We start from the raw sequence: 129,670 nt of genomic DNA, 5'->3' as shown, positions 1-129,670 counted from the left end.
TTGTTCTATAAATATTGCAAATCAAAACCTTTACTCACTAATAATTACCACCAAAAATCGTAGTTCTATCTCCTGTTATCAATGCATTCACATTGCCCGCCATGAACTTCTGGGGAACGATCCTCGTCTACATGAACCACGTGACGAGAACCGTTTTTGGACTTCCGTTGTCGTAACTCTTCTATCTATATGGCGCTGGGTCGTCCTAGTGTGGCAGAACGGTCTATATGACACTAAACAGTAACGCAAATGACCGTTTTTATCCTCGTGGGGCCAGGGCCTTAATGTGCTGCCACCTCCGGAGTCGGCTTGACTCGGTTTAAAGAATGCACAAATGTGTTTAATCGTTAATGTCAGATATGTAGTAAGTAAATACATTTGTTCCTACTCAAGATTAGATTCAACTTTATTGTTATTGCAACGAACGAAATGAGACAACGAAATGCAGTTTAGCTTCTAACCAGGGGTGCATCACGCAGCGAAAAGTAATGTGCACAACAGTAAGCAATTATCACAGTAAATTATGTGGATTAAACCACATTTATTTCGTTTAAAATAAACGAAATATGATTTAGTTTGAATGATTAAATGTAGGGTGAATTGCCCTAATGTTGGACATTTTTGCATTTCAGACTTCGGGAATATATTGCGATAAAGCGATACAATAAATCAAAATCCAGTACCATTCTGAAATCCCCAGTAATATTAGACACTAATAATACAGTAAACTATTAACACTGTACAGTACATATTATTGTTTGCCCATGGGATTAGGATGATCGGTAGTGAGCTACATTTTCCTCCGGTCGGATGTGATATAAAAACAAAGCGATTATTTTTGTTGTTGTAAACTCACATGGATTAAATGTAGGCTAGTGCATGCATTTCAACTCGCGAACATATTATACATTAAATGATCGTGAGGATGATGATTGAAAATCGTTTGTTTGAGCCGGGCTGCTTTTCCTGATCTAAAAACATAGCGATGGTTTTGTACTTACGCCAACGTGAATTAAACAACATTATTTTGTTAAATAAAAACATGGTGATGTTTTGTAAATGATTACATGTCTCTTATTTAGCACAGAATATGATCCTATCCGGGACATATCTTAACAAATATCCACTATATATGATACCTGCGATCTATCAGCTGTTTATTTCACATGAGTTACAGTGTGGCAGCTTTCAATCACGGCTCCCCCTGGTGGATTCATGATCCATTGCAGCTGGTTTCATTATAATTAAATGTATTTATCAAGGGGGCGTATCAAGTCCTGCGGGGGGTTTTCCTTTTCAGCAGGGGCCCACCCCGTGCCGATCACGGACCCGTACGGGTAGGCTTCCGAAACGAAGCGCTACATCTGTTATGTCTCATAAAACATATCAAATCCTACATTCACTTTTTTAATTGTAATTTTCAAGAAAGTTTAAGCATAAATCTAGAAGAAAAAAAACCCTGCAAGATGCTCTTTAAAATGTAATCTTTTCAGTATTCCAAACCATTGTTTAAACCATAAGCCTCCTTTCCCAAACACTACACTGCAAAAAATAGGGGTCTTCAAACAAGATAATAACACTAAAACTAAGGGAAAAGGTACTCAAAACAAGTGAAAAAATCTGTCCATGCAGCAAGATAATTTGACTTGGCAAGATTTCTTAAATTAAGATTGTTAAATCTAGAAACAAGTATTCCTACAAAGGTATTTGGAAGGCTTAAAATAAGACAAATATGCTCATTAAAAAATGAAATGACTTGATATTTAACCTTTTCTAGCCCTAAATGAAGTGAAATATACTAAAAATACAATATAAATGCTGGTTTTAAGATGAAATTGCTAAAAAAGTAAAATTTTAGAACCTCTTAATACGTGTAATATACTGAATACAAGCGTAAAATACTGATTTTAAGATTAAATATCTTGAAAAGCAACTTTTTACAACCTCAAAATGAGGGAAACATACTGAATACAAGCAATTACATTTTTTCTTTTAGCAAATTCAGATCAATATTAGTTGGGGTAAATATTAAATGTAGAGTAAAATATTTCAAAATGACTTAACTCCGTCTTAAACCAAGATCCATGATTATCTTGAAACAAGGCTGTCTACCTTAAAACCCAAGCCGGTCTTCAATATACATATTACATAAAAAACAACCAGAATGACTTGTAAACATGTTCAACATTTATTATTGAAACTCAATGGGTCAGAGTTGCTATGCAGTCTTGAAATCTTTCTTTACAGCACAAACATTTAAATACCATAAAAACTAAAATTCTCAGCCCTTATGAAGCAGCATTTTCGAACATGAAATACAGGCTTTTTCAACGGACAACTGTTGACATTGCACTATGCAGTCTTGAAATCTTTCTTTACAGCACAAACATTTAAATACCATAAAAACAAAAATTCTCAGCCCTTATGAAGCAGCATTTTCGAACATGAAATACAGGCTTTTTCAACGGACAACTGTTGACATTGCACTATGCAGTCTTGAAATCTTTCTTTACAGCACAAACATTTAAATACCATAAAAACAAAAATTCTCAGCCCTTATGAAGCAGCATTTTCGAACATGAAATACAGGCTTTTTCAACGGACAACTGTTGACATTGCACTACTTGTCAAAGAAGGATTTCCATTCCACCATTGCTTTTTTATATGCACTAGTGGCATCTTTATCATGGAGGGTGTCGCCAATGACCTCCGTTTGAATAACAGAGAGCAGGGTTGCGACACATTTGGGGTATGTTAAGTGCAATGTATAATAGTACGCCATCAACACCAACATCCCTTCTGAAAAATCTTCCTGCTTGAGGGTGGTCACAGGTACGTTACCCACAGCCACGATGGTGGTTAAGCCATCAAAGAGCAGAACTGGGGAGCAGAGAGGACGCTTCTGCAGGTAGAGACCAGGGTCTTCGTTTGACTGGAACAGAAAAGAGAACAATGTGCAGAGAGAGAAGAAAGAAAAATGTTAAGCATCATGCAACCATTGGCTTGAATCCCCAAATGAAATTCCTGTATAAAAACTTGCAGATTCTAAGAAAAACATTATTAATTTACAATAGGGGAGGGAGGAATGCAGTAAGTATGATTCCTACAACTTTTAAGTTCATACATGTCTTTCTGTATTTCATCGTAATTATTACGATTATGGCCTAGAGACTGCAATTTTTGCGCAGCTCAGCAGTTTTCCAAGTGTCAAAATCAGCTGACGTCGCTGGGTAACAGACATTCTGTCAGTTGCCATTGACAGCGGTCATAGAACTGTTATAGAACACCACATCTGTTATTCAGAAATAACAGACTTGCGAACGTTGGGGAGCCCCAATCAAGTGAACGTCACATTCTACAGAATGACGTTGAGCCATGTAATAAACTGTAAGAATGTAGTATAGATTAATACCTGACAAGCTGATGCAAAGTTGTAGAATTTTGTTGTTTTGTGAATGAATGAATTTGCATAAATCTTGGAAAATATTTACTTACCTTCAGGATATGAATAAGTGCCTCAGTGCAAGCAAGCTTCTTTGGTGGTAAAACAGGTGAGGGGAATAAGGTTGGCAGTGCATTGAAGAGGGCCAGTGTGAAATCCACTAAAGAATAGAAAGATTAGCAGAATGGTCAGAATGCTGTAAAAATATTAATACATGTACACAGGGCTCTAAATTAACACGAGCAAACCGGCTAAATGCTGGTGAAATTTCAGTTTGGTTGATAGAAAAGAAAACGTACTAGGCACTAGTCTGGTTCTGGTAGTCTGGTAAAGGGTTCATTTAGAGCCCTGCATGTACATATAAATATGGAACAGTAACTTACCACTGCGTACATCCAAAGGGAAAGGGAGTTTCAGGACTTTCTTCCACACAATGTAGAACTGCAGCCTAGTGCAGAATTCTGTCCATCTTCCTTTTACTTCCTCGATGTATCTGCTGTTAGTGCCATCTACTATGCGCCGTAGCTCATCCATTGCCTGAAACATTGTAAAACACTTAGTTAATAATGTATTCAGAACGTTCACAAAAAACACAGTAATTGAGGTTCAGGTAAGAAAAAAAACAAACATACATTTCGAACATCTTTAAAGCATGGATATGCATCAAAGATTTTTGCAGGTCGGTCTTCTTCCCTTGTAACATCTGAATCAATGAAAGCCCGTCTGGCCTCAACCTCAAGGTCCAAAATTTGCGCCACATCATGTTGATTGGGTTTTGCATTCGGCTTGTTGTACATGTTGCTCAAGGTTTTGTAGTGTCTGGCCTGCATCTTCAGACTGTCAGGGCCCACTTTAAACGATAATAAACGAAGACAAAGACATTTTAATGTAAACATTTTCACAACGCCACAGGGGAAATGACACAGGGTTAAAATACAAGTAGTTATTTTTTTGCAAAACTTATGATCAAGGATGACAGGCTGAGAAGTGCGCTGAGGAGGGCTTGACGTCTTTTGCAGGCATGGTTGGTGAAGCAATCACAGTCATGGGTGCAGGTGAGGAAGACTTGGATGACAGCGGGGATGCTTTGGTGCCACTCTTAGCCTTAGCCTTCCGTGGCACAGGGGGAGCTGGTGGTGGGGAAGCTTCTTGAGAAATAATGAAAAAAAAATTGTTTATATATATATATATATAACACACACACACACACACACACACACACACACACACACACACACACACACACACACACACACACACACACACACACACACACACACACACACACACACACACACACACACACACACACACACACACACACACACACACACACACACACACACACACACACACACACACACACACACACACACACACACACACACACACACACACACACACACACACACACACACACACACACACACACACACACACACACACACACACCAATTATTAAAATGATGACAACCAAAATCAGGCATAGATTAAGTACAGTGCATGTTTAGTCATGAACTTTAGTTCAACAAATACACAGAACAAATACAACAAAAATACAAAAACATTATAGTTTCATGACATGACAGGTCATTGTTAGGTTTGCACACCTGCACTGGAGTTGTTCTCACTGAGGTCATCACTGCTCTCGAGAATTCTGGTATCAGCTGAGCTGCTCGTGTCTGTCAAATCCGTCTCCATGTCTTGGTTGTCTGCACTGAAGAGAGTCTTGGCTGCTCCCCTCTGAGGAACAGAGCCCTGCCTCTTTCTTGGGGATCTCATATTCTGGAGTCGCTTGAACATTTTGGTGTAGACGGTCAGCTGTGGTGAAAGAATGTTAGGAAAGTCATCTGTCTAGTTTTTTTTACCTGTTCGTAGTTTTGGTTTAGTAGAGAAGAGCAACTTTATTTGCCTTGCACACAAAAAATCTCGCAATATACTGCACATTGCAAGAAAAGAAACAGCAATCCACAAAGTTAACAGTAATCCAACAAGGTGTGAAATGCCCTGATAAAATGATTTGTGGTAGACAGCATGGATTCCAGTGACCTGAAAGATTGTCCACTGTTAATTTAGTGCAAGGTGCAAGAATGAGTCATCATATGACAGAGTGGTGTGGCACAGATCAGAGAGTAGTACACAGTCAAGCCAGAGTCCTAAATGCACAGTCTAGGTCAGAGTCCTGCATCGGGTCGGGTATCCGCGGGTACCCGACGGGTGACCCGCAAAAAAGGTGATTTGCGGGTGGTATTTTTTCAAACGCTTTTTTCCGGGTTCGGTTCTGGGTAAAACAAAGATGATGCGGGTCGGGTTGCGGGTGTTGCATAATAAATATATTTAAATAATAATAATTTAGTTTAATGTTTAAATCCTCAGACCTCTCCCCCGCGGGACCGAGCATATTCATAACCTCTGCAGCGCATCTATCTGCTGCTGAGCGCGCCACATTCTGAATGGCTGAGGTGAAACTCTCTAGCGGAGAATACAGCATTTTCAATAACTCTTCCTCAAGAGCGAAATCCAACGTCTGGGAGGCTTTTGGTGTCATCCTAGATGCAGAAAATAACCAACATCCGAGGCTTTTTGAGCCAAATATGCAACTGCGTGTGTTAATAATTGCACGTTTTCACTGCTTATATATATGCGGGTTCGGGTCGGGTTGCGGATCTTGTGCCGGCGGGTCGGGTCGGGTTGCGGAACTAATTGGCAATATGTGCGGGTAGCGGGGCGGGTTCGGTATTGCACATCGCGGGAGCGGGTCTTGAAAATCAGACCCGTGCAGGACTCTGGTCTAGGTAGAGAGCTAGTGCAGTATTCAAACGACGTACACACACACACTTCAGCAGTCTGATGGTGGTGGGTTAGAGCTTGTAGTAGAAGGTAATTTAGACATTACCAAAGACATAGAAGGCAAATAAAGATTAAAAAAAAAAAAGAAAACAAGATAAAGAAAACATTACTTACATATGGCATATTTGCGTTAGCATCACGAAGCATGGGGTAATATTCAATTATCTTCTGCGACATGACTTTAATTTCCAGTTTGGAGGGGTAGCTTGCTTGTTTCCCCATGGGACTAGCACGCAGTATTGCAACCATGCTTGTGATTGTGTTCCTTACAAGTCTGCAACACAGCTCCTTTGACATCTTGAAGCCCTTTTCCTTTCCATTCCGAAGCAATGTAAAATACTGACTACGCACCAAATCTAACTCCGAGTCGCTGTACACCACATACTCTGGAGGGTCTGGCATTTTCATTGTTTTCTCAGCAGATATGGGGGTGGAGGTTTGAGGTGGGCATGGTGGCACAGAAGAAGTTGAGGGCATAATCCTGTTTCCACGGCAAGGGCTTGCATCTTGGTCCATGGTATTTTCAGACTATTAGGATTATGCAGGATGTAAACAAAATGCATTGGGACAATTACAAATATGGTTAATGTTTAACATAATTTAATGTTAATAATATTGGATTATAGATAGATAGATAGATCTGATGTAGCTTACATTTTCATTGATGAATTCCCCAAAAAAATTATTTCTAAGGAAATTTTCAGGGCCAGGAAAAAGGTCCCGCAGGTCCTCCCGGCTAAGGCCTTTCAAGGTCTGTTCATCAACACTTGCAGCTGTAGATGACAAATAAATATATTTTTGGGTAAAGCAAAGCCAAGTTACAGAACCAAGCAAGATAAACAAAAGGTCATTTGTCTGTCCCTCAGAGCTCCAACACGTTTATAAACGCTGTATCTAGTTGCTTGTGCTATGAAGCCTCTTAAAGGTGCACTGTGTAATATTTTTATCTATTTCTATCAGTTTCTTTCCAGAATTCATGCTGCCCATTCACAAATGTTACTTTTTCACAAATACTTACCACCATCAAATTCTAAGAATTCATTTTGACTGGGCAAATTGCAATTTTCATACATGAAAAGGGGGATCTTCTCCATGTCCACCATTTTGAATTTCCAGAATTAGACATTTTTAGCTGCAAAACCTGTTGTTCTTGTCATACTAGTAAATATTAGTCTATTATTTAGTAACATTTCATGAAAAGATCAAATATGGCAATAGGCAGCACAGTTTCAATGAGCAGCATAGCTGCAATACCTACTCTAGCCACCATCCTACACAGTGCACCTTTAAGTGTATATCAGCCACAAACAGAGATGCCCCTTCCAAATAAAATCAATATTTAACTCTGGACTTAAAATATTCAGCTACCTGTATGCACCATCTTCAGTGTTGGTGATCTGAATTGTAAAATTACTTACTTGGTTACATAAAATATAAATCATTATTAGTGACTTACCGTCCAATATCGAACGAGTGGCTTCGTCAAAATCATCCATTCTCTTTACCAGGCGGCAGGCTATAACAAAAACACATAGCCAGAACTCGTTAGCAGGGGGAAAAAAAGTGCATATTCATGCACACTTAACACAGGCGCCAACACACTCTCTGCTGTAGCCGTACTACACAGAGAGCTCGAGTCGTGATGGAAAATTCCATAATCACCATTTGCAAGTCAAATTGGTTTCAAGACTTCGATCTAACAATCCATTCGGTGTGTCCCCTCTCTCTGCCATGGCTGCTGTGGATTTTAGCTGTCACATACACACGTTTGCGCACAAATTATACCGTTTGTGTATGCTCGGAACATGAAGTTGGTTGTTCTAATCGGAAATAGATGCCCGCGGGCGTTACTAATGCTAAAATGGCCGCCAAACGACAAGACTAGCAGTGCTAGCTGTAGTCAGCTCGGGAAAAAAAACATGCGTCTTGAGTGCTAGCTATAACCAAAATACACCACAGCCATGAAAATCACATGCATCTAATAATAAAAAAAACTATACACCATCTTGAACTACGTACCCACTTCTGGTCAATAGCGCAAACGTTTTTGAGTGGGGTTTCATCCAGCAAATAACCCTTTTTGCAAAGCTGGACGTTGGGACACGCATGCACGAGCAAACACCAGTTAGCTTGCTAAGCAAGTGACCGGTCCAGTGGAATTGAGAAACAGGAACAGTCATAGCAAACCCCTCTATAAAAACACGATTTTAGCAAGAAAATAAAAAAACAGTTACGCTTCCTTACCTTGATTGAGCCGCTACTCCTTCCCAAAAAACGTGTCGTGTCTTCTTCTTCGTTTCCCTCCTCTTCTTCTAGGCAGGATACGTGTCGTGTCTCTCACGCTCAACTCAACTGACTCAACCTTGAAATCACTTGCACTGACGTTGTCACGTTCGTCGGCATCATGGCGGTTTGGAGGTGTTTGATATGTTTCGTCTTTGTTGCTCTTAGTCTTAAAATCCTATTAAGCCATATTAATGCAAGTCATAGTCGCAGCCCGGATTTTTGGGTTTACTGTGGCATTGATGGATGTGAAAAGGACTTTAGAGTTTTCGACTCTTTTTTTCGACACATTAAACGGACGCACTTTGAGTATTACACGACTGGACGTCCACCACGTTGGAGTACAACGGATTCGTCTCACTCTTCGGGGCAGGAAACATTTGGTGTGTCAGTTTTTGCCAACTGTACCACTCTTGCAGCGGACACCACTGTGGTCGTTCCTCCTGTTGCCGTCCCACCTGTTGCCTCTCTACCTGAACCTGACGTTATCGGCCCATCTGTAAATTTACACAACTCCATTTATTTTAATCTCTGAGTGCCAATCATCTCAGAGAGTTGGCTAGCTGTGATCGTTCCTCCTCATCCGTCCTGAATTATGGCTTGCTTTTCTCCATAAGGAGAAATGGTACAAGATGTTTTCAACTACTGTAAGATGTGTGGAAACAATCTCGTAGACTGCATTATTCATGCGCTTTAGTCATTCGTTAAGTATTAAGTTGTAAACAAAGTAGTATCTTGTGAAGTTAATGTTAACTTGTATAGAGCCGGGTATTTACTTGCTTAGTAATATCACAGCTTTAGTAAGTTTTACACACAAACCTCATTGTGTTAAATGTATGCATTGCTTTCTGAAGGAGGATGCTGTTGCTGGGACATCCAGAGCCGGACCTGATTTGGCAAGATCTGCAGCGGCATTTGCCATCAGCATTCGGGAACAGGGCCACTTGTCACAGGTACATTTGGCTCGATGGACAGATGCTTTAGGACTAATGATATAATTGTGAATAATTTGTTAATGTTTTTTAAAAATATAAATTCTATTGTAGTTCCTTTCTATATTTTAATGTTAACTGTGGGCCTGTAATCAATAATTATTTGAGGGTAATTTGTTATGTGTATTTTGATATTTTCACAGAGAACTGTCAGGAGTGTCATCTCAGGGGTGCAACAGTACCAAGCTGTTCTCCTTCACACACTAAGGGACAGAGTCCAAAGGCTGTTTGAAGACCGTCCAGAGACAACTGCTCAGCTCCAGAATGAAGCTTTGGCTACATTCGATACATTCATGGATCCTTTCTCAACCACAGCATACGGACAGAATAAAACCATCCGGGAACTATTCAATCCAGTCAACCCAGAGGAAGTTGTAGTATCCCAGAAGATTTGCTGGGTAAAGCGTGGTCATTCAAGGGTCATGGCCTTGAAGAATAAAAGTTTTTACTACATACCACTCATTCAGAGTCTTAAGCAGTTACTGAGGAATTCTAGAATCTTCTCCATGGTGAGCACTGTTCCACAAAGAAGTAGAGAGGGATTCCTGTATGATTTTACTGATGGAGCTCTTTTTACATCCCATCCATTATATTCTCAAAGGCCAAATGCTTTGCAAATACTATTGTACAGCGATGAAATTGAAATATGTAACCCATTAGGCCCCCATGCCTCTGCGAATAAATTATTGATGTTTTATTATAGTTTAGGTAATATTGATCCTAAATTCAGGTCCAAGTTGGCTGCAATAAGGCTCCTTGCTATTGCCAAGGCAAAGGATGTTTCTCAATGGGGTGTTGATGTTATACTAAAAAGAATCCTGGAAGATCTGACACTTCTTTACAATGGCGTTAGGATTGAAACCCCAAGTGGTGAAATTGAGTTATTTGGTGCTGTGATAGCCGTGTGTGGAGACACACTTGCACAACATGACCTTGCTGGGTTTAAACAAGGTGTAGGGTTTGCTCATAGCAAATGTAGACACTGTGAATGTTCCTTTAATGACATGCAAAGCATGTATGATGAAAATTTGTTTACTGCAAGAAGTTTGGAAAAACACATCAGGCAATGTATTGAAATAGACAAAGCAAACACAGAAACATTGAAAGCATCCCTCAAAACCACTTACGGGATTAACAGAAGAAGCAGACTAATTGATTTTCCAGCATTTGACCTGATAAAACAAACTCCACAGGATGTAATGCATGTACTTTTTGAAGGTGTTGCACCAATGGAAATAAAACTTGTATTGAAACAACTTATTCTGTCAGGACAGATAGAATTAGATGAGATTAACTCAGCTATCATACATTTTCCTTACTCGCCTCTGGATATGCGAGATAAGCCATGCCCTATTAGTGTCAACACCTTAGCTGCCAATGACAATAAATTAAAACAGTCGTGTGGACAAATGTTAATACTTCTAAAAATAATACCTTTTCTTTTTAATGATATGGATAATGAGTATGTCACATTTATTCTCAAATTAATTCAAATTGTTCAAATTGTCCTTGCTCCTGTTATTTCATTACAAACTGTATTACAGCTCAGGCACATGATTGAGCAGCATCTGCACCAGTTCAAAGAACTATTTCCTGAAGCCAATGTAATTCCCAAGCAGCATTACATGCTACATCTACCAAGCCAGATCATATCTCTTGGTCCTTTAGTAAGAAGTATGTGTATGAGATTTGAAGCTAAGCATAGCTATTTTAAGCAATGGGCTTCCAAATTAAATTTCAAGAATGTTTGTAAATCACTTGCAAACCATGATCAGTTCCTTGAATGTTGCAATGAAATAGGCATTGAGCATCCAATTTTTGCTACTGAAAGAGAATCAGGGCCTGTCTCTGCTGTTAAAAATGTAGATTATGTTTAGAGAAAAGTCAGAGATTTTTTAGGCATAGAGGTCATGCAATCTGTTGTCTCTGTAAAGTGGTACATCCTTAATGGCAATAAGTACATTAGTGGGAAATCTATGATTATCGTAGATGTAGATGATGATTTCCCAGTGTTTGGACTGATAAAAGACATCTTTTTGATAGATTCTTCTTTTATTGCTTTTGAGTTCCAGCGTTATGAAACACTGAATCTGAGTCCAGAGTTGCTGGCATATGAAGTGGCAGTTCCCAATGCTGCCCAGGCCACAGAATTAGTTAAAGAACTACTAGACTGCCTCTCCTATTTTTCAGTTAGTTTCAAAGACAGTACCTTTGTACCAATAAAATATAGTCTTTGTGATGTTATTGCCCACAGACAGTAATATGGAGGAACAATAATATTGTATGTTTCTTTTGTTTCTGTGAATTTTACACAAAAAACAAGCAAAAAAAATAAAAATAAAATAATAATTAAAAAAAATGATATTGCCCACAGACGGTAATATGGAGGGGGAAAAAAACAAAAAAAATAAAATAAAGAAAACACCCCCCCAAAAAAACAATAATAAATAAATACATGAATAAAGAAAGAAAGAAAAGGGAAAAAAATTCCCTACTTGGCATATTTGTTCTGTTCCCTGTGCATTTTGTATCTGCAAGTGTTGTATGCCATGATTATGTCCTCGGTTATTAGTCGCTTTGTAAAGAAGCGTCTGCCAAATAATGTAATGTAATGTAATATATGTTGGCCTATAAGGTTCCCAACTTGTCTGTTTCGTGCTCCCTGTGCAGTTTTGTGAACAAACATTTGTCATATGCTTAAAATCCACGGAATAAAGTGTGTTTTCAGATATTTTTTGTGTGACTCTTGAATCAAGCATGTTGAGTTTGTTATTGAATCTTAAAACAAGATTTATTTTGATGAGACTTTGGAGGAGAAACGTAATACATCTTATTTTAAGTGTTAATTGTCTCATTTTAGGATTCCCTGCCTGTTTGAGACAAAAAAGTAAAGTTTTGCTTGATATAAGATTATACTGTTAAGTTGAAGACTTAAAATAAGAAATTAATTCTTAAAACAAGAAAAAATATCTAACACTTCTAAATGTAAGGTTTTTTTTCTTGGTAAGAACCAAATAATTTGCAGTGTAAGCATATCGTTCTACACCACCTTCTGGAAAACTCTTACACAGTTATGCTGTAAAATCATTGCATGATTTCTTCAGAGTCTAAACAGTCTGAGAAAAGCATGTCTCAAGATCTTGTCCTAATGAGAACAGTCAGTGATTAATTGTCCTCTTCAGCTGTAGTCAGTGGCAGGGTCCCCAAAAAGCTAGAACCGGCCCTGGTCAGTGGGCTTCAAGGAAACTCCTGTTTTGGCACTGGGATGTCCTGAGGGGGAAGGAACCTCTGGATCAATGTGATACACTCAGCAGACACACGTTGTCCTCTGTACAGTAGGAATCCCCAAAAACAGCAGTTCCTCTTCACACCACTGTTGCCTTGACAACGAGGCACAAGCAAAATGTCAAAACCTCCTCAGAGATGCGTTCTTTGCACAGTCCTTCTGTTTCTGTAATGAGCAACTTTTCACCAACACACTGATTCAGAGTACAACCCAAAGGTGGCGCACAACTATCCAATGCTGCTGTAATCACAGCAAATCAGCTACTGGAGAAAAACTCAATTTAAATCTCTCCTCCAACGGGTTATACAAATGGCTGAATGTCTATATGGTCAGGAATGCTGAAACATGTGAATGCCAAAACAAACTAATGGTAGTAGACTACCACTATTAACCACTATAGACTCATGTTTAATCTTCTTGCTTATTCTATTCATTTTCAAATTGTTTATCTAAGTCGTGTATTACAAGCATAGTTAGATTTGTAACAGAATACAAAACTAACTGTATTCAGCGTTATATCTTTAAAACAAGTAATCTGATTACAGTTAATACATATATTTTTGGAACACTTAAAGGAATTATTACAAAATGTAATCTTCATTATTACTAAAGCTGAAACCTAAAGAAATCATCACGGAACAGTTTTCTGTCCTTACTACTTAATTGTTTCAATAAAAACTAAAAAGCATTGTGAAAACTCCCACTTTGAGAACACCTCAACACTTTTATTCCATCTAAGCACAAATTTCCATGACAGACACTTCCTATTAATCCAAAACGGTCTTTAATGGTATCAATTGTGAACTTTCTTAATATTAATTGTAAATGCAACGTATGTTCTCTTTAGAACAAAGATAGGATAGTTGCATCTGAAACTGGTCAATTTTCTGTTAACCTAGTTGTTGTTATATCTAGTAAATATATTCTTATTTTATGTTACTCCGAAACAATATGACATTTTCCAGAATATTAGTTAACTTTATATAACATTTACTCTCTCTCTCTACTCTTCAAAACCTCTTACTTCTCCTGTCTCTTTCTCATTATTCTCACTGCGCCCTGCAGCTGCCTGCTCCAGCTTCTCTCATCAATCACCTTTTTGTTATCCCACAGTGTGAGATGGCTGGATCAACCATCTTGCAGCACCTCTGTCATGCTCATACTTGTCAAACCTCCCGATTTTCGCGGGAGACTCCCGATTTCATTGCCCTCTCCCGGTTTCCTCCCGGGGTCATATTTCTCCCGTATTTCTCCCGATTTCTGACAAAATCAGATTTACACACGACTGTTTCCACTCGGACTTTAATACAGCTACACCATTGTTTGGTTTCCATGGTAACACGTCTCTTTAGTAGCGCGCTCAACTCAAAGTCTGAGAGGGTGAGGCAGATATTCACAGAAAACAGAACAAGAATCGACAACTACTCTACTCATATGTAGATGCTCCATCAAGGACGGTGTTGCAGGCCGCAAGGCTGTGCACTTACAACTACAACTACATAAGCATGTTAATGTTAATCTAACAGCTCCGGCGATCCACTAGCACCCCCCCCCCCCCCATTTTGCATTTTGAAATGCTCCCGATTTCTGAGGTCTAAAGGTTGGCAAGTATGGTCATGCTTCAAACATGAACAGATTCCCTCTGACTGACAAACTTACAAAACCTTTTGTTTACTTTCTGCTCTTTCTTCATAAACTTCAAAACACAATTCTGGTGAATCGTTTACGTTTTCAGTTTCCTATCTACTTTAAACAACCCCCAACTGAGAGTAACTGCTATATGATAAATACAACTCCTAAATAACATTACAATATATACTTCCTCAAGTGAGTTTGTTATCTAATTTTTAACAAATTATCCTCTTTCCATGTCTAATCTAGGTGGAATCCACTATTATATTACATTTTTATAGACATTAATCTTTCTATAGGTACGTCATATACTCAGTGAACCACTTTTCACTTTCCCCTAACGTTCCTGTATTTAATATAAGCTGCCCCTTATCAAGCCTGGAGCCCTTTACAATATAATTAAGCACATTTCTTAGTCAACGACAAATATCGTGCTCGGATTGGTCAAATTCTCCTTCCATTCTGACTCCGTATCTATTTATCTGACTAAGGCTGTTTGTATGTTCACTTTCATTTATTAATGTACTAATAGACAATTCTTGTTGTTACTCTTAACGTACTTATTCTAGTTATTTAAATGCCCTGTCCTTGATTCAGACATGCAAACAGTTTGAGTTTAAGGCTAAGTTTCAGACTGAAACAATATAAAACAGGTTTAGCAAATGGAGCCAAAAATCTTAATTCACTATAAGTCCCTGTTTGACTAGCCCCACGTCCTTTCAGCCACTAGATGGCAGCACCAGACCAGAAATGAAATGTACTTCACCGACCAGACCCGCAATCCAACAGCTCGTTGGAGAAAAAACAATTCTTCCTGAAACTTCGTGTTACTATATCTGACTAAGGTCGTTTTATGTTCAATAGTATATTCTATTTATTCACAAGCACATACATATATCCTCCTCACTGTCTGTCCAGCTTTTAAGATGCAGTATTTATTTCAACAGAATGGGAGTTAAACCCAACAGAACAAGAGATAGCGAGATCCGTTAGTTTCAAAATGGCTTTTTGAAGTTTGCGTTTCTCCTCTGGGAATTTTCACATATAACTCAACCTTGGCATATGAACCTCAAAATTGTTATTCTATTTAGTTCCGGATGGAGTCTCTAGAAAACCACTGAACTTCCCCAAACGAGTTTTAGCCATATGATTCTGAAAAAATCTATTGGGCCTTTCACCATCTTCTTACACACCTTGTTCATTCACTTTTATTTTATATAACTTTCCTACTTATCTAAAATATGTATTGTATTTTTTATCATAAAAACTACAACACTGTGAATCGCTTTGACAACTCTAAAATTTAGCTTAGCCAATCACAGACCTTCGATAGAAACAGGCGTCCATTTACCTTTTTGTCGTTCACAGGGCCCTACGTTCAGTTCTCAAAGCCATCCGAAGTGTGGTCCCTCGACCCAGTCCGGTCGCTGGTGCTCCTTCCTCAGTCTCTTCCCATCACACGTCATCACGTCGGGGTCACCATTTTTTTGGAGCACCACCCAATTGAGTGGTGGTGGAAGGTTCCCCTCTGCTCCGCGCCGTCCCTTTATGACTGATGAGCTGGTTCACAAAAGAAGGAACTCGAAGCACCAGGATAAGGGTTAAACAATAATCTGTTTTAATGGTAAAAAATAACAACACCTAATACAGAGCACTCTGCAACAGCAGCTTCAAAATGCAGAGTACTCCGGGCTCAGGTTCTACCACCGCGTGAGACACTTCTCAGGAACGGCCAGTCAGAACAAGAGCGCCGAGCATCAAAATGATCACAACATTTATACACAGGTGGGAAGGAGTTGTATCGATTTGCTCCTCCCTAGCTATTTGTTATTGGCGAATTCACTTCTGGGCGAGCTAGCAGTTCTCCATTGGCCGGTTTCACTTCTGGGCGGGACCCCAGGCAATGAGTCAGCAGTTGTGGATTCCATCTGTTGCTTCATCTCCTGTGCGTGTGTGTCCCGCTGACCTCAGGCAGTCCCCCAATCAATGATTTGGAGTCATGACAGAGGACTCTTTGACAGAACGCATACCCATTCCCCTTTAAACATCTTTAACATCTTCCCTATGAAAGTTATACCCATGACAGCCACAGAATCAGTCAACTAACAAAAGTTAATAGTTCTTGTAGCTTAAAGCCATCTCTGAACTTCCTTTCACCTCCGAAGTCAGTTTACTTGGAATGAATACATTTATTAATAAGATAAGAAGGACTATTGTCTCATTTACTGTGTGACCCAATTCTCAAGGCCTCTTTATGGGTCTGCAGGATATGCATAATTAACTAACAAGAATTTAACTGCATTGCAAAAACCATTGATGATTAACACAGAGACTGATGGGCCTCTCCAGATGTCTGGGAACGGCAAGGCAGAAGTCACAGGCTATACTAAAAATGGGACATTATTCAAATGAATATACCAGAAATACGCCTTATTTAACTTTCTGCTATAACACGTTACTTTAATACGTCAAATAATGCTAATAATGCTTCAGCTCGAACGGGAGCTGCCTGGACACTGCAATCATGTTGCGCGCACTATCCGTGCTGAGTGTGCTTACTTTTCGTATAATGTCCCACTGTCTGGCTACCTGCATAAAGTCAAGTGCTCGGCGCAGTTGTGGCGAAATGTCGCTCCTCTGTTTTCATTTAAACAGCTCCTTATATCCGTTAGCGCAGCTAGCTAGCACCAGGTGGTAACAACAACAACAATACACGTAAGGTCCTATACAGTCTATGGTAAGGTCTCTCTCTCGCGCCACACATACACACACCCTCCCGGTCCTCCCAATAGCCAGTCGGTGCCTGCCGGTGAGCGTCGAAGTGTGGTCTGCCACAAGCGGGCGGCAGGAGCGGGGCTGTCAGCATCAGCGTGTAGATCGGGGATCACCAACTACATTTGTCCAAGGGCCAAAATTTATCCAATAGACACTTTCGCGGGCCAGCAATTTTTGAAAGTAATCAGAATACAGTTACAGTTACGTCTTAAAAACGTATTCAGATTACTTTTGGAATACTTTTGGAATACTTTATTTTTCCATAACAGATGGGTATGTTTTGGTGAACAGGAAACACTTATTTTACTGTTTTAATGGCTTATCAAGAACTCAAACACAACATCTTGGTGTCATTCTGGACAGCTCTCTCATCTGCACCCCACATAAAAAACATCACCCGGACTGCATTCTTTGTACTGTCTTAAAACCTTTCCTTTGAATATGTTATGAATTGTAAGGTGTCCTTGGGTGCTTTGAAAGGCCCCCCTAAATAGAATGAATTATCGTTATTTATTATCTGAAACGATGTAATAACTTTTAAAACGGTTTCCAGTCACTTGCCCCATGCATTCAGCAGCAGCAGGCCATTCACTTTGATTTTATCCCGTTATGAAATGTCATAATTTCGACAATAAATAAATGCTACATAAACGTTATCTTGCACATTTTATCTAACCATCTCCGTTTCTAACTTTCAATATATTTTAAAAGAGATTTCTCCCCATTTGCATGCGGTGGCGGGGCCCCACAGGCACCATCTCTCTCGCTCACAGACATGCTGCAGCGCTGTGCAGTGTGCACACAGTTCTGCCGGTAATTAATATTAGATTTTGTGAGGACACTTTTCCACTAATAATTCCAATAAGTATTCCAAAATGTATTCACTTCAGGTTTACGAAAGTAACTGTAATCAGATTCCTCTTTTTCAAATGTAACGCCAGCTGAATGCAGTGAGCCTACTTGATTTTTGTATTCTGATTACGTAAAGCCGTTACATATATTCCGTTACAACCCAACCCTGCTTCTAGGCTACTGTCCCGCAGCTCCTGCCTCTCTGTTGGACTCTGTCGCAGCGGGCATACTGCTGTGGTGCGGAACGCATTAACCAGACTCTTCACAACGAAGGATCACTTCTTCTTCAAGGCAGGGAAGGTTTCGCAGTACGCAGTCTACTGTCCCGCAACTCCTGCCTCTCTGTTAGACTCTGTCGCAGCGGGGCTACTGCTGTGGTGCGGAGCACACAAAGCAGACTCTTCACAACGAAGGATCACTTCTTCTTCAAGGCAGGGAAGGTTTCGCAGAACACAGTCTACTGTCCCGCAGCTGCTGCCTCTCTGTTGGACTCCGGTACTGCACCTTACTCACGAGACGTTGTAAAAAAAAGGGTGGGGGGCGAATGCAGTAACCCCTCCGCCAACGCCACAGTCACCCCCGTCGTGCGGGCCGGATGAGAATGTCTGGCGGGCCGGATGTGGCCCGCGGGCCGCCAGTTGGTGGTCACTGTTGTAGATGGTATTTTAAACTCGATGCGCTCTGAAACTACGGGGTGTATATAAATACATTCCCAACTACAAAAAGAAACCCCTATGCCCATCTCACCACTTGGTTCGCCCCGGAAGCTTCTTTGGTCAGTGTTTGTTCCACCCGAGGACCTTTTGGCCGAACACACTGGAGAGGATACAGGACGAAACAGCATGGGTAAGCGATGGACGTAAACGTTACACAGGGTTCACTTCTACAATTAATGCAACTTAACCTCATGATATATACACACTCAAACATATTATTTGCACACTGATGAATCTCAACCGCTGTCATTCTTACACAATCATAAACACTTTCGGCGCTCTCGCTAACTCTCCTCTCTTTTCAGGTGTAGCTGAGGACCCGACCAGCATCTGCCAGACGACATTCCAATTAATACGGTTTAATCATTTAATAAAAATACTACATCAATAACAAGTATAAATTATATAAAAATGTGCAAATATGCAATGCCAAACTGTACTGTGCAAATCACGCTAATAACATGCAAACTGTTCACTACTAAAGTGCTGAGTGACATTATTACTGTGCAAAAGGAAGTTGTTATATAAAGTGCAAACCCACATGTTTAATATTACCAAGCCCCAAAGCCGTCAGTCCATAGTAACAAAGTTACCTTCGTTACATTTCCTTCTCCCTCTCCCGAAGGAGAACAGTACCTCATTCCTGCCACACTCTGGACAGAAAGTCCACAACTATATTGGTCTTCCCTGACCTGTAGCGAACGGTGAAGTTTTACGGCTGCAGTGCCAGGTACCATCCAGCGATGCGCATGTTTGCATCTCTCATGCAATGCAACCACTGTAGAGCTCTGTGATCTGTTTCCAAAAATTCGCAAACTACAACCAGCATAACCATTGAGCAACTTCCCCTCTATAGTAAGCTACCTGCTACTCAAGTCAAACAAGGGGCATTTAGATATTTGCCCACAACCTGGGAGTGATCATGTTCAACCATTGAGCAAGTTGTCTACCAAATAAATCTACGTTCTGCCGAAACCAGGGATCGAACGAGGGACCTTGAGATCTTCAGTCCAACGCTCTCCCAACTGAGCTATTTCGGCAAAAAATGTCTGTACAGATTTCTGCACAAATTTCGTACACGCTCAGGGGATGAGTGGAGGCTAGAGCCAGCTGACATGCTGCCCTGTTCTGCGGCAGTTGTCATGGACTCCACCATGGCGTGGAACTGGGGTCCAAACAGATCCAGGCTGATTGGAGCATCCAGCAGCACTTTCCTTTATCTCCTCCGAAAACTCGGAGGGCATGGAGGGCTGCTCAGATCGTCTCAATATGGGGTGAGACAGCGGAGCGATGTTAAATACTAAGGATCTTCAGTCTACAACATTAGACGCCACAAAATGACACTGCCTTAACCCTCTGAGAGCTACGCGGTTGTGTTCAAAGCGTCATAACTTCTTAGCTGTTTCAGCCAGAGACATGCCGTGTATTTCCTCTTAAACTACAGAAACGGCTATAAACAACTCTATTAAGTTTGTCATTGAGAGGCGTTTACTTATTTAGTTGAAACTAATGTGCGTAGAGATGTGGATAGTCTCACCTTGATTCTGGCGCATTGCTTATCGTTTTATGGATCTATTCTAATCCACCATCTTTGTTTGTTACGTAAAGAGTGTAAGAGTCACGTTTCTGAATTGGAGTCTGAATTGGAGTCTGATTCAGAGGGTTGTCTGTCAGTTCCGTTGTTATGTGTACTGAAACGAGAGCCGGTACAATTCCACACGCGAAAACAAAATAAAAGTTGGAATACGTTCTTTTAGTGTCTTTAGTTCCAGTAATCCAAAATTCGGCTCACAGATAGCAAATAAGCTTGACTCGGACAAAATATGTCCTTTTTTTGTTTACGTTGTTTTTTACTTACACAAAAAGGTATCAAATACAAACACATTCTCTCAGGTCAAAAAACTATGTTGCTCGGTGCTTCTTTCTCCTTCTCACACTCCAATCACCAGCAGCTGCCGTTGGCTACAACGTCTCGTAATCACATACAGCTGCAGTCGTCTATGCCGTCAATTTCACACGGCTGGTTCAAATAAATGATATGATAGCACTAATAACAAAGGATTATAATATTCAAATATACATTTTAACATATGGCTCCTACATTTCCGGCCCCTAATTGGCTAGGCGGGGAGCATATAAATTACTAAAAATAAACTTAAATAGGACCATATAATCTAAACATAATTAAGCAACTTTACGAACTTCTATTCTTTTTTTTTTTACTGGAGGTCCGTTTTTGTTTCCTTGGGGAGGGGGCATCACACTGCTTTGAGAAGCAGACAGAGCTTCGTGATCGGTCTCACTAAGACACTGGTCTTGGTCTTCACGCTGACGCTGCGTACAGCGCCTTTGGCGTCTGACATAGTCTTAAGGACTCTTCACATCACCCACGAATTACGAGGGTCTGAGTCATCCACAATTAAGATGATGTCTCCTGGCTGGAAGTTTCTCCTTGGTGTGGTCCACTTCTGGCGCTCTTGTAGGAGAGGTTGGTATTCCCATTTCCATCTTGACCAGAACAGGTCAGCCAGATATTGTGATTCTTTCCATCTGCGTCGTGAATACACATCCTCCTTCCTGATCGACCCCGGGGGCACGCTTGATTTAGATTTGAGTAACAACAAGTGGTTTGGTGTGAGTGCCTCAAGGTCATTGGGGTCATCAGAAATCTTTGTGATGGAGCGATCATTGATAATGGACTCCACCTCACATAGCACGGTCTGAAGGCCCTCATCATCCATGGCTTGCTGTTTGAGCACTGAATTAAGGATTTTCCTAACCGTGCGTATTTGTCTTTCCCACACTCCTCCGTGGTGGGAAGCACCTGGGGGATTGAAGATCCACTTGACTCCTTTTTGTAACATTGCATTGTGTATTTTGGACCGATTCAGCTCTTCAATGGCTTCACGTAGCTCTCTTTCAACTCCAACAAAATTGTTGCCGTTTTCAGATCGTATCATCGCCACCCGTCCTCTTCTGCTGATAAAGCGGCGCAGAGCATTGATGCAAGAATCGGTATCAAGAGAGTAAGCCACCTCGATATGCACTGCTCTGATTGCCAGACAAGTGAAGATCACGCCGTACCGTTTCACCAGGCTGCGTCCCCGCTTAATTTCAAAGGGTCCGAAGTAGTCTACTCCAACGTTGGTAAAGGGGGGTTCATCTGGCAATACACGATCTTTGGGCAGGTCGGCCATTTTCTGCTGTCCAGCCTTGTAGTCTCCTGCACACTGTACAATCAGTTATGATCCTTCTTACTGCTGCGTTAGCCTTTGGAATCCAGTACTTCTGCCTTAACTTTGAGAGTGTATGATTCCTGCCTCCATGTCCAACTTCTCTGTTGATGTGTTGCAAAAGGAGAGTAGCGACCCTATGGTTCTTAGAGAGGATGTGGGGGCGCTTAGCCTCCTCTGGCATAGCAGAGTTGTTTAGCCGTCCACCTAGTCTAAGTACGCCTTCTTCCAGAACAGGGTCCAATCTGCTGAGTGGACTACTCGTCCACTCGTCTGTCCTTTCTACAAAGCTTTGATCTCATCCAGATATGCCTGCCTTTGGCTGAAGCGAACAAGCGCTTTTTCAGCTAACTCCAAATGTTCCACGGTGAGCAGATTCTTGTTTAGTGTGGCTCTGTATTTCTTCATCTGCTGATTAAGAAAGGTTTCTTGATTTGCAGGGTTGTCTTCTGACTTAATACAGGCGGCTTGGAACTCTTTCCTTTTTCCACTGAGTTACAGCAGCAGATCTTTAATCCGGAGAACCATCCCACTGCTCTCTTCAGCTTACACCATTTTGAATAATGATCAATGAGCTTGCTCACTGTGGCAACTCCTTCGTCTATTATTGTAAGACAGACTGCAGGTGCCTTCTTTACCTCATCATCATCTTCCAGAACATGGCTTGACAGATCTGGTCTTTCTGGCCACTCACTTTCATTTCTCCACAGGAAACGTGGGCCTTGTATCCAGTTCTCACTTTGGATAAAACTCTCAACTTTCAGACCTCTTGAAGCTTGATCCGCAGGGTTCACAGAGGTGTTCACATATCTCCATTGGCTTGGTCTAGTAGCCTCACGAATGATTGAGATCCTGTTTGCGACAAACGTTTTAAAGCGAGACGTTTCGTTCTCAATATATTTCAGTACAGTAGTACTGTCTGTCCAGAAGATAGATTGCTCCAGCTTAACCTGAAGCTCTCTTCTTAGCATCTTGTCGACCTTGACGGCGACGACTGCTGCTGTCAACTCCATTCTCGGAATGGTGATGTGTTTCAGTGGAGCGACTCTGGACTTTCCGATCGGCAAGGAAACCTTTCTTTTGCCTTGGTTGTTTGTCTGCACGATGTAGGTAGCTGTTCCATATGCATCCATGCTGGCATCGGAAAAGTGGTGGAGCTGTGCCATCTTCATGGGTTCAACCTCTGCCGGTTTGACGCATCTCTGCACATAAAACTTTGACAGCTGCTCAAGGTCAGCCAACCACTTCATCCATTTCTGGGCCTGCCCACTGTCTATCTTCTCATCCCAACCTCTCTTTTCCCTGCAAAGGTCTCTCAGAAGGAGCTTCGCTGGCAGTACCAATGGGGCCAGGAACCCAAGGGGGTCGTAGATGGAGCTAACGATGGAGAGGATTCCTCGTCTTGTAGCTGGTTTGGCCTGTGGTTGCACTTTGAACCTGAAGGTGTCTGATTCAGTGCACCACTGAGTACCAAGGGCTCTTTCCATAGGAAGCTGCTTAAGGTTCAGGTCAAGATCTTTGACTTCCGTTGTTCTGTCTTCTTTAGGGATGGACGACAGGACGGCCCTACTGTTGCTGACCCACTTTGTCAGCCTGAAGCCTCCACTGGCGCACATATGTCTGAGGTCCCTGGCCAAAGCAACAGCATGATCTTCTGAATCCACAGACTTTAAACAGTCATCCACATAAAGGTTTCTGAGAACCGTTTCCACCACCTCGGGTGTTGTTTTGCCTCCTCCATCTTGTGCTGTTCTTCTTAGTGCATATGATGGACAGCTGGGAGACGATGTAGCTCCGAACAGGTGGACTGTCATTCGGTAGTCTTCCATCGGTTTATTCAGATCACCATCCTGCCACCATAGGAAACGCAGAAGATCAGCATCTTGGTCAGGGACTTTGACCTGGTAGAACATCACCTCAATGTCGGCCATCAACCAATAGGCTCTTCTCTGAACCTCAGAAGGACACCAACAAGGGAGTTTGTGAGGTCAGGTCCTTGTAGCAGCTGATCGTTAAGTGAGGTTCCTTGATATATGGAGGTGCAGTCGAACACTACTCTTATCTTGTTTTTCTTTGGGTGGTAGAGACCGTGATGAGGTATGTACCACACACGTCCATCTTCTCGGCTTAACTGTTCTATGGGAATTTTGACAGCGTAGCCTTTTCCAATTATACCCGTCATGAAGTCCTTGTAATCTTTGTACAGGTCCGGGTTTTTGCTGAGCTTTCTTTGGAGACTTGCGGCTCGTTGCTCTGCCATGCAGCGGTTGTCTGGCATTTTAGCTGTCTCGTTTCGCAGTGGTAAGCCAATGCAGTAGTGCCCATCCTTTAACTCTGCAGATGTTTACCACTGACCGCATGAACTGATGATCCTCCTGGGACATCTCTTCTTTGTCTTCACAGCTGAGTTCTGAGGAGTCTGTGTTATATTGCTTGATCAACAGTTCCTCTATGGTAGCTATGGAGATGTGGTTGGCTGTAATATGGCTCACAACTCCATCCGCTGCCTTGCTGCCATCATCTGTCTTCTTCGGCCCATTCACTACCCATCCAAGGGCCGTCTTAACTGCATAGGGCCCGTCTCCGATGCTGTTTATCACCTGCCAGGGCTCCAAAGCTTTAGGGGTATTGGTTCCTATAAGCATGGTGACTTCTCCTTTTATCTTTGGGATTTTCACCTCCTTCAGATGTGGCCACTTCTTTAGGTCTTCCTGCAGGGGGATGTTTCCTTTCTTGACCGGTATATCTTTACATGTAAAGACCTTAGGGAGTTCAATGTACTTCCTTTCTTCAAGTCCACACACTTCCAGGTCTGACAAGATACAACTTTGGGCTGGCTTCTCCTGACCCATAGTTCGGAGTAGGATCGTAGTTTTCTTGCCTCGAACGTTCAGCTGTGTCTTCAGTGATTCAGTGCAGAAAGTCGCCGTACTTCCTGGGTCCATGAAGGCATACGTCTCCACAACCTTCTCACTTTTACTGGACTTGACTTTTACTGGTACTATAGCCAGTACACATTCTCCGGCCCCAGTGTATCCACATGTTTCCTGCGTCAGTGACACGAGACCATTTGAGATGTTCTCATCTGGCTTTCTAAATGTAGCACTGTCCTTCTCAACATGCAAAATTCCTGGGTGTCTTAGGGAGCAGACTTGACAGGTCATCCTTTTATTGCAGTTTCTGCTAAGGTGTCCCTGTGTAAGACATCCAAAACAGAGGCCTTTAGCTTTCAGGAACTCAATCCTGTCTTTCGGTTGTTGCTCTTTGATGATTCTGCAGGAATCGAGTGTGTGGTCTCTATGGCAGAACAAACAGGGTTTTTGAAAAGCATTGACAGGCTTTGCGGCTGAGGGGCTGTTCTTTAAGTTTGAGGGCGGTGTTTTCTCTTCATTCATTGGAGCGACAGCTGTGGCAAAACTGCTTCCCCTTTGCCAGCCTGACTTCCAAGCTTTAGAGTCCGTGGCCGTAGCTTTGACTTTTCCCTCCGTAGTTGTCCTGGTATCATGCATGCTTCCAAAGAGGGGGTCGTTAGCCATTTGTGATTGTCTGTATATATATATATATATATATATATATATATATATATATATATATATGTCTGTAAACCTTGCTCTTCGTCCCTTTTTCTCTTGAACCTTGAAAGCAGCACTCTTCCATCTTTCTTTCACTTTGTATGGGAGCTTTGAGGCCACAACTCTCATGTTAGTTGGGTCGTTCATTTCGTCCATATACTCTATGTCCTCCATGGCATTACGGTACGTAATCAGGAAAAGGGCATAGGTATTCAGAGCTTTTCCGTCTTCAGATCTGATCTGTGGCCACTTTAGAGCTTTATCCATATAGGCGGTAGCTATTTTAAGTTCATCACCATAATGTTTCTGGAGTAGAGCCCTGGCTTCTTTGTAGCCTCTCTGTGGCGCCATGTGCTCACAACTGCGGACAAGCTCTTGAGGTTCCCCTCCGGTGAACTGTTCCAAGTAGTACAATTTATCGCTGCTGCTCTCTGCCTTGCTGTCGATGACATGGTTGAAGGCTCTTATAAAGGACTTGTAGGTGAGCGGGTCTCCCTTGAACACAGGCAAGTCTTGTTTAGGAAGATAAGACAGGTTATGCTGCCTTACTAGCATCTCAGTAATCTGACTTTGACGCTGCATCACATCGTAGCTGTCCCTCTCCTCCCCTCTACGGTGACCTTCTCTGGGGCCCGGTCCGTGTGATGCATCAGAAGCTCCATCCTGCTTGTCCATCCACATGCTTGACTCTGTTGGGCGTGGTTTGACAGTTCCTTTTAGTAGGTGTGCTGAGGCAAGTTTCTCACCATATTTAGCTGGTTTTGAAGCAGTTCTGGATCCGGTGCCATATGTCTCTGACTTGCCATGACGTTGACTGCGTTTGAGGTAGCTGCTCATACCATCCTGCTGGTCTTCATACCCGTCAAGCACCTTTAACTTTGCATCACATTCAGCTACAGCTGCCTCCAACTCTAATTGTTCTCTTTGAGCTTTGAGCTGCTGGAGCTGCTTTGCTTGCTGCTGGATCTACTTTGCTTGCTGCTGTATTAGAGAGGCTTCTTCTTCCTCAAGAGCCTGCTTCTTCTTTAAGGATGCTGCTCGAGCTAGCAGTACTGTCTTTTCAGCCTCCGCCCTCCTGCGCGCAGAAGAAACGGTAGGGGAAGCCACTGTATGGTTACTGGCTCTGGAGGCGCTGTCTTCAGGCCTGATATAATCTACTTCAGACGAGCAGGCTTCCTCTTCACGGTCCTCTTTTGTGCCTTCGTGTACTCCTTTAATCCATTTTTCAGTTATGCGTACAAACGGTTCAATGTTTGCTGACTTGGGATTAAACCAGTGTTGCTGGTTTTCAGACGCCTCCTCTTCAGGTAAGAGAGTTACATACTCCTTGTTAATGTCATTAAGCTCTCCATATAATTTAGCAAAGTCATTCAGAATTTCTTCTTCCACTTTATCCACATTGCTATCATTTTCTTTAAGACGTTTCAGCTCATTAACCTTCTTGGTGAGCTGGCCCACCTTCGCTCTCCTTAATCCATTTAGCCTGTGGAGCCTCTCCTTTTTGGCCTTTTCCGTGGGCTTGGGCTTCCTCTTATGGATCCTTTCGGTTAGTTCTTCCATGGCTCTTTAAAATTAAACTTACTACAGTGCTTAAACTCAACTAAAGGTGTCCAACAATAAACGCTTCGTTTTTATAGAAAATGTCTTTGTTGCACTGTCTTTCTTAAAGAACAATTTAGTTAAATGTCTTTTACAAACGAAAAGCAAAAGGTAATCAGCTGGTAGTTGGAATCAACTGATCCATTCAGACTGCCTCTTCTGTCGGAGAGTAGTGTTAGAAATTAAAATCAATGTTTTAATGGGGAAATGTAGTTTAAACATGCCATCAGTTTTAATGCTCTTTTATACTGAAAAACCAGAAATTCTTGTGCACAAGCAGTTAAGCTTTTATTCTGAAAATCCTTCATCTCCGGTTAGCATTTAGCATGTGGCTAATATACGATTTCCTGAAGAGGTGAATTTAGTAGCGAAATGAGAGAGTGGTGCAAACCGAAGCCTACTGACTTAACACTACAACTATAGATGTCGAGATACTACCATGCTGAATATTAAATGAAGGTACAGTTTATTTGAATACATTATTTACAGACGAGAGTAGCATGTGACAACATCCGGAATGCCCGGAAACCAAACGAGCCGAGAAGTATTGTTTAGAGTATTGATTACAGCGTTTAGAATGTGTTAAATGAAAAGTGATGAAAGAGAATATGAGGAGAAACGGCGTGTTAAGCCAATTGAATGTGAAAAGAACCTATCCTCTGTTTAAATGCAATAACGGACATTGGAGACGAGGTGAGCCGGCTGGCGGGGAGGAGCCAGCAGAGGATATATAAACAGCACCGGAGGAGAGATCCACTCTCTTCTCTTCCCTATCGAGGAGCGGATCACAGCTGTTTGTCTGACTGAACAATATTCTGTCTGTAACACTACCGCGCCTTTTTTAATTAAAGTACCCAATTGAACTTTCACAGAGACTCCATTTAGTCTCCTATTTTAAAGCTTCTCTCCTGGACGGGAGAATAACGAACACAGTTAACAATCTGGTGACCCTGACGTGATCTCGCTGACCGAGGAGAGAAAACCAACCGGCTGTTTCCTGGAGACGCTTGCAGCCATTCGACACACAAGAGCTCAAATCAATCGGTAAGAAGATGCCTGTTATGACAAAGATTCTTCACTAGTTAAACTAGGCAAAGTTAGATTTGTGTGTTTGATGGCAGCCGGCTGATCTTGAAAATAGCTGTGCATTTTAATGTTAAAACAACCCAAATTGATAAAATAATCACTCTAAAACCACGAGGCGTTGTTTTGTCACAGGCAGGGTGAGTTCACATTTTCTTTTGTTCCATTAACCCTGCATGCTATTAACCACGTGTGGGTGTTGAATTTTAAATATATAGTGTGTGGACATTGTACTTCGGATAGGTGCCTTGCTGCTTTCACATGGGTGTCTCTTGTTACGATTAATAGTTAGTTAGCCTATGACGTAAGGGTATATAGCCCATTTGACGACTTTTTGTTAAGATCTCGAGACATAGCGAATCGGTTAAGGGCCGAGAAAGTGAAAACCAGCGGGGCATGGTGAATCAGCTAAGGGTTAAGACCGAAGTCAGTGCTTTAAAGAAAGTCCTTTTCAAGAAAGGCTTGGTTAAGGTCTAAGCCTTTATCAGTGGTTAAAACTGTTCTGTTTAAAAAAAGATATTGCGGGTGGGTTACGGTAATCGGAGTTACAGCAGCAGTGCAGTAATAAGACGACGGTCTATTATCAGTGGCTGATAGGTCTCCATATTAGTCCCAGTTTGGCGTGTCCAAATAGCCACAGTTAACCATAGTCGACTATAAAGTCAAATATTACGTGAACAGGTTTATAGCTAGTGCGTAAGGGTTCCTAACTTTAAGTGATGATATCACTAAGATAAAGCCCATAGTCGACTATAAAGTCAAATATTACGTGAACAGGTTTATAGCTAGTGCGTAAGGGTTCCTAACTTTAAGTGATGATATCAATAAGATAAAGCCCATTTTTTCATAGTAAACTAGATAGAAATGTGGTTATTTTAAACTAAGTGTTGTTTTGGCTTGTATTTCAGGGTTTATGATACCACACCAGTGGTTTACTTTGTTACTGTTCGTTTAAAGATCACCTAGACATTGTTTAAACTCCCACCTGAGAGCCGCATGGACAAATCTCTTTGTCTACAGGTCAGATTGCGAAATAATCGGGTGCCATCTTGTTTACACCCCACATGTGGAAAAACAAAGACAGGGCAATCGCCATTTCGTGAAATGCTAATTCAAAGCACTCCTTTCTTTGTTCTTATGCAGCTGGTTTCACTCCAATGAGGCATTTTCCTGACCTCCATCTTGTGAAGAACGAATAATACTTCTTGTCACAGTTGGAACTAGAAGGCTGAATCAATTTTTGGATATTAGAGGGAAGGATTGTTGTATTTCCAAAGATTTGAAGTATTGCTGCTGGCAAATGTGTTTTGGCGGTTTTTGAAGTATTGCTGCTGGCAAATGTGTTTTGGCGGTTTTTGAAATATTGCTGCTGGCAAATGTGTTTTGGCGGTTTTTGAAATATTCTTCTTTGCAAATGTGTTTTGGCGGTTATGTGTTGTGTTGTTTAACCATAGTGTAAATTCCTATTTTAAAGATATTTTTGAGGAAACTAAGTTTCTCCTTGTTAAAAACGAGTCAGTTTTGAAACAGCTATTCCCTAGTGGATTAAGCTGGAATTTAAAATAGCGCACTCTGGTGGTAGTACAGAATTATTACCCAAATAGCGGAAACACCATAACATTGTGAATTTGAACCAAATTCATATTTCAAAGTCAAAACTATACTGTACACTGTACCATTTTTATTTTTTAACAATTAAAAATTTGCACACATTTTTATTTTTTAAACAATTTAGAATTTGCAAAATTTTATATTTTAATTTACTTTAATTAAAAAATAAAAAAAAAAAAAAAAACCTGATTTAAAGTTAAGATCGGATGACATAGGATATTAAAATCAGGAACAAAGGTGCTAGTCGGAGGATTAGTGCTTCGATCTTTGATAAACTTCATAATTTCATTCGAATAAGAAGAGAACATGTCACTTAAAGACACTAAGTTGAGACCAGACGCAGAACCATGCACAACTGCAGATATTAAGGAAAGGGTAAAAATCAGATCAGATGCTACAACAGTTCCAAATCTTAGATGGAAGACATGGACCCAATATGAGAAACTGTTGGAACAGTGGCAAACGAGAGGACTGCTTCCAGCAGATAATCAGCCTGAACCAACGAAAGCCCATAGACAATCTGTAATTGACCATGAGAATGGAGAATACCTGCGAGAGCAACAAGCATGGATCAAAGCCGGACAACCCTCCTGGTATGGACCTGCAAAGATTGCTATGAACAAAGCGGAGATAAGAAAAGTACATGTTACAAGTCTGATGCTCCATTTAAAGTGTTCTGTAACAGTGACGGCAAACATGCACGTCGTTAAAAAACCAAATCCGCTAGAACAGGAACACACAGCGGAAAAAATAGAAGATGTTCCAATAATCCAAACTCCAAAGCTCTATCCAGACCTGCCTCAGAAACCTCCTCCTTACATAACGGAATCAGAACTGTTCTCTCAAGCCTCAGTACAAGCCCCAACTTTTAATGTTTCAGGAGGAATATTGAAGTTCGACGATGTCCCCACAGAAAGAAGTGTTAAAGAATTGGACTATGAAGTAAGAATGCTTCACAGTAAATCTGACCAGCTGCGGGAGATTTTCAAACACGAAATGCAAGAATTGAAGGACATGACTAGACAGCATCAACTTCCGCAAAACACATTACGAACACCTATGTCATTCCAGCCCAACAAGAAACCTCCCAGTGCTGAGGCATCATCTATGGCAGGTTCGGACATGCCGATTTTCTCTCTGCTACCACCAAAAAACACAGGGATGGATGATCAGGAAAAGTCCGGAGTGCAACAGGACAAACAAAAGCAACAAGAAGAGGAGAGATTCCGGGAGATGATGGTAGAAAAACATAAACAGGACAAAGAAAAGGAAGAAAGAAAACTACAAATAACAGAAACATGGGGAAAATCACAAACAACACGCCGAACAAACTACTCTCCTGACTATTCCAAAGGACAGGAAGATGACGACGGTGCACAGTCGGAGACCAGTGTACACTCCCCATATCATGAACAATCACATCAACAACGCAGTCTTGCAACTCCTACTGAGAATACTAGTAGTGACGAAAATGAGCAACATTACTCTGGGACATGCCCAAAAACAAAAAAAAACAAGACCTCTCAAAGAACCAGGACAGGAGTACATACCTCCATGCCATTGATAGCGGCTGGAAGAGGATTTGATTACCAACCATGGACTCACAGGGACATGGAATCTTTAGTGGCCAAACTACCTCCACTCACCCAAGGAGGACGGAAGTGGGTGAATGATCTGGAGAAATACACAGTCCAAGACCACCTGTGCTTGGGAGACATGAGGGCATTGCTTGGAAGGATAGAGGGAAGACTAGAGGCAAGAACAGTGGATTCCAAGGCTAAATGCACCAACTCTCCAGATGATATTTCATTCAACAAAATCCGGTCGAGGTATTGGGCTGCCATTCGTCACATTTACCCAACAACACGCAGTTTACATGCCCTCAACAGCCTGAGAAAAGAGCCTGGGGAAGACATGCATGCCTTCCTGAAGAAATGTGAAGGAGTGTGGGAGGACTGCACTGGAGAACGACATGACACTTCGCCAGCTGTCATAATGTTGTGGAAGAACGCAGTCATAAAAGCCCTTCCCAAATCAGTGCAGGCAAGCCTGGGAGATGTCGTGGGATTGGAAGCTAAACTCCCAGAAGAATGGAGATTAAATCTCATACACCACGACATGAAATACCAGGAAACAATGGTGGAAGACGATGAAGACACAAAGAAACTGGCGAAAAGACTATTGAAGATGCAGGTAGCTGAGAAAGATAACGAAGCTAATACAAACAAGAAATTGACAAGGCAGATGCCAGCTGTAACAGCAAAAGTCATACTAACAGAGAAAGAAGTGCAGATGCCTCAAACAGTTCAAACTCAGATAGTGCCAGAAAATCAGATGCAGAACCAACAAAGAGGTAGAGGAGGTTTCCAAGGAAGAGGCAGAGGAAGAGTTTTCCGGTTTGAGGGATGCTACTTATGCAGTCAGCCAGGCCATTGGGCTAGAGATTGTCCAAATCAACAAACACAATACCCACCACCATCTTTACAATACAACCCTACGCAATTTCAACAGCCCCAGACACAACAGTATCATCCCCAAGCACAGCAACCGCCTGTGTATACCCCTGTCCAACTACAGCCACAAGCACCCATGTACATGCCTTCACAGTATCAACAGAGGGGAGGGCCTAGTGGAGGCAGAGGAGTTCAGGGACAACCAGGAGGAGGAGGGGTGCCAAACATGAACCAGATGCCTCTGACAGCTTGGAGTGGTCCATATGTATGAGGAGGCCCAGAGGATCCAATCACAGGTGATGTAATTCCAACCCAAGATGAACCAATGGTCACCTGTGAGATTGAGGGGGAGAAGGTGGAAATGATGGTGGACACAGGAGCCACAGCTTCCTGTTTGACAAGATTGAAGGGAAAACCACCACCACTCTCAAATCATACCCTCAAAACAGTTGGATACTCGGGAAAAATTGATGTACAGAGATATACATTACCATTGGTCACAAAAATTGGGAAGCAGCTCCTGCAACATCCTTTCCTCTATGCCCCAAACTGTCCCATAAATCTGATGGGGAGAGACCTGCTCGTAAAATCAGGAGCGAGAATACTATGCACACCAGATGGGCTGATAATCCAGTTTCCAGGCCAGATACCACTCCACCAGACATACGACGGACAACAGAGAATCATGATGATGGCAGCAAATCCAGAAAACGGCGAAGAAAATGACACAACCACTGTGTACTGGAGCCGCCTGATCACCACTGAAATCGATACTCCACATGTCCAAAGAACATACATGGCCTGGAAACCATGGATAAATACACTAGGACCCTATGGGCCCCCGCAAGATCCTCTACATTGTACGTACAATTATCTTAGGCGACCAGATGAAGAATATCAAGATGCATGGATGGAAGATAAAGAGGGAAGAATGGAAGATTTGACTGTGGCAGACATCTACGTAGGACAGCAGGGTGTAGCAGCAGCGGTAAAACTCACACCAGAACAAAAACAATGGTACAATCTATCTGAAGAAGCTGTTCCTCATGTCACACTCGCCATGACCATAGGAGCTGAGTCCAGATCATTGGGTCCAATGATAAAGACTGCATTGAACACTGAATGGATGGCGACAGAATCACCTTTTCTGTGGCAATCGATAGACCAGACAATGTGGAGGATTGGGAACAACAGCCATGAACGAGGACTATTGGAGAAGCAAGAATTGGACAGAGATCATGGCCGAGAACACACAAACCATCCGGACACAGAAGAAATGCTAATTCAGGTGCCTACACATCTTTGGACCACCGGAGACTACGATGTTGGATTAGTGAATCATGAAGTCTCAGTGGAGCTGGTGGAAAATTACAAACCATGTTGGCGGCCGCAATACAAGTTGAAGCAAGAACAAATAGATGGGATAGGAAACACCATTCAAGGATTGTTGCAGGCTGGAGTAATCAGGCACACCGGCTCAAATTGGAATACTCCCATCTTGCCGGTACCAAAAGCTGGAAACAAGGGATGGAGAATGGTCCATGATCTGAGAGAAGTCAACAATGTCACTAAAACTGCTAATATTCCTGTTCCCGATCCACATGTAGCATTACAAAATCTTAACCCAAGTCACAAATATTTCACAGTGATAGATCTAGCTAATGCATTCTTTTGCTTACCATTAGATCCAAAAGTCCAGGATATATTTGCTTTTACGTACCAAGGACAGCGATATACCTATAATCGGATGCCACAGGGTTACAAGGATAGCCCAGGACTATTTAACAGTGCTTTGAAACAAGACCTCAGTGCATTGCACCTACCGGAGGGAGTAATTTTGATACAATATGTTGATGATTTGCTGCTAGCCGGGCCAGATGCAGCAACATGTCTGACGGTGACACAACAATTGCTAATCCTACTGGCCAATGTGGGCTATAAGGTGAAGAGAGAAAAAACACAGATCGCAAGGAGAACAGTTACATTCCTGGGAAGGATGATTTCCTCAAACAGTCTAACTCTGACACCAGCACAACGGACTTCCATCCTCTCCCAACCAAAGCCAAAAACAGTGCAACAAATGCTTGCGTTCCTGGGCCTGACAGGTTACAGTAGGACGTACATACCTGACTATGTGGATTTGACACAACCACTGAGACACATAATTGCAGAAGCAGGAAACAGAAATCTAAAAGCCACTCTCGAGTGGACATTGTTGGCCGAAGAAGCTTTCACGAAGACGAAGCAAGCCCTGAGTCAAGCGGCACACCTTTCCACTCCGGATTATGACGATGATTTTTGCCTTGATGTTTCTGAATCAGGTGGAGTAGTCAATGGAGTCCTGTTTCAGAAAAAAGGGGGAGTGAGACAGGTACTGATGTACCATAGCTCAAAGCTAGACAATATAGAACTGGGCCAGACAGGATGTGCAAGACACCTAGCTGCACTAGCAAAAGTCATTGAGAAAACTGCACATGTGGTAATGTGCCACCCATTGAAAGTAAACACAGCCCATGGAGTAGTAGCATTCATAAATTCACAGTCATTCACATTTTCCCCAATCAGGAAAATCAAGATTCAGACCAGTCTGTTGAAACCACACATAACATACCAAAGTGGTTTAACAAACATGTCTACAGGACTGAGCACGGAAGAGCACACACCCCATGACTGTCAGTTCGTCTCCCAAAAGGATCTCAAGATAAGATCAGATTTAGAAACAGATTCTCTGGACCAACCAGACTTCACTCTCTACAGTGACGGCTGCTGTTACAAGGGAGATGACGGGAATGTGGCCTCCTATGCAGTAGTCCGGCAGGAGGGAGAAAATGTACAAACCATAGAAGCAGAAATCATCCCCCAACCTGCTTCGGCCCAACTGGCAGAAGTAGTGGCACTCACCAAAGCCTTGGAGCATGCAGAGGGACGACGAGTCAACATCTATACAGATTCAGCATATGCCTATGGAGCAGTGCATATAGACGGACCACAGTGGATCAGAAGAGGGTTCCTAACATCTGCTAAGACACCAGTAAAACATGCCGAAGCTCTAAAACTCCTGCTGACATCTTTGCTGTTGCCCGCAAAAGTGGCAGTAATGAAATGCAAAGGACATCAAATATTGAACAATGCAATATCCAGAGGAAATGATGCAGCAGACAAAGCAGCAAAGAAGGCAGGAGGGTACAGCAAGCAAATGATATGTACAAAGGCTAATAGTCAAGAGGAGTTAACCACTGAACACATCAAAGACATGCAAAAATATGCTGGAGTGTATGAACAGAATCAATGGAGTCAGAAGGGAGCAAAGGAAGTAGATGGCCTGTGGAGAGCCCACGACGGCCGTTTAGTCGCACCTGCAAAGTTATGCCACCTGCTAATAGAACAATCACATGGTCCCACTCATGTAGGCAAAGCAAGAACAACAAAAGACATTGAACAACAGTGGTGGCATCCCTACATGAAGGACATGGTTGAAAACTTCGTTAATGACTGTGACACGTGCAATGCATTCAATGTAAAAAAGCCATATAAGTGCCCAATGGGAAGATATCCAGTCCCAGAAGCCCCATTCAAAGACATTTGTATTGATTATACAGACATGGGAGCAGACAATGTGGTCAGAGGGTTTAGATATATGTTAGTAATGATAGATCATTATACGAGATGGATTGAAGCCATTCCCTGCAAAAAAGAAGACGCAAAGACAGTCATAAAATGGCTCAAAACAGAACTCGTACCCCGTTATGGAGTGCCAAGGATAATAAGATCAGACAATGGTTCACATTTTACAAGCAAACATTTGGAGGAAGTTGAGTTATATTTCGGTATAATTCATAAGTTTGGGTCAGCATACCACCCACAATCTCAGGGTATAGTAGAAAGAGCAAATAGAACATTAAAGGGGAAAATAGCAAAAGTCATTTTTGGCACAAACATGAAATGGGTAGATGCTTTGCCTCTGGCACTCATGTCAATGAGATCTTCTGAGGGTGCTAAAACACATCTTTCACCCCATGAGTTGTTAACTGGTCGGCCAATGCCTGGGCCTCCTAGAGAAGGAGGGACTGGCCCAGTTTTAGACATCAGACAAATAGAAGTGGATGAATATGTCAGGGCTCTGAGTAATATTATCCAAGTCTTGTCTACACAGGTTCAGAGAACTGCAGAAACACCAGACGAGACACCAGAAGAGACTCCTGTACGGCCGGGGGACTGGGTGAGGTTGAAAGTTCACAAAAGAAAGTGGGCTGAACCCAGGTGGACGGGTCCGTGGGAAGTAGTTGAAAGAACTTCACACGCTCTCCGGATAAAAGGTAAAAAAGGAGCAAATTGGCACCACCTGACACATTGTCGCCCTGCACCGGCACTTTCCAGAAAGCTCTCAGAAGTTAGTACTGATTTGGCAGAGCTGGAACAAAACAAATAACAAATCAAGAGATATTAAGATAGAAACAGCTCAAAAGACGAATTGTCTTTAGGTTTTGTAGATTGAATACTAAAACGGAATAACCAATTCTTGTTTTAGATCTGAGACCTATTTATTTTACTATTCAAAAAAGAGTCCAATATTTTTGTTTTATTATTTTCTATATATTTATTTTTGCTTTCATTATTTGGAACTGATAAAACCATGGGTAAAATTGATGAAGTGCCATTCAAGAAGTCAGAACAATTAAGGGGCACCAAAGGGATAAGAATCGTAATATCATTGTTAGCTCTGTTCATCACAATTGGCATTTTCCTGGTTGGGAAGGGGATACAGCATCATGAAGAACCCGAATCCATTCGTGCACTCGTAGAAAATGCCAATGTCACTAATGAACCTTCAACTGTGTTTGAGAGACTTCCATTTATCCCCAGAGCCAAAAGAACAGCGGAGAGACAGGAGGAAGGGTTAGAAATACTCATCCCCAGAGGTGAAGCGGTTACGGTCAGTCTTGATGTGTGTGATGTGGTTGTATGTGGAGAGCTGCAAGACAAAACAGGCCATGACGTTTATGGGTGCATTCATGCTTGGGGACGGCCAGATGATAATTCATGGTGTCCCAGTTCAGAGAAGGTATATTGGAGTGCTAGGGCAGAAGGAAATAACAATCCCCCTGGGTTGACGTTTAGGTCTCAGCTATCTTTTTCCAAAGGTCGCCATAGTGGAGGCATGAACAAACACAATCCAATAATAATTGCTTTTAAAAGCGCACTCACTCCCCATTTCAAGAAAAAGGGAGACGTCACTGCATTCCATTTATTGATGGGGATAGAAGTTCCAGGAAATGACCCAATGGGATCAATTTTAGTGAAAATAATTGACCCACCAGCTGATATAATTCCTGATCTCGCCCCAATATATACTGAATCCCCTTTTAAACGAGAACCAGAAATACTCCCTGCTAAATCTGTGAACAATCCATTGGTCACCTATCTGAGTACGACCTCTATACAGAAAGTCATAGCAGTAGAAACAGGATACGAGGACACAAATTCCTGGTTAGACTGGGTTGTTTATTCTGTTAAGCAGAGCAAGATGGCGGACTGTCTGGCTTGTGCGGCTGCCCGACCAAGTTTGGGAACAGTGCCGTTTCCATTTAACGCCCACAATAACCCAAGAGAACAGCTCTGTATGTACAAACTCTATGGGAAAAAATCCCCAGCAGATTGTGTCGACATTGCACAAAAATATCCAGTGGTAAAAATGAATGACATTCCACCTGATTTCACATCTTACGAGGGACTTTATGATTGCATCACAAGGGACTACCTAAAAGGTATAGAAGTAGGTACTCTTAAGTGGTGCAATTCTACAACGATTTTAAGCCAGCAGGATTTTCTCCCAGGTATAGCCATGCCCATCAGGCAGTATCCCAGAACAGATGTGTGGTGGTATTGTGGTACTAAAACCCTGTTCTCAGTTTTACCACGGGATTGGACAGGGACCTGTGCTCTGGTACAGCTAGTGATGCCTTTTTATGCAGTACCAATGACGGCCGAGCAACTGATAAACATGGCGGTCCAACCCAAAGCAACTAGAGCCAAAAGGTCAGTCGGAAGAGGGAGTTTTGATTCCACTGTTTACATTGACAACATAGGGGTGCCCAGGGGAGTCCCAGATGAGTTTAAAGCTAGAAACCAGATCTTAGCAGGGTTGGAATCCATCTTTCTTTGGCCCAACATAAATAAGAACGTGGACTGGATTAACTATATCTACTACAATCAGCAGAGGTTCATAAATGACTCCAAGGATGCGATGAAGGGACTAAGTGAACAACTGGACAAGACCAGCCAGATGTCTTTGCAGAACAGAGTGGCCCTAGATATGTTGTTGGCAGAAAAAGGGGGAGTATGCAAAATGTTTGGAACATTATGTTGTACTTTCATCCCAAACAATACCTCACCTGATGGATCGGTAACCAAGGCTCTGAAAGGACTCACTACTCTGAGCATGGAGTTAGCAGACAACAGTGGGATAGAGAAGAACCCCCTCGAGGATTTCTTGGATGGCTGGCTGGGGAAGTACAAGGGTTTTTTACTAAATGGACTGATCTCTGTCTCAGGTGTGATCGTGACATTGGCACTGGGTAGTTGTTGTTTCTCAACCTGCATCCGCGCTTGTGTAAACCGACTGATTAATGGGGCCCTCAACCAGGAATATGCTAGGGGTCAATATCAAATGGGGGGACAGTTTCCAATGTTAGTAGAACAGGACGATCCACCCCCATATACAGATGTTGATGAAAATGACGAGTTAGTTTGAATGATGTTAAATTATATGGATGTTCAGAGATGAGATTGTTCGATGAATGTCCAGCCGATGAGATTCTTTAAATGATATCATAAGAAGAAGTGAGCAAAATGAAACCATGGAACCAATCCATTTCAATTTATTTTATACTATTCCAAGATAGTATATTTTTATTTTTATTTCAATTTATTTTATACTATTCCAAGATAGTATATTTTTATTTTTATTTCAATTTATATTATACTATTCCAAGATAGTGTATTTTTATTTCAATTTATATTATACTATTCCAAGATAGTATATTTTTATTTTTATTTCAATTTATTTTATACTATTCCAAGATAGTATATTTTTATTTCAATTTATATTATACTATTCCAAGATAGTGTATTTTTATTTCAATTTATTTTATACTATTCCAAGATAGTATATTTTTATTTTTATTTCAATTTATATTATACTATTCCAAGATAGTGTATTTTTATTTCAATTTATTTTATACTATTCCAAGATAGTATATTTTTATTTTTATTTCAATTTATTGTATACTATTCCAAGATAGTATATTTTTATTTCAATTTATATTATACTATTCCAAGATAGTGTATTTTTATTTCAATTTATATTATACTATTCCAAGATAGTGTATTTTTATTTTCAGTTTATTTTATACTATACCAAGATGGTCTATTTTATTGCTATTCTAAAATGGTTTATTTCTTTTCACTTTGTAAAACAAGTGCCTTAACACTGAGCGTGGTATGAGAACGGTTTCTGTGAAAGGAGGGAGGAAGAAATGTTCTGATACCAAGCCATTGCTGCTATTTTGAAGAATGATATTGAATGTAAACACTAGAAGTTATGCACAAGGGAAAACTTTTATGTTTGAACACAGACAAGAATTTATTTTGTATTTTTGTAAAGCCGGCTGTAAAACCATTCCATTTGATTGTATGTTTGTTAATATGAAATATGTAATATGCAAAGTTCAGATGAAGAACTCATTGATTTCAGTATTATACACACCTTTTAGGTGTGTAAGGAGGGACTGTTAGAAATTAAAATCAATGTTTTAATGGGGAAATGTAGTTTAAACATGCCATCAGTTTTAATGCTCTTTTATACTGAAAAACCAGAAATTCTTGTGCACAAGCAGTTAAGCTTTTATTCTGAAAATCCTTCATCTCCGGTTAGCATTTAGCATGTGGCTAATATACGATTTCCTGAAGAGGTGAATTTAGTAGCGAAATGAGAGAGTGGTGCAAACCGAAGCTTACTGACTTAACACTACAACTATAGATGTCGAGATATGTTGGAGATTTGGAGGATGTTGAAAACCAACCTCGTCTCCGCGTGTCGTTTGCTAAACTGGGTAAATTCGTTAAAAAGGAGGGATTAAGAAACACCAGAATGCAAGTGAAACAATAATCCGGCTTTAATGATACAAGGTAACAATACAAATACATCACCCAATCTCCTAATCACGAAGCACTCTGCAGAGTACTCCGGGCTCAGGTTCTACTACCGTGTGAGACAGGTCTCAGGAACGGCCGGTGAAAAACAAGAGCGCGAACCAAAGGAAAACACAGGCTTTCATACTAAAACACAGGAGGAGGTGTGTACGTGCTTTCCCCCAGAGGTCATCTTATTGGCAGAGACCAACACATGGCCTGTCGCACCCAATCAGTGCGACACAGCAGAAGAAACCCGGAAACAAAAAGTCTCATTCAGTTTGACGAAGACCAGACACCTTTTGGTGTCTGGTACGAACCTGCTCTAAACAACAAGTTTCCTTATCTTATTTCACATCTTGCAGCCAGCACACACACATATTCTCTAGGAAGTGACCCTTGTTATAGGTCCGAATGTCCTGTCCCCTGAAAGTCATGAGTTTTGGTTGATTAACAGAAGTTTAATTGTTCTTGTGGCTTAATGGCTTCCCTGAACTTCCCTTCACCCCAAAGTCAGCTTGCTAGGAATGAATACATTTTATTGATAAGCTCAAAAGGACGTTTATCTTGGTTACTGCTGGGTGACCCAAGTCTCCAGGCCTGCAGGATGTGTAGGCGATAAACATTAATTCTACAAGACTTTAACTACATTATCTGAAAATGTATCTGGGACTTCCCCTGTTAATTGCAAGGACTATTGATAATTAACAGAGAGACCCTAGGGGCCTCTTCTTGGTATCTGCTAGGCAGAAGTCACTCAATGCAGAAATCACAAGTTTAACACATAGTCTATATAAGGTGACATTAAAATGAATATACCAGATTGAACTTTCCTGCCATAACACGTTACTTTAATCCTTCAAATAATTCAAATAATCCTTCAGATACTACCATGCTGAATATTAAATGAAGGTACAGTTTATTTGAATACATTATTTACAGACGAGAGTAGCATGTGACAACATCCGGAATGCCCGGAAACCAAACGAGCCGAGAAGTATTGTTTAGAGTATTGATTACAGCGTTTAGAATGTGTTAAATGAAAAGTGATGAAAGAGAATATGAGGAGAAACGGCGTGTTAAGCCAATTGAATGTGAAAAGAACCTATCCTCTGTTTAAATGCAATAACGGACATTGGAGACGAGGTGAGCCGGCTGGCGGGGAGGAGCCAGCAGAGGATATATAAACAGCACCGGAGGAGAGATCCACTCTCTTCTCTTCCCTATCGAGGAGCGGATCACAGCTGTTTGTCTGACTGAACAATATTCTGTCTGTAACACTACCGCGCCTTTTTTAATTAAAGTACCCAATTGAACTTTCACAGAGACTCCATTTAGTCTCCTATTTTAAAGCTTCTCTCCTGGACGGGAGAATAACGAACACAGTTAACAGTAGCGATCTCCCATCCGTCTTCAAACATTAACACAACAACAGGCCACTTCACCGTCTTTGTTCCGCGGATGTCCCACTTAATGTGCCGATCTCCGTGTGTGGAAGAGCAGTCTTTATCTTCACCTTTCATGCGACGCCGTCACTGGAATCCCTCCTTCATAGCTCGGCTTCTCCAGAGCGTAGTTTTTTGACAAATGTAGTTCCAGTAATCCAAAATTCGGCTCACAGATAGCAAATAAGCTTGACTCGGACACAATACATCTCAGGATAGTTTGTTTTTTACTTACACAAAAGGGTATCAAATACAAACACACATTCTCTCAGGTCAAAAAACTATGTTGCTCGGTGCTTCTTTCTCCTTCTCACACCCCAATCACCAGCAGCTGCCGTTGGCTATAACGTCTCGTAATCACGTACAGCTGCGGTCGTCAATGCCGTCAATTTCACACGGCTGGTTCAAATAAATGATATGATAGCACTAATAACAAAGGATTATAATATTAAAATATACATTTTAACATATGGCTCCTACAGTGTCTTAAATGTAGACTGAGGTATGGCAAAGAAGTTTACTACAGCTGAGGCTTTGGAGCTGATTTTTCAAGGTGATCTAATGACATCGTATTACATATACAAGTGTTCATTATTGTGCATTGTCCCTGCCAAATAAACAGTTAAATAAATAAAATCTCAAATTATATTTTTGATAATAAAAGATTTTTTAAAAACACATCCGGTCTCTGAAGCTGCGCAGGGTCGGGCCGGGTCAGTACTTAGCTGGTAAAAGGTCAGAATAGAGGGTTATTGGACAGTACTTGAAAGAACTAAACATTTATTTTTTAAATTAGTTAAATATAATAAAATATATATAAAATACACTTTTTTTTCTCTTCTTTTTATTTCCTGCAACTACTGCTCCTTTGACACAACCTTGATGAAGGGGCCGGACACACAACTCCCTGTACTTGCTGTGTCAAGTATGGGCTGTCCCAAACTTCCCACACTTCCTGTTCATGTTGTGCAGTACTTTGCAGGTCAGCTTTCGGCTGGTTGGAGCAGGACTAGGAGCAGGAAAAGCAGAGAGAGGCTGGCATTCAGAGCCTGTAGAGCAGCGACCAGGACACGAACCTGTGAGGTTACTGGAGTAAATATCGTGGAGCTCCATCTGAGAGCTCAAATGTGGTGCTGGGAAACTCTGCCTCTGCACCCCCACCCAAGCTGCTGCCGCTGTCCCCTTGCCGTGGCAGCCAGCTGCTGTCCAGTACCTGCTGTCCAGTACCTGCTGTCCAGTACCTGCTGTCCAGTACTTGATGTCCAGGACCTGATGTCCAGTACCTGCTGTCCAGTATCTGATGTCCAGTATTGCTGTGGCAAACTTCCCATACTTCCTGCAGTACTTTGCACGATTTTTAAGTTTAGGCATTTTTTATAAATGACTTATGATTTATTACACCGAACACATTTATAATAAAAAACAATATATAATGTTAACACTGCAAAAAACGTTATTGTGTATAGGAGAGAATAACGTACATGGAACACAAATATACTGTCTTATTATATATTACATGTTTTGGTTGAGTCCAACTTTGAGATGGAACCAAATGTGGAGGTGATGCTGGCCTTGGTATGGTCCATGTGGGAGGTGAAGATATGGGTTTAAGTTTTTTAGTTCAAGTTTAAGTATTTTAAGTGTAAGTATTGTAGTTTGAGGTAAAATCTATTTTTTTATGAAGGAGTCACAAAACAGGTACAGTCAGTAAAGGCAGCCTCAAACAGCAGATTTTTTTCTGTGTACTGGTTTTAGGAAGGAAAAACAAATGAGGCACAATTCTTTATATTCCTACTGGATTTATGTCAAAGTAATAATAATAATCATAATACAAGACAACAATTTGATTTAAAAAAATGTATTTAAGCATTTTCTCTGATAGAGTTTACAACAGGCTTTTTACCTGTTACCAGAACAAGAGAAATATATTTTGAACAGGAAACACTATTCAAAACGGAACAGCTTACAAACTAGAAAATGCATTTCCTGCAGAATATGCGTTTGAATGCTGTAAACTGTGAACATTTATGGCTGAATTTAGCTGAAAATGCAGAAAAAGCTGAATATGTTATTAGTTGAATGGTAGTTGCTTTTAGCTAAATAAATGCAGAAAAAGCTTAATATTTAAAAGAAAAGGTTTAAAAAAAGGTGTAAACAACAACATGTATAGCCTCGATGTCCTGAAATAGCTGAATAATTTAATAGTTGAATGGTTTCTGCAGCTGAAAATAGGCTGAAGGAGTTAAATATCAGATGTAAGTAGTAGTGAATGAATGTGTATTAAGATGAGAAAAGAAAGTAAAAAGGCTTGGGAAAGCAGCAGAATATTTGAACTGCAAACGTTGGAACTAACTTGATGGTGAATTATCTGTCACCATGCCAACGGCATTTGATGACATCCCATAATACGCTTAGATGTGTTGATGGCTGCATTGTTACCAAACCTGTGAAGTTTTGGGCCATTTCGAGCATTTTCACTGAAGTTATGAGAAAACCGTTTTTCATGGTGAGCATTGTGTTGCCATGGCAACGGCATTTGAAGAAATCTCAAAAATGTCCCGTAGTTGTCTTCACGGCTGGACTGTTAGCACACATGTGAAGTTTGAGCACTTTTTGAACATTTTCATAGGAGTTATACATTACATTAGGAGGTTACATTACTCTCTCTCTTCTCTTGATCGCCCTCTCTCTCTTCTCTTGATCGCCCCCTCTCTCTCTTCTCTTGATCCTTCATCATCATCATCATCATCGGTGTGTGTCTGTGTGAGAGAGAGAGTGTGTGTCTGTGTGTCTGTGTGTGTGAGAGAGTGTGTGTGTGTGTGTGTGAGAGAGTGCGTGTGTGTTTGTGTCTGAGAGAGTGTGTGTGTGTGTGTGTGTGTGTGTGTGTGTGTGTGTGAGAGAGAGAGAGAGAGTGTGTGTGTGAGAGAGAGAGAGAGAGTGTGTGTGTGTGTGTGTGTGTTAGAGAGAGAGAGAGAGTGTGTGTGTGTGTGTGAGTTTGCGTGTGTGTGTGTGTGTGTGAGAGAGAGCGTGTGTGTGTGTGTGTGAGTTTGCGTGTGTGTGTGTGTGTGTGTGAGAGAGAGCGTGTGTGTGTGTGTGTGTGTGTTTGCGTGTGTGTGTGTGTGTTTGCGTGTGTGTGTGTGTGTGTCTGAGAGAGAGAGTTTGCCTGTGTGTGTTTGTGTGTGTATGTGAGAATTGTTACAGCTCAAATGCATTGCAATGACTTCAATGTTAAAAAAGACTTTAAAAAGCTAAATATTTAAAAAAGTATAACATATTTTGAAAAAGTTGAAAGTTTCCCATCATCTGCTGAAAAGTTTGATATTTGAATGGTTCCTGCAGTTGAAATTAGACCGACGGAGTTAAACTAGAAAATGCATTTCCTGCAGAAAATGTGTGCGAATGCTGTAAAATGTGAACATTTATGGCTGAATTTAGCTGAAAATGCTGGAAAAGCTGAATATGTTATTAGCTGAATGGTAGCTGCTTTTAGCTAAATAAATGCAGAAAAAGCTTAATATTTAAAAGAAAAAGTTTTAAAAAAGGTATAAACAACAACATGTATAGCCTTGATGTCCTGAAATAGCTGAATAATGTAATAGTTGAATGGTTTCTGCAGCTGAAAATAGGCTGAAGGAGTTAAATATCCGATGTAAGCAGTAGTGAATGAATGTGTATTAAGATGAGAAAAGAAAGTAAAAAGGCTTGGGAAAGCAGCAGAATATTTGAACTGCAAACTTTTGAACTAACTTGATGGTGAATTATCTGTCACCATGCCAACGGCATTTGATGACATCCCATAATAAGCTTAGATGTGTTGATGGCTGCATCGTTACCAAACCTGTGAAGTTTTGGGCCATTTCGAGCATTTTCACTGAAGTTGTGAGAAAACCGTTTTTCATGGTGAGCATTGTGTTGCCATGGCAACGGCATTTGAAGAAATCTCAAAATGTTCCTGTAGTTGTCTTCTCGGCTGGACTGTTAGCACACGTGAAGTTTGAGCACTTTTTGAACATTTTCATAGGAGTTATACATTACATTAGGAGGTTACATTACTCTCTCTCTTCTCTTGATTGCCCTCTCTCTCTTCTCTTGATCGCCCTTTCTCTTCTCTCTCTCTTCTCTTGATCGCCCTCTCTCTCTTCTCTTGATCGCCCTCTCTCTGTTGTCTTGATCATTCATCATCATCGGTGTGTGTCTGTGTGAGAGAGAGTGTGTGTGTGTGTGTGTGTGAGAGAGAGAAAGAGTGTGTGTGTGTGTGTGTGTTTGTGGCTCCAATCTGCCCAGCAACACCATGACAACCAACTGCAGCACTGAGTCCCATAAGAATGCATTGGGGACTATATCTGACCATTTTGCCACCTGTTCAAAAACTATGGCTCTTATAAAAAAATGAGCACCAGGGAACCCCAATGAACTGGTTTTTTTGGAGGTTTTGTGTGTAAAATGTGGAGATGGGAGCAGTTTATCTAAAGTTTACTTCTCCTAGCTCTGATGAAAGATCCGGAACAATTTAACATGGGAATCAATTGGGAGATAACTGGACTTTTTCTTTCTTCATGCCCTCAAGAGGCCTTTTGTTTCATATTTTTTTTTATTTTCCAACCTAGGAGAGGTTTTCCTACGTTTTTCATGAAAACATACAGTGGGGCAAAAAAGTATTTAGTCAGCCATCAATTATGCAAGTTCTCCCACTTAAAAAGATGAGACGCCTGTAATTTTCATCCTAGGTATACCTCAACTATGAGAGACAAAATGAGAAAAAAAAATCGGATTTTTAAAGAATTTATTTGCAAATTATGGTCGAAAATAAGTATTTGGTCAATAACAAAAGTTCATCTCAATACTTTGTTATATACCCTTTGTTGGCAATGACAGAGGTCAAATGTTTTCTGTAAGTCTTCACAAGGTTTTCACACACTGTTGCTGGTATTTTGGCCTATTTCTCCATGCAGATCTCCTCTAGAGCAGTGATGTTTTGGGGCTGTCGCTGGGCAACACGGACTTTCAACTCCCTCCAAAGATTTTCTATGGGGTTGAGATCTGGAGACTGGCTAGGCCACTCCAGGACCTTGAAATGCTTCTTACGAAGCCACTCCTTCGTTGCCCGGGCGGTGTGTTTGGGATCATTGTCATGCTGAAAGACCCAGCCACATTTCATCTTCAATGCCCTTGCTGATGGAAGGAGGTTCTCACTCAAAATCTCACGATACATGGCCCCATTCATTCTTTCCTTTACACGGATCAGTCGTCCTGGTCTCTTTGCAGAAAAACAGCGCCAACGCATGATGTTTCCACCCCCATGTTTCACAGTAGGTATGGTGTTTTTTGGATGCAACTCAGCATTCTTTCTCCTCCAAACACGTCTAGTTGAGTTTTTACCAAAAAGTTCTATTTTGGTTTCATCTGACCATATGACATTCTCCCAATCCTCTTCTGGATCATTTAAATGCTCTCTAGCAAACTTCAGACGGGCCTGGACATGTACTGGCTTAAGCAGGGGGACACGTCTGGCACTGCAGGATTTGAGTCCCTGGTGGCGTAGTGTGTTACTGATGGTAGCCTTTGTTACTTTGGTCCCAGCTCTCTGTAGGTCATTGACTTGGTCCCCCCGTGTGGTTCTGGGATTTTTGCTCACCGTTCTTGTGATCATTTTGACCCCACGGGGTGAGATCTTGCGTGGAGCCCCAGATCGAGGGAGATTATCAGTGGTCTTGTATGTCTTCCATTTTCTAATAATTGCTCTAACAGTTGATTTCTTCACACCAAGCTGCTTACCTATTGCAGATTCAGTCTTCCCAGCCTGGTGCAGGTCTACAATTTTGTTTCTGGTGTCCTTTGACAGCTCTTTGGTCTTGGCCATAGTGGAGTTTGGAGTGTGACTGTTTGAGGTTGTGGACAGGTGTCTTATATACTGATAACGAGTTCAAACAGGTGCCATTAATACAGTTAACGAGTGGAGGACAGAGGAGGCTCTTAAAGAAGAAGTTACAGGTGTGTGAGAGCCAGAAATCTTGTTTGTTTGTAGGTGACCAAATACTTATTTTACAGAGGAATTTACCAATTAATTCATTAAAAATCCTACAATGTGATTTCCTGGATTCTTTCCCCCCATTCTGTCTCTCATAGTTGAAGTGTACCTAGGATGAAAATTACAGGCCTCTCTAATTTTTTTAAGTGGGAGAACTTGCACAATTGGTGGCTGACTAAATACTATTATATATATATATTTTCCCCCACTGTATGTCTGAGGAGTGTAGGGTTTGGGAATTATGGCAAGTTTAAATTTTTTGGGGGGAGAATTTCAGGAACTGCTGCACTCTGTTTTGAGATCAAAGCACTCTAGACTTAACGAGCTGCTCCATCCACTCCAATGTTAAAATCTGAAAAAAGGTCTCTCTACCAAGCTCCAAACTAAATTCAATATCTCAAAAAGTTTAAAAGATATCAAAACTCTGAATAAGAATTGAATAGCTGAAGGTCTTGTGATCATTTGAAAGGAATGAAGTGTCTAGCTGAAAGTATGTGGAAGGAGTAGCATTTGGCGCAAGGTGTAGGAAAAAAAGATTTGAAGGCATCTCCCATTGACTTCAATGTTAAAAAAAATAGTTTAAAAAGCTGAATATTTTGAAAAGCATGTAAACAGCATTCGCACTAATAATACATAAATACATTACAAAATTGAAATAAAAAACCCAATATGAACAAGTTAAAATTGGACAAATACAATACACAAGACAATATCAGGAAAGACTGTTGGTAAAGATGATGATAAAGTAATGAATTAGCAGCCCAAGTTCCTCAGGGAGGATTAGTTTGCAGTTTCCCTGAAAAGTTGAAATCCAGACTGTACTGGTATGATGCTTCGATAAAACATTTGTTATACTCTTAACAGTCGTATAACGTACTATGTCATTCATCTGTTACATACGTAAACTATCACTCAGATGCTTTTTAGTTGTTCATATTGTGACCACTGTTTGGCTTTTTACTGAATACACCAGATGCCAAACTCCAATTTCTTCAGCAGGAAGTCTCTGCGTTTACAGTGGAAAAGATATACAAGCAAACCCTGAATATCTCACAGGCTGCTGATTCCTCTCTTCTATGGCTGTTATTGGTCAGGAGGATTCAGGAAGTATAACATGTTTCTGATTGACACTTTCAACAGTAATATGTGGCCATGCCAATTTCTTATGTATCTGCAGCTAAAACGTACTGTCCATGCAATGTGTTTGCAGTGAGCTGAGCCTGTAAGGTTGCATCATCTGTTTAACTTCACCATCCCTAAGCCAAGTTAGCACTCACTGAGACATGTGATGACGCTGTGAGAAATTTACTGACATCATGTTTTAACAGGATTAAATAAACCAGTTCCACACTTGTTCAAATGCTGTAAAACTGTAAATCAGTAGCATAAATCGCAACAGAGCAGAATATATTATTTAACCTTGTAACCAATAGAGTGGTGCAGGAATGAGCAAAGATTTATTATCATTTTATCACATCCGGTTCCCTCGTCTCAAAGTCTACATTTTTTTAAATATGTTTTTTGTTAGAAGCCTGAATTAAAATCTGTGGTTAACAAAAGCTCATGTTTTGTTTTACGACATAAATATGTCAGTAAATACCCCACTGATGAATGTCTGAAGCTTCTATATGTGTGACAAACGTTGGATGTCTGAATAAGACTAATAAAAGTCATAACGCCAAGCATTAGCCACCTTTAGCTAAGCGGTGGTGATGTGCAGCCATGCGACTGTCAAGTAGTTTGTTTATAGCCTAGCCTGTGTTTGCAAAATATTGTATTTTCTGGAATAACCCTAAATCCATTAAAGAAAACAAATTGCCTTTTGGCAAGGGAGCCCTTGCGATGCTACTTTCCGGGATGGCCTACAAAAGTATATCACCACTGCACCGCTCTAGTGGCTCATAGATTCTGAAAAGTCAGACTAGGACCACGACCAGCTATAGTCTTGGTAAATTGTAGATGAAGTAAAAGAAAATGTGTCACTGCCATCACTAAACATATTGCAGAGTAGCCCCTGGTAGGACCCTGAACCCTCCCTGCACTTCAGTGGGGAATAAAGAAGAGAGTGATGATCTCTCCCAGCGTATTGATGAGTCTGTAAGGCAGTTTGAGTTAATGTCATGCACACTTGGCAGTGGTCAGACAGAAGGCCATGATGGAGGGAGGCACCAGGATGTCAGTGAAGATGGGCCGATACCCTGCAGGCAGAGGGGGGGCGCTCTGCTCCAACAGGTCCAGTATGGCCCCTCTGACGTCCCTGGAGACATCACCACGGATATCCAGCAGCACACATACATGCTCTTCACTGAGGGGACAGAAAAACATGGTGATAAGCTACAAAATATTCATGTTTTTAAATGGTTAACATCGGAAATGGACAAAAAACTCTTTAAAATGATGCCATGCTTTAATAATCCCCTAGGGAAAATCAGGTCTTACTCTGTTGTTGATATACAGTTACAGTTCAAATACACACATGCACAAACACATGCGTTCATGGAGACGTGTCCCGGCGACGGGCTGCCATGTTTGGGCACTATGAAGCCTTGCTAAGGACACTTCTTTAGTTCCCAGTAAGCGAACTCGCTATATTTTTGGTCTGTGTGGTACTTGAACCAGCAGGGCCATCCCTGGCCAACATCAGGGCCCACGCAAAGTCATATGATGAGGCCCTCTGTTTCGCGAGCGTTGACGGGGACGGGGGGGGTGCTAGTGGGGCCTCGCAGTGGCGAAACCGGGCCGCGCCACACTAATTGCGCCGCATAAGCGCATAGGTGCGCCGCATCTTCTGCTCAGTTGAGGCACCCTCCGCAAGGTGAGGCCCCACGCAGTCTGCATGATTGGCCTGTAGGGAGGGACGGCCCTGCCAGCTGGTTTTGTATGGACTGATCTCCATCTTAAGGTGCTTATACACCGAGACGATTTTCGGCGTCGTAAGATGTCGATAGATGTAGAATTAATAATCTTTTTTCTCAAAGTAATGATAAACCTGTGAGCTGGATGTAGAAAAGTCAGAATCAATATAGATGTTTTTTATTTCAAAGAAAATTCAGATTGAACATAGTACAAAACGCCGGGTTACGTATTGTAACCCTTGTTATATTAACACAGGCGGAGCCCAATACTGAACTCTATGGGTACTACCTTATCATGCAAGCATTCACCTATTGGGATTTCTATAGACGTAGCCGGCCCGGGGCGCGCCTATCTGAATGGGTGCGCATCTCACTTCCGTTTAAAAGGAGGCCTCGCCTCCTGACCACCATCCTACACCACTCTTCAGTGAGCGGTATAGGACAGACAGTGCCCCAAGGTAGAGGGCTCCGCCTGTGTTAATATAACAAGGGTTACAATACGTAACCCGGCATTATATCTCTCACAGGCTCCGCCCTCTACTGGACTCTATGGGTACAGTGGGCGGAGCCCCGATGTATGCACGCACTGTCGTCCAGCACACCGTTCCACCTCACTGTCCCTGACCGGCTTTAGCAGCCGCTGCGCCTCACTCACCTCTCCCTCGGTTGTAACCGTGGAGAAGTCCAGGCTGCGGCCGATAGAGCACACCCTGACGCGCTTGCCTCGCATAAAAGTGTGCTTGAAAACAGTGCTGAGGGCTCTCCTGCGTCCGCTTATAGGCAGACAGGGAAAGTCCGTAGTTGTATGCGTTCACTATGCACCCTCTCTCCTGAGTCCCTAAAGAGCATGGGGATAGCGCAAGTGCCCCCTATGTCCCCACACTCAGACACTGACCTCGTGCAGAGTGTGTACGGACTATAGTATGAAGGGCTCTCCCCGTCCTGCCCCCAGGCAGGCGAGGGGAGCCCTTTAGCCCTGTAAGGGCCCAAAGCGCATTACGTCACCTCGCGACCCTTCAGGAGTCCGGAGAAACGTAAGCGCATTTACGCACGGGGAGGGGGTCAGATGCCAACTGACCCACAGACCCCCCCTCCTCACCATTCCTGTGTTGCCCCAGCAAGCACAGACGCTGAGAAAGAGCCAGACATATCCAAGAGATAAAACTTTATGAAGGGTCCTGGCGTTGACCAAGACGCCGCCGTGCATATGTCCTCCACACTCACACCGTTGAAAAAAGCTGTAGACGCAGCCACAGCTCGTGTGGAGTGCGCACGGACCCCCGTGGGACAGGCTCTCCCTGCCTGCTCGTAGGCGTGTGCAATGCCTCCGCAAAGCCAGCCTGCCAGGCGTTTCTTGGACAGAGCTTTTCCAGTCACCCCGCCCCCGAAGCACACAAACAGCTGTTCAGTGCGTCTCAGGGTAGCTGTGCGCTCTACATAACATGCTAACGCGCGCACCGGGCAGAGGAGGTGTAATTTAGCTTCCCTGGCCCCACCATGGGGTGGAAGACTAAATCCCCCCAACTGAATAGCCCTCGACCTGAACGCACTCCTTACGCTCTTGGGCACAAAGTAGGGGTTCGGTTTGAGTGTCGCCCCGCCCCGGTCACCCTGAATCAGTAACAGCTCGGGTGCACCGACAGAGCGGTTAACTCGGACACTCTTTTGGCTGACGTAAAGGCAAGTAGCAACGCTGTCTTCCACGACAGTGCTTTCAGGGAGGAGAGCTCCAGAGGCTCAAATGGCTTAGTGACCAGAGCCTCGAGCACCAGCGGCAGGTCCCACTGCGGGGTGGAGGCGCGCACTACTGGGCGCAGCCTCCTGACCCCTTGTAAAAACCGCAACATCAGTGGATGAGAAAAGGCTGACCTGCCGTTGAATCCCTCATGACAGGACGAGATGACTTCTGCATACACTTTACAGTAGAATGAGTAAGTCCTCTGTCCACCAATAACTGTGAAAAGGACAAAATAGAGCCCAACTCACAATATAGGGGCTTTATTTTCCGCTCCTCACACCATCGCTGGAATCCCAGCCACTTTGGCCTGTAACAGGTTGTGGTGGATCCTGCTCTAGCTGCCTGGATAGACTGAATAACGCTGTCGGACAATCCACCCTGTCTCAGCCTGTCCCTCTCAGGAGCCAGGCCTGGAGAGGACGGCCCAGAGTGGGTAACGCCCCGATTGCACCTGCCTCTTGAGACATCGCCCCCCAGAACTGGGGAATTGTCCAGGGCTGGCCCACCTTAATCTGTGTCATCTCTGAGTACCACGGCGCCCAGACGCTACCAGAATGACTGCCAGATGTTCTCGCCTCACTCTCCCCAGGAGACGCAGCGGTGGAAAGGCGTATAGCAGCTTCCTTGGCCATGGCTCGTGTGCAAACGCGTCCACCCCTAGAGGTGGGTCATCGCTCAGGGCCATGGAGAACCACAGGGCACAGTGGCTGTTGCGCCGGCTGGCGAATAGATCCACTTCCGCTCTCCCGAACTGGGCCCAGATCTGCTTCACCACCTCTGGGTGAAGCGTACATTTGCCTGGCAGGGGGCCGCCCCTCAACATGAGGTCGGCCCCCCTTTTCTCCAGTCCCGGGATATGGAGGGCTCTCAGAGAGAACACCACCTCTGAAGCCCATAACCACAGCCTCTCCGCTGTGACCAACAAGGTGGCGGAGCGGACTCCGCCTTGCCTGTTGATATAAGCCACTGTGGTGCTGTTGTCGCTCCTGACCATTACATGTCTCCCTTGAATTAGGGGCATGAAATGCTGGAGGACTAACACTACCGCCCGTAGCTCTAGGAGGTTGCTGTGTCCTGTTTCTGTTAGAGACCAGCGCCCACCTATAGCCCTCTTCAGGCAGGTCCCTCCCCATCCTGTTCCCGTGAACACTGTGATTTAGGAGGTTACCCGTCCCAGTGGAGACCCCCTCCGGAGGCGCCCGTGAGACCCCCAGAACCGGAGGTTGCCCTCCACTGAGGGGGGGATGGCCACCAGCCGCCGTTTGTGCCTCTTGGGATCCAAACGCAGGCTGGAGAAGCACCTCTGCAGGCGGCGCATATGCAGTAACCCCTGCGGGACCACAATGTGAGCAGCCGTCTTGAAACTCAAAGTCTGCATGACAGTTAAAGCTGTCACTGTCACCCCCTATCACAGCCTGTGAACCGCCCGGAGAAGGGACGCACTTCTGCTCCCTGACAGCGTGGCGCGTCGCGCCTGCATCGAGCACCACTCCCAACTACAACGCCTGTTGGTGAGGTATGGGGGTGCTCTTTTTTCAATTGATCGCAAAGCCTAATTTGGTTAGGTGTGTGATCAATTGTGCTGTGCAAAGCATTTCCTGTTCCCTGGACCCTGCCATAACTATGAGGTCGTCTAGGTAAAAGAAAAACTCTCATGCCATGGGCGCGCAGCCGATGAAGCGCAGTGGCCACACATTCTGAATGTGCATGGGGATAGGGAGTAGCCGAACGGTAATCTGTTGTACTCGTAGGCTATTCCCTGGAAGGCAAAACGCAGACACTTTCTGTGCTCCGGAGAAATTTCCACATGAAAGTATGCGTCTTTCAGGTCGATGGTGGTCAACCAATCGTCCGGTTTGCACTAGCCCCATTAACTGTTTTATAGTTAACATGCAGAATTTTCTGCAGGCCATGTAGCGATTCGGGCTGCTGAGATCAAGAATAGATCTGAATTCCCCTGTCTTCCTGAGAACCAGGAAGTACATGGAATAAAGACCATTTTCTCTAAGCTGAGGGTACACAACAGACACAGCCTGTTTCTGCACCAGAGCCTGAATCTCTGCTGAGAGGAAACCAATCTCCTCCTGGGAAGACAGATTTCCTCTCGCATGCCCATAAAAGGAGGTGGGACGCTCCAAAACTGGAGTGAATAGCCCCGTTTCAGCGTCCTGTCCATCAACTTTGTTAGCACACACCTGAGTTTCCATTCCCCATAACATTGTGTTAATGGAAACCCCTCAGCTGTGGGGCCGTAGCTATGAAGCTGTGATACTCTCTGGTGACCCGTTCCACCGCAAAACTCCCCGTGAAGGGAAGATTTGCCCATGGAGGGTCGACACAGAAAGGGCCGATTATTTACTGAGGTCCCTGAACGCACCGCCGTGCGCTCTTGTGTGAGCGCGCGCTCCACCATAATGCTGTTTTTACCACTACGGTAAACAGCATTTAATCAGAGTTTTTATAGGCGTAGTGTGTTCTACTGAGGTCCCTGAACTCACCGCCACGCGCTCTTGTGTGAGTGCGGGCACCGCCATAATGCAGCCTTTACCACTATGGAAAACTGCATTAATTGGAGTCTTTGCTCTAGGCGTAGTGTGTTCTCTGACAGCAATACGCCGGCCATACTGTCCCTGCACCCGCATAGCGCTCTCCTTTAGGTAGCACTCCCTGCGGTTCATCCCTCTCATCTGCGCATGCCCACTAGCCACCTCCTTTACAGGAGCTACAGCTGGGGCAGCAAATGGGGAATTTGTACGGTTAACATTGTGTGTAAGTCTAGCATTTGTGGAAACAAAAGACACTCAGATTTGGATACAGATCAACCTCATTCTTATTAGAAAACGTAGTGATCTGTGCATTATACAGGGAGGAGGCGGGATTCGCCCTCTCGTCCCAGGCGGAAATATGTTCTCCCCCCGCCAGGCCAGTCAGATCCGTGAAGACGGGCAGCCCGTTCCCGTGAGTGCCGGCACGCCGGTTCCACGGGGTGGGCTGAAGAGGTGGAGGGCGCCGCGGGCACGAGATCTCCGTGCCGGCACCTCTCCCTTCGTCTCACCGTCGCGCCGCGCTCCCTCTTCTGCAGAAAAGCCTGTGGAGGAGCGCGCGCTGCGGTGACTCTTCTCTCTACTGAGGTCTTTGAATGCACCGCGGCCCGCCCTCAGAGGAGGGGGGCCGCGCGCGCCGTCACAATGCCGTCTCTTCGAAACGGACATTATGGGCAAAAGTGGAATTGTGGAGAGAGATTACTCTTACTCTGGGATAAATGCACTCGTTCTCACTGAATGCATTTTTCCCACATACACACATCACTCTAGATAGAACTAGAGTTTACAAACGTAAACCACCGTTCCCCTGCGGAGGTCCCTGAACGTGGGCTGCACGTCCACGTATTAACGCTGTATTTCCCATTCAACGGTGAAATGCATTAATCGGAGCTATTATACCAGACAAGGTGTGTTTTCTGACAACAGCACGCCGGCAATAGGGTCTCTTGAACCCGCACAGTGTTTTGACAGCACACGGTTTATTCTACTCATCAGTCATTCTACTGCACACGCCCACCTGCTGGCTCCCTATACTGGGGTTTACAGCGGGGGCGGGGAGTGTAGGACAGTGTTTCTTCCGCTGGGGATGGGCAAGAATCAGCCACGCTGCGATTACTCCTTATCCCGTGAGCAAGGAGATCGATCCATAGAGCCCTTCCGTAAACACGGGGGCTCCCAGAAGATCAACACGGTCCTCTTTGGAAAAATGCCCTGCGACGTGATATCCCAGGGACATCACAAGACAGGCAGCGGCGGCGGCGGCCTGTGATGAAGTAGGGTCGACCCTATATCATGTGAAGCCACCGAGCACCGGTCCCCGGAGGAAACGGGCCTGGGGCAAGGCTCGTTGACCAAGCTACTTATTCGGCCTTGCGGCCCAATAATCGCTCTGACCTGGTGAGGCGGGGGCATCTCTAGCAATGAGCGAGGTAACACTGGTAACACACCCGCCGCCATGATCATCATCCAGGGAGAGTACAGCCCTGGGCGGTGGACTTCCATGGACGCCAGACTCGGAAGGGATGGCGAACGTGAATTGGCACCGCCTCGGCCATATCCTGGTCCCCAAAACACTCAAAGCAGAGGTGATGGGGATCGGCGCCCGCTATCTTTCTTTCTCTTTCTTCCTTTCTCTCAAAAAATACGTCTCGGACTCAGTGCTAGGCTATCACCTCCGCTCGCTGAAGAGTAAAGGATGGTGGTCAGGAGGCGAGGCCTCCTTTTATACGGAAGTGAGATGCGCACGCATTCAGGTAGGCCCGCCCCGGGGCCGGCTACGTCTCTAGAAATCTCAGTAGGTGAATGCTTGCATGATAAGGTATTACCCATAGAGTCCAGTAGAGGGCGGAGCCTGGGAGAGATATAACTGTAAATTATAGTGTCCGTCCAAAAATTATTTTGTACTTATAGTGAAAACTACCCTTGGATGATGGTAAGGTAGACTAAAAGCTTTAGGAATCCAAATTACAACAAATAATAAGTACCCTGTATCAAGATTGATGCAAAAAAGGTGACATTTGAACTTTTTAAAGAGGTTTAGCAAAAAAAACTCCACCTGTGAGTGGATTTGGGTGGAAATGGGGGTTTTACCGTTTCTCTGGAACCCATTTGTCGATTTTGGTGATTGACATATTTTTCTGACCGTTAGAGCCAATAGAATAGAAGGGGAATTTCCCCACACACACATAAAAGTGGGGGCTTTGCACATGCAGCTTTGCATCAGAGGGGAACCTATCTCTCGCTCTGACATCTGGAAACGGGAAAGCATGTTTATTTCTTATGGATTATCAGAAATAATTTCAAAGGGACAGAGACACATTGGATTAACCTATGAATTAACTTCAGCAGCGTTTTTATTGTTTTAATGCCATTGAAGACCACTTTTGACCAGACTACGACACAGGTAAACCATGTTAGCGTTTTTAGCTACCTAGCGCCACATGTTTTGATGTCTGTTTTTGTTTATAAAGTTGCGAGTTCTTTTCATATAGTGATAATATATGTACCCATTGGATGTGCAGAAAGGATAAATAATAAGGTTTTATGAGTGAGTTTTGGTGCAGTAATCTGTTAGCATTTTTCGCTCGTTGCTAATTCAGAGGCTCAGCGTTAGCATTGTGGGGGTTTTTTTGATTTTTTTTTTTAAAATGATCAGTTAGATAGATAAGTTTTTTCCCGTTACATGGATATAAAACATTCATAATTTATTAAATGTTAAGATGCCCTCAGACACTGTTTCCTGCAAACTTTTGCGGGAGGGCCCCGTTACCGGGGTCTCTCGGGCTTAACAGGTTAACTCCAGCTCTCGACACAGGTTCGGGAAAGCCCCATGAGCTTCTCGCTGTAGAGTGAAAATGGAACGCACACGCTATTTTTTGTTTATATCACGCAGTCTGTTCTCCTTCTCTCGGTGTATCACGCAGTCTGTCTTCCAGTTGTTGCCTCTTTTGAATGACGAATACACACTACCGACGCCTGCTGGTAAGGAGATTTATTGCCACTCACGCAAGCGCAGTCCGTACGTGCTACTTGGCCGTCGGCTGAAGTCTTTGCGGTGTGTTCCAGAGCGAAACATGGCCGAGACGCAGGAGACGTGAGGCGACGTGAGGCGACGTGATGCGACGTGAGGCGACGTTCCGTTGGGACGTGTTCTTTGGTGTTCTTTGGTGTCAGTTTGGTGTGTAAGGAGCTTTAGTGTCCGGAGCAGGGGGCAGCTGTTGTATATACACCACCTGGGGATTAGGGTCTTGCTCAAAGGCACTTGATTTGAACCAGCAACCCCTCTGGCTCCTAAGGCAAGTACTTACGCACTGAGCTGCTGCCGCCCCTCAAGATGATTGAATTTGATTATAATTGATAGTATGGTTATTGAATTATAAATCGGGGGCGGTCAGGTTACCTGATGTCGGGGTATTTGGCTGCCAGTCCAGAGACCTCCAGAGTCAGCATGTTGGGGTCTTTCAGTCTGATGAAGTCAGCCAGGACGGGCAGTAAGGCCAGAGGGTTCACTTCAGGTACTGACCCTTCTCCTTCCTACACACAGACACATACATGAGTGATATGGTAGGGCAGAGTGGGTAAGATGACCCCCCTCCTGTATCTAGGGAACTGTACACATTTGTTGTCATGTGACCATACATTCAGGAAGCACCCATCATTTATATTGGTCTGTGATGGAGAGAAGCACATGTTAAAGTGGTAAATGTGTTTGTTTGTTTTACAATTCCCTCCAAACATGATTTATATTGTCGATGAAACAGGTGTCACTACAGTGAGAAACCCTTCATACAAAATGTGTTAACAGCATGTAAATCAAATAGAGTGCATTAGAGAGTGTTTCCCCCTAACCAGGCCGTGGAGGATCTCTCTGAACTGCTGGTTGTCCTTCACCACCTGCTGGGCCAGCTGCCTCCTCTCCTCAGCACCGCGACACACCAGCTTCTTTTGCATCAGAGCCCGCACGTACTCCACCACCAGCTGCCACTGAGCCTCCTCCTGCAGGCGCTACACACACACACACACACACACACACACACACACACACACACACACACACACACACACACACACACACACACACACACACACACACACACACACACACACACACACACACACACACACACACACACACACACACACACACACACACACACACACACACACACACACACACACACACACACACACACACACTATTATGCTGTCCAAAGTGTTTTTAGAGATATACAGTTGCAAGAAAAAGTATGTGAACCCTTTGGAATTACCTGGATTTCTGCATAAGTTGTTCATAAAATGGAGGAAGCCACTGCTGTCCAGAAAAAAACATTGCTGCACATTTGAAGTTTGCAAAAGAGCACCTGGATGTTCCACAGCACTACTGGCAAAATATTCTGTGGACAGATGAAACCAAAGTTGAGTTGCTTGGAAGGAACACACAACGCTATGTGTGGAGAAAAAAAGGCACAGCACACCAACATCAAAACCTCATCCCAACTGTGAAGTATGGTGGAGGGAGCATCATGGTTTGGGGCTGCTTTGCTGCCTCAGGGCCTGGACAGATTGCCATCATCGACGGAAAAATGAATTCTCAAGTTTATCAAGACATTTTGCTGGAGAACTTTAGGCCATCTGTCCACCAATTGAAGCTCAACAGAAGATGGGTGATGCAACAGGACAACGACCCAAAGCACAGAAGTAAATCAACAACAGAATGGCTTCAACAGAAGAAAATACGCCTTCTGGAGTGGCCCAGTCAGAGTCCTGACCTCAACCCAATTGAGATGCTGTGGCATGACCTCAAGAGAGCGATTCACACCAGACATCGCAAGAATATTGCTGAACTGAAACAGTTTTGTAAAGAGGAATGGTCCAAAATTCCTCCTGACCGTTGTGCAGGTCTGATATGCAACTATAGGAAACATTTGGTTGAGGTTATTGCTGCCAAAGGAGGGTCAACCAGTTATTAAATCCAAGGGTTCACATACTTTTTCCACCCTGCACTGTGAATGTTTACATGGTGTGTTCAATAAAAACATATAATTGTTTGTGTGGTTTTAGCTTAAGCAGACTGTGTTTGTCTATTGTTGTGACTTAGATAATAATCATAATAATAATACATAATATTTATATAGCGCCTTTCACGAAACCCAAGGTCGCATCACAAGTCGGGCGGGGGGGGGGAGTAGGGGAAAAGAGGCAGACAGGTCAGGGGGGGGGGGCAAGCAAGTAGCGGAAAAATAAACCTATCAAACTAACTATATAGTGGGGAAAGCCTTGGTGAAAATGAAGATCAGAACACATTTTATGACCAATTTATGCAGAAATCCAGGTAGTTCCAAAGGGTTCACATACTTTTTCTTGCAACTGTATCTATATATTGTGTTTACAATAGTGAAATTAAAAGATTGAATATCCACACAAAATATTGATCGACTGCTGAAGGTGAGACCCTAAAGGCTAAAACCGTGTTCTTTCATGAACTCAACAATTTTGAGAGTTTGGGATATTTCTTCCTCTAGCAAAAAAACATACATTCTATACTCTAATGTCTTTAGAGTTTAATGTGTGAAGACCCACAATTCTTAAGCTCTAAACACGGGGTTCTATAAAACATAAATGGTCCACAGCAGATGTACCAGTGATGATTGTCTTTATAGCTAAAACACAAGTGTGAGTAAAGCTGGGACCTCTCTGCAGGGGGGCCGCACATGGCCGTACAGCTCCAGGTGAAGCTCCAGGACGCTGCAGAGTTTGAGGGTGGGGTCTCCCTGGACCAGCCAGGGTCGGGTCATCAGGCCGGGGAGGTGGGGCTGCAGAGCCAGCAGCAGCTGATCCATCACCAGGCGACAGGCCCGCCGCACCGCCCGGTCCAGAGCGGCCAGGGGGTTGGGGGGGGTCCGAGAGAACTGTCCTGCAGACCGGGACGACTGCTGCTGCTGCAGGCTCAATGTGGACTTCCTGTGGAGAACACAGGGGACAGACAGGGTGTTATTAAGGCCTGGATTCATTATTTATTTTAATTTAATTTAGGTTTTTGAAGAAGCTGCAGGAGGCAGGCCCTGTCATATCTTGAGAGGAGAGAAAACAAGTTACGGATACAATAAGCTCATTCCTCAATCTAATCATCACTTTGTAATATAAAAAATACATTATTGGACTCATAATATTCACTCTGGATATCAATATTGACCACTGAGGCTAATATTGTGAGCATCCATAAGGAAAGATACTGATGAAATTACATTTTTATTTCGGAATAGATGCGCTGATGTAAGACCATGCTGTAAGAAAGTGTTTCTATGGTTACACAACATGTTATATACTGTAGCAATACATGCATAAAATAAATTAACAGTTTAATCCCTCCCCCGCCCCTACTACTGTTATTATTTTTGTATGCATAAGCATTGTCCATTGCTGCTTTTCTTATTATGTTTGTCTCAGAAAATATATGAGAACATATTTTTGCCACTTATCGTAATGTGTTGATGTGGAACGGCAGGTCATTGGAGCTGTGGTGTTGAACGTGTTCACCAACTACCCAATAACTTGTATGAACACCTGCAAATGAATTTTAGCTGATTAAAAGAAAAGCTCTTTTTAATAGGTTGAGTAAAAAATAGTAGCATGCTGCTCCCACTCCTTCACAATGCATGTGATGTTTGTAGCTCATACTATAGAAGTTGTGGCTAAATACGTCTCGAGTAGAAGAACATGAGTAGCACCTATCATCTATAATCTCACTTGAGGATGATGCAGTTGCTGATGGAGGCCAGCAGGTAGTGGAGGTAGAACTTGTTTTTGTCTTTGCTTGGATCCCTGCGATGCTCCTTCCCTAACTCCACCAGAGCTTCTCGAAACCTGATTTGTTAGGATGGAGGTGAATGAAAGTGTGTAACACATGCCTGCTTGATATACTGAATACAAATTAGGCACATTATATACAATATTTCACACCTGTTGAGGAGGTTCTCCATCTCATACAGGCCCATCTGAATCATCTGATCTCTGAGAGACTTCCCGATCATCAGAGCCACCCGGGCGTTGTCCTCCAGCATCTACCAAACACAAAACAAACAAATCGGCACCAAATACACATGTTGTATGACAAATGACTGGATACATCTACAGGGCCACTGCACCAAACTGGTATGTGTTTTTAGTGTAGTGTTTGTGTATGGCCTGTGTACCTGTGTGATGATGGTGGGCAGGCTGGTGAGGTAGAAGCCTTCATGGTCTGTGTCCGGCTCCTGGTCTCTCTGCCAGTCCTGCAGCTCCACATGCAGAGCTTTGTGCATCCACTCTGACACACTCTTCTGTAAGAACAACAGCATGGACACACACATTGTATAACTACACAGATCTCGTGGATTTCTCCGTCATTACTTTCTGTATGTGGTTACTACCTATTTTCTATCTCAAGGTACTCAGCACGTACCTTTCAAAAAGATAACTGATGTCCTTTTACTAAATGTTGATGATGAATGACCAGCATAAAATGTGTGGTCGTGTTACTGTGTAATGTCTTTAAAAGTCACCTACTATGCAAAATCCACTTGTTCATGTCTTTAATACATAAATATGTGTCCTCTCTGTGTAAAGTGATTCTCTAAGTCTCAGTTTCTCTTTTTGTCCCGATCCATCTATATAAAAACCTGTCTGAAAATGAGCTGATCAGATCTTGGCCACTTTGTGATGCCGACCATTAGCCAATCACCAACCAAGATATCACCTGAATCTCCTCCTAGAGCACCATTGTGTTTTTTAAAAACCAATCAGAGGGGCGTGGCCAGCAGCAGTTAGCATTCAAAGCTACAGACACAGAATCAGCACTTTTGGAACAGGGCTGAAACAGAGGGGTTTATGGGATGCTACAATGATCTGTTTGGTGTTTCAGCCGAACACTTCAGACACATGTTCTGTATATATCTGAGACCTGTAATATATTGTTGAAAAAGAGTTAATAGGGGACCTTGAAAACTCTAAACCTGCGTGCTGAACTTACTTAAGCTACAGGTTTAAACAAGTGTTTATGGTGGACTCACCCGAACACTCTGCACGTATTTGTTCTGCAGCTGCTCCAGTCCCTCGGTGGAGATCAGGGGTCCCAGTTCCACCTTCTCCATCTCAGCCTCCAGCTCCGGCTGACCCATCATGTCTGGGCTGCCAAATCAAGACCTTCAGACTCTGAGCATTTCATTTTAAACGATATTCAACAGGTTCATTTGCAGCCAAAACAAACATTTTGTTTACTGAAAGTGGAATAAAAAATTGTTATCATGGCGCGATAATCAACTTTTTATTTGGGCAGCACAATATGGTGGAGATCTTCATGACTCTTTAGAGCCAAACTCTCTCACTGCTCATCGGTTACATATGTGGTCAACCTAGAAGCAGCTCAGATACAGTAGATGTTTTAAAGTAGTCTGAACAGGTGCAAAGAACAGAGGAAATATTCAAGAGAAGTGAAAAAGTAAATAACTTATGTGACACAGAATTGGTTTTCCGTCTTTCTTTCTTTCTGGTTTATCATTTTGTAAGACCTTCCGGGGTTCAGCTTGTGTATTGGAGATCACTGATTTAGACTAATGTACCCCTGAACTATATTATGAAAGCTGGGATTTACAATTCACAACTGATGAAAGTGATGAATGACATTATTTTGATTATTTTCTGCTCTATTAAATGGTAATTAGGGGAAATATGGATAGATTTAGAGCTAAAAGAACCCCACACAGACAGAAAACAAAGAGTATAATCCAGAATATGAAACTGTGTGCAGGTCCTGCCTCTCACCTGTTGTAGGTGTGTAGCACCCAGTTTAGCACGGCGAAGATTTCTCCACTCTCCAGGTCCCAGCTGCTAACCTAGGCCACAAGTATCACTTAGTTTGGAAATAGTTGTAAAAATGATGATTCATCTACAAACTCCAGCTGGTGATTGCCAAAGGGAAATTAGCTGATAAAGAAAATATAATATAAAGTCTCATGCCTCTAACTATATTATATGAAAAGTTAAGATTTATAACCTTAAATAATCATGTATAGCAGAAAACGATGTTAGAAAAAGTCACTCAGTAGAAAACTGTAGATGCGTGTCCCTCTCCCCTCACAAACAAGGAAGAGTTGAATCTCACTCAATGTTCCCTTCTGGCTCCCTCACAGTCAAGATGGTTACATTTTAGTGGGTCATAAAGTTGGTAACAGAGTAAGTGAGAAATTTGCCAAGCTGTGGCAAAGAAATGTCTTTTGCTTTTACTTTGATCACTTGTGGCCCCTACAGGCCGGCTAAGGGAAAGCCAGCAGTCAATGAAGGCACTGTATAAAAGAGTCAACAAACCTATATGTTGACTAAACATATTGTGGATTCATGTAAAATGCAAGATTAGTTTTGGAAAGAGAGACACATGTACATGCACGCTGAACTCACAGACAGATAATATTAGTCCCTTTAACCTTTCTAGATAATGAAGAGATAATGTATTATTGTTTTGTTTCTGTGTGACTGACCTGTGCCAGGTGAGCATGTAGGCAGTGGTGGCTGGCCCTCAGGTAGGCTGCTGTGAGCTGGTAGTGTGGGGGGACACAGTGCTCTAGCAGGTGGCGCACTGTGGCCAGGTCAGCCATGATGCCGTGTTGGAGAGCCGACAGGTGGCCTGCGAGCCCGGGGCCCCGCGTGTGCAGGTAGGAGACACTGCGGAACCTGGCAGAGACCGCCTCCTCCAGCACCTGACGGGGGAAATGTAAGACACAGCAGAAATGTGAAAGAGGTAATGATTAAAGGTGAGGTGTTGTGTTGGATTCTGACCTGGAAGAAGCTGGTTCTCCAGCAGCGTGGTCGTCCGGGGGGCAGGGGCCTGGAGAGGCCTTTGGCCCCCCCCCTCTCCTCCAGTAGAGCTCGGTCCAGGGCCTCCTCCCGCTCCACAATCCTCACCGCTGATACGAATGGTGTTGGGTTCTGTCGGGCCAGAGCCAGAGCGCTGCTCACCACCGCCCAAAGCTCCTTACCTGCACACAGGGGGGACATGTTGGATTTTATTAATACCTTTTCATTAATGATGCAAATATCCAATATCTAAACTAAACACATCAACTTTTTAAGTGTATCAGTCAGTTAGATTATTCATTTAATCTACTTTAAGTTTTCATTTGACTTATGCAAACAGAACATCACATGATCTTTAATACAGGACATTTTAGGACAAATACTGTCCTCCCTGAGACGTTTTAATGCTGCACCATATATACATGATTTACATGAAGCATGTGTATTGTGATAGATGGGGTATCATTTGTAGTTAAAAACCCACAGAGAAGCGGAACCAAAATGTGCAGTCCATCTCAGCTGTGAATAGATTTTTAACATCTTTTAACTCTTTGTTTTGGTGTTTCTGCCCCCAAACTGCTGCAAATGAGGATGGCTTTTAGCAATAACAAAACACTAAGTAGGCAAGTACTGTAGCTGGAGTTTGTGAAGGGAAAAATCATGACTTTAAATAAACGGTGATGTTATTACATGTCTAGGGGTTGAGTAAACTAGAACAATCTCTCTGAAACTACTTGCTCATTAAGGGGGAATATACAGTATGTCCATGATGTGTCATGCTCTTTTTCTGCTGCCCCCAAGAGAACAAAAATACCTTTCTTTACCTTAAAGAAATTATAATTTATTTTATACATCTCCTCATTTATCTAGCAAAATAAGACACACTTACTTAATACAAATAAATGTAATATAGTCCAAACACAATCAGTCAAATGAAGAAGGAGGTTTTATGTTACGGTATTACATTTCAATACCTAAAAGAAATCCTGTTGGAATAAGGAGATTATAGTTATTTATAAATGTTTAATTCAAAACAAAAATATGGGGCTCTAAACTACAACAAATATAGATGCCATATATGTTTGCTTATGATAGAATTAATTAAACTGAAATGACTGCGTAAACTTTCTGTATGCTGCTTATATGCTCTCGTACCCAGGGCGTCCACCAGCTGCCCGACTCCAGAGAAGTATCTGCCCACCAGCTCCTGCTCCTCTGGGCTGAGGGCACTTCCTGCCGGCCCAGCAGCCCCATACAGCTGCCACAAGATGTCGTCCTGCCAGCGCTCCAGATCCATCAGCCGGGCGTGGGCCTCCAGGAGCCGCCGGGACTCCACCAGACGCTCCGTCTCCATCACCATGCTGCGCACTGCGGAGGGCAAGGGAGGGTGGAGGGAGGGAGGACTTTAATTTAGAAAACAGCTGGTGCAATAACCTCTGCTGCTGCTGCTGCTTTCTGCTGTTAAACAAAATGCATACTAATGTCTCCAGCTAAAAAAAGTTATTATAAATAAACCAAAATAAAATTAATAGCTTTACAAAATCTGTGTTAATTGTACGGTTGGGGCAATGAGCTGCATTATATTTCAGAATCAGAATACTTAGTTTATCCCGGGGGGGAATATGGTTATATTTCACACAGGCTCCACCCTCTACTGGACTCTATGGGTACTACCCTTAACCATGCTATGCGAGCATTCACATACAGGCCGCTTCTCAATTTCGAGGATGCTGGCTTGGTAGTTGCGTACTTCCAATTCACTTCCTTCAGAAACGAAGCAAGTATGCTTCCAAGCCACAGCTTCGGAAAACGAAGAAGAATGGAACAGGCTAACAAGTGTGCCACTCTCTCTAACGGTTTCAACATAAACTGTACCGAAAATAAATACCTCACAATGTCTATCTAATTATGAACTTGCTTTACTTTCACGGAACACATTTTTGGTGATAACAAATGTAACAAAGTAACATATTTAAATGTCCTACGTCACTACATACTTACATTTAAATGTGTGCTGCGTCGGTTCAGCCATTCACCGCAAGGATTTTTGAAATTGGTCCGTGCGCAAAGCATTGTGGGGATTTTAAGGATGCGAAGTCTACCCATGTGCAGCCTCAAAATTTCCCCCAAACCAAGGACGCGGCCTCGGTGGAATTCCAAGTATGCTGGACATTGGAACGGTCCAGCTGCGCCACTTGATGACGTATCATCCTTGAAATATTGGCTTGGAAGCCAGTATCCTCGAGATTGAGAAACGGCCACTGAGTTGCATAAACGTAGCCGGCCAATCAGGGCGAGCCTACCTGAATGCGCGCGCTAGCACACAGTATCTAAGGCGGCCACGCCTCCTGATCCTGTTATCCTTTTTCTCTTCAGCGAGCGAGCAACAACTGATGTAGAGAAAGTAAAAACGTTTGAAAGAAGAAGAAAGAAGTTATCATACCTTCATGGTACTTCTAGAGACCCAGGCTGGTCCTTCGGGCCCTGGCTTAATAGTGGGCGCCGATCCCCACCACCTCTGCTTCGAGTGTTTGGGGAACCAGAATATGGCTCCGTTTGCCAGGGAGGAGGATGACGAGGACTTCTCGTTGTCGGGCACTTCCGGGTCCGGCGTCTATGGAAGTCCACCGCCAGGTCTGTCCGCCAGGAGTTCCCCCTGGTGATGGCCATGGCAGCGGAGCGTGGCAGCCCATCTGCTCCCACAGGCAGCAGGCTGGGCAGAGAACCTCTGCCCCGCTGCCGCGTGACAGGGCGGCTGCAAATAAACAAGGGTCTGTTGGGCGTCTCGCCCCCACCTCACCGGATCAGAGCGATTATTTGGCCGCAGCATCGGCCCAAATTAATAGCTTGGTCCACGGTGTGGCCCCTAGTTTCCATCGGGTCCGTCTGCGGGTCCGTCTGCGGGTCCGTCTGCGGGTCCGTCTGAGGGTCCGTCTGCGGTTCCTTCTGCGGGTCCGTCTGCGTCCGTTAACCCTAGTAACACGAGCCATGGCCAAGAAAGCTGCTCTACGCCTTTCCACCGCTGCGTCTCATTCTCCCCCTCCCGGAGAGGGTGAGACGGGAACATCAGTCATCCTAGTGGCCCCAGTTCGGCGTTCGGCGCCAACGGTTCACAAACATTTTGGTTCGGTATGTACCTCGGTTTTTAGGTCACGGTTCGGTACGTTTTCAGTACAGAAGAAAAGATTATCACAAAAGATGAAATATTTTTGGGGGGTTTTTAATTATTATTAAACTGTGAGTAATGTATAGTACTAGTACTCAACTAAGCACCCAGCTTGACATTAGGACTTGCTTGCTTGTCATTGTATTTTCATGTTTCTTTTAAGAAAAATTAACTTAAAACTCCACATTGCTTGCTGAAAGGGCAGATCTGCTGGCACAAACAATGTCTCCTGCTGTCGAGAACACCCTCTCGCTAGGGACAGAGGTAGCCGATACAGCCAGGTAGCGCTTTGCTAACATGGGGTGGTGGAGGCTTAAATGCTTGTGGGAGTTGGGTTTGCACTTCAGTAATTTTTCTTTTGGTACCGGTGATATTCACATTCGGGTGATGCCTTTTCAAATGAGTGTGCAAGTCTGATGTATTGCCAGCCGCGTAACCAATTTTGAACAATGCCGACAAACAGCTTTGGTTCGGTCCACCTGTCTTTGTCCGTCATCCATCGGAAACCAAAATGTTCTCAAACCGGAGACGTCAATGATGCTGGAGGATTTTCAAGCTCAACTTTATCTGCGTTTGCCATTTTGACAGTTCCTCAAACAACTGACTCAATTTGAACGCATCCCTGTGACCAGCTCTCATAGTATGCCTCTCGTCCAATGAAACACTCTATGACGCGTTGAAGTTACACTGAACGCTGCAGGAACCGAAGGGCCCATACCGAATATTTTCGGTACGAATACGTATACCGCTACACCCCTAGTATGCCGAGGTGACACGGATGATGGTGGGCCGGCCTTGGGCGGTGCCTCAGGTCTGGGGAGCACTGTCTCAGGAAGCAGGTGCAATGGAGGCATTACCCACTCTGGGCCAACCTCTCCAGGCTCCTGAGAGGGACAGGCTAAGACAGGGGGGATTGTCTGACGAGGTTAATCAGACTATCCAAGCAGCAAGAGCAGAATCCACCACAGCCTGTTACAGGCCAAAGTGGTTGGGATTCCAGCGATGGTGTGAAGAAAGGAGTCTAGAGCCTCTGTCTTGTAGGCTGGGCTATATTCTGTCCTACAGATACTGGTGGACAGGGGGCTGGCTTATTCCACAATTAAAGTGTATGCAGCAGCCATTTCATCCTGCCATGAGGGATTTGGCGGCAGGTCAGCCTTCAGTCAGCTGCTTATGGCGCAGTTTTTGCAGGGGGTCAGGAGACAGCACCCAGTGGTGCACACCTCCTCCCCGCAGTGGGACCTGCCGTTGATGCTCGAGGCTCTGGTCACAGAACCATTTGAGCCTCTGGAGCGCTCCTCCCTGAAGGCTCTGTCCTTGAATCCAGCCAAAAGAGTGTCCTAGCAGACCGCTCTGTCGGTACACCCGAGTTGCCTTTTGATCTGGGGTGGGGGGGGGGTGGCGGTAAATCTCTGTCCAAGAAGCGCCTGACAGGATGGCTCTGCGAGTGAATCTCACATGCCTACGGACAGGCGGGAAGGGCCTTCCCCACTGGGGTCCGTGCACACTCTACACGGGGTATGGCCATGTCATCAGCCTTGTTCAACGGCGTGAGTGTGGAGGACATATGCATGGCGGCGGCTTGGTCTACGCCAGGCCCCTCCATAAGGTCTTATCTCTTGGACATGTCTGACTCCTTCTCATCCTCGGTGCTTGCTGGAGCAACACATGACTGGTCAGAGGGGGGGGGCTGTGAGTCAGTAGGCATCTGAACCCCCCCCCCCCGGGACATAGTGCGCTTATGTTTTCCCATGCGCCTTAGGGACCCGGGAAACGTAGTATGCTGTAAACCCCATACAGGATTGGAGGATGTTCCTCGCCTTCCTCACTATTTTCTTGGGCTGTCCCGAATACCATTTTTCGGGCTCCGGATATTCGGTAGTAATCAGCAGCGAATATTCGAATATTCGGTGGGGAGATTTTTTTTTTTTTTTAATAAAACATTTTTTTCCAAAACGTTTCATAACACGCTCCGAATCCGAGACACCTGACAACACGCTGTTAAGCAGAAGCGCAGAAATAGCATACTATTACGATTTTTATTTATTTATTGTCTCAGTACTCGCATACATTAAAACTAAATGTGTCCTCTGCATTTAACCCAGCCACAGTGCAGCGCCCGGGGACCAAATCTGGTTCCAAATTCCTTCTATAACGTTTTACAACCTGAAGATACAAAACACATATTTCTGTTAAAACAACAATACTTTTAATAACATAGCCGCAACAGTAGGCCTAACAGTGTAACACTTGTTACCGATACAGTAAACAGTATTTAGATAAATGAAGAACGAAAAATAAATGAACGAACTGTATGCCAATAATTGCCTTAGCCCCAGATGTTCCCACATTGCTCCTATTATTTTCACTATTCGTATAAAATTAAAAAACGAATATAAAAAAACAATTTGGTTGCTTGCTTGCAACGATTTTCCAAGCAAAGTAAGTGCACGATTTTATCATGTGTAACGTTACTGTTTAAACGGCGGATAAAGCAGCTTCATCATGGCAACTTGACAACAGCTAAGCTAAGCTAGGTTACTACTTACAGCATCCAGGTGACTTTTCAGAGTTGTTGTGCCACCGTTGTAGGCCAGTTTCTTGTCAAATATATGGCACACTGCCTTCTTCTTACCGTCGTCCAAATTAAAATGGTCCCACACAGCTGAAGTATTCGGCATTTTGTGTTCAGGTGTGTGAAACGAGGTGAAGCGAGGTGAAGCGTGCCGTTTGCGTTTGTGACTGTGAGTGAACGCGATGTCAGGAGCACAGGCTGAGATTGTATATATTTCCGCATTTTAACAGTGCAATTCAAAAGTATAAATATAGTATAAGAATATGGCAATTCGCCTTTATTGATAGCATACATTTAGGAAAAAAATTATTTGAAAAAAAAAAAAAAAAAGGAATATCCGAATAATGAAATTGAACACCGAATAGTTGGCCAACGAACGAATATTCGAATATTTGGGTACAGCCCTACTATTGTCCATGCACACTCAACACAAGTTAAGCGTGTATGAGTGTGGGGACCAAAAGCCAGTCAGGGGCAGTGTGATGGGTCGATGTTGTTGAACTACAGGGCGTTTATCCATCAGGGCTCCACCCACTGTACCCATAGAGTCCAGTAGAGGGCGGAGCCTGTGTGAAATATAACGGTGGGTTACATATTTTTATATAAGCACAGGCGGAGCCATCTACCTAGGGGCCCTGTCTTTCCTATGCCGCTCGCTGAAGAGTGTGTAGGATAACAGGATCAGGAGGCGTGGCCGCCTTATATACTGTGTGCCTGCACGCGCATTCAGGTAGGCTCGCCCTGATTGGCCGGCAACTCAGTATGTGAATGCTCGCATAGCATGGTTAAGGGTAGTACCCATAGAGTCCAGTAGAGGGCTCCGCCTGTGCTTATATAACCAGGGTTACAGTAAGTCACCGTTTTGTGACATGTTCTCCATTTTAGAATTAAAGTTTTTTTTAAATAAAATACAAAAATAAAATAAACTATAAGTTAAATAAAAAATGTGCAATAAAAAGATACAATAAAATAAATAAAATAAAGTAAAAAGGTTGATATAAACATAAGAAGTTAAACTAAAAAGATAAATATACTTTTTTTTTGTAATATGAGAAGTTAAGGTAAAAATGCACATTGTAATAAATATATATGCAACCATTTCTAATTGCAACCATTTAGATGTATTGGTATTAATAAGATATACATGCTAAATTGCACATTTTTGAAGGGTTTGGCTGCTGATGGTGAAGTCCAATGCCAGTCTTTTGAGTTAAACAGTCTGATGCTCTATGGTCAATCTGGTGAATATAGTCTTAACTGAAGCTCCTCCTGTGACTGACCGGCGTTGAAGACCATTATCCAAGAGGACCCATACCTTCTGGTTTTCATCCATTGCCAGTGTACTTAAATTTGATCCATCTAACGCACAGTTTGGTCGCTCTATGATATAATTACATTACATGTTACTTGTTAGACGCTTTTATCCAAAGCGACTTACATTCTCAATACTGTGGACAATCCCCACAGGAGCAATTTGGGGTGAAGTGTCTTGCCCAGGGACAGAACGACATACTGACTGCAGTGGGGTTTGAACCTGTGACCCCCTGATCCCAACACCAAGGCTCTATCCGCTGCGCCAGGGCGCCACACGCCTCCACATATAATCATAAACAGAAATCATTATGAATGAATGAGTGTTCAGCCCTCTCACCAGAGTATAGTCGTGGCAGGTTGCTGACAGCAGCGAGGAGCTGACGGTGGCTGACAGAAACCTCTCTCATCCTCTCCAGAGACTTTACCCCTGCTGTGTTTCCATCAGACTCCAGTCCTGCTCTCTTCAGAGCCTGCGACACCTCCTTCAGCTCCCCCCGGGCCCCCCGGAGCTGCTCCAGACCCCAGCCCACCCCCTCCAGGTATGACTGCACCATGGACTGGAAGGAAAGCAGCAGCACAGTGGTTACTATTGATCCCCTCTGACTGACTAACAGCTCCCCTCTGACTGACTAACAGCAACCATTTCTAAGTGCAACCATTTAGAGTACATATTGTGATGTCTGTGGTGTCACCTTGAGCCTGGTGTGTATGGAGGCAGTCCTCTGACTCTCTCTCTTCCTGTACTGGCTCAGCCGCTCCAGATGCTCCGGCCGACAGAACACACCTGAAGCCCACTTCAGGGCAGCGCCCCGGGCCAGGCACTCGGCCCGCTCCACCTCCGGCCATATCTGAGCCACCTGCAGCGAATCTGACAGAACACCAGGGAACAATAACATTATTGTTATAACTATATGCAGCAGCTAGTGTCTCCATGCTCATTTAGACGATACTAACACACCTAAATCTCCAACCAAGTGCCAGATTTTCACAAGGAAAAACCAATATGTGGAATAAAAAAGACAATATCTGCTTCTGCTGCATCCATTCTGATCCTTGGTGTTGGAATGCAAAGCTAAAATGGGGCAATACTCTTTTAAAACCCTAATTTTTGGATTGTATTATAATGTACATTTTCAGTTGACATATTCTGTCAGCCAGTGCCTTTTTACCTACTACCACTGGGATTTGCCCAGGACAGAAATGTTCAGATTCCTGTAATTTTATTACATTTACAATTCTTAAATTTTTTGTAAAAAACCACGAGGAAATGTAATATTACAATAACTGAATACAGAAAAAAAGGGATTAGAGGATTTTTCTTGTTATTGGTCAGCTATAGCCTTTTACATTAGAGTGCATTCACCATGTACTTTCTAAGATGACGTAAACAAATGTGAAAGACAATTAATAATATGGCTAACAAACATTTCCTTCCGTAATATTCAGTTATTAAGCTAAATCGACTAGTACACATCTTGCGTCTTAATTTAGTATGATGGCTTGACACATTATATAGTTATATAGTTAGCATTTTCCAGTTTGTTGACAGGCACATCTTTGGGGAAAATACATCTGCAGAACCAGAAAGCAGCTGGTTTAGTTTAGTCAAACAGTGAGAACCAGAGATCACTTTTGTAAGTTGATCAGCAGAACCACACCTAGCTCAGCAAACATGCAATATTGTAAAAATGCTGGCTCACTTTTTATTGGATTTTAGGTTCTGCCTGAGAATCAACTTGTGATCCCTTCACATTATGATACACACGCCACTCTTGTTTTCCTGCACTAACATCAAAATATGCTTTTATGGAATAAACAAGTCATGAAGCAGAGCAGAGGGAATACACAGCAAATGCATTATACAGTATGTACGCTGCATGACTATTGATGCTGTTGAATAAGGGACCTGACACTTCAGGTTTGCCTACTCATCTTAACAGTTTTCAGAGGGAAAACATTTTCGATCATAATTGGGTAAGTTTGGTACCAAATGGATTTCAAAATGTCATAGTTTTAAAATATCAAACTTAACCACAGGAAGAGGAAGTTTAGACTTTTGCCACTGGCCTGGTGATCTGCAAACTGAGTTGATCAATATCTCTGTCACCACAGGAGCTTTGCATACAAGACATGTTCTGCAAATAATCCAGTGTGGTGAGACAGTTCTCCATACTGATTATGTATTGCATTATTTAATGTCTCAGTGATTCTGTTACATCTCCGAAATGGCCTGAAATGTCCTCCGAGCTCTTTCATGCTTCCACAGTTTGTTATTGTCCTACTGAGGCCATCACTGTAAAAAAGAGACTGTTTTGGGCATGCTTAGCAGCAGTTTTGATATGCTGAACAGTCTGAGTGAAACATTTATCTGCACTCTAATGGAGAGCATCTTTCCTTATTTCATTTCTCATCTTTTAGTCAGCTAGACAGGCAGCCGTGCAGCCATCAGTCATGTGAGAATGCCTCATTTAAACACATCTTAATTGAATATTGTGCTCAGCAGACAGTAATGTGCTGTGCTAGGTTACCAGAATACGGAGATTCAGTGCCATACGTCATGTATGGTCGATCCGGAAGTTAGCATAGCAAAAGCTCCCTCCACAAAAAGCAATGGGATTCTTCCATTGGGTTTTTGAATATTGTAGAATAAAAAATATGTATGGCATACACACGTTGATACTTACACATTTTGTTCAGCAGGATAATTTTCACATATTAACACCACTTTATGATTTTGAAGTGTAAATGCTATCGCCAGAATTACAAAAGCTAACGCTGGGCCATAAACAAACTACATCATGGTCACCACCGCTAAGCTAAAGTCAGCTAATGTTCCGCGGGACGATGTTTAGTCGTCTCATTCAGCCACCTGTTAACATGTTCATATTTAAGACACATGAAAAGGAAGCTTCAGACATTCACCAGTGGGATATTTACTGATATGTTTTATTTTATGAAATTCTCTTCAGCTTGTGCTAACCACAAACCGTATTTCACGCGTCTAACCAACCTGCTCTTTCCGTCCCTATTTGAACCCTGTGTGAGCGGAGAGGCTCACAGTGGCGCCTGAACAGGGACATACGGTCGGAAGGAAAAACCCTGCTGGGTCAGGCCCTCCAACGTCTCGCCCACATGCAGGAGACCACCACAGCAAAACAGACCAGAACCAGGTTATGACATGCTTTTATTCCGTCACTAATTACCTGATTCCGATCAGCTGTCTGGCCTCCGGCCGAGCCACTCCCTTCACTCCAGCAGCCTAACCACACCCCGCTGACACACAGTCATTCTGTGAATTTAGGAATACTGCTAAATACTGTGATAACATTTTAGATGAAAATGTTAAGATAACATAATTAAATCAGTGGTTGATTAAGCAGGCATGACTAAAAGTTCAGGTTTTGGTCTTGGTAGGAATAGCTACTCCTGACTGTGTGATTGTGTCGATTACACAGGACTTTCTCTGTCTAGCAGGGGGTCACGGGACACTGCTATCTCCTTCCAACATTAAATCTGAGTGCTCATCATCAGCAGCTCTGCAAAACAACACACCATCGATCCCCCATTCAGGAAAGTGATGAGTCAGGTGAGCCTCTGCTGCAACAGCACAGTGAAAAACACAAGAGGACAATACAGCAGTGAGTGACTGATTATAATGGCAGGTTGGTATGGAAACCAACCGATCATCTCATGATGGTACACAGTGGAGCGTTTAAGCTGGTATGATGGCCGGCCTGCTGTCAAAAAGGACTCCTGCTAGACCTACACAAACAATGCTGTACATTCTTTTTTTATGCAGATACATGTTGTCTTTAAAGAGGCTTTCACCCAATTCTACATGTAAAAGAGGCCCTATGATGCTAATGTTCAGGTTCATTTCTGTATTCTGTGACATGTTTACATGCTTCAATGTTCAAAAGAATAATATATTGTTCTCATACTGCTTGTGCTGTAGCACCTGTTTTCACCCTCTGTCTGAAACCAGAGCCCAGTCTGCAAAGGATGGAGATGCAAAATATGCTGTTGAGCAATATGTTGAGAGTCAGATCCATATTTTCAGGGGTTTGACCCATATAGGAACTAAAGTTACCTTAGGATATATCGTCCTCTGCTACACCAATTAGCCAACTTGTATCAGTCCCCCCCAAAAATACCTTCACTTAATTGAAATGCAATGCTAAAATGCTAGACTGTCCCTTTAAAGTCCACCATTCTCATAAAAGTAATTCCATGACAACTGGGCTTTATTTGCTGATAAAGATAATGTGATAAGACTGAAAGCTCCAGAACAGCGACTAAATGGACCTTGTAGTGATACTGTTTGAACAATTGTATGAAATTTCATTTAGTCCATGAGGATATGTTATATTCAAACTTACTGATTAACTTGTAGAGTGTGTAGCTGATTATTGTGATCTCAACCGCTGTGTTCAGGGAGGAACCTCCATCACATTAAGGGTGGTTGACAAGTGCCGCCCAATGAATTAATGCATCACTCTAAACCTAATGATTCAGTTGTTGTTTTTGAGTAGTTCGATCATTTAATCACTGTAGCCATGCACAGCTTTGTTTAATCTGTAGTAAGACACTTTATAAGAAGTGGGTGTTGGCCTTGTCAATGTTGTCAACAGTGTGTGTCTGTGCATCCAGTTACCTTCTGGTTTGTCCCGGCCATTCTTCGGATCCCCTGCAGACATTGGAGTTGAGTTTTCAGCAGCCCGTCCACCCCACGAGTCTCTGTTTCCCCGGGGACCGGCTCTGAAGGGGTCCGGGGGGCAAGGCTGGCAGAGGAGGGTGAAGAAGGACAGAGATGAGACAGAAAAGAAGGAGGAGGAAGAGGAGAGAGCGTGGAGAGAGGGCATATATCCATTCTACTGACGGCTTTCCTCTACTCCCTCACACACACACACTCTCTCTCCCAGACACATCCTCTGCTGAGAGGCCGGCAGGAAAGGGAGGGAGCAGGGGGGAGGAGAGGGAAGAGAATAATTCTGGAGGGTGGGGAGGGGGAGGTTGAGGGGAGAAAGGGGCAGGGATAGGGATGTAAGCTGTGTTGAGGGAAATGTTGAAGAATGATATAGACAATAATATTTACGTCAGATTTCAAAGCTCTCACATGGTCTGTTAGGTGACAACATTGTGATCGATACATCCTGGATGATAGTACTTAGCTCGCATGTCAACAGATCCATCTCCATGACAACTGAGCAAACTCCACCCACTGATTGAGATGTGATGCGGTTTTAAGACCTGGATAGAGCTTGTGAGGCAAATTCAGTTCGAATTGTTTTGTCACAAACAATTTACGGGGTCAAGAATGAACTGCATGCTTTAATACATACTTTTTAAAGGAGTAGTACCACATTTAAAGAAATAATCATAACTAGAAAATGCGTGCAAATGCTGTAAACTGTGAACATTTATGGCTGAATTTAGCTGAAAATGCAGAAAAAGCTGAATATGTTATTAGCTGAATGGTAGCTGCTTTTGCTACAAAAATGCAGAAAAAGCTTAATATTTAAAAGAAAAGGTTTAAAAAAAAAAGTATAAATAACATGTATAGCCTTGATGTCCTGAAATAGCTGAATAATGTAATAGTTGAATGGATTCTGCAGCTGAAAATAGGCTGAAGGAGTTAAATATCAGATGTAAGTAGTAGTGAATTCATTTGTATTAAGAAGAGAAAATAAAGTAAAAAGACTTGGGAAAGCAGCAGAATATTTTGACTGCAAGCTTTTCGACTAAAACCATACGTCACCAATAATGTATAAAATATGTGGAACCTGTTGAAGTCTGTATCAGACAGAAAATAATAGGCTGAGACAGTCTGTTAAAGTCCAGTCTGTCAGTGTTTGTTTCTGTTCCTGAGCACCCAATCATAACGTGTGTGTGTGTGTGTATGTGTGTATGTGTGTATGTGTGTGTGTATGTGTGTGTGTGTGTGTGTGTGTGTGTGTGTCCAGAGATCAAAGGTTTCCATGGTGTCTGCTCTGATTGGATGATGTCACTCACCTGTGTGTGTGGCTCCAATCTGCCCAGCAACATCATGACAACCAACTGCAGCACTTAGTCCCATAAGAATGCATTGAGGAGTATATCTGACAATTTTGCCACCTGTTCAAAAACTATGGCGCCTATAAAAGAATTACCAGACCGTGAGCATCAGGGAACCCCAATGAACTGAAATATGTTGTTTTTTTGGGTTTTGTGTGTAAAATGTGAAGATGGGAGCAGTTTATCTAAAGTGTACTTCTCTCTGCTCTGAAGAAAGATCCGGAACAATTTAACATGGGAATCAATTCATATTCAATCTTTATTTCAGACTCAAGGTCCATATCACATACAAAAAGACAAGACACACATCAATAAATAAGATAAAAAGCTAAACACAAAACAGATAAAAACATAAAATCAGTCCAATCACAGCTAGCCACACATGCTCACTGTCTTTATAGGCTATTGCGCCAATGTCTCCAAATCATGGAAGAGAACCGAGTAGAACTCTTCACAGGGTTAATTAAAATTGAGATAACATGATTGTCCGAGTCTTCTAGGCGACACATGAATTTGTACATTAACTTTCTTAAAAGGGCTTGACAAGTAGGTACCCCCAAGTTAACAAACAGCTGGCTGGCACTGTGCCATCTTGGTACCCTCAGCAGCAACCGTAAAGCATTATTGTATGCAACTTTTAGTTTTTGCATGCTGCTAGCTAGCCTTGTAGTTACTCCAAAGGTGAGCCGTGTACAATGGTGTACAGAAAGCTTTCAAAAGTGATACCATGACATCTACAGAGCACTTGTGAAATGTCCGCATTAATGTGTTTGCCTGGGCATACAGTTTGCAGCGTTGTCTATGGATGTCTTTGTCATCTGTGAGATCATCAGAAATATAATGACCAAGGTACTTCATCTCACTGCACACAAGAAGAATGTTGCTACTGAGAATACAATTAGGAAATACAGCCTTTTTATCCTCTTTACTTCGCACAATCATGATGCTACTCTTCTTGGCGTTATACTTAATATTAAAATCAATGCCATACTGGGAACAATTCCTCAGAAGCTGTTGTAAGCCAGTACTGCATGGGGAGAAGATGATTAAATCATCTGCGTACATAAGGTGGTTGACAACAATATCACCGATGACACAGCCAGTTTTACACAAGTTCATTTTCCTAGACAGATCATCCATGTACAGATTAAACAACAAAGGAGATAAAATCCCACTTGCTTGACCCCATTACCAACATCAAAATGTTCAGACACAGTATTGCCCCACTTCACCTGCATAGTCTGATGTGCATACCAAAAGGCTAAGATCCTTATTATGTACTTGGGTTCCCCTCTCTAGCACATTTTGTCAAATAATTTGAAATGATTCAGTCTATCAAAGGCCTTGGAAGCATCAATAAAACACAGAAACATTGTGGAATTATGGCTTCTATATTTGGCTATAATGTCTTTTAAAGCAAAAATACACATATCTGTGCCATGTTTTCTTTTAAAACCGAACTGGTTGTCAGCTGTGGTAATATACCTTTCCAGCCTGTCCAACATAATTTTCTCCAACACTTTGGAGAGAATGCTAGCTAAAGCAATAGGCCTGTAATTATCAATGCCATTAATCTTCCCAGCTTTATCCTTGATGACTGGCACGTAGCACAGATAACATGCAATCTGGTAAGACACCATGATTAAGGAAACCAGTGAGACACAGAGCAAGAAAAGGAGCAAGCTTAAGACTGGCATGTTTTAAGTGTTCAGCTGAGATGAGATCCGGGACACAAGCTTTGTTATTTTCTAGATGCATTATAGTGTTGTAGACTTCCTCTGATCTAACTGTAACATTTTCAGTGGAGTCAACCTTTTCAACCACAAATGCATCACTCTTAACACAGTGTAACAACTCATAATAGTGTTGTCGCCACAGTTCTGCGAAGCTGCCTGACCTACACACTCCTTCAGCTAGCTCAATTGGGAGCTAGCTACCTAGGAGAGGTTTTCCTACGTTTTTCAGTAAAAAATATGTCTGAGGAGTGTAGGGTTTGGGAATTATGGCAAGTGTAAAACATTTTCGGGGGAGAATTTCAAGCTCTCCTGCACTCTGTTTTGAGATCAAAGCACTCTAGAGTTAACGAGCTGCTCCCATCCACTCTAATGTTAAAATCTGAAAAAGGCCTCTCTACCAAGCTCCAAACTAATATCTCAAAAAGTGTAAATCTTGTATACAAGTCTTATAGCTGAAGGTATTGTGATCATTTGAAAGTTGGAATGAAGTGTCTAGTTGAAATTATGTGGAAGGAGAAGCATTTGGCGCAAAGTGTAGGAAAAGTGGATTTGAAGGCATCTCCCATTGACTTCAATGTTAAAAAAAAGAGTTTAAAAAGCTGAATATTTTTGAAAAGTATGAAATATTTTTGAAAAAGTTGAAAGTTTCTCAACAATTGCTGAAAAGGCTGAATAGTTATTAACTAACTAGAATTACTTTTATTGCAGAGAGTAAGATATCAACGTTTTTTTGTTTGTCTGCACAATAAATATGAAGTTACTGCCAGTCGTCAGTTAGCTTAGCTTATCTTAAGTGGAATAGACATCCTGGATACAAAATCTACTGCAATCACCTCTACAGCTCACTGATTGAGAAAATTATGTAGAATTTACCTACATGGATTTCTAACTGGTTGCGAAATGATTTGTTCCAGAGGCTTCAGTACTTTTGATTCATGTAACACCCATGAAGACCGAGACCAATATTCCTCAAACCCATGCCTGGTGGACAAACCAATGTACATCTTTGTTTTTCTTTCATCTCTGTATTTATTTGTTGTGACGTGTTTGGATTTTTCCGTCAGAAAAATGCCACTTTCTAATAATGAAGCAAAATGTGTTACTAGTTACGAGTTATGGTGTATTCGTAGCATAAAAATAACTTAAACACAAGTATCAAATTAAAAAGTATTAATATAATAGTTATTATAATTGTGTCAATAGCAGGGGAAGGGACCAGGAAAACAATGCAGATGGTGGCAGAAAGGGGGGGGGGTAGGTACTGTAAGTGGATGTATGGTGTTCCACAAAACCTCTTAAAGGGAAACCAATAAAGCACAGTCACAGGAAGAAACAATGTATAATGCATAAGTCATTAGCCTACAAGCAGTCATAAAATAAGGGAACACAAGGAGCCAAGGACTAATGGAGGCCACGGCTGTTACTGCTTCCTCAAGTCACTGTTCACTCTACAGGACAGAATGATCAAGCCAGACAGTGTTCTGAATATTTCTGTAGTCAACCTTCTTTAACACCAAATCTACTCAGTTTATAATCTTACATCGCACACATACAACTAGCGATCTATTAACTGTTTCTGGTCATGTGTGAAGCTACAACGCTACTGCTCTGGCATTGTGAAAGAACTGTGCGTTAGTTTTGTTTTCAAAAGGAGTGTGTCCCTAACAAACACATGTATGCTACACTCTTCAGTGGATGCTTTCCATCAAGTATGGGTCCCTTGCTTGGACTATATTGGACCCACACTGTCATATTTCATATCATGAGGGTTTCCTCCTGAAACCTAGCTTTTTCAAAGTACTTAAAAATAAATACTATATACACTACAAAAACTGTAAAATGTGTCTAATTTCTAGTCAGAATATGTCTTTACAGTTGCCCTAATAACTGAAGAAGTAACAATGCAGTGTAGGTTCTTGTTTTTAGACGATGCATCTTACGTTTCTTGTTAAGTCAAAGACTCTTGAAAGCATCTTATTTTCAGTTGTATTTCAGATGAAACGTTTTCTTTTTACATTTACATTTTAAAATCGCCAACTAACATCAGAAAACCCAAAACGCTTGACCATTTGTGGCTTATTCTGTAACACAACATTACCTGATTCTGATCAAATGAAGTTCAAAATAAGTTTTCTTATTAATTTTTTGGAACGGTAAAGGTTGGGGAAATCCTAAATTGTCCATTGTTCTTAGTTTTTCACACCTTACTTGTCATGTTCTGTATTGTATTTGAAAAATGTAATAAAGACATTATTAAAAAAAAAGGTACAAAAAACTCCTTTAATACCAGGAAGGTAAACTTGTCGCTCTATTGTTGATGCTTGACAACAGAAGCAGAGTCACTGACCCTCTGATCCCGTGCAGCTGTTAGTCCAGCGCCAGCCTTCATCACTGAAGAGGAACTGTGTTTATAGAGCTGCCCTGTTTACTCCTCCAACCTTCCCGGACCTCTTCAGAACACAGCGGGGAGCGTGCCAAGTGGACCGCTGGCTGGAGCCAGCACAAATAAGCTGTCTGAAGGGAACATGGGAGCAATATCTCATTGCTGCACTTCAAATGTCCTCATGCAATTCAAAAAGTGTGTGTGTGTGTCAGAGCTCTGTGAATAACAAACTGAATTTGAATGAAGAAAATAAATGTGAAAGAACAGATCTTGAGAAAGCTTGTCCAGAATGGGTTGAATGTCAAGGAACTTGATGTTTATAATATTTTGGATCGTCCACATAACTAACTACCAGTATCTCAATTACATAAAGTGTTAGGAAATTATATGGCATACATGAATTTAAATATGCAATAAATGATTTCTTGGTCAGTGGAGATTTCCACCCAGCACATCCAGTAGAGATGGACAACATTAGCATTTGAAACCATCTTTCTGGCACCTCATGAATGTAAGTCGAGTAGTCATCCCACCTTCCTTTTTGTTTTGATCTCCATGAAACTCATTCATTTAAATTCAACATTCAAGGCTTTATTGGCCATAGTCTTATGGCCTGTGGGATGAAACTGTCTGGTGGTCTTTGTCCTGATGCTGCAGTACCGCCTGCCAGACGGCAGCATGTCTTTAGAATACTAAATGCTCCAGTATGTGGAAAGAGAAGAAATAGTCATTATTAAACTAAAACAATGAGATGAAAGATGCTTAAACACTCCGTAGAGCTGAGGGGAACTGAAAACTTGGGTGATAAGGTTGTCACATTCATTGGTTGAAAGTAACTAAGTACATTTACTCAAGTACTGTACTTAAGTACACATTTGAGGTATTTGTATTTTCACTTTATACCTCTACTCTAATCTCTAATTTGTACCCTTTACTCCACTACATTTATTGTTACAGATGTATTTACTAGTTACTTTATAAATTCAGATTTGGACAAGTTAAAACTTAAAAATATGATTATTTGGTATAGTTCCATTCAGCATTATATTTAAGTAATTCAAATCATGAATGGAGAACCGAAAATGTGCTTTTGCTTTAAAACATTTTATGATCACTTTTACTCAGAATACTTTATGTAGATTTTCTAACCGTACTTAAATGCTTCCACTTAAGTAACATTATTGATGCAGTACTTTTACTTAAAATTGAGTGTTTTTACAGTGTCATTTAACCTATATATTTTTTCAAATATGAAAATTATTAAGTATTTTTTAAGTATCTTAGTCGCTCCAAACAACCAGTGGAAAGACAGTTGAATACGAGAGCATTAGACTACAGGGTGCGAAAAATCATATGTTTCACAGTTTGGTCAAAACGTCCATATTGGTGTTGTATCTGTCCAACCTTCCTTCTGTCGGAGCGGTTCCTGTGTTGGTCACACTAACAAGGCCTCAGCACCTCACTGTCATCTCGTGTCTTCGCCACACATTTCCTTCAGGGCCATGTAATGAACAGAGACATAGCAGGATCTTGTGCAGAATGTTTTCCTGTCAGGGTGGGACCACATCGCTGAGGACAACAAGGACGCTGACCTGCTGTTCTCTAGTGTTTTCACGACGACAGCCTGGAGGCAGGCAGGACTCTGGGTGTTTCTTAATGTCGAGGAAGGCTTCTCCAGAGCCACTATTTCAAGGATGCTACGTCATCGAGTCCCGCCGAAGGACTGTTCCAATGTCCAGGATGCTTGGAATTCGACCGAGGCCGGCGTCCTCCTTATTTTCGCACGCCCCGTATATTTTCACATATTTTTTAAACGTTTTTTACATTTTCAACCTCGTGGATACATCCTTATAGGCCTATGCTCCCGGCAACACACTGAACGTCAACTTCGCTTCCTTATTACACTCACCCAGGGCCGTCCCTGGCCAACTTCGGGCCCCAAGCGACATTGTGAGATGAGGCCCCCCTCCCCCCCACCGACAGGAGTGAAAGGGAAAAAAAAACTACTTTGCAAATATAATTCCTGTTTATTATTATTATTAACACAGTTACTTTTGTATACAGTGAGGTAAATGTGAAGGTGAATACGTCTGCATTTCCTGCCAAATACTAGCCTCAAAAATATTTAAATATAATTAATGCAAATAAACTACTCCTACTTCTAATAATAATCATAATCAATTCATTAATATAAATACTATATTCTTTTTAATGCTGTCAAAATTATCGCGTTAACGGCGGTAATTATTTTTTGAATTAATTGCGTTAAAATATGTAACGCATTTAACGCATGAGCAAAATGGCCCGCCCCTACATCCAACACACTAGGGGTCGCTCTAGTGTTCCAGCGGGGCGGATGCATGTAAACAGCATGGAGCTAGAACAACAGGTTGGCCCTCGGATGGGGAATTTGAGTTCAGAAAGAACAAAGATGGAATAATAAATAAACAAATAGTTATTTGCACGCACTGCAAGAAGGAGTTTCAGTTCCACCGCAGCTCTTCAAGTTTAAAGTACCATCCCAATGCTAAGCATGCGTTTGTTGGGGCTTCCACTTCCAGTGCAACACCTGGCTTGCGTCAGACCACCCTGAATGAAAGCAGGTCAGTAAGCAAGTCCACCTCGGATAAATTAACCAACACAATTGCCAAATGGGTTGCAAAGGACTGTAGACCGATTAGCATTGTTGAAGACAAGGGCTTCGCCGATGTTTTGAAAGTTGCGTCCCTCGACACATCCTACAAGCCACCATCAAGAGGCACAATAATGACTAGAATCGACGAACTCTATGACACTGAAAAGGAGGGAAAAAAAGAGGCTTTAGCTCAAGCGGATTATGTCGCCCTGACAGGAGACCACTGTCTCTGCCAAATACTGTCTCCTGTCAGTATCCTTTGCGCTAACTGTTATGAAAACAGAAGAACGTCACTTTGCGGAGGCGTGTGCGGAACAGTTCCAAACTGTAGCACGCAAGTGGGAAATTGAAGGGAAAGTTACAACCATAGGGACTGACAGTGCGCGCAATATTATTGCTGCGGCTCGTATTCTACCTTACGATCACATGCCCTGTATTGCTCACATCTTACAGTGAAGCATCACTGTGAGTCTCTCTGACAGTGGATTTGGCCAAGTGTCGCAAAATTGTGGGCCATTTCAAGCACACCCCGGCTAACACAGCGGAGCTGCAAGTATAACAAGGGGCACTCGGACAGAAGGAGGAGCCACTGATCCAAGACGTTCCATCACGGTGGAATTCCACGTTGGAAATGGTCAAGCGCTTGATCCGCAACCAAGCTGCAATAAATGCAACCCTGGATCAACAGCAGCATAAACTTGTTATGCTGACGCCACCAGAATGGGACAAAATCCAGAGACTGGAGACCCTTCTAGAGCCCTGCCGGTAAGCCTTCCATCATATAATGTGACCATTCATTGTAGGCTGAAATTTAATTAATTTTAAACGTTAATCTACTATTAAATGTAACAACTTGTGTTCAACTAATTTACTTGTGTCTGTCTGCCTGTCTGTCTGTCTGTCTGTGTGTGTTCCAGTGCAGGTATTTAACTGAGATTCTGGGTGGGGAGGCCTACCTCTCCTGCTCTGTGGTACTACCTGCCCTCTGCCACTTGCGTCGTGTAATGGAAGTCTCTGATGAGGACCCTGCATATGTGGTGAGATTTAAGGCAAAATTCAAGGAAGACCTAGCCTCCCGCCAAGAACACACCAACAATGCATGGCTAAAGATTGCGACGGCATTAGATTCACGTTTTAAAAACTTAAAGAGCCTGCCCAAGACAGACAGAGAAGCGGTGTGGACCACACTTGGAGGCATGCTGCGTTCACCACCCAGAAGATCTGCACACACTGAAGATGGGCCTCCGAAGAAGAAAATGAACACTCTTCTACAGATGGGCTCAGATTCAGAACCGGAACCAATGTAATGTAAGGTACAGCCTGACAGAGCCATACACAGGTACAGCGCAGAGCCCACCACTAGTATGAAGGACTGTCCCTTGCAGTGGTGGTCATCTCATGCAGGAAGAAAGACTCTTCTCAGTTGCAGGTCACATTGTGCAAAAGAAGCGGTCAGCTTTACTCTCAGAAAATGTGGACAAGTTGGTTTGCCTCAGCAACTGGCTAAAGGATGAATAGAGAAGAGGGCCACATGTAATTGTGTAGGCCATGTTGTGTTGGCCATGTTCTTTTGGTTTGATATTAAAAAAAAGAAGAGGTTTCATTCAAATAAGAGAACTGGCTATTGGCTAAGTTGGCCAGTAAGTGTGTTAAAGAAAGAATGTTCTTAACAACACCATCCTATTTTGTTTAGAGCAGTGGTTTTCAACCCTTTTCATATCAAGGTCCATTATTTGTTCTGCATTTGAGCCACGGACCACCATTTGATGAGATTTAGACTCTCAGACCCAAGACTTAGAATATTTTGTTATCGTTGGATACGATTTTGTCCACAATTCCATGCTGTATTGATGGATTGGTTATTACATACATACATACATACATACATACATACATACATACGACATACATACATACATACATACATACATACATACATACATACATACATACATACATACTGTATGTTAAATGGATATACCCGCCTTCTTTCATTTATCTTTCCGTTCCCACAACAATATACATAAAGAAATGGCATATTTTGGACATAGTTCGAATGGTGATTAATCATGATTAATTAATTTTTAAGCTGTGATTAATCTGATTAAAAATGTTAATCGTTTGACAGCAATAATTATTTTTATTATAATATAGTTGTAATATAGTCAAGACAAAACATGCTTATGACATGCTCAAAAACTTGTATTTCTTAAATCTGTATTCAAATGTAGCTCCCTCTGTCAGCAATGTATCAACTACACACACATTTCTATCAGTATTTCTCTGTGTTGTGGTTGACATGATGATGACTGTTAGGAGTTAAGCGGAGAGGCTGAGCACCACCATGAAATGTGCAAATTGACATAAAAATGAATAAAAGGGGAAAAAATGCTCTATGTTTTTTAGGCTGTAAACTTTAACTGTTATGTAAGCCAAATAGACAATCCAGTTTATCACTCTTCCTCCTGTAGCCTACATTAGCAGATAAAAGGCATAAAATACTTGAATGAACGGTAAATAAAGAATGCTGGAAATAACTGCATCTCCATTAGCCTATATGCTATGCAGAGACTGCCTTCCTCATGTCGTGAATTGCAGCTGATGTTTTAATATGGCAATCGGCAAAAGTTTGACATTTGACTTATACAACATTCGCAAGTTGTACATTTGACTCATACAATAACCCACCTTTGAGTGATGCTCTAGTTTCTTCATGTTTTGTTTTTTTTCCCTCTTGCTTGCGCCGGACTGAAACCGTCTTTTCACCGACATCTCTACACCTGCACTCATCATCATCGGCGGTCACTCGTAGTCGAGTATGACTGTCCTTCTTGGTCCTTGTGGGTCTTCAGGTGGGCATAGAGGCCGATTCTGGACCCGATTACTCTTGTACAGTGTGGACAGGGAAATGTAGTGGTGGAGGGTTTGGGTTGGACCTGTTTGGTGGTTGCTCTCTCCTTCCTGAGTCTGCGCTTGTCTTGTGCAGCATGGCAGAGGTCATCATTATATAGTGCAGCACCCTCACGGACAAGGTTTCTCCAGGTCTGTTGCAATGTCTTCCCAGGCTTTTAGGTCTATGTGGCACTTCTTTAGGTTTGTTTTTATGTTGTTATCTTTGTACCTCTTCTTTTGGCCTCCAGGGGCCCGTTTCCCTTTAACAAGCTGGGAATAAAGGACTTGTTTTGGGAGGCGAGACTCAGGCATGCGGATAACATGGCCAGTCCATCTGAGCTGGTTTTGGGCAATGGTGGCAGTGATGGTGGGAATGTCAGCCTCCTCCAGGACGCTGTTGTTAGTGCGCCGATCCTCCCAGCTAATCCTGAGGATTTTTCGGAGGGATCTCTGATGGTATGCCTCAAGTGCCTTTAAGTGCCTGCTGTATGTGGTCCAGGCTTCTGATCCATACAGAAGAGTGGGGAGCACCACAGCTTTATAGACCAAGATGTTGGTCTTTGCTTGGAGGTCACGGTTCTCAAAGACTCTCTTCCTTAGCCTTGAGAAAGCCCCACTGGCACAGCTGAGGCGATGGTTTATTTCATCATCAATAACAGCTTTTGATGATAGGAGGCTGCCAAGGTATGGGAAGTAGTCCACATTTTCCAGTCTGATGTTGTCAATGGAGATGTTTGGGGGTAGGACAGGCGTACTGCTGTTTGGTGGTGGTTGGTGGAGGATTTGGGTCTTTTTTATGTTGATGGCTAGACCAAGCTGTTCGTATGCTTTCGCAAAGGCTGATAGGATACTCTGTAGGTCCTCTTCCGAGGAGGCTACAAGGGCGTTGTCGTCCGCATACTGCAGCTCCATGATCGATATGGTGGTGGTTTGACCCTTAACCCTGAAACGGTTGATGTTGAGGAGTTGGCCGTCAGTTCTGTACATGATGTTGACTCTCTGGGGCAGATGCTTGCTTGTGAGATGTAGGATAGCAGCAACAAAGATGGAGAATAGCGTTGGAGCGATGACACATCCCTGTTTGACTCCTGTGTCGACCCGGAAGGGTTCACTTTCGTATCCACTGCCACGGAGTACCGTGGCTGACATATTGTCATGCAGCAGTCTCAGTACCCGGACGTATTTTTCTGGGCAGCCAATCTTTGCCAGTACCAGCCAGAGGGCCTGACGGTTCACTGAGTTGAAGGCTTTGGTGAGGTCTTTGAAGGCCATGTATAATGGTTGATTTTGTTCCCGGCATTTTTCTTGCAGTTGGCGAGTAGTGAAAATCATGTCTGTAGTGCCTCTGTTTGGGCAAAATCCACTCTGAGACTCAGGAAGGATGCTTTCTGACAGCGGGGTGAGTCTGTTGGCCAACACCCAAGCTAGGGCTTTCCCTATGGTGGAAAAGAGAGAAATGCAGCGGTAATTTCCACAGTCTGCCCTGTCTCCCTTCTTAAATATGGAGACAATTAAGGCATCCCTAAACTGAGCAGGAATTTCCTCTTCTCCCCAGATTTTGAGAAGCAGGGCATGGATGTGCTTAAGAAGATGGGGTCCGCCTTTCCTCAGGACTTCTGCTGGGATGCCGTCGGGCCCAGCAGCCTTGTTGTTTTGCCCCAGTGTTTTTTAGTATCCTCCGGATACTGTTTGGGCAAGGCTGCTAAGAGCATCTTGCAGCTGATGTTGGTACAGTGGGGCAAAAAAGTATTTAGTCAGCCACCAATTGTGCAAGTTCTCCCACTTAAAAAGATGAGAGAGGCCTGTAATTTTCATCATAGATATACCTCAACTATGGAAGACAAAATGAGAGAAAAACAAAATCCAGAAAATAACATTGTCTGATTTTTTAAGAATTTATTTGCAAATTATGGTGGAAAATAAGTATTTGGTCACCTACAAACAAACAAGATGTCTGGCTCTCACAGACCTGTAACTTCTTCTTTAAGAGCCTCCTCTGTCCTCCACTTGTTAACTGTATTAATGGCACCTGTTTGAACTCGTTATCAGTATAAAAGACACCTGTCCACAACCTCAAACAGTCACACTCCAAACTCCACTATGGCCAAGACCAAAGAGCTGTCAAAGGAAACCAGAAACAAAATTGTAGACCTGCACCAGGCTGGGAAGACTGAATCTGCAATAGGTAAGCAGCTTAGTGTGAAGACATCAACTGTGGGAACAATTATTAGAAAATGGAAGACATACAAGACCACTGATAATCTCCCTCGATCTGGGGCTCCACGCAAGATCTCACCCCGTGGGGTCAAAATGATCACAAGAACGGTGAGCAAAAATCCCAGAACCACACGGGGGGACCCAGTCAATGACCTGCAGAGAGCTGGGACCAAAGTAACAAAGGCTACCATCAGTAACACACTACGCCGCCAGGGACTCAAATCCTGCAGTGCCAGACGTGTCCCCCTGCTTAAGCCAGTACATGTCCAGGCCCGTCTGAAGTTTGCTAGAGACCATTTAGATGATCCAGAAGAAGATTGGGAGAATGTCATATGGTCAGATGAAACCAAAATAGAACTTTTTGGTAAAAACTCAACTAGACGTGTTTGGAGGAGAAAGAATGCTGAGTTGCATCCAAAGAACACCATACCTACTGTGAAACATGGGGGTGGAAACATCATGCTTTGGGGCTGTTTTTCTGCAAAGGGACCAGGACGACTGATCCGTGTAAAGGAAAGAATGAATGGGGCCATGTATCGTTAGATTTTGAGTGACAACCTCCTTCCATCAGGAAGGGCATTGAAGATGAAACGTGGCTGGGTCTTTCAGCATGACAATGATCCCAAACACACCGCCTGGGCAACGAAGGAGTGGCTTCGTAAGAAGCATTTCAAGGTCCTGAAGTGGCCTAGCCAGTCTCCAGATCTCAACCCCATAGAAAATCTTGGGAGGGAGACATCACTGCTCTGCATGGAGTAATGGGCCAAAATACCAGCCACAGTGTGTGAAAACCTTGTGAAGACTTACAGAAAATGTTTGACCTCTGTCACTGCCAACAAAGGGTATATAACAAAGTATTGAGATGAACTTTTGTTATTGACCAAATACTTATTTTCCATTGGCCGGCTGTGTCTTTTCCGCATTAAGCGGATAGATATGATGGATCGAATGAGGCGGTGGTCAGTCCAGCAGTCGTCTGCACTGGTCATTGCTCTGGTGTTAAGGACATCACGGCGGTCTTTGGAGCGGACAATGACGTAATCAATGAGATGCCATGGTTTGGAGCGAGGATGCATCCATGATGTTTTGAACTTGGTTTTTTGACGGAAAAGTGTGTTGGTGATGACCAGGTTGTGCTCTGAGCACTTGGTTAGCAGTAGTATGCCATTGGAGTTTGTGTTTCCGACCCCTTCTCTCCCCAGTGTGCCTCTCCATAAGTGGTGGTTTCGTCCCACTCTGGCATTGAAATCTCCAAGCAGGATTAACTTGTCCTCCTTGGGGACTTCAGATATAATGTTGTCCAGGTCAGCATAGAAGGCCTCCTTTACTTCATCCTGTGCATCAAGCGTTGGGGCGTAGGCACTAATAACGGTGGCCATCTGACTGCTGGCAAGCAGTCATTATGGTCATTAGGCGCTCGTTGATGCCCACAGGGAGTTCATGGAGGTGGTTGATGAGGCAGTTCTTAATAGCAAAACCCACAGCATGGATTTGTGGCTCATTTGCAGGCTTTCCTTTCCAAAAGAAAGTACTGTATATCCGCCTTTTTCCTCCTTCAGCTGCCCTTCATCAGCCTGTCGGGTCTCGGAGAGCGCTGCAATGTTGATCTGGAACTTCCCTAGCTCTCTGGAGATGATGGCAGTTTGCCTTTCAGGTCGATCGCTGGCTTGGTTGTCAGTGAGGGTCCGCACATTCCAGGCTCCAATACGTAAATGTTTTTATTTTATTTTTTGTTTCTGACCGCGTAATGGTGATACCTCTGGATGCGGTATTCCAGACAGGATTTTGTGAGGCAGGCTATGTTTGGGGTACCTTTTCTAACCCCCTCCCCTACTGGGGTGAGCAGAGTGGACCCTGAATAGGGGCTGCTCAGTCATGGGTGCAGCTGCCGAGAAGCTCTTTCTGCCTCAGTCCAAGAGCTTAGCGACTGAATCAAACACCCATCGCCTGTGTGCCAGGTTGTGACTAGGAACTACCAGACTTCACTGTCCTGCCCCCGTTACCACTTCCTGAACGCCACAGGACTTTGTCAGTCCAGGATGTAAAATGGGTAGGTTCCCTTCGGGAGGACGCCTGCGCGTGACGTCTTTTAACGTGGGGAGACTGATGCGCCTGCAGCCACCACACGGTCCTTGGCAGATAGGGGCCTGAATCCAATGGCATGGAATCCATGACGAATGGAGACCACCCTCTGTTGCAGCCTTCATCCGCCTTCAGTGCCGTTGTGACTTAGATTATCATCCTTTGCCACTTCCGCCGTTGAGGTGTTCGGATCGCACTTTGTCTGGTACCTCCCCCTCGACCTTACCGCCATGGGTGACCCTACCAGGAGCTAAAAAGCTCCCGACAGCATCGCTCTTAGGTTCATTGGAACACACAAGGTTCTCCACCACGGCAAGGTGGCAATCCACTACCTGCACTAGTGGCCGTATCAAAGCCGTGATTGGTCAGATGTCGATTCATTGCAACGGTGTCGGGTTACAGCCGTGCTCCCAGGGCCGTCCCTCCCTACAAGCCGATCATGCAGGCTGCATGGGGCCTCACATTGCGCAGGGGGCCTTGGCTTATAATTTCGGCTTGTGCGCAGCTCTCAGCACAGTTCTCAGCGCCATGGACACCTTTGATCTCTGGACACCTCGTTAACTCAAATATAAACACCTGTGTCATGGAACACGATGATGTCATAACTCCAACTGGCATGCTCAGAGCAGAGAGAACGCACCTATACCGGCGTTGTTGTTATTTCAGTCTGGCTTTAGAACACAACATAGCACAGAGACAGCTCTGGTTAAAGTCACAAATGACATTCTAATAGCCTCAGACAAGGGACTTGTCTCTATTCTTGTCTTGCTCGATCTTAGTGCTGCATTTGATACTATCGACCATGATATCCCATTGCAAAGACTAGAGCACTTAGTTGGCATACAGGGAACTGCTTTAGGCTGGTTTAGGTCCTATCTATCTGAACGCTCTCAGTTTGTACGTGTCAACGATGAATCTTCCATGCAAACCAAAGTTAGCCATGGAGTGCCACAGGGCTCAGTGCTTGGACCTATTTTGTTCACACTATATATGCTTCCGTTAGGCAATATTATAAGGAATCATTCTGTAAAATGTCATTGTTATGCGGATGATACTCAACTATATTTATCAATCAAGCCTGATGAAATTAATCATCTAAATAAAATTCAAGACTGCCTCAAGGACTTAAAAACGTGGATGACCTTACATTTTTTTTATGTTAAACACGACCAAAACTGAAGTTATTGTACTTGGCCCGAAGAATCTACGAAACAAATTATCTAAAGATATACTAACTATGGATGGCATTCATTTGGCCTCCAGTGAGACTGTAAGGAATCTTGGTGTTATATTTGATCAGGATTTATCCTTTAACACCCACATAAAATCAATTTCAAGGACCGCCTACTTCCATCTACGTAACATTGCAAAAACCAGGCATATCATGCCTCAAAACGATGCAGAAAAACTAGTCCATGCATTTGTTACTTCAAGGCTGGATTATTGTAACTCCTTATTATCAGGGTGTACCAAGAAGTCAGTCAGGTCGCTTCAGCTGATTCAAAATGCTGCAGCTCAAGTACTAACCAGAGTTAGGAAAAGGGACCACATTACTCCTGTTCTGGCTGCCTTACACTGGCTCCCTATAGAACACAGGATAGAATTTAAAATTCTTCTTCTTGCCTACAAAGCCCTTAATGGGCAGGCGCCATCTTACCTTAAAGAACTCATTATACCCTACTGTCCTACTAGGGCATTGTGTTCCAAGAATGCAGGGTTGTTGGTTGTTCCTAGAGTCTCTAAAAGTACAATGGGAGCCAGAGTCTTTTCTTATCAAGCTCCACTTTTGTGGAATCAGCTTCCAGTTTGTCTTCGGGCGGCAGACACCCTATCCGTTTTTAAGAGTGCGCTTAAGACCTTCCTTTTTGATAAAGCTTATAGTTACGGCTGATTAGATTCAGCCCCTAGTTTTGCTGATATAGGCTTAGTTTGTCGGGGGACATCTTACTTCTTCCTTCTCTCTGTCTATACCCGTGTACTCATGTTCCGATTAACCCAGCTTCCCCAAATTTCTTTCTTTTTGGTGTCTATATACGCCGGGATCCGGAGTCATGGATGATCCTGCGGTCCTGTGTCATGGATCGCGAGTCCTGGATCGCGAGTCGTGGCTGTGGTGCTGGATCATAAGTCCTGGATGGATATCCTTGTGGATTCATCTTCCTATTATACACACACTTGGACATTTGGACTACCTATGTTGCAAATGTATTATCTTTTCAATTTACACACGGCATCTATTGCACGTCTGTCCGTCCTGGGAGAGGGATCCCTCCTCTGTTGCTCTCCCTGAGGTTTCTCCCATTTTTCCCTTTAAACTGTAGGTTTTCTCTGGAAGTTTTTCCTTGTACGATGTGAGGGTCTAAGGACAGAGGGTGTCGTATTGTCATACTGATATTCTGTACAAACTGTGAAGTCCACTGAGACAAATGTAACATTTGTGATATTGGGCTATATAAATAAACATTGATTGATTGATTAGCATCTGGTGCTAGCTGCGCTAACGGATATAAGAAGAAGATGTTTCTACAACAAGGGTGGAAGAGAGCTCTCTACTGTAAATAGGGTTTTTACACCTTTTCCAAAGTCAAATTCAAGCACTTTAAGCATTTTCAAGGTGCATTTTCAAGCTTTTCAAGCAGCGTATAGCTGTTGTAAATTACATATTTATATGCACATACTTATACTCAAATGATTATTTCCCTACCTCACATTAAATCAGATGTTCTTTATGCTATAAACAACCAAATGTGTTTCGTAATAGCATTCTACATAAGGATGAAAAATTAAAGATAAGAAAACAAAGTTTAATATTGTAAAATGAGTGACCCATATTATATATAGTAGACTGGGCATCCCATATAACCTGGCTGAGCCAATATAAAACAATCAGCCAACTAACTTTTCAATTAATTCTTTATTAACATTTTTAACATTTTTGAGGTCCTTTTAGGGTGGCAGTAAACATATGGCTCTCCAAGGTTAGGACAAAACCATTGAAACACAAAGCTGATATAAAAAAAAGCGTGTGCAGAGATCCTCTTTCTGTGTAAGAGTTTTGGAGGTTTCTAGGGAATTTTTTTCAGAATATGAAACTTTTATTGCCTAAATCTCCCGATAAATACATGTTTGAAGTTTGTAAAGGGAAGATGACAGCTCTCCCTCGCACTAATGCTTTTACGTAGCGATGCTCCCCCCTCCCTCCCGCTGACATTATGAATGTATGGGTTATAGTAATCATAGATAACACGGCAGGGTCCGTTACAGTTTGTTTTCATCTGATTTCAAATAAACAAAGTCTTGGCTTTCAGAATATTAAACTTGTTTCGGCAAATTCAGATGATAAATACAACTTTGAAGCTTGTAACGGCATAATTACAAGCGGAGAACGGAGTAACGTAACGTCACAGCAGGCATAACAACAGCCGGTGTTTCTCGTGAGGGTTTTCCCCGGGAAACTAACACAATACACACAAAAGCAAAAATACACAAACACACACACTCGCGAGCTTCCCCCAGACCAGTAATACAAACGAAAATATGTTTCCTCCGTTAGAAAGCTAGGAATATCCTCTTTCCAACAGTGTATAACTCAAAATGTGTCTTCGGGTCAATGTGACTGATTTCGATGGAGCAAGTTTAGGCACGAAAAATACTACCAGTAGAAATACATTGCTTTTATGTGCTTCATCCTCTGAAAACCACAGGATGGCGACTGTCGCACATACTGACATAGGTACGCTCCTTTTTATTATTGTCACCTGCATAAGCAATTATCCCACATCGAGTTCGCTAACGTTACTAGCTTAAACAAACGTAACATGCAACGTTAGCCTAATCCAAAATGCTCTACTACGGCTTACCTTTCATATGGCTCGTCAGGGCAGACTCTCCCATCGCGAATAATTGAAATTCTTTGTGGCAAACTGTGCAGAAGGCGAATCGTTGGGTTGATCATCGTTTTAGCCACAGCTTGTATTTCTTTTCGGATAGCCAACGTTCGTTAAAACAGCAACCTCCTGGCATACTGTCATTCTCTCATTAGAATGCCCAGGTCACACAAATAAAACACTTGAAGGTCGCGCGCATAGCGCGGGAAGGCCGGAGCGGAGTTGTTTTATGTAGAAGCGAAGCAACTAAGCTCGCTCCGACTTCTTTATTTTCTTTTAATCTAAAAAGCGAACTATTCAGTCAGACAGCAATTTATTGTAAAAGTAAAGCATTTACAATTTCAAGCACTTTATCTCAAATCCAAGCACCATTCCCAAAATTCGAGCACTTTTCAAGTCATGAAAACACCTCGTAAAAATTCAAGCATTTTCAAGGATTTCAAGCACCCGTACGAACCCTGTGTAAGACTGAGAGGCTCAGTGAGGTAAAGGACTCAGTGTTTAGATAGTTCACTTTAGTCTAAGTTATCTCAGTGGGTCTCAAACATTTTGATCACAATTTATGTAAACACATATTTCCAAGGCACTCCTTTATAATTATTGGGATAAACAGGTTTGAAATATTTTCAATGTAAAAATATCATTCAAAACTGGGGAGATAAAACAATATGCGTTGATAAATGTTAACTAGGTAAAATAATATATGACTGGACAACAAAAATAAAATACTTTACATTTATTTGTTTTTGGCTGTGGGTTATTAGTTATATTCACATAATTATCTGATTATTAAAATGTAAACCGATCTTTTTCATATGGGTGTTTAGAGTTGTACCCCCTCGATCTAGTCTCTAGTAATTGTGTGCTCAAAGTACACCAGATTGAAGCATTTTACTTTAAAATATTCAAAACATTTCTTCCCGGCGACGGGGACGGGGGGGCATACCCCCGGACCCCCTTAGAGGATGTGATGTCCACCCCCCAATTCAAACATGATCATACAATACTGAATACATTTGAAGCCTTTTTGATGTATATTACCTATGTCAATAAGTTTCTTTAGTGTGTTGTTTTTTTGTAGATATTTCTCGACTATTCTATTGTGTATTCCTTAGATACTCTATTGATTGGGGAGACAGCTAAAATCTCGCCTATGGCATCAAATTGGCTAAAACCGGCCCTGGGTACAAACCAAGAAATTCCCTGTACTGTAATACGGCCCAGCACCCAGGGTATAGTAATGTCATACAGACAATTGTACACAGCTGTTCCTTGCCTCCTTGCCCCCCCCCTGTTATTGTCATCACTTTGAGCTCCATAGCACTCACCCAGAGGAGCTATGGGAGGGACAGGAAGTCTAATTCCAGACCACTTCCTGTATGACATTCCTGACCCGAGCTGCCTTCCTGCCACTCTCACAGGCTGCGTACGTCAAGACATCTGTGGCCCTTCACATTCATTTATATGGGCTTTAAATGTCTGTATGGGAGAAGAGTGTGTTCTCCACTGTTAATAAAAATATCACAGAGCCATTATTAATGAGATGCATTAGCCTTTGTAACGACAATTGCTTTAAAAATAAAACATGCCTGATTTGTCAAGTTCACAAAACGTACACTGTTTTTGTAGCCATTTCAATCCATTACTTTATTGGGACCTTCCATTAAGTGCATAGAATGACAGTTCACATGAATAACATTTATAACAAAAGGGACAGACTGATAGGTGTAAACACATGGAAAGGACAGACAGAACAGATTACATTCATTGCAGCAGCATCACTACAGTCCCTTCTTACCTCACCACACCTCTCATCCACTGTTGTAAAAATATAAAACAGGTTTTAATATGCAAATAAATGTGTTTTATGTGCAGTAACGCAAATTATATATTGGATATGAGAGAACACGGCAGACAAATGGCCCCAAGATGCCAGTACTGACCCTTTCATTGTATATTTGTTAGTGTCACTATATATATATATATATATATATATATATATATCTTTGTTTATCCTTCCAGTTTAACAATGCAAATACAATGTAAATTATCTCAAAAATAAATTCGCTACAAGAAGCTTTACCTCTGCTACTGAAAGTGACCAATTAGTATTGCCAACAGAAGCAGCTCTTTCCTCAAAATCATGAACAACAAATAATATTAGAACGGCCAACTGTAGCTTAGCAAATAAAAGTGTAAACCAACAGCTTTAATTGGATTCAGATTAAAAGAAATAGTATGAAAATCAAAGTAATCTCCTAACATTTTCTATATGAGATACAGAAGGGTTTTGATTTGTTTATGATTCATCAGTTTCATTTCAACTGTGAAGATAAGCTCACCTCCTGCAGCTCTCCAACAATAATGTAAACCCTGATCCCAGCTCATCTACCTGACACACATACACAACCCTGTGTTTCCATGGAGCCTGGGCAACAGGGATCTGGTGTTTCAGTGATGTAGTTACAGGATGCTCTCCCTCAGGTTCCCACCGCTGCACGTGTTGGACTGCTGACTTTGGGTTCCTGATGTTCGGTTCCAAGTGTGAAAGTCCAAAAGGGCCTGATTGAGCTGCTCCATCCAGTCCAGCCTCTCCTCTTTGGAGTCGGCTGAAAACCAACGCCTGAACAAGAACAACATCAGCCTTTAGAGAACTGTGTTTTTATGGGTACTTTGTTTTGTTTTTTAAAAAGAGAGTGTACAATATTAAGGGTCTGTCTTTTACTTGAGCATTTAATTTTTTTGCTACTTTGTACTTCTACTCCACTACAATTCAGAGGCAAATCGAGTACTTTTACTCTACCACATTTATATAATCAAAACATATACTAAATATTATTCTAAAGAGGGCCAATCTGCATAATGAGTACTTACTTGATGCTAATGCTTTTGTACTTTTACTTTTTGTATACCTAGTCTATAGTACATTTTACTTAAGTACAAAATCTGAGTACTCCTTCCACCTTACACGTAATTGGGGCAACAGAGCTTTGAGGTTATGGCAGTTGGCAACTGTGCAACTCTGATGATGCCAAAATATGATGCCTTTTGGCCAGATTGCTCGTGTTGTTAGAGCAGGGGGTCCAAACATTTTTCACTGAGGGCCAAATACAGAAAAATATACGAAGGGCTGGGCAAATCACTAAAGGTGAGGTATATTGCCTCATAAGTTAGGTTAGATGTTAGCAGAATCAATCAAATGTAGGTCAATTTTGCTTGATAATTGAATTTCCAATAGAAAAAAAACAGCCTACATCACATCTCTCTATAGGGTTTCATTAATTTTGTTTAAAAAAGTGTTCAGCTCATCTCTTATAAGAAGAATAGGAAAAGGTATATTTCAAGCTTGTTATGCAAATAAGTTAGATGCAAAGATTTGTTAGAACATTTTATCAACTTGAATTGACTGAAATATTTGAAAATGAGGCTTATTGAATACTGTGTAAATAACTACAGGACGTAGTTTGGACACTCCTGATGTAGAGGCTGTTAATCTTAAATATGTTTACAGTAATTATACGGTTTCAAAAGACATTTCAAAACACAACCCAAACATTACAGTCTCAGAAGGCGTTTCTCATTGAATGTCAAAAGTAAAACACCCCTGTGACATAACTAGTGGACATCAACATGAACACACAACCAATAAAAAGCAAATCCCGAGTACTGGTTTAAAGCTCTCAATGATAAGCGAAATCATTCAGGTGTATTTACACTTCACTAACTGCCACATGATTATTAAAGCTTATTATTGTTTATTCAGTCTTACTTGGCAAAGGTGTCCCGGACGGCGTCCTGTTGCTGTGGGACGCCGCTCACCAGCTCGAAGGTGAACGGTCGCGCACACGAGTCCCTCTTCACAGGCCGCACACACTGACTGCTGGAGCTGGACAGAGAAATGCTGCCCTCTGCATCCTGGGAAGTAAAAACAGAAGCACAGTTAAAGCTATTTAAAGTAAATGGGTGATTCTTCTGTGTGTTGGTCCATACGTCCATACGTCCATACCTTAGATTCTCTGTCATTGGGGTGGTTCCAGTAGGACATGGTGCATCCCATCAGAACAAAATATCGGCGATGCCACACCCCGTATCCACTGATCATCTCAAACATGGTCTGGGAACATATTCAGAGAGCGAGGGAATTTAAAACAACCGAACACAGAGAAATGCAGCTTAACTGTTTCCCAGCATTTTAGAAAGACATCCATTACGTCTTATTGGATTAGCGTACTACTTTATTGTATAGTTTAGCAAAGACAGCAGGGTAAAACTGCTACTTATGTTTTCGCCTTTTAACAAACTCACAATTGTTTTTAAACTATTACGAGGAACATTAGCTGACGCAATTTACTCTGTGAATGTTAAGATTTAGTGGTAAATCTCTTGTTAGCCAGAGACACATTCTGTTAGGTCACCAGGGTCAACATCTCTGTCTGTACACCACCTGAAGCTAAACCTTGACACGACTAAACTGCTCTTCCTTCCAGGAAAGGCCTCTCCCATCAGTGACTTATCATAGGACTGAGAACTGTAAACAGCGACAAACCCATACAAATGACCCACTTATTTGCAATATGTAGTTTATAAGTACAGGAAGCTGCAAATCCATTCCTAATCCAGGAGAGTGCAGGTTCTGGTCCAGGATATTGCAATCACGTGCCTTGATTTATTCAATCCTTCTTGGCTGCTGTGCCCGCATATGTGACCTGACCTTTGCAGTCCATCCAGAGCGCAGCACAGCTGGTCTTGAGCTTCCCTTAGTTCTCCCTTATTGCCCAGTTGCTCAGCTCCCAGTGGCTGCTCTAATCCCATTAAAAAAACTGGTACGTGCTTTTCAAGGTGCATTAATGGCGCTTTTCCACTGCAGCACAGTTTAAGCGGGCCGGTTTGTTTTCCACTAGGGGTAGTTCCGGCTCAATGCTACTTTTTCACCTTTTTTCTGGCCCTCCAAAATCGAGGTTCTTACCGGGCCAACGACCAGGCTGAATGGTCAGAGAGAATTGGTGGCAAGGGGGCTACAACTACAAAAAAAGGAACATATTTCACCGTGATTTAATTGTAATACACTTTTCAAAAATGATGCCGAAGTAACAACATACTGATACCGGTCTGCAGACAAGACGGCAGGTGAAAAACCTTTTAAAATGCGTGTTTTCTGAATGGAGATCGGATCGATCAGGCTAAGCTAACGTTGTATCTGCTCCGTCCCCCCTCACGACAACGGCCTACAGCCATAAATAAACCAGCGACTGTATTCGCCATGACACAGACAGTCTGTGGTTTGTACTTGTTTAACTTTTGTCTAGTTTCTGAACAGATATGAGGAGCTGTGAGCTCTGAGGGCTAACAGTTAACGGCTGATGTTTTGGTTTTGTGGTTCGCATTGAAGATGACCTCACGGCAGTTTTACACAGCGTTGCTCCGCCCGCCGAACATCCGATCGCCCCGCCTACACTGCGTTACTATAGTTACTACACCTATTACTAAACTGTAATGGAAACGCAGCATAAAGTGAGCTAGGCCAAACCCAGGGGTCTGCAACCTTTTTGACCAAAAGTGCCATTTTGTCCCCTTTTCCACCAATTTGTCTTTGTCTGGAGCCGCAAAACATATTTGATAGCTTATAAAGTTGTATATATTGTTACATCATTCAAAAACTACAGTTTTTTGCATTTATTATACATTATAGAAAACTGTTTACCTCTAATAATAAACAAAGAACTCTTATAAGTAGAATACAAAAAAATACACAGGCCGACTTTAAAATAAATCAACACAGCACTTGGAGAGTCCTCTGCACATTTGAAGAAAATTTATATAAATTAAAATGGGCCCACTTTGAAATAAATAAAACATATAGATGCACCCTAAAAAGAGTGAACTTATTGAATTATGACTGAAGATCGTCAGCTGTCTTCCTCTTCCGTGTTTTTCCTCCAATACGTAAAGGCTGCAGCACCTTTAACAACTTTTCTCCACATATCAAACATACCGGTAAACCAGCATCGTTTGCTGTGAAAGCATATAACTCTGTCCACGCAGAATTAAATCCTGTGTTCCTCCCATACTTTTCTTTTCTTTGAGTTATCCATAGTTCGCTCATCGAGCCGGGTGTCAGGTTATACACCTGTAAGAAAAGGTTCTGGTGCGGGACCGTACCAGGATATGACGCATATTTTAGTTGACCTAATTAAAACCGTTTTTAAAAAGAAAAAATGATGTGTCACAGTAACACATCAAAATACGAAACATTTTCAACCGTGCAACAAAATAGAAATAGTCCTACAAATGTTTTTATTTTATTCCCTTCTTATTTTTGTCTAAGCTCAAGGGAGCCAGAGTAGAGGGCTTAAAGAGCCGCATGCGCATGCCGACCCCTAGCCTAACCATACCGTACGAAGCCGTGCTGGGTCCTGCAGTGGAAAAGCGCCATTAGTCTCAGGCTCATCTTACATCCAGGCTGGTCAAACAGTACACTGAGCTCGTCCACTAGACTCTGCTACTGCTTCACTATGAGGGGGGCCTGGCTACCGCCCGACATACCGCTCATATGTTTGTATAATGCTTAGACGTTTAATAAACCACCACTGTCTTTAAGAAATGAAAGTGAGCCTGCTTATCACGTTCAATGTTTTTGTATTTATTTTTTAGGAGGATTAATATTGTATATTCCATCAAAATACATTTTAAACAACACATTTAGTTGACTAAACACTCAAAAATAGGCAGATCCATTTGTGTCTTACATAGAGCAGTGATCATTTAAACCAGTTAATTTACGCATTCACCTCAGTTGCCTTTCTACTTCCTCATGGGGGGACCAGGTACCCCTCAACAAAAACATGCATGTTTTCTATCCTGCCTTCAAAATGGTGGAACGAGCTCTCCTCTGATATCAGGACAGCAGATATTCTCACATCTTCCTTTGCAGACTGAAATCCCTTCAGTCTCATTTGAACCCCTGCTCTAGCACTCAAAATGGTGTTATGGCAATCCTTATTACAGCGTATTTCTGGCATATTCATTAAGGTCACATGGTAAGCTATATGATGTGTGTTACTGAGTTGGGTCATACAGAGTTAGAGAAACAATGGTTGTTCTGAATTATCAATAGATGTATTCATTTTAAGTGAGCTGACACCGAGGTTAGAGGAAGTTCAGAGAAGGCCTCAGGTTATAAAAGCAGTTAACCTTTGTTAGTTTACTTCTCCTAAGGATGTCATGAAATGATGACTTTTAAACATATACAAGTGTGGCATTCAGAGGGAAAAACATGTGACGTTTTGTGTGGTAGGCTGCATGATAAAATGTGTGTGCGTTAAACATGGTTTGGGAAGATGTGTGTGTGTTCATTGCGGTGGCTATATATGCTGTATGATTGTTGCTACTGGGGACATTTCCGCGATTGGCAGGTGATGTTATACTCCAAGATTATTGTTGTTGTTGCGCAACTGAATAATAATTAATCTCAACCAATGTCTGTGTTTTATTTATCTCTCTCTGTGTTAACATTAAGGTTGGTGAGCCATAAATTGCACTAACAATGGTATGGTTTATTTAAAGCTCAAGTGCTTGCAGTTCTAAAAATATATCCTTAATGGTTGTCGCTTTGGATATAGGCATCAGCTAAAGGACATTTAATGTTGAGATGGACATGTAAGCAATGAAGAAAGAGTTTTTGAAAATAAGCATCACCACATTACTGACCAGGAAGCCTTGGTGCTGTACACTAGAGTGCCCCTCACTGTTCAGCTGCAGGTAGATGTTGCCCTCTAGAGGAGAGAGGAAAGGCACCTGCAGTGTGGGGAAGAAGAGGGGGGGGGGGGGGGGGGGGGGCACTGTTAAACTGGTTTTAAAAACAGGCACTCGCTTGTTTAATTATTTTGCGGTCTAGATTTCTTAAACATTTTTTTTTTGCGTGTGTTTATAAATTACCTCAAGGGCCGTATCACGGCCCGGAGGCCGGAGGTTCCCTACCCCTGAGGTGTTGGTATCAATATATAATATACAGTGATGCAAACACAGGTATGGTGAAAAAAGAGAGAACTATTCGAAGCAGAAAAAAACAGCGTAATATACCATCTGACAAAGGCCTGTGCTATAATGCTTCAATTAACTGGCTGTTCTTTATAATATACTCAGATCAATAGGAGACAGAGATGTTAAGTTATAAATCAAGGTTTTTTATTATTATTTACAGCAGGGGTGGGGAACCTTTTTCCTTTACATTTTTACAACATCCTCCGAGGGCCGTACAAATGATTGAACTCAACCTCCGCTTAAAAAAAAACTAAAATAACAGCCCATTCATTTGGCCTTTCTTTCATGCTGTGCAAAGAAAAAGCAACCTCTTAATCCAGATATCTCACCATAACTCGCGCATGCATGCACGTGCACGGTTGTGGCATGACCACCAAAACAGAAAGTTATGGACACAAGATGTGTGCAAATGTATTTAGTATCCTATCCATGTGAACATGATTTAAGTGGGGGGGACCTAACCTCCTCTAGGGGGTCCGGGGGCATGCTCCCCCCGGGAAGATTTGTTTTTAAATATTGAAGTTAAAAGCATCAATCTGGTTCACTTTGAGAGCAACATGAGGAGATCAATGGATACATCTTTCTCAACACCCATATGAAACAGAACTGTAAGCAGATTTTCCTTTTTGGATATTTTACAAGTCGCTCCCCTTTTAAACTTTATTCTTGTTTATTTTTAACAACTTTATATAAATACTATACTGTCATATAGTATTTTATACCTGTTTTTCGTTTAGTCTCTAATGTCTCATTAATAAGTATAATGATCATATCAAGGTGTGCCTTAACCTCACTGAGCTGAGGTTATTTGAGCATCTCAGGAGAGAGCTCTCTTCCACCTGGTTGTAGAAAAGTAGGGGTGCACCGAATGGGAAATTCTTGGCCGAAACCGACACCGAAAATAGGAAACAGTTGGCCGAAAACCGAATGCCCGAAAATGATTAACAGAAATATATATATATATATAATGTATACATTTTTTTACCAATGTTGTTCAGCTGCCTGATTATGGAAAAATACATGATTATGGCAAAACTTAACTTAAATAATAATCACTATTATGGGTCCATAAAACATTTATTCAGCACTTTTTAATGCATACAGGACATTAATTCCAAGTCAAGTGTATTTTATTTTTCTCTGTAGGATAACTACAACAAAGTGCATTCAGAACAAAGCCAAGGTGCTTTAAAACTGCATAAACATCTAGGCCAGTAGGCCTTCAACAAAATAGTGTAAATAAAGACTGTAACAGCCAGGCCTTCAACAACAACAAATGCACCTATAAGTGCATGCATACAAATGTGCAAACTGGATAAATCCACATGAATGTAACTATTTACAAATGAAATTACAATTCAATTTCAAGAATCTGTAAATAAGGCTGTCTGTCCTCATAAGCAAAGTAGTAAACATTGTATAAAGATACATAAAGTGAAAACTGGATACAAAATCCACAATCAATTACAAATTAAATTACAATTTCAAGAATCTGCAAATAAGGTGGTCTGTCCTCATGAGCAATGTAAACAACATTGTATCATTTCGATACCGAAAGTACAATATATTGAACACTGTGCTGCTGTCATTTCCCCCTAATGATAACCTGAGATGTTGAATTATAACTCACAATGAAAATTGTTCAGGAAAGTGGGTATAGAGTAGACATGTAGAACTAGATAAGCTTATGATAAGACAGCCTTGTCTACTTATTAAGGAAAAGTGGGAGATACTTTTTAATGAACATTAGCTTCTCTGCTTTATCAGCCATAAGTCTGTTCCTCTTCTCATCAAGCACATGAGAGGCAGCGCTGAACAGTCTCTCGCTGTCAGTGCTTGTGATTTGATCATACTCCGCATATTTGTCCGGGTGTTTTGATTTCAAGTGGTGGAGTAATCCTGAAGTAGTGAAAGTCTTTGCAGTTACACCCCCTCGAGAAATGTCAGCTGAACACGTTTTACAAATCGCAATCCGCGCCTCTTTCTCTGATATTTTTAAATATCTCCAAGCGGCAGACATGTTGGCTGTGAGCCAGCCGCGAGCATGGTCGCGCGCCGTGCTTGTCGCCGCGTTTTGATTACGTCATCACAACAACACGTTAGCTTACCAACGTAACCCTGTTCTCTGACATTCGGTGATATTTTTTCGGTGCTCGAACCCTTTCGGCCGAAAGGTCCTTTTTAACCATTTTCGGCCGATAATTTTCGGCGGCCGAATATTCGGTGCATCCCTATAGAAAAGCTCTTTAAAATGTGTTAGCATAGCTAGCTAACCAGATGCTAATAACAGATCTCCACAGTGCTTACAACTAAAGACACAGCCACGCAAACACTGCGGCATGTGTACGGCTCCTTATCAAGCCCCCAGGAAGTGCGCCGGACTCTGATGAAAATATTTTTAGTGGCCAAACGGCGGTACTACACTTCCGTTTGGTTGCCAGGCCCGGAAACACTTTTTCCCATTGACTTACATGGGGAAAGGGTGGTCTGTAAATCGTTGGATATTTTTTTTTAAACTAAATAAACCACCCAGTATGAACACTTGTATAGCCCTTATTAAAAACATTCGTTTCTCAAGTTGTAAAAATGTGCTAATAACGTTATTCTGAGAGTTATTTCCCTCTGCATTATGAACGTGCATCTAACCCACGGGACCGCGCCGCCCGGCACGTTCATGTTACGTGTTCAGCATGGTCTCGACCAATCAGTGCACACTGTGGGCTGGAGCTATTGGAGCTACAACGAGCCGTTAAAGGCAGAGAGTGAAATTCAGTGAATACAAATGTAGTTTACAGAGATGCTGTATGAGAAACCAATGTGAGTTGCGTTGCACATGTTTGCTGTAATTCATTATTATACTACATGGGCTGTATGATTAAATCTTGTACCGTAAAAGTTGTATTAAATAAAGTTAATATTACCGACGTTATTAACGTCCCTGTAGCTTCGTATTGCACTAAGAAGCTTTTTTTTAAAAATATTTATTATATATACGCGCGGTTCTGTTACGTGTACACAAATTGACGTGCTTGATGTGAACGAGCATTTTGGTTAAAGTTGCGCATGCGCTATGAGCGCACATACGGGTACTTCTCAGGCATGCTGGGTAATCTGTGACGTTTCGCCCTCTCAAAAGTTGGGCCATTTTATCTTCATGCGCCAATGAGCAACTCTCATAGGAATGAATGAGGCCCCGCCTCCCACGCTGTATCCAGTTCTTATTATACATCTTATTATACATCCATGCTCCTTATGGGTACTGCAATATTTGAAGAGCTGGAGCGGCGTTCCGGTGCTCTCCGTCATCTACACCCCTGTCAGACGAGACATATACCACGTGAAGACACGTTACGCTCGTGTTGTGTTCAAGGAACCTGTCCTTGGCCAGGAAAAACAGGCACTCGCTTGTTCAATTATTTTACGGTCTAGATTTCTTCTTCTTTTTTGAAGTGAGAAGTTGACCCCCCCCCCCCCCCCCCATAATGGATAGTGTTTTTGATTTATGAGATCAGATTGGAAATAGCTTGAGCTAATAAAAGCATTCACCACAAACACAGCAGCAGTTCATTTGTTAAGTCACGAGTCAGAGACTAGTTCATGTTAAAGAAAACAGTGAGAGGTGAAGGGCTGGCAGTGTTGTGAGAAGAGTGAAACCTTTTCCTGAAATTCATCTCCCAGCAGCCTCCTGATTTTGCCTTCAAGTTTCATCTGAGTGAAGGAAACAGGACAGAGGGAGAGGGAGGCAGAAAGGGAGAAGCAGACATGTTACATCACCAATGTGGCACCCGTGTGAGAAAAATAAAAGCACCAAAGGAGTGTATAGTGGTTTCTGCAGCACAGTGGATGTTTTAGGCCCCGGCCACACGAGGACGCATACGGCTAAACGCATAGGATTAACGCAATGCAAAAAAGCTTCCGTCCACACGCAATGTTCACCGGATAGTGTCTGTCCACACGAGACAGCTCCGTTTAGCTCCAATCGCTGGAGAAGCTGCAGTACATATGCAGGAGCCTGTACGTGGCACTGTAACTTCCTCCACAAAAGCAGCAAAGAAGCTATTGAAATAGCTAAGGGTGATGATCTGACTTGAAGTGTGTGTTTTGCTCCGTTCACCGCTGCATCACAGCGGTGAACGGTCAGATTAGACTTCACTCACGTTTATGTCCATATCGAGAGAAAGATAAATAATCTGAATTCAGTGTGCAGTTTACTTTGACGCAGGGGTGAGCAGCAGAGGTGGGGAGAGGCGGGGCTATTGCGTCTTAATCAGAAAATGATCGTATAGGGCGTACACACGGAGCCGTTGGACCCCCCAGAGCGTTGCGTATGCTGTTCTATCCACCTTGGGACCCGTTATCGTTTCCGCAGTTGTTTACTGTCATATTCGGTCGTCCTCGTGTGGCCGAACGGGCTTTTTATGACACTAAACAGTAACGCAAACGACCGTTTTCGTCCTCGTGTGGCCGGGGGCCTTACACAGGCCTTCAGAAGGGAAAAACATGGCCTGTGTGTGTACCACAAAAAACGATTTGTGTCTGAACCTAAACTAATCCACCAAACTTCATTCATGAGTTGTTTTTACTTGCCTGAAAAAAAATCTTGTTAAGGCTTGTTAAGATATATGAACATATCAAATAATCTGTTTAAATATTAACATTATTCATCTGATGAACAATCTTGCTTTCACAGAACTGTTCAGTTGCAGACCTCATTTTCAGACAGACGGATGAAGAATCGTATTAACCTTTAATTCCTAATTTAGGATGGCAAAAACCCTGAGTATGTTCCTTTTCATGACAGATTACCTTATCCAGAGGGAACTTGCCGTGTCCCAGAGAGGCCAAGTCGATCTTATGGGAGCCCACCAGACAAAAGTTGCTGGAGCGACGAGGGTTGAGAGCAGGAAGAGCTGCAGCTGAATGATAAAGAAAAGCAGAATGATAAACTCACAACAGTCAGTAATATGCATGCATTTGTATATTTTCTAAACATTTAACATTCTAGAGTAATTGTTGATTTGAACAGGGATATAATTAGGGATGCACCGATGCTACATTTCTTGGCCGATGAAGATATTAAGAATAACAATTTGGCCGATGCTTTAATGTAATTTTTTTCCACTGTTGTTATTTCACTATCTGCCAGGAAAAACAAATAATTTTTCTAACAAAATGGTTTCAGTTTCAAAGTCTGAGCAAGTTCGTTATTATAACATCATAGTACGCTGTTTAGAAAGTACGCAGCGGATCACCTGCAGCTCTGCCTGCTGTGACGGCCCGTCCACACGGCGGCGTGCGTTGAAGCTTCAACACATATTCACATTCACTTTGAATGGGGTGACGTCAATCAATTCATATACCAGTACAAGCTCTAGCCAATCTTGCTTGTGTGTCCGGGCGGGAGATTCATGTGATTGGTTGTTGGTCGAGTTTCAGACACGCCCACCGGCAAGCTTCAACGCACGCCGCCGTGTGCACGCTGCTTGAGGGGACCGGTGAGCGGAGCACTGACCTAGTTATAAATATGTTTATTCTTCACTGTCTGGTCACTCATTACTGCAGTGACCACCAACTGGCGGCCCGCGGGCCACATCCGGCCCGCCAGACATTCTCATCCGGCCCGCACGACGAGGGTGACTGTGGCGTTGGCGGAGTGGTTACTGCGTTTGCCCCCCACCCTTTTTTTTACAACGTCTCGTGAGTAAGGTGCAGTACCGGAGTCCAACAGAGAGGCAGCAGCTGCGGGTCAGTAGACTGCGTACTGCGAAACCTTCTCTGCCTTGAAGAAGAAGTGATCCTTCGTTGTGAAGAGCCTGGTTAATGCGCTCGGCACCACAGCAGCAGCCCCGCTGCGACAGAGTCCAACAGAGAGGCTGGAGCTGCGGGACAGTAGCCTAGAAGCAGGGTTGGGTTGTAACGGAATATATGTAACGACGTTACGTAATCAGAATACAAAAATCAGGTAGGCTAACTGTATTCAGCTGGCATTACATTTGAAAAACGAGTAATCTTATTACAGTTACTTTCGTAAACCTGAAGTGAATACATTTTGGAATACTTATTGGAATTATTGGTGAAAAAGTTTCCTCACAAAATGTAATATTCATTACCGGCAGAACTGTGTGCACACTGCACAGCGCTGCAGCATGTCTGTGAGCGAGAGAGATGGTGTCTGTGAGGCCCCGCCCCAACACGCAAATGAGAGAGAGATCCCTTTTAAAATATATTGAAAGTTAGAAACGGAGATGGTTTGATAAAATGTGCAAGATAACGTTTATGTAGCATTTATTTATTGTCGAAATTATGACATTTCATAACGGGATAACATAAAAGTGAATGGCATGCTGCTGCTGAATGCATGGGGCAAGTGAGTGGAAACAGTTTTAAAAGTTATTACATCATTTCAGATAATACATAATAATGATAATTCATTCTATTTAGGGGCGCCTTTCAAAGAAGGACACCTTACTATTCATAACATATTCCAAGGAAAGGTTTTAAGACAGTACAAAGAATGCAGTCCGGGTGATGTTTTTTATGTGGGGTGCAGATGAGAGAGCTTTCCAGAATGACACCAAGATGTTGTGTTTGTGTTCTTGATAAGCCATTAAAACAGTAACATAAGTGTCTCCTGTACACCAAAACATACCCATCTGTGATGGAAAAAGAAAGCATTCTAAAAGTAATCTGGATACGTTTTTAAGACACGTAACAGTAACTGTATTCTGATTACTTTCAAAAATTGCTGGCCCGCAAAAGTGTCTATTGGATATTTTGGCCCTTGGACAAATGTAGTTGGTGATCCCTGCATTACTGGATCAGCGAGCTGCATGAGACGATACTGACGGGCTGCCAGGACAGAGAGAGAGGAAAAGAGAGCGCTGCGTTCCGTGTCAACGGAACACTTTTTGCCAACTGCAAATCCCCACACTGCTGACATGTTGTATTTTGTTTTCTTTAGTTAATGTTTTTATTTTATTTTATTTTATATAAGCGAACTACGGGTGCCGCAAATGTAACGGATCGCGAGAAAAAAATAACATTGTCGACTGCCATCGGTGAATGTCACCTCATTTGCCGATGTGCCGATGGCAGTGAATAGGGCGAACATCGGCCGACGCCGGTGTCTGGCCGATGTATCGGTGCATCCCTAGATATTAGGGATGCTCTGATCGCCAATTTTGGGGCCAATCGCCGATCCGATCGAGTGGACGGGGCCTGTGGGGATCTTCCATTTAAAGTGATGTTTAAAACTCAGTTAAGGGGGCTCATTCAATGGCGCTTCCACAAACAACCAACATAATTATTACATTCAAATGAAGTACACTATTCAAGTTTACATTAACTTTGGATAATAACACGGGAGAAATGAGCAGAAGCGCTCTCTTTTCCTCTCTCTCTCTCCTGACAACCTGTCAGTATCTCATGCAGCTCTCTGATCTAGTCTAGTGACCCGACAGTGAAGAATAAATATTTTTATAACTAGTCTAGCTAGTTCCAGAGGTAGATAAGTGTGTTAGGTCTAACTCTTAGAGTGTTTTGCTCCGCTCACCGGTCCGTCACAGCGGGTGGAGCTGCAGGATTTCTGCTTCACACACGTTGCATACCGCTATTTTATTGTCATTTTCGGACACCTTAAAATACAGCCAGACTGGTGAAGCCATTTTGGCAAGCTTGTTTTGCAAATTGACGTGCTTGATGTGAACGAGCCTTTTGGGGGGGTCGTGGTTAAAGCGCACAGATGGGTACTTCTCAGGCATGACGGGTAATCTGTGACGTTTCGCTCTCTCAAAAGTTGGGCCATTCTGTCTTCATGTGCCAATGAGCAACTCTCATAGGAATGAATGAGGTATCGATCGGCGGCCGATCGATCGGAGCATCCCTAGATATAAATAGACCCTCCAGAAAAACGCGGGCCAAAATCCTGAAATGTTCGTGGGTAAATGTGATGGATTCGATTTGTTCATCTTGGTGTGTGAATTCCACACCTTCACACGACGGTGTTTGCCTTCTGTGATGCGCGGGCTGATGACGTTGCGTCATCATCATTACTCGTCAAGACGAGTTAACTTTTTTATTTTATTTTCTCAACTTTGTGTGGAAAAATGCGGGGATTATGCGGCCTTTTGATAAATATGCGGACTTTTAAAAATCTGCGGCATTTTGCTGATTATGCGGGAAATTCTGCGATCGCAGAATCGCGTTTTTCTGGAGGGTCTATATAATATAAGAAGTACTGACCAAAATAAAACTCAACTTACATGTCAGGCTGTTACTGTGACTGGATCTCTGTAAATGCAAAATAAAAGGTTTAGGTGAGAGGTTAAATAACAACACATACTCTATGATTGGGAGGGGACATTTAACGGGATACTCACTTTGAGGGTGTTCAGAAGCTTTCTTGGCGTAACCTAAATATGAGCAAACAACTTAACCAGTCTTTTTTTGGTAAATACACACATGGCTCATTTATTTGTCTCCTGACTTACCCGTGACTTGGCGGTGGCCCGGTCCATGCTGCTGTTACCACCTGAAGTGTGGGACTAGAATGGCACAAAAACAGAACATTTGTAGATGATGTACCTAATAATGCTGTTATACCCAAAATGTACCAGAAAAAACAGTTAAGACAACGAGCATGCTCAGAAGAAATAGTGTGCTAACAAGATGCATAAATATAAACACCAAAATAATAATACAAATAAAAACCCCATTGGTCAACAACATGCTGAGCTACCTAGCATGCTGCCATTACTGGCATACTAAACTTGGAAATGTTATTTCACAATGGAAAAAATTAATTTTCAGTCCATTATAGATATTTGATTGAAAACATAGTAAAATATGAGTTCACATCCATATGTTGAAAGTTCTTACCAGGCTGTAGACCTCCACATCTATCTCAAAGGATGAGCGGATATCCTTCCTTAAATATCAAGGGGACAAAACAGTATATGTTGCAATAATCTATATATTCCCACTCAAATGATCACATTTATGCAGGCGTGAGACTTTTCAAATTTAAAAAGGCAAGTGAGCAAGATCATAAATAAGAAACTCAACATTCAACACGTGTAACAAATGTGTCCTACTAAAGGACAAGCTGTTTGGATGTTACCATTCATTTATAGTTTGTTAAAAGCATTTTAACCCAAAACCAGGGTGTCTATCACTGATTTAAACAATAGGAATAAATGGTTTTGTTTACTGGTGAAAAAACATGCTGTCAAATCAGAAAAATAAAGTATGTAGTATGCAAAAGCAGCAAATGTGTTCCAGGATTGATGCATAATATTTTGTTAAACGCAATAACAATGCAACAGCTTACAGGATGACAAAAGTAGGGAAGGAGATGGTGTCTCCGTTCTTAGCATCAGCAGCCGTGGCCAGCGGCGTGGCATCGATGTTGCAGGGCCCGTAGCGGATCAGCGCGAAAAAGAAGTGACTCGGCCGACCTAAACACCAAAAAAGTAGTCCTTTCTAACTGGATGTCAAACAGGTCATTTGTATTAGCTAAGCCGTGCATTTTCAAAAACTCGTTTTTATTAAACTTATACATATGAACAATATGGGACTACTGTGGCTGACTGGTGCAAATGCACTGCAATGGCGTAAAACCCTTTCATTAGGAGAAACACGCTGCAACTTCAGAAACGATGCAAATATTAAAATGCTGCAGATACAAAATGCTTCAAATTAGTCACTATATTTAAAATGATTAGTTTAGCTACGTTAGCTCAACGGCTTACAGCAGATCTGCAATAATATCTGAAGGATTCATGCAATTTTCATTGACAGTGACTGTTGACAAACTTTATAACTCCCGAACGTCAGAATTTCGTATTGTAGCATTTTTTTAAATGCGGTGTTTCGTGTGTTTTGGCACATTTGTGTGCGTTTTCCCCTGTCAGCCACCATGGGACAATTAAAATGCAATCAAATAAAGTAGAATTGTTTTCCTGCTACCTGTGCGGTTGTGCGAGGAGCAGACAAACTCCACCTTGAGAGGCAGCTGGATGTTTGTGATGCTGACCGTCCCTCTGCAGGGCTGCTGGGGAACATAGTCCCCCTCCTCTCCTGACTCAGAGCCCCTCTCCTCCCTCAGTCTAGCAACCTCCGCCAGCAGGGCAGAACGCTTCTCACCTGGAAAACACAAGTAGATCACATGGAGATAATTAAGAAGATGAAGAAAAAACTCTTATGCTTTAAATACAATTATTTAGGCTTTGCAAAATAGGGATGGTTATTATTATTATTATTATTATATAAACAGACAAATGTATGCATAATAGTTTTTTTTTTTTTTTTTAAATAACACTTGTTTGTATTATTTCAAAATGTTATTATCGAAAGAAAGCAATATTTCATATGTAGCTCGTAGACAAAGATGGCTACGTTAAAACTGAAATGTAGACCCTTTTCTGGACATCATCAAGTAAACCCTGAAAACTAATTTGTTAGCCTTCCAACTTTAATTTCTTCATCCTCCTGCACTCACAAACAATGTCACACATCTCCTTATATGCCTTTTGTCTCCTTGTCTGTGCAGTCCTTGCATGTTCTGTTGTGTGTTTTATGTTCCCCCTGTATAAGCATACTTGGGTTTATGAAAGGCGCTATATAAATGTAAGTTATTATTAATAGTAGTAGTAGTAGTAGTAGTAGTATGTACAGGAGACCAGCAGGAGCTTCTCCGCCTCAGCCTCCTCCAGCGAGCCTTGGCCGTGCTCTTCATCGGTGCAGCAGCTTAGAGCCTGCAGCGTCTGGCTGATCACATTTTGCAGCTTCCCTGCTTCTTCATTCAGAGTCTGGACAAACACAGGACAACATGTAACACTATGGGTTACTCACTTTCAATTTTGAAGCGCAGTTTAAAATGTCAAATTGACTGATTTAATATTATCTAATAAAGTATATACTTAAATCTCATCCTGAAGTATGAAGTCTGAAATTGGTTGATTAACCAATTGATTAAACAGTTTATAGTGGTGAAGTGATGATGTATATTTGTTGGCCGACTCAGAAGTTAGAATCGCAAGTGCTCCATCAACCAAAAGCAATGAGATTTTTCCATTGGATTTCAGAAAAAAAATCATTATAATTTGCATTTTTTCCACCAGAAGGAAAAAGCTATTGCGAGGCAATAAACATTGAAGATTCAAACATTCACCAGTGGGGTATTCACTTGCGTATTTTGTAGAACAAGACGTGAAAATCCCTTCAGCTTGTGTTAACCACCAACCTTATTTATAGACCCTATTATCTTATCCTATTTATCTAACAAAAAACACATTAAAAACCATTGACTTCAAGATGACTTGAGGACTACACGCAGTCGACTTCACGACTAGTTAACTCTATAGGTTAGTCTGGTTGTGTTACACACCGTGATTTTCTCCCTGGTGTTGACGGAGGGTTGAGGTCGGGACTTCTCTGGAGCTCGCCTCTGAACACCAGGAGTGACGCTCTGAATGCTGGGCGCTTTATTCTGTCTTTGTGTGCGGTAGGCATCAATACTGTAATAAACAGAACAGAAAAACATTCAAACATTGTGTCAACTGAAACCATTGATATTCTATCTAGTCACATGTATCATCATAGCTTTAAGAAGGCCTGTGGGCCTGCTGTTATTACCTGTATAGAGGAGCAGATTCACTAACAGGAGTGGTGGTCTCTTCAGGAGTCAGGAGCAGGGAGGGAGGAATGGAATCCTGGCTTGCTTCCAGTCGCTGTAGGTGGAATATGGAACATTAAATATGTTTTCCAGGGTCTGAATTATGAATGGAACACATGTATGGAAAACTCATAAGCCGCTTTCACACCAAGTACTTTGCCATACTTAGTCCCGCCGAACTCTTTAGTCCCGGAACTTTCGTAGTAAATCGCGTTCACACCGGACTAAGTCCCTGAGGGAGGATTACGCAAATGAAGCCGCTGACGTCACTACTTCTTCTTCTTCTGCTGCTGCTGCTGCTGCTGCTGCTGCTGCTTTGGGTTTACTGGCAGGCCGCAAACAAATTCACGGCGTATACTAGGGTTGCCAGAAACTGACCATGATCAAAATCGATTATTCGGCAGCCCTGGCGAATAATAATCCATTATTCGACCGACCCCGACCCCCCGCGGGAGAGAAAGAAAAAAACTCAGACAAAAGGAATTCCGTTGTTTGTTTCATTTAACTTCCTTTGGACTTGTAAGTTCGAAGTAGTTCCACGAGGAGGAACTCTTTTTACCTGCCGCTTTGTTCATCTTTAGTCGCACGTGTGAGGGAGAGGGGGGGTGGGGGCGGGGTCGGTGTGTAGCGTGCTTCAGCAGCAGTCTGCTCTGCACGCAGGCTTCCTCCAAGTTTACAGTAAAACAAACTGGTGGTGTGACCAATGGCCATTTACAATTATTAATACTATGAAACTAAGCCAGAAAAAAATAAATAAACATAAATAATAATAAAGAAATATATAAATAAAATCGATTTTTAAAAATAATATTTGATTATGGAGACTGTAACGAATATTCGAATAATCACTGGCATCCCTAGCGTATACTGCCACCCGAAGTCCCGGAGTCCCCCGGACTAAATCGTCACCCGAAGTCCCGGGTAAATCGCCAGAAGCGCCGACACCTCCTCATCACTCCACCGCTCCAACGTTTTATTTTGTGTTGCCATAAGTTAGTCTCTTTCCGTTGGTGCGCTGAGCTAATGCTAATAATGCTAATGCGAGCAAATAAAATGGCAGCTTCACAAAACTTTTCGGAGCTTTACGGGGCGTGTTTTGCAATTCGCCCAGCCAATCAGAAATTGGAACCTTTTCCTCCCCAGGAAAGTACCCCCTCTCTAGCAGGGACTGAACAGGGGTGAAAAGGTTTGCATGAACTAAGTTCTAGTTCCAGATATTTTTGGTGTGAAAGCAAAATCCCAAGAACTATCTGAACTATTCCTGGGAAAAGTACTCCGGTGCGAAAATGCCTATAATTAAGCAATTATCTTACCAGAGGTGTGACCACAGCCTCTAAAGACTTGCTGAGAGGAGAGAGGATGCCACTGGAAGGAAAAGTCAGCAGCTCATCCTTGTTGCTTTCCAGCTTCTTGCTTTCATCACAGTGCTTTTCTTTGGACTCCCTCTCTTCCTCACTTTTCTCCTTTTCTGACTCCATGTCAATCTTTTCTTTGTCTCCAGAGCAAATGCCAATGCCGCTGTCCTCAGTGCCTTCATCCCGCCTCTGCTCCTCCATCCTTCCAGCATATTCCAGCACCTCATCGAACATCTGGTCAATAATTTCGGCAGTGTTGGTCTCATCGTGAGAGCTCAGTTCAGCATCTGTGAAAGATACATTAACAAAGGGATGAGGGCACTTTCTGACAAAAAAAAGGCTTCAATTGACACAGACATTAGCAGGCATCTACCTGAGACAATTGTATTTAAATGAAGGAAACCCACACCATATAGACACAATCTATCTTGTTGTAGGTTAATCCCAGTCACAACTTTTCCCTCAAGTGCAACCCTGCAATAGAAACTGTGTACTCATGGCCTTAAAATGGTCTCTCTACTTACCACCGCATTGAAGCTGAATAATGTAACCTTTAAGTGAAACAGAAACATCCATACAAGCTTCTCCAAACATATGTGGAGAAGCATGTCCACCTGTGAATTTGTAAACATTCTGCTCTCAATATGAACCCACCACATGCAGTGATTTCTGTCTCACCAACAAACAATTTCACCCATGTGCTTGATTCTAGAGAGGTTCACCTCCTTCCTGTTCTCACCTGACCCTGCCTCCGCCCTGGACTCCATGGAGGTATTTTCCTCAGACACTGTTGAGTCATGGATTAGCTCAGGCTCCAGGATAAAGGTGACTTTCTTTGAATTGTCTCCTCTCTCTGCTTTGTGGGTTTGTTCTGACGGCCCATCTACAACACCCTGCCCTGTCTCCAGAAGGTGATCTGACACTTGGACCTCTGACAAACCCTGAGCAAAAGCAGATGTTGGAACTCTTTTGTATGAGTCCACATCCAAGTCTTCTTCTTTCACATTAGCTGCCTGGATCTCCTTTGACTTTTGACATATGTCATCCGTAGAAGTACTTTCTCCTGTATCTTGCTGATTTTGTTTTGTTGCAAAAATATAAATATCTTCTGCAACTACTCCTTCAGAGGACCCCATGTTCCTTTGTTCTTCATCCTCTTCAGGTCTAGGTTTTTTATCTTCCTTCGTTTTAGAGGAGCCAGGCATTTCAGCAGAGACATCAACCAAATAACATTCTCCATGTTGGATGTCAGAGGGTTCACTTTGATCTGCAACACTGTATATTTTCTCTTTTTCCATTATAGGTGATTCACAATTACTCTCCTGCTCTTTAACACACACACATTTCTCCTGTTGTGCAGCTCTGATAGACTCTTCCTCATTGCACACCTTTTCTTGAGGATAACTCCAAGACCTTGACTCCTCATCTGTTGAAGGCTCAATGCCCTCTTCACTATATGAACCATCAATTTCCTCAAATGATCCAGACCAGCCCTGTGTAGTCACTATGGAAACCTCAACCGGTTCCTTCATGTTCGACTCCTCTGCATGAGTTGATTCTAGCAAGCCTTGCTCTTTACCTGAAGGCAACTTAATGCGTTCCTCACCCAAAGGTGCTTTTGAGAAACTCTGATCCTCGCTAAAAGACAACTTCAACACAGTCCCAGTCTCTGCAGCGGAACTCTTTTGCTCCTTCTCCTCCCTGACGCCATCATCCGCATTTTGCTCCATCCATTCCATGTGCATCTGTCCCTCAATAGAGTTTCCAAGCCCTACCGATCCTTCACAGTCTCTGGGTGCCTTTAATCCTGTTGAAAAGTAGTCTTACATGTTATCAATAGGCTACCCGTGTTATATATTACACAGTAAACACAGACTTCCTTGCAACTCTCTTAGGTGCTGCAATTAATTGAAATGGAGGAAAACACTTTTAAAGTAGATATTGTTTCTATCATGATAATGAAACTGGCACTTAAACTTAAGGAAATTAATGACTATTGATGCGAAACCAGTGCTCTTTTTTATAAAAAAAATAAAATAAAGTCTGTATACCACACTGTGGAACTAATAGGAATAATGTATCTTCTTATTACTAAGTAAGAACAGATTCTATGTACAGGGTTAATACACTTTTTCATCAATGATTTTTCATGACTTCTCCATGACCTTTACCTAATTTTCCATGACCAAAAAAAATTACTCTCTCAGCGGTACCACTGAAAATGGTTTATTTTAACATGGAACAGGGAAATAAGGTCTGAATATGAAACATGTTGTGCCCATCTAAAACAAATCAAATAGGCTTACTAGCTTCTACACACTAAAGCAACTCAAATCTCTCACCAGCAAAATACCTCGTCAGTTAAATGCCATTTTACGTTTCATTATGATACAGTATTTATTATCATTATAGTATTACTATTTCGGCGATTAGATAAAATATAAATTATATTTGATGCAACTTTAGTTAAATTTCCATGACTTTTCCAAAACTTTGGGAAAAATATTGTTTTCCATGACTTTTCCAGGTTTTTAATGACCGTAGGAACCCTGTATGTAAGCATAACGTCTTACTGTAGGCAACCAAACAGCAGCATTTCAAGGGTTGTAGAAAGTGTCAGTTAAACTGTTCTAGTAGCAGGTGAAATGTTGGTACTGTATCACTGTTTGGGAATAAATACAAATAGATTTAAAAGACTAGCGTTTTTTGTTTTACAATTGTTATACTCCGGGTGCGATGGCATCAAAAAGGCAAGAATACTGATCAGTTTAGGTCGTTTCTACTTCTATTGCTACAATCTGTCTGCTGAAATCCTGTGTGCATCGACCTAATCCTCTATACTTCAGGAACAAAATGTGTGTTTGTATATTTATAATGACTGTTGTAAAAGTAGGTCTGATGTTGAAAGTCTTACCTGCACCAGATGTAGAAGCTTCAGTGAAGCTGCCATCTTTCATCACAGCATCATCATCCATCTGCTGGAAGAAACAGGAAACACAAATAAGATAGGAATGCAGAGGAGAGCCTCATCTGATGTTTGTGATATAAACAAAGTAAATACACATACTAAAAGAGAAGTAATACAGTACAGCATCTCAAATGTATTATCATGACTGTGTGCTAAACAACTATAAAAAGCGTGTTAGAAAAGTGGCACGAGACAAATAAGTAAAACAGTGTTAAAACGTACTAAACAATATCAAACCAACAAACCATACAGCCATTGAGACAAGTATAGTAATGCTCACCATGCTGTCCTCATGTAACATATAGTTGTATCCCTATTCATTATAGGTGATTTTCTTTCAATAAAGTACATGAAACAAATTGGAACTGTGACATCATCCTTGTAAAGCAGTGTGTTATCTTCTCATATACCCACTATGGATCTAATATAAGCCAGTTTCGTGCTGTTCATGACATGTGAAGTGAAAAGATAATCCTTTATGTGAACAATCAATTTCCCCAAAACCACACCATACCTTAATATGTGCACTATTTCAGAAGTGATCTTCTACCTCTGAAGAGACAAATATCTGGAGCCAAGTAAATGGGTTATTATGCCAACAAGGTGAAAAAAAAATGTGTACCTTGTTATTTGCCTTCACTGCTCCTATTCTTATCACTACCCAAATCAATGATGCCTATTTTATTGGCTCCAAGTATTTGGCAGTGCTGAAGCACAAGAGTGACCAGAAAGGGAAGGGTTATTTGGTCACAGACTCACATCCCAGGGCTGCATAGGAGGCCAACAAACTCTTCTTGTGGATCTAGGAACCCAGACGGAGGAAGAGGGACCAGGAGGGGTCCATCCCTGCTAATGTTTACATGCACTAGTGTATAAAAAAACCCTCAAAAACTATTTACAATAAGAAGTGACATTCTGAGTACATTACTGAACATACTACATGCCAGCCAAAGGGGGCATCCTATCCATTCAAACGATATAGCAGCCTATAGATGTGGAAAGCTGTCTAGAATAAAGTGAGCTTTTATCTGTTCCATTTCTTTTATGTGCCAAATAAAAAACACATCTACTTTAATAAAACACAATAACAACAATAATAATAACTATAATAACAACACGACATTACTGACAGGCTAAGACCAACATATTCTTATTTGAATTATAAAATATGATGATCGCAAGCCCACCTGAGATAATGAGGGATCAGAGCTGCTTCTCTTCAGCCAGGCGTTCTCACTGATTGGTTGGAACGGCAACTGGTTCAACTCCTGTTCCCGTTGCTGATCAGTGAAACAAGGTCACAAGTCAAGACACACATTTCTTACAGGTACTCATTCATGGTCAAGTCAATATAATTAAGGATAGTGCAGCAGCTAGTAGCTTCAATTTAGAGAGATTTAACTGTTTGAACATTCAAAAAAAGAAATACTGATGGATATTGCAAATAGTTGATATGGGTAAAGGATTTATATCACAAGGCTTTGGAGTTCAATTGCCCATATAAACTAAAGAAAAGAAGATCAAGAATGGTGTTGATCCAGTTAATTTAAGAGCAGATAATACATTTTAGTAAAAAAAAGGCCAATAACCAACCTGGCGGATGCGTGAAGCCTGCATGGAGCTGGGTGCTGCAGAGCCCTGCAGCTTCTCCTGGATGGCAGAAACAAATTTGGATGGGGTCCGCGGAGAGATGTTGGCAGAGCTGGCTGTGGTGGGGGGGGCAGTCTGGAAGACTGGCACTTTGAAACGCTCCAGTCGCTGGTTGAATTCTCCCTCACCTGAGGGCCACATTTATAGGGATTAACTATCAAACACGAATCAGGTCAAATCAAAATCTAAGAAATTGTAGCAAAAACACCATATACATATCTGTATTTGTCTATGTAATACAGCAGTATGGTGTCTAATAAAAATAGAATTTGCATTAATAGAGCTAGTTGAGATTTATGTTATTTTTGCCTAATCGACTGACTCCTAACTTAACGTAAGCTCACTACAGCAGTGGGTTGTGAGAGGGTACTGAATTCCTATTTAATGGGACGCTGGCAAATTATCCATACAATCCATATAGAGTGGGCCGCTGAATGTAGTGCATGTGTACAAATCAATTAAATGGGCATGATGTATTTTAAAGTTAATTATGCAAAAGACCCAAAAGCTTACTTTCCAACCCTTGTCACAATCATGTTAGCCATATTGCCGCCATATTGCCGCCATAGTGGTTTTATTAACGACTTTGCAGCTAGGTGCGGCAAATTATTTGAACTGACCTTACACCCTCAATGATGGCTCTCTGGCCACTGTCAGGTCTGATCTGAGATCATTCAAGTTTATGCATTTTAGGTTGATTGTATTCTATCTATTATTCTTTGTTTTAATCTCTGTCAAATAATAGAAAATAGTATTTAGCAGTAACAAGTCGGATGTTTCTTTGACATGTGTGTTTATTTGCATACTCACGAAGGAGATGCTCTTTGAAACCCTTTTCCTGGGGGATGAGCAACGGGCTGTCCACCCCAGGATCAGACAGGCACCGCTGGGCAAGAGGAGCTGCCCATAAGACAACACACACTTTGTTACAAAACACACTATTTATATTTATATTACCACACAGATTGCACAGCACCTTGACAATAGTTCTTATCTTGCATGCAGGAAATCCAGCTTGACTGTTGACCTTTGCTACTGTACACGTCACCAACTTCAGATTTCCCACAATCACTGTAACCTTTGTATGTACAGTCTGATATTGTGCATAATATACAATAAATATGTTTTATATATATATACACACACACATATATATATATATATATATATATATATATATATATATATATATATATATACACACACTTGTTTATTATGTATTCCTAGCTAATACCAATGCAGACCGATACAACAGCCCTGCAATAAATCCTACTTTCATATAATGTTATACTGAAGTGTTTTTTTATGATATTTAGTCTTCCATTATTGATAAAAAGATACAATATTTTCTTGCAGTGTTTCCCCTATATACAAATAGCAGCGGCGTGTATTTTTGCTAAATCTTGAGAAATTGCCACTGTATGTATTGGCAGGGCCGATTTTTGACATGGGCGCTGTAAGTGATGAAAGGGAGGGATGTTGGCTTATCAGGCGCCCGCAGCTTACAGCCAAAGTGCGAGCTTGGGAGCGAGAGGGGGAGAGAGAGGGCGCACCGGTACCAGCGCTGTTGTTATTAGAATCTGGTGCTAGCTGCGCTAACGGACATAAGAAGTAGATGTTTCTACAACCAGGGTGGAGGAGGGCTCTCATGTCAGACTGAGAGGCTCAGTGAGGTAAAGGACTCTATGAGTGTTTAGATAGTTAATTTTAGTCTAAGTTATCTCACTGGGTCTCAAACAAATATGTGTTTACAAATTATGTAAACACATATTTCCAAGGCACTCCTTTATAATTATCAGGATAAATAAAAACAGGTTTGAAATCATTCCAATGTATACTATAGGACAGTAAATTAAAAATATCGTTTAAAGTTGGTGAGATACAAAAATATGCATAAATAAATCAATGTTAAGGTAAAATAAGATATAAATGAACAACAAAAATAAAATAAGTTACATTTATTTGTTATTGGCTATGGAAGGTTATTGGTTATGTTCACATACTTATTTGATTATTAAAATGTAAACTGGTCTTTTTCATATGGGTGTTTTAGAGTTGTACCCGCTAGATCAGGTTCAAAAAAATCTTCCCGGGGGCGCATACCCCCGGACCCCCCTAGAGGATGTGACGTCCAAACCCCAATTCAAACATGTTCATACAATACTGAATACATTTGAAGCCATTTTGACATATACTACCTTTGTCAATAAGTTTCTGTTTTTGTAGTGCATTTGTCTTTTGTAGAGATTTTTCATTTATTCTTTATATATAAAATCTCGCCTAGGGCAGCAAATTGGCTAGAACGGGCCCTGGTACTAGGCCTCAAGAGCCTTTCTTGTGCTGGCAGACACATAGAATCAAATTGGCGGGGCGCACTTCGCACGTGCACACACTAAAACATTCCACGCGCTCCGCGCTCACATTATGCTGGGCCCACGTGCCTTAGCACCGCTGCTATGACTCCATCCTAGGGGAAACACTGTCATGTCTGGTCAAATGTAAAGGTAAGATTACCCTCTCGTCTCTGTGTGAGCTGCTGGACCCGGGACCAGACTGAAGAAACCATGGGTGTGTCCGGCTTGGTCTTTAGCTCAGCTTTGCGTCCAGAGGAGGGTTTAGGACTACAGTTCTCCTGACCAGCCGCCTCCAGGCGCCGCCGCTTCTGGCCATCATTGCACTCTGAGACATCAGATAGAAAGATGCAAGGGAAGGATGAAGTCAAACATTTTCTTAAGTGCAACGCCTGCAGAGAATATTATACACAGATATGCATGAACCTCTATATTATTGTTAATAAAGGCACAAACAAACCTGGTGCCGAGAGGACATTATCTTCTGAATCTGACAGAGGTGTTCTCTGTCTTTTCATGACGTTGCCAACATTTTCCTCACCAGCTTCCATTTTGAGCTGCAAACAGTGACATCATGTGTTTTAAGATGCAAGCTATTATTAAGCACAACAGCATTGCTACAAACAGGTGAACTCATTGCAGTTCATTTAGTGACTCACCTCTCAAATCAACTGCTCACAACTAATAAAATGGCCCAGTGAGTTAAAAACCAGATACAAATAAGATGTGTTAACAGTGAAGGTAATGTACGAAACGATTGATCGGCTAAAAGTTATGATGTGGGTTAAGACGAACTAAATAGCCATGAGAGAATGAATAAAGCTACTTAACAACAGACGTTTTTACACAGACAGAGGAATATGATATAATATGGGATATGATATCCGGTTTTAGCATTTGTTATGAAATGTTGCAGTAGGCCTATGTCCGAGCCAGTAAGATTAGGTAAAATGATGTAACATAATGTTAACTTGTTAACACTGCTAATACTTGAATAAACATGTGTTCGATAAAGCATATATCTGCGTAATTAAAACCTGTTACTTGACTTAGCTTGCCAACATTAGCTTCGCAGCCATTTGGATAGACTCTGGCAAGCTAATTCCAAGCTAACTTTTCTAAAGCTGACCAGCGTAACGTTAGGCTAGCTTAGAATTGCAAGCTAACTGTAAAACTAACAAGCGAAACAACAGAGCTGGCAATGTATATGTTGAATAAGTCGTGTGTTGTCTTACCTGAAAATAAGTCTGTAAGGAACCGTTGAATTGAAAGAAAGCTAGAAACAACCTCCTTGTTGTTTTACGCTTTCGTCTCCTCCTCCAACTTTGAATTTCAGCGGGTCTTCTTCTGACGTTAGCAGAGCATAGTGCACCCAACTGCAGTACCGTAAAGACTGTGGAAGATATGGCAAGTCGATTTAGCTTTTATTCATTTCTGGAGGATGTCAGAAATTCAATTGTAACTAGTTGTAATGTGTATTGTTGATATCAGATATGCGATTTTAACTAGTGAGATTTTCATCGTTTTTCTCAGTCATTTCAATGGGAGTTGGCATTTGAACTATTTCAAATTCCAATTTCTGATATCAGTAGGCCTAATTCAATTGTTGATATCAGAAATACAATTTGAACTAGTTCAAAATCCTTTTTTTGATATCAGGAATTCAATTGTAACTAGTTACAAATAAAAATTGAATTATAACTAGTAACAATTGAATTCCTGATATCAAAAAGGATTTTGAACTAGTTCAAATGGTATTTCTGATATCAACAATTGGCATTTCGACGAGTTGAAATTGAATTATTGATATCAGAAATTAGTATTTTTTCTATTTCAAATGTATTTGTAACTACTTGTAACAACTGATATCAGAAATGTCAAATGTCAACTCCCATTGAAATGAATGAGAAAAACGATGCAAATCTCACTAGTTAAAATCACATTTCTGATATCAAGAATACACATTTTAACTAGTTAAAATGCTATTTTTGATATCAGAAATAAATATTATTACTAGTAAGAATGCATTTTTGATATCAAGAATTCGCATTCAAGAATTGATTTTTTGATATCCTCCAGAAATGAATAAAAGCTAAATCGGCTTGCCATAGAAAGAGCACCCCTTTGGATCGGGTGAAATATAATAGGCCTCGATTTGCTCAGCACTAGTGTCTGTGTAAAGTAGACGTCTGAACCATGGATTGTACTTAATTCATCTAGATGTATTTGTCTGTCGTCTGTATATCTTATACAGTCAACAGAATGGTATGTGCTTGCTGAAAACATGGGATTGCGTTTTATTTACTGTGTTAAATATTAAAGACGCAATAATAGATTGCACTACAGAGCTAAAGTGTGTAAGGTGGGGTGTGTCACTCACCTACAGGGGGGAGAATCATAGATCTAACATAGGTGTGGAGATGTATTTAGGTAAGGTTTGTGTAATATTAAGAGTAAAATATTGATCAGGAAGACATAAGTAGGCCTAGGCTGTAAAACAGCATTGCAGTTTGAATAGTCACTAAATGTATACTTTACCTTCCTGAAAATGTATAATTGTGAGATTACTAAATAATGTGACTATTGTAACATATCTCCCTTGACCTTGAGAGGATGGGAGCTACTTTAGGTGACACACACGGACTGTAAAGGCGACACACCATAGTATTTAGGCATACAAAAATATGCCTGTCCTGTTCACACATTTCCTGAATTGATGCTCCCACAGTACTACCTCCATTATTTTTGCCACAGTCTTGTGTCACAGTGGCAATTCCTTTTCCCCAACTCATATCATTTGAATTAAACAATGTCTACACAAATATGATGTGTCCATCCATCGCACAACTGATCAATACAACATACTGCTACATGAGACTGGGTGCTAATCTCAAACCATAGACTGTGATAGGGAGAAAGTACTATAATATCATTGATCTCTTTTTTTGCATATTGTTGGTTTACACTTTTATTGTGAAATGGTTACAATAATACATTCCTTGAAAGTCTATTCAGTAAAGCCTTCATTTTAAAGTTTGAAAAAAAACATTTTATTTCTTCACAAATCTTAGGTGACATTACTAGCCCATACATACACTCATGCAAATCAGTTACACGTGATGATCCTGAGGAAGTTGATGGGGTTGCAATGCATGAAAATAATTGATCTAAACAGGAGCCAAACCTGGTTTCACACGTCTAAAAACAGCTGCGATAAGATCTTATGAACATCCTGCTAACGCCATCACTTCAAAGTAAAGCCTTACAGGACGGAGGGGCTGACTTACAGGAAACTGAATGGAGTTTACGCTGAAGGGGACAGAAACCAATGCTAATTAGTGGTTGGTCATTTCTGTCTGTATTTATATGCCGGAAGCTTTCTTTACCACAAATCTGTACTAATGGTAAACAGATCAATTACACCAAAAAAAGGAAATAGTGGTTTAAAGTGGCAGGCTATGAGATGCTTTTAAACATTTCAAACTTCAATGCTAGTTTTAAGGATTCAATATATAATATAAGGATTACTTTATATAGAAAATAATTCTGATGAAAAGTGTTTACAGTAAGAATTGTAGATAATGCGAAAAACAGTGGTTAAAGAAGTAATCTTTTAAAAGTACAAAAGTATTACCATCAAAATATACTTGAGGTACTGTCCATGCAGAAGTGGCATCTATTTATATTATATCACAGGGTTATAATTATTATATATATGTGTACATCATTTAATTTTGCAGCTTGGAAAGTTGAACTAACTTTAATGACGTTTTATACTGCAAAGTATCTTAATCCATGATAGTATATCCTAATTTATCACTCAATTTAATTTAGTTTGAATAATATAACCCTGCTTAATATCTACTGTAGTAACTAATGCTTACAATTAAATGTAGAGGATTAAAAAGTAAAATATTTCTGCTTCCAACTTGTAGTGGAGTAGAAGAATGAAGTAGAATACAATGGAAATAGAGTACTCATAGAGTACAAGTATAAGAATTTAAGAATAGTGCTTGAGTAGCGTAACCCCTGACTGAGCCTATACTGTTAGTTTCCCCTCTTTTACTGTTGCCCTTAATGTGACCTTCCTGCCTAAATAATGACATATGCTTCACTTCACAGTCCTGTTGGACCATAACATATCTACAGTACTTGTTGGGGGCATATTAAGCTAATGTTCAGCTTTATATCTGTACTCTGTGCCTCTGTGACATGTCTCCTTGCTTATTGTTCAAAAAGCTCTTTATTTTCCTCATACTGCCTGTGCTGCAGCACCTCTTTTCACCCTCTGTCTGAAACCAGAGCCCAGCCTGCTCTGATTGGTTAGCTGGTCGGCTCTGTTGTGAATGGTCAACCACTTAGAGATGTCCCACCCCTTAGCGTAGAATGTGTTGGAGTACTATCCAATAGAAGCTCCAGTGTAAGTGATGTTCCTGAAGTAAAAAAGGAGTCCAATGGAGGCAGGGGGGGGGGGGGGGGAGTGTGTGGGGGAGAAACTCACTGTGGACGGAACACAGGGATGTTAGCCTTTGCAGACCATTTACATGCACAAATACCTATATAACACACTACATACAGGAGAGGTAAAAACACAAAAAATGATTATAGAGCCTCTTAAAACCAACTTATCTCTAAAGTGACTTTGGTAGTTTAGTTTGTCTGAATAGGATCCTGTTCTCTTTTGTTCATGGAACCAACCGGATAAACCAGTGAACAGGGACACAATGATCTGCTGAGACAGTATTGACCACATTCCCCCTGCTCTCTGCGCAACGTGTACTGTAACTGTTCTTCTTTAGCACACATGGCAGGAAGTTTTTCTATGGAGTACCCAGATGAAATACCGCCATTTATGAGTATGCAACATTTAAGCACCATCTCCAATAAGGTGGGATAATGAAATCTAAAACAAGATTCAAAACGAGCAGCATCTTGCAACGCCCCAAGGTCAAGTAATGAATCAGGATCAACCTTTGGGCTGCACATATGTCAGGAAATATTTGGTTTCTGTAAAGCATATTACAGAGCTGACACCAAACCAAACCGAACCTCTCTAAGTGCAAGTACTGAAGAGATAATTCATTTTGTTTATTTTTTTATTGTCCAAGTTGCAGTGGAAAAAGGTGGGTTTTCTGTCTGTGTGGAGGATGTGTAGACTTTCTGCTGTCCTGATGTTAATGGGGATCCGTTTCACAATTTTGGAGCCAAGATAACAAACAGGCGTGTTTTGATGAGGGGAACCTGAGTCCACATTGCAGTGAAGCTGATTGGCTGATGCAGAGTGAAGTGCACATGCTTGAGTGTATGATTTAACAATGTCCTCAATGTAGGAAGAACTGGATCCATTCACAACACAGTAAGCCAGAACCAGTGTCTTGAAGAGGATTAATATATATGATATGTGTCACGGTTTGTGAAACAAGCAGGACCCAAATGCAGATATAAACTGAAACTTCCTTTATTTCAAGGCTATGATATATACAGGACTGTCTCAGAAAATTAGAATATTGTGATAAAGTTCTTTATTTTCTGTAATGCAATTAAAAAAACAAAAATGTCATACATTCTGGATTCATTACAAATCAACTGAAATATTGCAAGCCTTTTATTATTTTAATATTGCTGATTATGGCATACAGCTTAAGAAAACTCAAATATCCTATCTCTAAATATTAGAATATCATG

The 129,670-nt window shown here is 42.1% G+C and overlaps 3 protein-coding genes across 18 annotated transcripts; all 3 read right to left on the bottom strand.

Moving 5' to 3' along the window:
• Positions 1–1,773: 1,773 nt before the first annotated feature.
• Positions 1,774–8,594, bottom strand: LOC307040234 (uncharacterized protein). 3 transcript variants are annotated; one of them, XM_079682881.1, is made up of 9 exons: positions 8,537–8,594; positions 7,749–7,808; positions 6,947–7,065; positions 6,407–6,820; positions 5,053–5,263; positions 4,075–4,590; positions 3,826–3,979; positions 3,496–3,602; positions 1,774–2,932 (listed from the first exon to the last, which is right to left on the bottom strand). In XM_079682881.1, exons 2-6 carry the CDS (start codon positions 7,786–7,788, stop codon positions 4,409–4,411), a joined length of 966 nt encoding a protein of 321 aa, XP_079539007.1. In that variant the 5' UTR covers positions 7,789–7,808; positions 8,537–8,594; the 3' UTR covers positions 1,774–2,932; positions 3,496–3,602; positions 3,826–3,979; positions 4,075–4,408. The 3 variants fall into 3 exon arrangements, with proteins under 3 accessions (XP_079539007.1, XP_079539006.1, XP_079539008.1); XM_079682880.1 differs by lacking the exon at positions 8,537–8,594 and adding an exon at positions 7,955–8,091; XM_079682882.1 differs by lacking the exon at positions 8,537–8,594 and having other exon boundaries at positions 4,075–4,587; positions 7,749–7,794.
• A 40,001-nt stretch (positions 8,595–48,595) lies between these two features.
• Positions 48,596–76,990, bottom strand: exoc3l1 (exocyst complex component 3-like 1). Of its 4 annotated transcripts, none has more exons than XM_079680863.1 (15): positions 76,716–76,990; positions 72,754–72,929; positions 72,399–72,618; positions 66,162–66,374; positions 64,989–65,188; positions 64,691–64,909; positions 63,978–64,048; positions 63,227–63,344; positions 62,372–62,497; positions 62,139–62,239; positions 61,926–62,042; positions 60,869–61,139; positions 59,028–59,183; positions 58,579–58,712; positions 48,596–50,347 (listed from the first exon to the last, which is right to left on the bottom strand). In XM_079680863.1, exons 1-15 carry the CDS (start codon positions 76,921–76,923, stop codon positions 50,161–50,163), a joined length of 2,517 nt encoding a protein of 838 aa, XP_079536989.1. In that variant the 5' UTR covers positions 76,924–76,990; the 3' UTR covers positions 48,596–50,160. The 4 variants fall into 4 exon arrangements, with proteins under 4 accessions (XP_079536989.1, XP_079536990.1, XP_079536992.1 ...); XM_079680864.1 differs by having other exon boundaries at positions 59,028–59,174; XM_079680865.1 differs by lacking the exons at positions 48,596–50,347; positions 58,579–58,712 and adding an exon at positions 59,447–59,572 and having other exon boundaries at positions 59,064–59,183.
• A 20,577-nt stretch (positions 76,991–97,567) lies between these two features.
• Positions 97,568–125,403, bottom strand: anln2 (anillin, actin binding protein 2). 11 transcript variants are annotated; one of them, XM_079681404.1, is made up of 25 exons: positions 125,221–125,403; positions 124,446–124,542; positions 124,149–124,313; positions 122,445–122,534; positions 121,578–121,762; positions 121,172–121,264; positions 120,744–120,833; positions 119,931–119,994; positions 117,756–118,823; positions 116,975–117,303; positions 115,622–115,716; positions 115,374–115,503; positions 114,660–114,795; positions 113,954–114,130; positions 113,316–113,442; positions 112,865–112,913; positions 112,477–112,530; positions 112,366–112,398; positions 112,249–112,276; positions 108,794–108,903; positions 107,642–107,695; positions 103,655–103,741; positions 99,954–100,061; positions 99,717–99,862; positions 97,568–98,570 (listed from the first exon to the last, which is right to left on the bottom strand). In XM_079681404.1, exons 2-25 carry the CDS (start codon positions 124,534–124,536, stop codon positions 98,411–98,413), a joined length of 3,669 nt encoding a protein of 1,222 aa, XP_079537530.1. In that variant the 5' UTR covers positions 124,537–124,542; positions 125,221–125,403; the 3' UTR covers positions 97,568–98,410. The 11 variants fall into 11 exon arrangements, with proteins under 11 accessions (XP_079537530.1, XP_079537534.1, XP_079537533.1 ...); XM_079681408.1 differs by having other exon boundaries at positions 119,931–119,991; XM_079681407.1 differs by having other exon boundaries at positions 120,744–120,830.
• Positions 125,404–129,670: the final 4,267 nt, after the last annotated feature.

The sequence above is a fragment of the Notothenia rossii genome (assembly GCF_949606895.1).
Source record: "Notothenia rossii genome assembly, chromosome: 5".
Lineage (NCBI taxonomy): Eukaryota > Metazoa > Chordata > Actinopteri > Perciformes > Nototheniidae > Notothenia > Notothenia rossii.
Note: the sequence above shows the minus strand (reverse complement) of the source record. Positions and strands in the feature narration are given on the sequence as shown.

Excerpts from the sequence above, each read along its gene's own strand:
- LOC307040234 (XM_079682881.1), bottom strand. The coding sequence starts at position 7,788 with ATGGATGATTTTGACGAAGCCACTCGTTCGATATTGGACG. Across the intron at positions 5,264-6,406 it reads CTAACGCAAATATGCCATAT|CTGACCGTCTACACCAAAAT; the intron begins GTAAGTAATGTT and ends CTTTCACCACAG. Across the intron at positions 4,591-5,052 it reads TGAGAACAACTCCAGTGCAG|AAGCTTCCCCACCACCAGCT; the intron begins GTGTGCAAACCT and ends TTATTTCTCAAG.
- exoc3l1 (XM_079680863.1), bottom strand. The coding sequence starts at position 76,923 with ATGCCCTCTCTCCACGCTCTCTCCTCTTCCTCCTCCTTCTTTTCTGTC. Across the intron at positions 64,049-64,690 it reads TACATGCTCACCTGGCACAG|GTTAGCAGCTGGGACCTGGA; the intron begins GTCAGTCACACA and ends CTTGTGGCCTAG. Across the intron at positions 50,348-58,578 it reads GCCAAATACCCCGACATCAG|TGAAGAGCATGTATGTGTGC; the intron begins GTAACCTGACCG and ends CTGTCCCCTCAG.
- anln2 (XM_079681404.1), bottom strand. The coding sequence starts at position 124,536 with ATGGAAGCTGGTGAGGAAAATGTTGGCAACGTCATGAAAAGACAGAGA. Across the intron at positions 121,763-122,444 it reads TTTCAAAGAGCATCTCCTTC|GTGAGGGAGAATTCAACCAG; the intron begins GTGAGTATGCAA and ends TGTGGCCCTCAG. Across the intron at positions 107,696-108,793 it reads GCAAGTTCCCTCTGGATAAG|ATGAAACTTGAAGGCAAAAT; the intron begins GTAATCTGTCAT and ends TCCTTCACTCAG.